We start from the raw sequence: 144,179 nt of genomic DNA on the forward strand, positions 1-144,179 counted from the left end.
TAACTCACTCCCTATGTATAAATCTCTTCTTGTTCTGTCCAGACACATTCAGATTTTCCTCTCAGAGCCTTCTGACCCACTCCAGTCAGGAGGAGCTGATCTCACAGGCTGCTGCAGAGCTGTGAGCTTGGCATTTCTCCTCACCACCTCCCTGGAATTCTTTTTTTTTTTTTTCCCAAGAAAAGAACGTATTTTTATTAAGTAACACTGTTCTATAATAGTTTCTTCCTTTTTCCCCCCCTTCAATTTTTGCTGCTCACTTTGGCCACTTGTGCATATCAAAGTGATTTATAATATGATTTTCTATAGAAAGAGTAAAAAATATTGCCAACTTTCCTTCAGCATGGAGTACAGAAATTTGTTCTTTAGTGATAGCTTCAAAAAAAATTCTCTGTCCCATATCTTTATTTGTAATGCCATGTAAATTTAGGGATTGTCGTCAAATTTTAGAAAGCCTCTATCAAGTTTCTTTCATCTGTGAGCTGTTACATTTCTGGGCATTTCAAGGTTTCCTCATGCAGTAACTGGGAGGGCATTACTTAAACCCAGGAATGTGAATTCATTTGTAGGCTGTCATTTATGGTCTTGAGCCACATAATCCTTAATATGTTTTTAAGATGCACAGCATAATGTGGCTGACATATTTTTGATGCAAAATTAAATTTTTTAAAAAGAAATACAGAAAATTTAGAGTTCTTTCTTTACAGAGGTTATTTCCAAAATGTTGCCTTTGTTGTGTGCCATTGAGCCGATTTCAACACACAACGACCCCACAGGACAGAGCAGAGCTGCCCCACAGAATTTCCCAGGCTGAAGTCTTTATGGGAGCAGGTTGCCAAGTATTTTTTCCCCCGACATAGCAGCTAGTGGGTTCCAACAAATGACACGCCCCCCCCCCCCCTTAGTGCTTAACTGTTGCAGTACCAGGGTCCTTGGAATTCTTGCTTTCTCTCTCAACAAGCCCCTGTTCCTTGGACTCTATGCCTTCTTTCCTGATTTGCTCCCTCATATTGGAAGATTTCATCTTCCAGTACTTTTCTGAGAAAGTTTACAAAGTAATGTTTTTGAATCTTGCATGTCTAAAAATATTCTACTCTCACACTTAATTACCTAAGTATGAAATTTCAAGCAGAAAAGAGCGTCTCCGAGCATTTAGAAGGCATTGCTCCATTTTTTTCCCTGATGTCCATTATTGCTGCTGTGTGACATCTGTTTTCCCCCTCTTTGAAAGTGCTCTTTTCTTTATGACCAGGATTCTGAAAATTCAAAATGATTTGTCAGTAATTTCCTGAATTATGTAATTGATGGTCCCACCCAATACTCTCTCTTTTTAGACTTCTATTGTTTGAATATTGAACTTCTAGGTTGTTGTCTTTTTTCCTATATATTTTCTCTATTTCTGATTTTAGATATCTTTGCTTACTTTTCTATATTTTCTGTCTTTTACTTTTTTTCAGGAAAATTATCCTCCAGCTCTTTTACGAGTGTTTCATTTTTCCAGCATATTATTTCTTTCTAAAAACTGTTTTATTCTCCGAATGTTTAAAAAAAAAAACTTTAAAGCATATATTTCTTCTCTCCTCCATGAGTCTGTCAGTTTGTCGTACTGTGAGGGCTTGCATGTTGCTGTGATGCTAGGAACTAAAAGCCACTGGTATTCGGATACCAAAAGGGTCAACAAGAGATTTCAGCTGAGCTTCCAGACTAAGACAGACTAGGAAGAAGGACCCGACAGTCTACTTCTGAAAAGCACTAGCCAGTGAAAACCTTACGAATAGCAGCGGAACATTATCTGATATAGTGCCAGAAGATGGGCCCCCCAGGTTGGAAGGTACTCAAAAGATGACAGGGGAATTGCTGCCTTCTCAAAGTAGAGTCGACCTTAATGATGCGGATGGAGTTAAGCTTCTGGGACCTGCATTTGTTGATATGGCATGACTCAAAATAAGAAGAAACAGCTACAAACATCCATTAATAATTGGAACGTGGAATGTACAAAGTATGAATCTAGGAAAACTGGAAATTATCAAAAATGAAATGGAATGCATAAACATCGATATCCTCGGCATTAGTGAGCTGAAATGGACTGGTATTGGCCATTTTGAATAGGGCAAGCATATGATCTACTCTGCTGAGAATGACAACTTGAAGAGGAATGGTGTTGCATTCATCGTGAAAAAGAACATTTCAAGATCTATCCTGCAATATCCTGTCAGTGATAGGATAATGCCCATATGCCTACAAGGAAGACCAGTTAATACAACTGTTATCAAACAATATCAATATCACATGCAAGTAAAATTTTATTGAAGATTATTCAAAAGTGGTTGCAGCAGTATATCAACAGGGAACTGCCAGAAGTCCAGGCTGGATTCAGAAGAGGATATGGAACCAGGAATATCATTGCTGATGTCAGACAGACCCTGGCTGAAAGCAGAGAACTCCAGAAGGATGTTTACCTGTATTTTATTGACTATGCAAAGGTATTTGACTGTGAGGATCATAACAAATTATGGACAACATTGCAAAGAATGGGAATTCCAGAACACTTAATTGTGCCCATGAGGAACCTGTACACAGATCAAGAGGCAGTTGTTCAGACAGAACAAGGAGATACTACGCTGTTTAAAGTCAAGAAAGGTATGCATCAGGATTGTATCTTTCACCATACCTATTCCATCTGTATGCTGAGCAAATAATCTGAGAAGCTGGACTATATGAAGAAGAATGGGCATCAGGACTGGAGGAAGACTCATTAATAACCTGCATTATGCAATGACACAACCTTGCTTGCTGAAAGTGAAGAGGACTTGAAGCACTTACTGATGAAAATCAAAGACCACAGCCTTCAGTATGGATTATACCTCAACATAAAGAAGACAAAAATCCTGACAACTGGACCAATAAGCCACATAGTGATAAACGGAGAAAAGATTGAGATTGTCAAGGATTTTATTTTACTTGGATCCACAGTCAACACCCGTGGAAGCAGCAGTCAAGAAATCAAAAGATTCATTGCATTGGGCAAATACGCTGCAAAGGACCTCTTCAAAGTACTGAAAAGCAAAGATGTCACTAAGGTGCACCTGACCCAAGCCATGGTATTTTCAATCACATAATATGCATGCAAAAGCTGGACAATGAATACGGAAGACCGAAGGAGATTTGACGCCTTTGAATTGTGGTCAAGAATATTCAATATACCATGGACTGCCAAAAGAATGAACAAATCTGTCTTGGAAGAAGTCCAACTAGAATGCTCCTTAGAAGCAAGGGTGGTGAGGCTGCATCTTACATACTTTGGATATGTTGTCAGGAGGGATAAGTCCCCGGAGAAGGACATCATGCTTGATAAAGTACAGGGTCAGCATAAAAGAGGGAGACCCTCAATGAGATGGATAAACATGGTGGCTGTGACAAGGGGCTCAAGCATAACAATGATTGTGAGCACGGTGTAGGACTGGGCAGTGTTTAGCTCTGTTGTACATAGAGTTGCTATGAGTTGGAACTGACTCGATGGCACCTAACAACAACAACATTTCTTCTCTGAAGATACCGAAATATTTTTCAAGTTCTCTTCTCTATGTGTAGTGTTTATTCCTTCTAAGCTATTGTTTTCACTTATTAATTTTGTCTTCTGGGCCTTCAGATCAGTGGATTTTCCTCAAATACCTGGCAATCCTGAGTTGCCTATTTATGCTTAAATGTAAGGGTACTAAAATGCTCTTAGGAAGCTATGTGGGCTTCACTCTAAAAGGCTCTGGCTAAGCCATTTTGCTGGCAAATGCCCAACATTAGTATCTTTAGATCTTTTCTCAGGGGATGGTCATTCTTCAGAGAAAGGTTCTCCAATCTCCTTTGTAATGTGTAACCACCCAGCAACCAGAAATCTAGGAGCTAAGTAATGGGAGAAGGTTGAAAGTCTCAATATTCAGTAGCTAAATATTCACTCAGTCCTCCTCTGTTTAGCATGGTTCCCTTGCGGTCTAAAAGAGTCACTCTCTGTTCCTTCAGACTGCATTATTTTTCTTCATAGAGATCATCACTGCATGACCCTTTATATTTTCATTGTTAATTTGTTTATTTTTTGTCTCCTCTAATTAGAATGTCCAAAAAAACCAAACCAAACCTATTGCCATTGCGTCAATTCCAACCCATAGCAACCCTATAGGACAGAGTAGAACTGCCCCACAGGGTTTCTAAGGAGTGGCTGGTGGACTTGAACTGCCAATCTTTTAGTTAACGGCTAATTAGAATGTAAGGTCTATGAAAATAGGCTTCATCTCTTTTTGATCACTGCGTATACCCAATGCCTGACAGCAATGCCTTCACATAGTAGATGCTCAATAAGAATATGTGTAATGAATTAAGTTAAAGCATACAAAATTGCTGCTATTCAAGTGTTTTTGACCTTCAAATCAGCAATTTCACATAATTCAAACAAAATGGAAGAAGATCCAAATGTCTAAGAATTACCACTATTTTCATAGCGATACAGAAATGCAGGTTTATTATAGGAGGTATTGAATGTCTTTTATAGTATATTGTATATATGTAAATATAATAAATGGTAAGTGAAGTAAAAGGGGCCCTGGTGGCACAATGGTTAAGCACTCAGCTGCTGATCGAAAGGTTGTTGGTTCAAACCCACCTACCTACTCTGTGGGAAAAAGATGTGGCAGTCTGTTTCCGTGAAGATTTACAGACTTGGAAACCTGTGGAGCAGTTCCACTCTGTCCTATAGGGTCACTATGAGCCAGAATAGACTCAACGGCAATGGGTTTGCTTTGGTTTTTGGAGGTGAAGAAACGCAAGTCCAGACAAGTTAAACGGTCACAGCATGTTAGGCCGTAGTAAAACTGGAACTAGAATCTTTTATGTACCAGGAACTATACAAGGTTCAGAACGAAACAGTAGCCAAAACAGATATGGTCCCTGCTGGGCATTTCTAGGAGTGCGAAGAACAAAAACCAATCTATCTACCGAACGAAGCAAATAGATATAATAGGGCATTGAATGGAATTATTCTTATTTTCTTGGCATTTCAACTAAGGGCCTCACACTAAGGGCAATAAAAAATATTAACTCTCATACACTTAAAGAGAGCAACCTGGAGCTGCCAAACATTCCTTTAGGGCCTGACTACTCCTTTACCTTTCACCCCTACCACTGCCTCCAGTCTATATAGGCAGACTATTGACATTCTTAGGGAGAAAACCACTACCTCACAGTAAATAATAGACCTAGAAGTCGAGAGTATTGCTGCTTTTACCTCTACCTTCTCCATATTCAGGGTAGAGACATGGTGAAGAGTTTGAATTGTAAGTGCCCAGCCTCAATGCTTCTACTGTATGGTCCAACTGTTACTCCAGAGAGATGTCATGTGCTGGAATTATGAGAGTACATGTAATAACAAATCTGCAAGCAAAACAACAGAAGAAAACACATATCCCTATTTCCCCATGGAAGAGTTATGAGAAAGCTTGAGGTGCTGTCTTGAAGGCTCTGCAGCCCTATAGACCTAGAAGAAGCAAAGATGTTGTCCATGATATGCTCATTCACATTTCCAGTTCCTGGATTCTATCCTCGTATTTAAAGGAAATGAAAGAACATATACTGAGCAGATGGCCGTCTACATAAGTGTCCATGAAACACACCTGTGTCTTGAAGGTCACAGTTACTGTGGAAACAGCTGTTGACCTGGACCAGCATTTGTTAGTTTTCCATTAGCTCACAGTGTTCACCGGGCCATCTGTAGCTCAGGGCTAAGTAAATGGAACCATTTTTCCATGGTTGGCTCATTTCCATAGGTCGTTATGTAGAAAAGCTAACAAAGTAAGATTGTTCCAAAGGGAGAAAAAATTCTCAGAGGTGCTGGCAAAGTTTCCAGGAAGGTCATTATTAACAGCACTATTCAGTAAGCTCCCCACCTCCTGTAGCTACTTTACAAACCCTATGGCAGCACATGGGGGAGGGTAGGTCTACCTGAATTACATCAAAGGTCAAAGAGATATGGGGTATATTCAAATTTTCGTATTTCCTGATAGATACACACTTCCTCCCTGCCTCCCTCTCTTCCTTCCATCTTCCAGAAACATTTATTGCCAGTGACATGGACAGAAAGTATTTCATAAGGTGACTGGACTCTGAAAACACTCTGCTGTCAAAGGTGGCATAGTGGTTAAGTACTACGGCTGCTAACCAAAAGGCCGGCAGTTCAAATCCACCAGGCACTCCTTGGAAACTCTATGGGGCAGTTCTACTCTGTTCTATAGGGTCACTCTGACCTATAGAATCGACTTGACAGCAACAAGTTTGGTTTTTGGTTCAGACACTGAAGGCTCATGAGAAATAGCACTTCCCTTCAGTTACCAGCCATCCTCTGGTAGGAAAGTCTGTGTCTCTTTTACTCGTTGAACTGCAATTACCAGGAAGGAAGGAACCGGTCTGGATATTTGGTTCTCATTGCCCAGCAAAGCATCTAGCACATGGTAGATGTTCGATAAATACATATTGGATGAAAGTATGAGTAAGTGATACACACTGTTATGGATTGAATTGTATCTCCCAAAAATATGTGTATCAGTTTGGCTAGGCCATGAATGTCCACCATTTTGGGAGTTTTCTATGTGTTGTAAATCCTATCTCTATGATGTTAATGAGATGGGATTAGTGGCAGTTATGTTACTGAGGCAAGACTCTATCTACAAGATTAAACTGTGTCTTAAACCAATGTCTTTTGAGGTATAAAAGAGAAAAACAAGCAGAGAGATATGGGGATCTCATAGCACCAAGAAAGCAGCACCAGGGGCAGAGCGAGTCCTTTGGACTCTAGGTTCCTGCACTGAGAAGCTCCTAGATTGGGGGAAGGTTGATGATAAGGACCTTCCTCCAGAGCCAACACAAAGAGAAAGCCTTCCCCTGCAGCTGATGCCCTGAATTTGGACTTCTAATCCTACTAGACTGTGAGAGAATAAACTTCTGTTTATTGAACCCATCCACTTGTGGTATTTCTGTTATAGCAGCACTAGATGACTAAAACACACACCATGGAAAGAAGTTTAGTCATGAGCCTAAATGGCCAGCCTATATTAGTCTTTGAAAAGCATTCCAGAACTATAGGCTGAAGATGGAATTAAAAAACCAAAGACTAGCAGGAAAAAACGGTTAAACACAAGAGGATTTATAATCAATACAGAATTAAAAGGCACTTAATAGTCTAATTTTTTTTTTTTTAAGGCACTATACCTAAGCTGCCTTTGTATTACTGATATAAATTCCTTTACCTTTCTTTCTCCTTTTTCCTTCCAATAAATTGTCCTTGATTAAGTTTCTTTTTAAAAACTAAGAGTTAAGTACCAATATTGTGTTGAGATATTTTGCATTTGCTTTTTCCTATTAATTCTTTGAAGCAAAGGTTAGCCCTATTTTGGAGATGGGGAAAATTGAGGTTCTGAGAATTTAAGTATTATTTTCCCATAGGTAGTAAATAGTGTGGCTAGGATTTGAAGCTGGGTTCATGTGACTGCTGTAACACACTATCTATTAAACATTAAATGATGAACCATTTAATATTTAATAGAGTGTTATATCATTCATATATGATACCTGGATATACCTCATCTTCTTGCATTCCATTTAGTATAGATTTTTCCTGAGAGCTTTGCTCCTCAGTCCTTTACTTTTTTTTTTCTCTTTGCCTGTAAATTTAATGACACAAAAGTTGCACCCACAACCTTCAGAATTTGACCAGACTTTGGTCAGAGTAGGCTCTCCTAGCCAACAAGCACTGTGGAGGCTGTTTTCAAAAGCCATGAGAATCTGCAGGAGGAGGATTTTTGAAGAACAAACCTCTCTGGCCCAAGGAAATTGATGAACACTCCCAGAGAAACTAGAGCCCAGCAGGGAGCGCTGCATTGCCACAGATGTGAATACCACGGGCCTGGTCAGAGGATGAGCAAGTCTGATACCAGGGCATGGGTAGCCAGGACCCGGGCTGCTTCCATATTAAAATGTTGCCTCTGTCTGTAAAAAAGCAATAAGCCCTGGTGGAGCTTCCCTCATTCTCTCCTGCTAGGAGCCTGTCAGATTTGTGCTTTTCTGAGGCTGTACCTTCGGGCCCACTCTCTTATTCACTTAATCTTTCATGACCTTCCTTCCTTGCTTTATGGACTCACTCAGCCTGGGCCCCCGCCACATGGACCTCACAGTGCTCTCTCTTCAAATCTTACCTTCTACATCATCATCCAGAGTATCAGCTCCTGATGTTTCTTTCACCACTTATGCTCAATCCAATAAAGTAGATTTCCCTGCTAATCAGGGTCCCTGCCCAGCTTTTGGGGAGCAAGGGTGATCCACTACTTGATGCCCCCAGTAAGTTCTTGGTTATTTTCAGTTCCTCACTGTCATGGATTGAATTATGTCCCCCCCAAAATCTGTATACCAACTTGGTTAGGCCAAGTGTGGTTGTCCTCCATTCTGTGATTGTAATTTTATGTTAAGAGGATTAGGGTGGGACTGTAACATCACCCTTACATGCATCACCTCCCTGATCCAAGGTAAAGAGAGTTTCTCTAGGGTGTGGCCTATACCACTTTTTATCTCTCAGGAGATAAAAGGAAAGGGAAGCAAGCAGAGAGTTGGGGACCTCATACCACCAAGAAAGCAGCACCAGGAGTAGAGCGCATCCTTTAGACACGGGGTCCCTGAGCCTGAGAAGCTACTCGACCGGGGGAAGAGAGGACAGAAACCTTCCTCCAGAGCCTACAGAAAGAGAAAGCCTTTGCCTGGAGCCAACACCCTGAATTTGGACTTGTAACATACTAGACTGAGAAAATAAATTTCTCTTTTTTAAAGCCATCCACTTGTATTTCTGTTATGGCAGCCCTAGATGACTAAAACACTCACCATCACTGAAACCCCACTTTAAGCCCAAGGCCAAATCCATCTCTGTTCTTCCCAATCAGGTCCCCAAGCTGAACTGCCACAGTTCTTTCCTCATTGGCTTTCGCATTCACGTTAGTTTAACTTATTTCAATGTTCAGGCACATCTAGGAAAGGATTGCCCTTTCTCTTTTGTGCTGGTCCTCCGTTTTCTTTGCTTTCTTTCTCATAAAAGAATCTTTAGCATCTGCTTGAATTCAGGCATGCATATTTTTCTGGGGTAATACTTTCTTTCTATTTGACAGGCAGGATTGTCTTACAAGGAAACTCTGAGCAGTCTGACAGCTGATTACGTTACATGCCTTTTTTATTTTGCTCCTCAAAGAGCACTGGACGACAGTGAGGATGACCTATGAAAAGCAATTAAGGCTTCAGGATCATTCCTACTTGTGAGCTGGAAATGAGATGGCAGAGAGCACCAAGAGACTGTTTATAATGGATAATAGGCTCTTTGTGTAAGGTGCAGGGTAAGATATGAAATATATTAGATTCTGCAGCAATGTGTTATTTCTGTTTGCCAAAATAGGTAGGCAAATGCAATATAACTCTCTACTGCTGGTAGATCAACTTAATCTTCTCTTCTTTTGCCAAAAATATGCCACGGAGGATGTAGCTGTTTGTCTTTTTCAGAAATAAGTTTTCCTCTGTCACTAAGGTGTGGGGCTTTCAGCAAATTGCTTAATATCCCGGATGTATTGTAGCTCTGTGGACATTTCCATAGAGGATAAAAGCAGCCACTCCTTTTGAAGAAAGACTTGTGAATTATGTGACATCTAAGAATGAAATTGTAATGTTTAACAGTGGCACATGAGCAGTTTTATCACCTGTGAGGTTGGTTCTATGGGACATAGAGCGTGAGATTTCATATTGGTAGAATCTGAGTATTTGGAGCAATGGGAAGTGTTGTCTTGCTTTGAATCAGTAAAGGAAAAACATTAAAGATTATTTTCCCAACTAGTTGTGTGTTGGGAAGAAGCCTAAGAAATATCAATCTGCCAGAATTCCAGATATTTTGGCTAGATCCAGTCTCTGGCCTTCCATGCTATCTTCTGGCATTAGTTGTTTTTGTAGAAAAGAGTTGATATTTTGCTTATTCTAAGCGTGGGCAATAGGATTTGCTGTTTCACTCAGCATATGGAGTTGACATAAAACATGTGTAAAAACATTAAGATTGGGTACCTTATGCAAAGAACCCATTTTGCTCGACTCAAAATTGGATAATTATCAGTTATTCAAATATACTTGATGGAAAAAAGATGAGTTTCCATGGCACCAAATCTATGTCTGCCTGAATCATATGTTTTCTAATCTAAATGCAGGTTTTTTGAGTTCACAATGTTCTCCCCTTTTTTTAATTTGATTATTATTGATATAGCAAGTGAAAAAAGCAGGAAATATTTAGGGTCACGCAATTCATAGGCATTTCCAGAAGACGAGTCCTTTAGAAAGGACATCCCAGAAAAAGTTTTCATACACCCATGAATATTTGCTCTATTCTGGAATTTTTGACAGACAAAGAACGTGTAAAGAAAAGCATCCTGAATTGAAATACTTCCTGATTTGCATTCTTCAAGATCAAGGTGAGGGAAAGAAAACACTGTCCAGAACCTTCTTTGTGGCTTACCATACCATTTACTTCAATCTGAATAATCCATGTGTCAATGGGTACAGTTGCCACCTGTGGCTGCCCAACCTCTTTTGAAAACAATCTCTTATGTGTTATTGTTTTTCCCCATTTTGAATCCTGCCTTGTTATGGTATAATGCAAAATACCTGCACTTTCCAGAATCCTTTGCTGCTTAAGGTACAGCACATAACCTAGGATTCTCCATTCAAATGCATTCCTACAAGATTTTTTCAGGAAAAGAGCAGCGTTGGGATGAGGTCACACACTGACAAGTTGGCGGCAGATGGGTTCTGGCTCTTCTGGGTTTGGTGTGGCAGCGTTTCTGGCATCCAGCTGCAGGCACAATCAGAGCCAAGCAATGGAAGATGGCAGCAATGTGTTTTCACCAGAGCATTTCCCCACAGGTGGATGGCATGGCTGCTGAGTGCTTTATTCCTGGTTGCATAGCACTTCAAGCCTAGTTCTCCGTCTGTCCTTGAGATGTCTAACAAAGTTCCTAATGTACTTTAATAAATCCTATTTTGCTTAAATTATCTTAAAACGATCCTGTGATTAGCAACTTGGAGTCCTGATCAGAACAATGAAAATGAAACATGACAACACAGAGGGAGTTTAACCTCAACTACAGTTTTTTTTTTTTTTTTTTTTTTTACAGTAGATAGGATTGATGTTGGAAATGGAGGATTGGAAGTGACCGTAGAATAAAAGAATTGGATAGAATTTTTCAAGAGGTCCTTAAATTTGGAAGCTATTCTTGCTTAGTATAGGATTTTTTTCCCCCCAACTTTCCCTATAGCTGTACAAGGTAAGGCACTAGAGGAATTTGTTTCTTTTTCTTTTTTTTTAGTCTTTTCAAGAGTTTTTAAGATTAAGAAAAACATGAAGAAAACAAATCGTCCCAAATCATCAGCCAGGATAACTCATTTTGATATATTTCTTTTTATTGTTTTTCTGTGCACATGCATTTATCTTAATGAATTTGATTACATAAGTTTATTAAAGAAAATTTAGAAAAGTGAAAAAGCAAAAAGGTAAAGTCTCCTTCATTTTTCCATTAGACCATCACCCTTATATATCACGTATTAATATCATGGCATTTTTTCTCCGTGTAAGTGCATATCCTTATACACTTTTATTTTTAAAATGGGATCATACTATTCACACTATATTTTTGTTTTGTTTTTTACTGTTTTGAAATTATATACATAACAAAATATTCACCAACTCAACATTACACTGTATTTTTATGTACTTTTTTCCCACTCAACACTACCTTGAACAAATTTCCACATTAATAAATATACTCTTAAAAACATTGTTTTTAATGACAGTGTATTATCCCATTTTATTCATACACTTCAACCAAAGCATTATATTGCTGCAGTTTGAATGCTAGATAGCAGAATCCAGTTTTCTTCTATTAAGCCAGATATTAAAGAAATTTACAAAAATGTAAAACCACTCACTCTTTTCCCTATTTGTTTTGCAAATATTTTTCATAAATTACATTATTTTTATTAATATGTAATGCAGTTATTGTAATTTTTGAGAAAATTAATAAATAGGTATTAAATGTTTTCCATTTTAATTTTTAATGCAGAAATAAAATTAAGAGTATAAAAGGGACCTGAGCCCAAAATTTTAAGAACTGATGCCCTAATAAATTATGTTGAAATATTTTGCATGCAAATAACATGAGACCCACCCATTGCCATCGAGTCAATTCCAACTCATAGAGACCATACCAAGCAAAATTATGGATTCATTGATAGATTAGAAAAACCTCTTGATTTCAATGTAAAATTGGATGTAATAACCAATGACATTCCTACAAATAATTAATTAAAGAAGTCACAAAGGAAAAAAGAAAACTTTGAAAAGCCTCTAATACTTTGTTCACGTGTACCTGAGACTGTTGGACTTGGTTGCTGACGTGTGACAGTGAGCATAGCCCTTGGTCTCCTAGAGAAGCTGTTTGCTTTTCCATGTCACACACGCTTTTTTGATCCCAGACACGAGCCTTCTGTCTGACTTCCTCGTGTTTAATACAGCTGACATATGGCTTGTTTCTTTGCCTACCTTTTATTATGTTATTTCATCAGGGTACTTAGAAATCAGTATGAGGAATAATCAGCAGACAACAATTCATTATTAAGACCATTTTCTTATCAAAATACACAGAATCATATGGCATTCGTATGATTCGATGCTTCAGTTGATGGCATATAATGTAGAGTTGAATAAACTATACAGCCTGACATAGTTAAATCTATTATTTTCTGACATAGGACTTAAAAACAAAAGAGGAAAAAGATGAACAAGATCTTCATAGATAACTAAGCAGTAAATGAAAATAGTCAGAGAAAGACAGACATTTTCCTGTTGCTTTCCTTATGTCAATATTTTCCTTTCTGAGCTTTGAATTTCTCTCCTTGTTTCGTCTCTTCCTGGGACTCTGGATTCTCAGCTAGAGTTTGATACAACTCAAGGGTGCTGTCAGTGTAGGGAAGTTATTTGTGCTCAAATGTGTCTTTACCACTTACTATAGACTGAGCTTCTTAAAGAGACTTCAACTGTTTTTGCTGCCATTTCTTCTCTGTAAAATGGGGATAATAAGAAGTAGGCCTACATCATTTAATGAAGATTAAGTGAAACAATCCAAGCCCCACGCTCAACACTCTGTCTTCTATCCAATGAGCACTCCATGTATATCAGCGATTCTTCTTCTTCTTTACTCTATAAAATTGGCCTTTTCATCTAATTTGTGCATTAAGTGGGTGGGAAAAAAGATAACTATATTATTTAATTCAACAAATGCATACTAAACACCTACTACATACCAGACATTGTGCAGGGGCTAGGGATACAAAGATGAATGGATCATGTCCATTATGTACATTACTCTGTTTAGGCCTCTATCAGGGTACCTGAAACATAATAGGTGTGTCTTAGTTATCTACAAAAAACCAAACACCAATGTCTTAGGTATCTAGTGCTGCTATAATAGAAATACCACAAGTGAATGGCTTTAGCAAAGAGAAATTTATTCTCTCACAGTCTAGGAGGCTAGAAGTCCAAATTCAGGGGAAGGCTTTCTCTCTGTGTTGGTTTTGGGGAAAGTCCGTGTCATCAATCTTCCCCTGATCTAGGAGGTTTTCAGCACAGGTCCAAACACGTGCTCTGCTCCCAGCTCTTCTTTCTTGGTGGTAGGAGATCCTTCTCCTCTCTGCTCACTTCTCTCTTTTATATCTCAAAAGAAATCGACTCAAGATACAACCTAATCCCATAGATTGCATCCTGTTCATTAGCATAACTGCCTCTAATTCAGCCTCAATAACATCAAAGAGGTAGGATTTACAACACATAGGAAAATTACATCAGATCACAAAATGGGGGACAACCACACAACACTGGGAATCACGGCCTAGCCAAGTTGACACACATGTTTAGGGGACACAATTCAATCCACCCACACTTTGTCTGCCCTTTCCACCCCCCCCCCCATTCATATCCTTGCCACATGGAAAGCACTTTCACCCCATCATATCATCCCAAAAGTCTTAAATCCACTCCAAGTCCAAATTCCATCCTGGGGCAAAATTTCTCTTCACCTGTGAAACAATGCAAGTTATCTGCTTCTAAAGTACAATAGTGGAACTACACAAGGTAGAAATTTCCATTAGGAATGGGAGAAATTGGAGGAAAAAAAGACTAATGAGCACTAAGCAAGTCAAAAATCTAGCAGAACAATATACACTAACTCTCAAGGCTTGAAACTAATCCTCTATTCTCAGAGACCATCTAAGACAATGGCCCCGCCCTCCAGACTCTGATGATGGCTATGTTCTCTGGACTCTGGGTGGTGGTACCTTGGCTTTGAGCTTCAGCTCTACCTTCCAGGTCCACTGGGACGGCGACTCTGATCCCTCACATTTGGGTGGCACCATTCTCCTAGTTCATCTGAGTATTGACCCTAACCCCTTGGCCCTGGCAGGCCCTGTTCTTCTGTACCCTGGGCATGTCAGCCCCGTCACCTCAGCTTTGAGCAGTGGATCTAGCCCACTCCCCTGGCACTTATGAATAGCAGCCCTATGCTCCAGAATTGAATTGGTGAAAATCTGATCCTTTGAAACTTAGGAGGCTGTGATCCTTAAGGTTGTGTGTCAACTTGGCTGGGCCATGATTCTCAGTTGTTCAGCAGCTATGATGCAGTTTGTCAGTCATATAATGATGTAATCACCTCCATGATGAAATCTGATATAATCATCTCCACGATGGGATCTGTTGTGAGTAGCCAATCAGTTGAAAGGAAGTTTTCTTGGGGGTGTGGCTAGCATCCAATATAGGTGGACTTTCTGGCAAGTCTCGTGGGCTTTTCCTCTCTCTGGATCCTGCAGCTGGCTACTCTTTGACTGACCTCGGGTTCTTGGGACTTGAGCCAGCAGGTTACCTGCCATCTTGCCTTCCAATCTTTGGACTCGTCAGCCTTCGTGACCTAGACCTCCAGTTTTGGGGACTTAAGCTAGTAGCTTGTATACCAATCCTGGGATTCATCAAATTCCTCAGTCTGCACCTTGGGTTCACCAGCCACTATAGCTACATGAGTTGGGAGAAGCCTCTATTCTGACCCAGGGACTTGGGATGGTCTAACCTCTACAATGTGTGTATCTATGCACATATATATACATATGTGCATAGATAGATCCTTCACTGGTTTCTCTTCTCTAGAGAACCCAGTCTAAGACATTTGGTACTGAGAGTGGTTCTAGAGAAGCAAAATTGTAAGGATGAGTTTTCTAAATCAGTTCTGAAGTCTGATAACTCTGCTTCTAGTAGTAAAGAGGGCGCTGCTAATCCATAGAGTGAGGTGGCAATAGAAACATGGAAAACATTATCATCAATAGGTCAGGTATTGGTGACAGGTAAGGTGCTGAGTGATTGTATGTTTGATATCTTTCTACAATTTTATCATAATGAGATGTATAAGTAAGCTGACTTGTTAGTCCTACTTTCACTAGACGAAGTGGTGAAAGAAAGAGATGAGCTCAGGGCTTCAGAGTTATAGGTCGAGCACCACATAAATGACTTAATTAGTTTCCACTTTGGCCACAAAAAAAAAAAAGCCTTATTTCTTGTAGTAACAGAGCTGATATTGCCGAAAACCAAACCAAGAGTCTTATCATAAGAATGACGGAATTACAATGCCCACTGAATTCCCAACCTAGAGTGGGGTCTGAAGTTAAAGTGAGGGCATTGATTGGGAAGAAATGGGATCCTGAAACTTGAGATGGGGACATATGGGTAGATAATCAGGAAGCTGGAGACACCGAGCCCCTAATTTCCATTGAATCACTCTTGCCAACAGAACCAGCCTTCTCACTCACGTCTAAAAAGATTACTCCATCTTTGTCTGCTAAACTACTGTCCTTAGTAAAACCATTAGCCCCTCCACCCCCATCTGATGAGATTAACTCAGTTGTGTCTGAAGAGAATTTGAGTCATAGCCTGAACATCAACTGAGGCAGGTGCCTTACAAGACAATGCTGAATGCTCTTAAGACACATACCCACCCATTTTGGTTTCTAGACCTATAACTAGACTAAGTCTCAGAAAGCTCTAAAAGGTAAAGTACAAAGTGTGACCCAGGAGGAGGGATGCTACACTCCACAAGAACTGCTTGACTTTTCTAATATGTACAAACCAAAACCTAGGGAATATGTATGGGAATGGCTATTAAAGGTATGGGATAATGGTTCAAGGAACATAAAGATGGATCAGTCTGAGTGTATTGATATGAGTCCCTTAAGCACAGGTTCTTCGTCAGTGTTTCAGCTTGAGAGGTTAGGAAAAGATCTAGTAGTTTATTTGGTGGAGTTGCTGAAGCATGGATTATGTGACACACTACACTAAATCAAGTTGAAGTACCAGATCTGCCTTGTTACACTGTAGAAGAAGGTATCAAAAGGCTTAGGGAAATTGGTATGTTAAGGTGGATTTATCAGGTTAGACCCAGAGACCCAAATGTGGAGTGCCCAGAGGACACACCTTTTACCACAACTGTGAGGAACAAATTTGTGAAGGGAGCCCCAGCATCCTTGAAGACTGCTGTGATGGCTATTTTTTTTTCTTTTTTTTTTTAATAACTTTTATTAAGCTTCAAGTGAACGTTTACAAATCCAATCAGTCTGTCACATATAAGTTTACATACATCTCACTCCCTACTCCCACTTGCTCTCCCCCTCTTGAGTCAGCCCTTTCAGTTTCTCCTTTCTTGACAATTTTGCCGGCTTCCCTCTCTCTCTATCCTCCCATCCCCTCTCCAGACAAGAGTTGCCAACACAATCTCAAGTGTCCACCTGATATAATTAGCTCACTCTTCATCAGCGTCACTCTTCCACCCGCTGACCAGTCCCTTTCATGTCTGATGAGTTTCTTCGGGGATGGTTCCTGTCCTGTGCCAAAAGAAGGTCTGGGGAGCATGGCCGCCGGGATTCCTCTAGTCTCAGTCAGACCATTAAGTTTGGTCTTTTTATGAGAATTTGGGGTCTGTATCCCACTGATCTTCTGCTCCCTCAGGGGTCCTCTGCTGTGCTCCCTGTCAGAGCAGTCATCGATTGTGGCCGGGCACCAACTAGTTCTTCTGGTCTCAGGATGATGTAGGTCTCTGGTTCATGTGGCCCTTTCTGTCTCTTGGGCTCTTAGTTGTCGTGTGGCCTTGGTGTTCTTCGTTTTCCTTTGCTCCAGGTGGGTTGAGACTAATTGATGCATCTTAGATGGCCGCTTGTTAGCATTTAAGACCCCAGACGCCACATTTCAAAGTGGGATGCAGAATGATTTCATAATAGAATTATTTTGCCAATTGACTTAGAAGTCCCCTCAAACCATGTTCCCCAGACCCCCGCGCTTGCTCCGCTGACCTTTGAAGCATTCATTTTATCCCGGAAACTTCTTTGCTTTTGGTCCAGTCCAATTGAGCTGACCTTCCATGTATTGAGTGTTGTCTTTCCCTTCACCTAAAGCAGTTCTTATCTACTGATTAATCAATAAAAAAACCCTCTCCCACCCTCCCTCCCTCCCCGCCTCTTAACCACAAAAGTATGTGTTCTTCTCAGGTTTACTATTTCTCAAGATCTTATAATAGTGGTCTTATACAATATTTGTCCTCTTGCCTCTGACTCATTTCGCTCAGCATAATGCCTTCCAGGTTCCTCCATGTTATGAAATGTTTCAGAGATTCATCACTGTTCTTTATCGATGCGTAGTATTCCATTGTGTGAATATACCACAATTTATTTACCCATTCATCCGTTGATGGACACCTTGGTTGCTTCCAACTTTTTGCTATTGTAAACAGAGCTGCAATAAACATGGGTGTGCATATATCTGTTTGTATGAAGGCTCTTGTATCTCTAGGGTATATTCCCAGGAGTGGGATTTCTGGGTTGTATGGTAGTTCTATTTCTAACTGTTTAAGATAACGCCAGATAGATTTCCAAAGTGGTTGTACCATTTTACATTCCCACCAGCAGTGTATGAGAGTTCCAATCTCTCCGCAGCCTCTCCAACATTTATTATTTTGTGTTTTTTGGATTAATGCCAGCCTTGCTGGTGTGAGATGGATTCTCATCGTAGTTTTAATTTGCATTTCTCTAATGGCTAATGATCGAGAGCATTTTCTCATGTATCTGTTGGCTGCCTGAGTATCTTCTTTAGTGAAATGTGTGTTCATATCCTTTGCCCACTTCTTGATTGGGTTGTTTGTCTTTTTGTGGTTGAGTTTTGACAGAATCATGTAGATTTTAGAGATCAGGCGCTGGTCGGAGATGTCATAGCTGAAAATTCTTTCCCAGTCTGTAGGTGGTCTTTTTACTCTTTTGGAGAAGTCTTTAGATGAGCATAGGTGTTTGATTTTTAGGAGCTCCCAGTTATCGGGTTTCTCTTCATCATTTTTGGTAATGTTTTGTATTCTGTTTATACCTTGTATTAGGGCTCCTAGGGTTGTCCCAATTTTTTCTTCCATGATCTTTATCGTTTTAGTCTTTATGTTTAGGTCTTTGATCCACTTGGAGTTAGTTTTTGTGCATGGTGTGAGGTATGGGTCCTGTTTCATTTTTTTGCAAATGGATATCCAGTTATGCCAGCACCATTTGTTAAAAAGGCTATCTTTTCCCCAGTTAATTGACACTGGTCCTTTGTCAAATATCAGCTGCTCATACGTGGATAGATCTATGTCTGGGTTCTCAATTCTGTTCCATTGGTCTATGTGTCTGTTGTTGTACCAATACCAGGCTGTTTTGACTACTGTGGCTGTATAGTAGGTTCTGAAGTCAGGTAGGGTGAGGCCTCCCACTTTCTTCTTCTTTTTCAGTAGTGCTTTTCTTATCCGGGGCTTCTTTGCCTTCCATATGAAATTGGTGATTTGTTTCTCTATCCCCTTAAAATATGACATTGGAATTTGGATCGGAAGTGCGTTAAATGTATAGATGGCTTTTGGTAGAATAGACATTTTTACTATGTTAAGTCTTCCGATCCATGAGCAGGGTATGTTTTTCCACTTAAGTATGTCCTTTTGAATTTCTTGTAGTAGAGCTTTGTAGTTTTCTTTGTATAGGTCTTTTACATCCTTGGTAAGATTTATTCCTAAGTATCTTATCTTCTTGGGGGCTACTGTGAATGGTATTGATTTGGTTATTTCCTCTTCGGTGTTCTTTTTGTTGATGTAGAGGAATCCGAGTGATTTTTGTATGTTTATTTTATAACCTGAGACTCTGCCAAACTCTTCTATTAGTTTCAGTAGTTTTCTGGAGGATTCCTTAGGGTTTTCTGTGTATATAATCATGTCATCTGCAAATAGTGATAACTTTACTTCTTCCTTGCCAATCCGGATACCTTTTATTTCTTTGTCTAGCCTAATTGCCCTGGCTAGGACTTCAAGTACGATGTTGAATAAGAGAGGTGATAAAGGGCATCCTTGTCTGGTTCCCGTTCTCAAGGGAAATGCTTTCAGGTTCTCTCCATTTAGAGTGATATTGGCTGTTGGTTTTGCATAGATGCCCGTTATTATGTTGAGGAATTTTCCTTCAATTCCTATTTTGGTAAGAGTTTTTATCATACATGGGTGTTGGACTTTGTCAAATGCCTTTTCTGCATCAATTGATAAGATCATGTGGTTTTTGTCTTTTGTTTTATTTATGTGATGGATTACATTAATGGTTTTTCTGATATTAAACCAGCCTTGCATACCTGGTAGAAATCCCACTTGATCAGGGTGAATTATTTTTTTTGATGTGTTGTTGGATTCTATTGGCTAGAATTTTGTTGAGGATTTTTGCATCAATGTTCATGCGGGATATAGGTCTATAATTTTCTTTTTTTGTAATGTCTTTACCTGGTTTTGGTATCAGGGAGATGGTGGCTTCATAGAATGAGTTGGGTAGTATTCCGTCATTTTCTATGCTTTGGAATACCTTCAGAAGTAGTGGTGTTAACTCTTCTCTGAAAGTTTGGTAGAACTCTGCAGTGAAGCCGTCCGGGCCAGGGCTTTTTTTTGTTGGGAGTTTTTTGATTACCGTTTCAATCTCTTTTTTTGTTATGGGTCTATTTAGTTGTTCTACTTCTGAATGTGTTAGTTTAGGTAGGTAGTGTTTTTCCAGGAATTCATCCATTTCTTCTAGGTTTTCAAATTTGTTAGAGTACAATTTTTCATAATAATCTGAAATGATTCTTTTAATTTCATTTGGTTCTGTTGTGATGTGGTCCTTCTCATTTCTCATTCGGGTTATTTGTTTCCTTTCCTGTATTTCTTTAGTCAGTCTAGCCAATGGTTTATCAATTTTGTTAATTTTTTCAAAGAACCAGCTTTTGGCTTTGTTAATTCTTTCAATTGTTTTTCTGTTCTCTAATTCATTTAGTTCAGCTCTAATTTTTATTATTTGTTTTCTTCTGGTGCCTGATGGATTCTTTTGTTGCTCACTTTCTATTTGTTCAAGTTGTAGGGACAGTTCTCTGATTTTGGCTCGCTCTTCTTTTTGTATGTGTGCATTTATTGATATAAATTGGCCTCTGAGCACTGCTTTTGCTGTGTCCCAGAGGTTTTGATAGGAAGTATTTTCATTCTCGTTGCTTTCTATGAATTTCCTTATTCCCTCCTTGATGTCTTCTATAACCCAGTCTTTTTTCAGGAGGGTATTGTTCATTTTCCAAGTATTTGATTTCTTTTCCCTAGTTTTTCTGTTATTGATCTCTAGTTTTATCGCCTTGTGGTCTGAGAAGATGCTTTGTAATATTTCGATGTTTTGGACTCTGCAAAGGTTTGTTTTATGACCTAATATGTGGTCTATTCTAGAGAATGTTCCATGTGTGCTAGAAAAAAAAGTATATTTTGCAGCAGTTGGGTGGAGAGTTCTGTATAAGTCAATGAGGTCAAGTTGGTTGATTGTTGTAATTAGATCTTCCGTGTCTCTATTGAGCTTCTTACTGGATGTCCTGTCCTTCTCCGAAAGTGGTGTGTTGAAGTCTCCTACTATAATTGTGGCAGTATCTATCTCACTTTTCAATTCTGTTAAAATTTGATTTATGTATCTTGCAGCCCTGTCATTGGGTGCATAAATATTTAATATGGTTATGTCTTCCTGATCAATTGTCCCTTTTATCATTATATAGTGTCCTTCTTTATCCTTTGTGGTGGATTTAAGTCTAAAGTCTATTTTGTCAGAAATTAATATTGCTACTCCTCTTCTTTTTTGCTTATTGTTTGCTTGATATACTTTTTTCCATCCTTTGAGTTTTAGTTTGTTTGTGTCTCTAAGTCTAAGGTGTGTCTCTTGTAGGCAGCATATAGATGGATCGTGTTTCTTTATCCAGTCTGTGACTCTCTGTCTCTTTATTGGTGCATTTAGTCCATTTACATTCAGGGTAATTATAGATAAATAAGTTTTTAGTGCTGTCATTTTGATGCCTTTTTATGTGTGTTGTTGACAATTTCATTTTTCCACATACTTTTTTGTGCTGAGGCGTTTTTCTTAGTAAATTGTGAGATCCTCATTTTCATAGTGCTTGACTTTATGTTAGTTGAGTCGTTACATTTTTCTTGGCTTTTATCTTGAGTTATAGAGTTGTTATACCTTTTTGTGGTTACCTTATTATTTACCCCTATTTTTCTAAGTAAAAACCTAACTTGTATTGTTCTATATCGCCTTGTATCACTTTCCATATGGCAGTTCAATGCCTCCTGTATTTAGTCCCTCTTTTTGATTATTGTGATCTTTTACCTGTTGACTTCCATGATTCCCTGTTATGTGTATTTTTTTTTTAATTAATCTTAATTTGTTTGTTTTTGTGATTTCCCTATTTGAGTTGATATCAGGACGTTCTGTTTTGTGACCTTGTGTTGTGCTGATATCTGATATTATTGGTTCTCTGACCAAACAATATCCTTTAGTATTTCTTGTAGCTTTGGTTTGGTTTTTGCAAATTCTCTAAACTTGTGTTTGTCTGTAAATATCTTAATTTCGCCTTCATATTTCAGAGAGAGTTTTGCTGGATATATGATCCTTGGCTGGCAGTTTTTCTCCTTCAGTGTTCTGTATATGTCATCCCATTCCCTTCTTGCCTGCATGGTTTCTGCTGAGTAGTCTGAACTTATTGATTCTCCCTTGAAGGAAACCTTTCTTTTCTCCCTGGCTGCTTTTAAAATTTTCTGTTTATCTTTGGTTTTGGTGAGTTTGATGATAATATGTCTTGGTGTTTTTCTTTTTGGATCAATCTTAAATGGGGTTCGATGAGCGTCTTGGATAGATATCCTTTCGTCTTTCATGATGTCAGGCAAGTTTTCTGTCAGGAGTTCTTCAACTATTTTCTCTGTGTTTTCTGTCCTCCCTCCCTGTTCTGGGACTCCAATCACCCGCAGGTTATCCTTCTTGATAGAGTCCCACATAATTCTTAGGGTTTCTTCATTTTTTTTAATTCTTTTATCTGATTTTTTTCAGCTATGTTGGTGTTGATTCCCTGGTCCTCCAGATGTCCCAGTCTGCATTCTAATTGCTCGAGTCTGCTCCTCTGACTTCCTATTGCGTTGTCTAATTCTGTAATTTTATTGTTAACCTTTTGGATTTCTACATGTTGTCTCTCTATGGATTCTTGCAACTTATTAATTTTTCCAGTATGTTCTTGAATAATCTTTTTGAGTTCTTCAACAGTTTTATCGGTGTGTTCCTTGGCTTTTTCTGCAGTTATCCTAATTTCATTTGTGATATCTTTAAGCATTCTGTAAATTAGTTTTTTATATTCTGTATCTGATAATTCCAGGATTGTATCTTCATTTGGGAAAGATTTTGATTCTTTTGTTTGGGGGGGTTGGAGAAGCTGTCATGGTCTGCTTCTTTAAGTGGTTTGAAATGGATTGTTGTCTCCGAGCCATCACTGGGAAACTAGTTTTTCCAGAAAATCCGCTAAAAAAAAAAAAATGCAGTCAGACCCCTATCAGAGTTCTCCCTCTGGCTCAGGCTATTCGGATGTTAATGAAGCCGCCTGGGGAGGGTGGGGGAGGGAATAGAGAGATAGGAGAGTAGCACCTCAGAATATAGCCAGAGTTGCTTGTCTTGCTTGGAATGACTATTACATCTGAGATTCCCGTGGGCGAGTCGCCTATGTGTGCTGGCTGTGAGGAGATTGCCCCCGGGGGGTCTGGCCCGCTGGAGTCACGGTCAGATCCTCCGCTTCCAGCCCCATGCCCAGCGTCAAGGCTCCCCTACTGGGACGGTGCACTCTCGACTCCAAAATCAGTCACTGCCTCCCGGGGACTTCTAGTCCCTCCAGCCGAGTGGCCGTGCCGCCCCCGCATACCAGATGGGCCCCCTCCCGGGGTTAGTTCAGATGGGTAGAGCAGCTCCCCGTGCTTGTGCCGTGACCGAGTGTCTCGGCTGGGACGCTGTTCTCCCCGCTCCAATACCAGTCGCTGCCTCCCGGGGACTTCTCCTACCGGCTGTGTCCCACGCCGCCCGCGCGACCCGGCTGGGCCCCTTACCGGGGTTAGTTCAGGGGGGTGGAGCAGCTCTCCATGTTTATGCCGTACCTGCATCCAGTCCAAATCCCGGCGAGACGGTTCCCCGGCTCGGATGCTGCTCTTTCTGCTCCAAGACCAGTCACTGCCTCCTGGGGACTTCTCCTACCGGCTGCGTCCCACGCCGCCCGTGGAACCGGCTGGTCCCCCTCCCGGGGTTAGTTCAGGGGGATGGAGCAGCTCTCTGTGCTCGTGCTGTACCTGACTGGTACGCTGGCTCCAGGCTCTGGAAACAATCGCTGCTTCCCCGTATTAGTTCGTTCTCCATCTCTAAATCTGTGTTTGTTGTTCAGGGTTCGTAGATTGTTATATATGTGATCAATTCACTTGTTTTTCCGTGTCTTTGTTGTAAGAGGGATCCGAGGTAGTGTCTGCTTAGTCCGCCATCTTGGCTCCACCCTCTGTGATTGCTATTTTATGTAAGTCACATTTGACAGTGGGAACTGCCCTAACTGAATTGAGGCACTTAACTATAACAGGGCTGATTAGACTCCATGGTGATAAGGGCCAAGTAGCAGCACTCAATCAACAAAGACAAGGTAGACAAAGACAAGGTGTCAAAGCAGCAGTCAGAATAGTCTGACTCATATGGATTTATGGCACTGGCTACTTAGTCATGGTATCCATAGGAGTGAAATAGATGGGAAAGCTACTAAATATTTACTTGATCTGTATAAGCAGAATTCTAGGTCAAGTGAAAAGCAGTCTAACTCAAATTGCCAGACGAGAGAGTCACGCCCCTCAATCAGTTCCCAGACTTGAATGAGCTTAAAGTCTCACAACCCCTTGAATGAAAGGGAGGCCGGGTCCCCTTGAGGAAGGATCCCACTACACTGCCAAAAATTTGTACTGTTAGTCTTTCTCCCAGCCTTCCCCCAAGGGACCTAAGGCCTTTTACAAGAGTGACTGTTCACTGGGGAAAAGGAAACAATCAAACTTTTGGATGATTACTGGACACTGCTCTGAGCTGACACTAATTCCAGGACACCAAAAACATCATTGTGCCTCATCAGTCAGGGTAGGGGGATATTATTATGGAGGTCAGGTTACTAATGGAGCCTTAGCTCAGAAAAGATTGAAGTTGTCAAGGACTTCATTTTACTTTGATCCACAATCAACACCCATAGAAGCACCAGTCAAGAAATCAAAAGATGAATTGAATTGGGAAAATCTGCTGCAAAAGACCTCTTTATAGTGTTAAAAAGCAAAGATATCACTTTGAAGACTAAGGTGCACCTGACTCAAGCCATCTGTTTTCAATTGCCTCATAACCATGCAAAAGCTGGGCAATGAATATGGAAGACCACAGAAGAATTGGCACCTTTGAATTATGGTGTTGGTGAAGAATATTGAATATACCATGGGCTGCTAAAAGAAAGAAAAAGTTGTCTTGGAGGAAGTACAACTAGAATGCCTCTTAGAAACAAGGCTGACGAGACTATGTTTCACATACTGTGGACATGTTATCAAGAGGGATAAGTCCCTGAAAAAGGGCATAATGCCTGATAAAGTAGAGGGTCAGTAAAAAAGAGGAAGACCCTCAACAAGATGAATTGACACAGTGGCCACAACAATGGGCTCAAGCATAACAATGATTGTGAGGATGGCACAGGTCTGGGCAGTGTTTCCTTCTGTTGTTCATAGGGTAGCTATGAGTTGGAACCAACTTGATGGCACCTAACAACAACAACAGCTCAGGTCCATCTCACTGTGGGTCCAGTGGGTCCCCGAACTCGTCTCGTAGTGATTTCCCCAGTTCCAGAATGCATAATTGGAATACATATACTCAGCCACTGATAGGACACCCATATTGGATCCCTGACAAGAGAAGTAACGGCTATTATGGTGGAAACCATTAGAACTTCCCCCTACCTAGGAAAATAGTAAACCAAAAGCAATGCCACATTCCTGGAGGGATTGCGGAAATTAGTGTCACCATCAAGGACTTGAAAGATGCAGGAGTGGTGATTCCCACCACATTCCATTCAACTTGCCTATTTGGTCTGTGTAAAAAAAAAAAAAAGATGGGTCTTGGAGAATGACAGTGGATTATTGTAACTTAACCAGTTGGTGACTGCAATTGTAGCTGTAGTTCCAGATGTGTTTTCATTGCTTGAGAAAATTAATACATCTTCTGGTAACTGGTATGCAGTTACTGATCTGCACAATTAATTTTTCTCGATTCTGATTTCAAAGGATCACCAGAAGCAATATGCCTTCAACTGGTAAGGCCAGTAATACACCTTCACTGTCCTTTTTCAGGGGTATAGCAACTCTCTAACACTATGTTATAATTTATTCTGTAGGGACTTTGATCACCTTTCCCTTCCACAAGATGGCACACTGTTTCATTACACTGATGACGTTATGCTGATTGGACCTAGTAAGGAAGAAGTATCAATGACTCTAGACCTTACTGCTAAGACATTTTCAGGTTAAAAAAAAAAAAAAATTGCTGACTCATAGCGACCCTAGGATTTCCAAGGCTGTACATCTTTACTGAAGTAGACTGTCACATCTTTCTACCAAGGAGCAGCTGGTGGGCTTGAACTGCCGACCTTTTAGTTAGCAGCTGAGTGCTTTAACCACTGTGCCACCACGGATCCTCATTTGCATGCTAGCAGATAGGAAATTGATACTACAAAAATTCAATCACCTTCCACCTCCGTGAAATTTCTAGGGGTCCCATACTGTGGGCACATTGAGATATTCCTTCTACAGTGAAGGATAAGTTGTTACTTCTGGCCCCTCCTACAACTAAAAAGGAGGCACAGCTCCTAGCATGCCTCTAGATTTTGGAGGCAACATATCCCTTATCTGGGTGGGCTACTCCATCCTATTTATCAAGTGACTCAAAAAAAGCTGCTAGTTTTGAGTGGGACCCAGACCAAGAGAAGGCTCTGCAATAGGTTCCATCTGCCATGTAAGCCACTCTGCCACTTGGGCCATATGATCTGGCTGATCCAATGGTTGTTGAAGTGTCAGTGGAAGATAGAGATGTTATTTGAAGTCTTTGGCAGTCACCTATCGGTGAATCACAATAGACCGTTAAGATTTTGGAGCAAAGCCCTGCCATCCTTTTAGATAATTACTCTTCTTTTGAGAAACAGCTTTAGGCTTGTTACTGGACCTTAGTAGAGACTGAACACTTAACCATGGGCCACCAAGTCAACATGCAACCTGAGCTGTCCGTCATGAACTGGGTGTTGTCTGACCCACAGAGTCATAAAGTTGGACATGTACAACAGCACTCTATCATTAAATGGAAGTGGAATGTAAGAGATAAGGCTCAAATGGGACCTAAAGGCACAAGTAAGTTACAAGACGAAGTGGCCCAAATGCCCATAGTCCCCACTCCTGTCACATAACCTTCTTTCTCCCAGTCTGCACCGATGGCCTCACGGGGAGTTCCTTATGATCGGTTGACTGAGAAAGAAAAAATTCGTGCCTGATTTACAGATGGTTCTACGTGATATACAGGCACCAACACTGCAGCTCTTTTCTGGGGCCACCCTTAAGGACAGTGGTGAAGGGAAATCCTCCTAGTGGGCAGAACTTCAAGCAGTGCACCTGCTTGTTCAATTTGATTGGAAGGAGAGATGGCCAAATGTGGGATTGTATACTGATTCATGGGCTGTGGCCAGTGGTTTGAGGGATTTGGAAGGAACATGACTGGAAAATTGCTGATGCGGAGGTGTGGGGAAGATGTATGTGGACCCTATGCTCTGTGGGGTCTTAGTTCCAAAGGTAGGGATGCTTCCACCAGGAGACACAACCCTCATTCCATTGAACTGGAAGTTAAAAATGCCACCTGGCCACTTTGGGCTCCTTATGCTTGTGTATCAAGAGGTAAAGAAGGGAGTTACTATATTGGCAGGTGTGACTGATCTTGATTACTATGGGGAGTCAGATTGATATTAGATAATGGAGGCAAAGAAATTATGTCTGGAATAGAGGAAATCCCTTAGGGTGTCATTGGTCCTAACACGCCCTATGATTAAAGTCAATGGAAAATTACAGAAACCCAATTTCAACATAACTACTAATGGCCCAGACCTTTCAGGAATGAAGGTATGGATTACTGCACTAGGCAAAGAAACATGACCAGCTGAGGTGCTTGCTGAGGGCAAAGGGAATATGGAATGGGTGGTGGATGGAAGAAGGTAGTTCTAAATACCAGCTACAACTACATGACCAGTTGCAGAAATGAGGAACGTAATTATATAATTGTTTTTAGTATTTCTTCATTTTTTGTTGTGTGTGTGTGTATATTTAATACATATATATTTATATATAAAGTACCTTTGTGTTCTTCTCTCCCTTATTCCATTACATATGAAATATAAGATGTAAACAGGGCTAGTATGTTTCAGTTGTACCCATGTTGGTTGTATCATGTTAGGCATAGGTATGACTTTATAATTGTCCTTATTTAGAGATTACCTATGATTTAAGGAAATGTGTATAGGTGCCAAGTTGACAAGAGATGGACTTTGATGGATACGGTTGTGTGTCAACTTGGCTAGGCCATGATTCTCAGTGGTTTGGCAGATATTATGTAATATTTGTGATCTGATATGAGCAGCCAATCATTTGAAATGGGAGTTTCTTGGGGGTGTTACCTGCATCCAATATATATGGATGTTCTGGTAAAACTCACTTTCTCTCAATCCTGCATCCATCTCATTATTTTCTGACCTCCAGTTCTTGGAATGTGAGCCAGCAGGCTACCACCTGACCTGCAAAGTTTGGAATCCACCAGCTCCCACAACCTCATGAGTCAGCAGCTTGCCTCTTGATCTACAAATTTTGAGTTCATCAGGCCCTGCAACCACTTGAGTTGGAAGATGCCTCCAAACTAATGCCTGACAGCTTCCACAACTTTGTGAGCCTTTTCCTTGAAATAAATCCCTGGTGATGCAGTGGTTAAGCACCCAGCTGCTAACCCAAAGGTTGTGAGTTCTAACCCACCAACGGCTCTGTGGAGAAAAGACCTTATGATCTGCTCCCATAAAGATTACAGCCTAGGAAACCCTATGGGGCAGTTCTATTCTGTCATATAGGGTCACTATGAGTTTGAATCAACTTGACAGCACACAATGTATATATTTATATATGTGCTTCACTGCTTTGCTCTTCTAGATAACTATCCTAAAATAACACTTTACACATAAGTACCAAAAAAAAAAAAATTCCCTCAAGTTGATTTCAACTCATGGCGACCCCATGTGTTACCGAGTAGAACTGCTTCACGGAGTTTTCTTGGTTGCAATCTTTATGGAAGCAGTTTGCCAGGCCTATCTCCCATGGATCCACTGAGTGTGTTGGAACTGCCTATGTTTAAGTTAGCAGCCGATTGCAAACTCCTCACACCACCAAGGCTTCTTATCCTAAGTAAAATGGGTTTTAAAGAAAACAGAGACATAATAAAATATACAATTTAGAAACATCACAATATGAAAGGATGCCAGGGAGAAATCTTTCGTAATAGCCCTAGTGAAAGAAGATGGCAATGTGGACGAGGACAGTGACATTGAATATGGGGGAAAGTGGGAAAATTTAAAAGATATTTAAAACATAGAGTTCATAGACTTGGTGACTCAGATCTGGGAATTGAGTAGGGAAGATCCAGGTTTTATGGGGCCTGAAGTTTATAGAATTTTGGGATCTCTTTCACAAATGGATTTACTGTACAAAGGAGGGTCCCGGGATGGCTGTTGAAGCCCCAGGCATGCCATACAGACACACAACTTCTGGAAAAAACACGGGAGTTTCTTTCTCCCTGCATCTTTTCTTTCAAGGAGGAATAGCTTCCCCAGAAGGTTCCCCAGCACACTTCTCAAGTATAGGAAATTGGGTAGAAAAATAGACTACCCCTTCAAATTCTAAGACTTTCTGATTATGGTGAGAAATGTATTGTTGTCTGCAAGGCAAGAAGGCAAGCCATATCTGTGTGTTACTAACAGGATGCAATTATTGTCCAACAAGACATTTCTGAAATAACAATAGGCTAGGACAACAGGGATAAACTGAAGCTGTCTTCATCAAATTAGGAAAATGGCCACTCTATTAAGGACATGAGTAAAGGGATGGGTTCTCTCATTCTTGTCCTTCGTCTGAGTTGTCTGTCCTCATGACAATGAGTTCCAGCTCTCCCTTGCTAGTGGGCTCTGACTCATCCTCCTCACTGAGCAGTTAGTACTAACAGTCAGTTAGTACCTCACTGACTGGTGCTGCAGCATTTTGTACTGAGGCAAAGAGAAGGAATGAGCTGTAAGCTCTCAGAAATAATCAGGCATGTGGTAACCTTAAGCCTTACTTCTGATAGAAGCCAAAATCAAGTTGGGAAGTTATTAGCTGGGCATAATTAGTTGGAAAATAATGTCTTCCTAAGAGAGCTGAGAGAATACTGGTCCTGGAAGATGCTTTAGGATAAAAGGGATTCCATCTGGGAAATGCATTTCTACCTTGAAGGGTCACAGTGCACACCAGTAGGTTAAAAGGACCTCTGTGAATTCCTAAATGAAGCAACTCAGGTTTTCATTCACTGTTTCACAAGGGTGTATGCCCAGGGAATCCTTTTTAAACACACACACATACACACAACTGATCAATATGCTGAAACATATACTTTGGGGGAAGGTGGGAAGGGAAGGATACCTTAGTGTTAAGGCATGAAAGTCAAGAACTGGAAAGAAATAAAATTGCCCAATGTAGAATACTCCTAGAATCAATGCCCAGACCTGCGATGTTTTGGCTCTCAATATATTTTGGCAGTAGCCGTGAATCTGGACTACACTTGAACTTGTGTGAGGTTTCTTCTGGATCCAAAGGATGCCTGAATTATTGCGTATGTCTGTCACTCCCCTAAGGGTTTGTGTTCCTTTCAAGATAAGTCAAGGAGTGCTGATTGACAAGACAATCACTTCTCTCAATTTTGAGTTTATTGAAGTTTCCAAAATTTGAAGTAAAGAACTAGTAAAATCTATGTAGGTGTTCCTGGAAGCATCAGATTGCCTATTAATGTGTCAGATTGCAAGATTTGGAAGTAAAGCTAAAAAGTGAAACAGAGTGGCATAGTGAAAAGATGAGGTTAGACAGACCAGGTAACTACTGGATTAACCATATACAAAAGTATACACCTGTCTTGGAAAAAATACAGCCAGAATGCTCCTTAGAAGTAAGGATGGTGAGACTTTGTCTCTCTTACTTTGGACATGTTATGAGGAGGGACCAATCCCTGGAGAAGGGCTTGGTAAAGTAGAGGGTCAGCAAAAAAGAGGAAAACCCCCAACAAGATGGATTGACACAGTGGCTGCAACAATGGGTTCAAGCATAACAACAACTGTGAGGATGGCGCAGGACTGAGCAACATTTCCTTCTGTCATACGTGGGGTAACTATGAGTTGCAACCCACTCAATGGCACCGAACAACTACAATAGACCAGACACTCAGATTATCTTATGTTTATCATTGGGACATGTGGGTGTATTTGCAGCATACACATGGTTAATCCAAATAGTTACCAAATGCATATTCAAAAGGAATCAGAGACATATCTTCAACGCATCCTGGTGGGAAGACTTCAAAGATGGCTGAGCTTGGAGGGCAAAACCCAGTTATTCCTGGAATTCCTGGAAGATTATTCTCGTTTGTCTGAATAATTATGATTTAGGAAAAAGGAATGAAGTCTGGGGAAAAACCAGCCCACATGAGTAGGGAGGTCATGTTCTGAGATGGTGGGTGGAATTTCCAGGGATGGAGCGTTGAAGCAGGAGAGAAAAGTGGGTCTGAAGACAAGAGATTGAACCTGGAAATTGGGGGGGTTCTGACAAGGGGACAATTGGGAAGAATTTAATGCTTAGCTGCTTTACCCTGGCCTATAAACAAAGTCATGTTTAGTGAATGGTTGTAAATCATTTCTCTCACACATACCAAGTCCCTTTATTTCTTTTTTTCCTCAGTTACTGCTCGGTCATACAACACTGTGCATTGTCAGGAAAGTGAAAGTCTGGGCTGTAAAGAAAATTGAAATACACCTACTCAAATAGATTCTTAAACTGCCTCCTACAAGGGCCATTCTTCTAGAAAGGAATTACCTTCTTAATGTAAACCTTCAACTTTTCTTTTTTACAGCCCTTTTGGGAAACACAATAAGTAAGAGGGGGAGATTGTGTTTTTGTTGGAAACATGAGCTTTTTTTCTTTTTGACTTAATGAGAAACCATTTATTCTTCTGATTTATAAGCATATTTTACATACTCTAGTTAATACATCAAGTGTATAATGTGAGATTTCTCGTAAGAATGCTAAGACCGCACAGGTTAAACTCAGCTAACACATTGTATTAGGCTATTAGACAAATGCCACTTTTAATATCAGAACACATACATATTATAATTTTTTCATTGACAGAGGAGCATGCCTTTCAAAAAATATTTTATTGGATGGAACTTTCTTATTCTCAGGAAAACTTTTAGTTCTTTAATATAAGTTATTATGCCTTTTAAAATTCTGTTTGATAAAAGCATTAGTACATTATAAATACTTGTAAAGAAAATATAGTTCAAAATTCTGAAGGAAATATTTTATAAGTTTCCTCTTTTACATTTGACAAAAAAAATTTCACACAGGCACTAAGAAAGACTGACAGTAAAAATATTTTATGTCTGAACAATATACTGCAGTTGAAAACATTCAAACAATGATTTTATTTAAATATTAAAGCTTCTCTAGAGTGAACCTTTGGCTACAACCCAATGAGTTGGTTGGAGATTTAACCAGGAAAAGATACTGTTAGAAAAGGTTAACAAGAAAGCTGTATACATTTAGCACTAGACTAGGAAAGGAGAAAGGAGTTTTAGCCCCAGCTCTTTCATTCGTTACCACTTACTGACCTCTCTGGGTCTGTTTTTTTCACTTGAAAATGAAGACCATAGCTCTCTGGCCCTTTTCAGCTTTCACACCTTTTGATGTGCAGCAATATTCAAAATTCCATTCAACATTTTATATCAAACACCATGTGAAGTGTTCAAGAGCAAAATGATACTGCATTTCTTTTAGAAGCACAGCATCTAAGCATCATGGGTACTGCTCTGAACATGCTTTTGGTCTGCACAAATTCAAATGATAGAGTAGGGGTGAAAGTTTGTTTTACCAACCACACTTTAAGCCAAAGCAAGTGAGACAGACTCTAGTGTGTTCATCCTGGACGAGTTCAATGTCTCCTGTGGCCTTATGAAGTTCAGACTTTGTGGAAGAACAGCCAACAGCAAACTAAATGGGAGAATGCGAGCACTGTAAGTGACTAGAGCCTTTGAGAGCTTATACAGTGGTAGGCTAAGAGGTTGACAATAAATGGATTAGCATAAGCACCCAGGTGGGGTGAGATTAAATTAATTAATACAGCCAGATTTTAGAGCTACTTTCAGGGTTCTAAATTACTTTTTGGGGGGCGGGGGGGTATTGTAAATGCAATATAAATTAACTAGATCATGACATATTCTTATAATTATCGATCATTTCGAAATCTCATTTAGAGTTGAGGGTAGTTTCAGGTTTGTTTGGTTTTTCCCCCTAATACATTTACACTTTGTACCCATTCATTTAGTGCCAGAGTAGGTAAAATCAAATGCCCATAGGATACTAACAAGTAATGACTAAGACAGCCACCATGAGTAGCATGGAACAGAATGCTATGAGGTTCTCAAGTCCAACCAAGCAGGCTACTCAGCTCCAGTCAACCATTGCTATGAGGGAATATGGGCTCAAGAACTAGGTTTTTGTATGAAATCTCATACTTTCAATATTCACTCAAGTTTTGAAAGCATTATGCATGAAAATTTACCTGAGGGACAAACGGGGCCAGTGGGCTGCTAGTTTGTGTTCTCTGATTTGAAATTCAACAGCAATTTGATGAGAATTAGGATACTCGTAGCTTGAAGATTGGAGAATAGACTTTAGGGTCAAGGAATGAACCCTCAGTTTCAAAGGTTAAAAAAAAATCTGCTGTAATGAACACAGTTTAAACAAACAAAACCTCCCATTGGTTCTCATTATGAATAGCTTCCTCTTATCACATTGGTTCTCCTTGTTACAAATTATTTGTTTATTACTGTTTTAAAAAATATGACTAGGAATTTGTCAAGTCCCAAGTGTAAGTTTGTTTGGAGAAAGTGGTATAAATTAGTTCTCTCAATATATTTTGTGGCAGTGAAAGGAGGCCGGTCAGGGAAACCAGAAGAGGGGGAAGGGAAAGACCAGAGCACACAGCAGGAGTCACAGTCACCCTCAGATCCATGAACTGTCTACACTGCACACCCATCAAAAAGGAATATTCTTCAACTGCTCAAACAGATAATGCAAACTTCAAGCTCTGTTTCCTGGTCTAAATAACCCAGCTTTCCCCCCAAATCACCAGATCATCACTCTCTGAATGAGTAGCTTTGGAGAAGGAAGGTCTCGGGTATGGATCTCATTGTGAAATCTTTCATTATAGACGTTTCTAAATGCTTTCTTGGCATCAAAATTTGAAGAACTCTATGACAAGAAGCCCTGGTGGCAGAATGGCTAAGCACTTGTCTGCTAACAGAAAGGTTGGCAGTTCAAACCCACCCTTGGCGCTGCAGGAGAAAGACCTGGCTATTTGCTTCTGTGACGATTACAGCCAAGAAAACACCATAGGACAGTTCTGCTCTGTCACACAGGGTCGATAAGTCGGAATTGACTAGATGGTACACAACAACAACAACGGCAAAGACAGGAGTCCCTGGATGGTACAGACGGTTAACACGCTCAGCTGCTAACTGAAAGGCTGGAGGTTTGAGTAGCCCCAGAGGTGCCTCAGAAGAAAGGCCTGGCAATCTACTTCTGAAAAACCAGCCATTGAAAACCCCATGGGGCACAGTTCTGCTCTGGCACACAGGGGGTCACCATTAGTTGGGATCATCTCAAGGATAGCTAACAACAATAACATGTCAAAGACGAGGAGTAAGCTACTGGAACAATTTTCTTTCTCTCATTCTTTGAACTTTAGTTTTCAAATTAGTCTATTACACAGGTTTTGCTTTCTTTCTTTTTTTTTGAGAAATGAAATGAGAGGGCTCAAGGAGGCATTCTAATGTGGTGTGAGGACGTCCTGTGAACTGTACTCCAGAAAGAGCAAAACACTTTACATGTGCAGGCAGTAAAGATGTATTTGAAAAAGCTATGATCACTTAAGGAAGCTGGATTTCTTACTTGAGCTCATCCCCTTCAAATGTGTCGTTTGGGGAGAAAAAGGAAAATTATCACAAAAGGTATTATAACCATAAGGATAAATGACAAAATGATCACTTCAGACACAGGCAAAATCTAAGGGGAAGAAAGAAGCATGAATAATGAATATTTCCACCTCAGGACCACATCCTCATTTTAATTTTCTTCATTCAGAATGTCCACTAGAGCTTGCAGCAGCCGGTCATCCCTGTGCTTGTAAGGTTTTGTGTTATAGAAAACGTCGACGTAGTCGTTATACACGCTATCCTCAGGGTCTCTAAGCTGGGAAGGTTTGTTCAGCTTTTCCAGGGCTTCGTAGAAATTTTCATAAGGGATGTTGACCTTTGCACTTGGAGACTTCTTTGGTGATTGCTTTGGGGGCAAGTTTTTGCTGAAAGCACTTTGTAGAAGCCGCAGCATGGCCTCGGAAGGGGCTCCCTCCGCCACCTCATCCCTTCTGTTCCCCACACTGCTGCTGCTGGGGCTTTTTGCCACCAGGGGCTTCTCCTTCAGGTTCTCTGGTGTGGGCTGCTCCTACAAGACAGAATGCCACCAACAGAGGGAAAAAGGCTCATTATTTACCGACAGACAAGCCAGCAGCATTCCCAGTGCCTGCCCACTGCCGGCCCCTGAGAGGCCCTGCGGGGAGCATAAAGCGCTAGAAGTTTGCAGTTAACAGCACCCTGGGTTTAAATCCTCGTTCTTCCACTTCCTGCTATACCCTTGGCATCCGTTTTAATCCTTCTGAACTTCACCTGTCAAATGGGAATAAGAATACCTGTATTTTCTAGTAGTTTTGAAGGTTGAGAGATTTAAGTACTGAGTACAAGTTGGCCTTCAGTTGTCAACGCCGCTATGGCGGAATCCTTTTTGTGAAGATGATGTTAAATTAGTAACGACTTGTACAGAAGGCACTGACTGTATGCTACAGTGCCACAGCAGGGTCCTGGAGGTGGGGGGTGGAGTAGAAGGGAACTGGAGGGATCTGAGAAGCATCTCTTTGTACCATTGTGGAAGTATTTCAATACTTTAATAGCTGGGGGCGGGGGGGCCTGGTAGTACCCCTTAAGGACTTTCAAAGGGAGAAACACCTACAAGTTTAACCAGCCTCCAGGACTGTGAAGAAGAGACCCCAGGGGCTGGCATCATGGAAGGAGCCTATCTTGCAGAATGTAAATGGGGCCAGAGTCTGACCTGAGGTCTTCACACAGCTAGTCTGTATGTTTCTTGAGGGTACCCAGCACAGAGAGGGACCCATTCAGGGCTGGCCATTCTGGAAATTCAGAGGATCTACCAACTACATCTGAGGCACTGTGCTAGATGGGGGTGGGGAGTACGGAGAAACAGAAAATAGGGTCTCTGTGTGTCCTTTAATATAGCAGAAGCCAGGAGCCTCAGTAGGCTGAGAAGCAGGAACTTGATTGACTCACTTTTCAGAGAGAAATTATTCCATGGTGTCCCTTGGTGTTGCCAACACAAGTTTTAGTTAAGGAATCAGTAAAGAGAAGCCTGTATGATTTGGCCACCTGAGCAAAATGGACATAGTAACATCTGCCCTTCGCACGTTACAGGGATTATAGTTTAAATGAAACAGTGTGAAAATACTTAAAAACTAAGTACAATGCCAACATTAGGTATATATGATCGTGCATAGACAACTTTCTTTACAATTTGATATATCATAGATGAAGAAAATTCATGTTAGGGAAGCTGATGATTTCGAACTAATTAATCATAGTTTCTAAATTCTGGATAAAAAACAAATGAGAAAAATAATAGAATTTCATCTTATAAGAAATTAACAGTTTACCACCACCACGGTCTCTCCCTGCCCCCCCACCCCCATGTCTGACTGTCTCCTTGCTTCAAAGTTAGGTGCAGCTTCCCTCACTACACTGTCTGCTACGGTTAAGAAGAGAGCATGCCAAGAAGAACAGAGCCTCACAGACCTCCCCCGCATCCACCATCTTCTCCACTCCTCTCCTGTCATTCTGAACAGTGTTGTAGGATGTGTACACGCGAGGCTGTTTCATGTGCTCTGGCTGAGAGGAGGTCCCATGCAAAATCAGCTTCCAGTTCACAATTCTTCCTTCATTCTGTATTCTTCCAGACTAACAAATAAGCACACATATGGCTTAGTGTGTTGTTTTGAATAATATAAAACAAACTCATTCAAAATACCCAGAAAGGATTTCTTAATTAAAATCTAATTTGAAAATTCTGCACATTTCATACATTGAGCTCTATATAGAAAGAGGCTAATTACAGGATTCACTCTTCCTGTGAAAATTGGCAATTTACAGGTTCAAGGGTGTTAAAACTGATTAATTGCTTAGTAATCAAACATTTAATTCAAAAAGCAGAATTCTGTATATGAACCTACTTTTCCATATTGGATGTGTTCTTGAAAAGGTGACTGTACCGTCTATAAATAGAATTATGTTTCCCAACTATCAACTTGTAGAAGCATTTCAATGGGAAAAAGCCAGCCTATAATCAGTCTTCACTATTAATCAGACCTTAAAAATCGTATCTTCATGGCTTAGTAATAATTTTCAGATTCAACAGTCATGTTATAAATAATATGCTGAAATTTAAAATATCTAAAAAAAATCTGAACCTGTAGAATCCGATTTTGCAGACTTGATATAAAAGTCATATCCTAATAATTTTTTTTAATAATTGGATTTTCTTAGTTTCCTGATGGTGAAACTGAATTCAAGAATGAATAGAGGCCAAGGTCAAGAACAGGACCACCTACTAAGAACATGTTCTTTTTCTCCCTATGAGAGCAGGAATTTTTATAACTGCTATTTTTAAATCTCAGCTTTAGCAGTCTTTAGGAGAAAATTATTCACAGGGAATACAAGTATGAGTGACTACGGAATTGATATTTATTTAATTGACATATCTAGAAATTTGGAATCGCCTTTATTTAAAAAGTTATCTAGAAACTGAAATCCAGCGCTACTGATAGTTAAAACTCTTTTTTCTTGGGAGAACTCAGAGTCAAAACGCCATTTATTTTCTCATCTATAAAGAATGCTGGAGGGTAATGCAAAAATAAATAATTCAGCTGCGTTTTAGCTTCTCGCTCAGACACTCTTTGTTCTTTTCATTTTTGTGACTATGTGTTACAATTATAAAAGCATGTGAAAGAGGCTTAGAAAGTAGAAAGACAAGTGAGAAATGCTTTTCAGTTTGATTCATGACTGAAACAACAACAAAAAGTCATATTAAGTAATACTGTTGCCTAACAAATAAAAAAAAAAAAATAGCTACTTCTAAATAGCCAGTAAGGACTAAGGTGCACCTGACCCAAGCCATGGTGTTTTCAATCACCTCATAGGCATGTGAAAGCTGGACAATGAATAAGGAAGACCAAAGAAGAATTGATGCCTTTGAATTATGATGTTGGGGAAGAATATTGAATATACCATGGACTGCCAAAAGAACAAACAAATCTGTCTTGGAAGAAATATGGCACAAATATGCTCATTAGAAGCAAGGATGGCAAGACTTCATCTGACATACTTTGGACATGTTATCGGGAGGGACCAGTCCCTGGAAAAGGACATCATGCTTGGTAAAGTAGAGGGTCAGTGAAAAAGAGAAGAACCTCAACGAGATGGATTGCCACAATGTCTGCAACAGTGGGCTCAAGCACAATAATAATTGTGAAGATGGCGCAGGACTGGGCAGTGTTTCGTTCTGTTTTACACAGGGCCGCTGTGAGTAGGAATTGATTTGATGGTACCTAACAACAACAAAATAGCCATTGGAATGAATAATTAGAAGAACGTCTTCCTGCGATCCCCGCAGAGTGCCAGAGCAAAGCCGGTCTAAGCATTTGACTTATCTATGAATGTGGCTGATCCTGGTGGCTAAATAGATCATGTGCCTGGCTGCATTCAGACATGGGAACAACTGGATTTGTCCCATTATTTGTCACATTATTTGTCAGTATATCTTTTTTTCTTTTTATAATATGGCCATTGCCTAATCTTCTTTTTTGATTATTTTCTGTACAACCAAATGGGCGGTCTTTGACACACTGCATGTTTTCCTTCTACTAAGTAGTGTCAAGTTCCATAGAGCCTTGATTAATGATGACATCAACCTTAAAAGTGTTTAAAAGTGAGCTTGTGTTCTTTTCATGCTCTTGTTTATACGTCTCAGTACCAGTACGAGTTGCCTTTGGAGTCGATTCCCATTCATGTTGACTCCATGTGTGTCAGAGTAGAACTGTGCTCCACAGAAGTTTCAATGGCGAATTTTTTTAATGTAGATTGCCAGGCCTTTCTTCTCAGGTACCTCTGAGTGGACTCAAACCACCAACCTTTTGATTAGCAGCTGAGTGGGCTAACTATTTTTACCATCTAGGGAACATTCATTCTTACCATATCTGTAATTCGCAAAGTCCAGGTGCCTACAGGATTCTCTCCCCATGTGTGAACAGACATGAAGTCCCAATTCTTAAAGCCATTAGGAGATGTATCCCGCTCTCTTTCAGCCAACAGTACAGTGCTGGTTCCTGTTTTCATGCAACAAACACAAGTTAATGAATGACCTGACAGCTCTCATATTAGAACAGACACCAGCATCTGATAACTGAAAATGAAAGCTGGGAGAGATTAGTCCTCCCAATCTTCTCTCTTAGTATAAAACCAGGATAGAGACATTCACAAGGAAAATGGTGTTTTTATCCATGGTACTTAGCACATTGCCTGGCATATAATAAATTCTTGATAAATATGTGGAATAAATAAATAATAAATGAATATGTTGATTAAGGTTTATTTGAATATAGAGAACTGAGAGACCCATATTTACAAACTGGATTAAAGAAGAAATTCAAAGATTTAAAATACATTTTAGTGGAGCTATCATTCTGAAGGTTAGAAGGAAATCTTAAAAATTTAATAGATGCCCTGGAAACCCTTTTAACTCAGTACTTAAGTCACTCCTGAGGTTCACCCTTCAGCCAAAGATTAGATGGGCCCATAGAACAAAACGGGACTAAGTGGGCACACCAGCCCAGGGGCAAGGACAAGAAAGCAGGAGGGGACAGGAAAGCTGGTAATGAGGAAACCGAGGTTGAGAAGGGGAAAGCATTGACATGTTGTGGTGTTGGCAACCAATTTCACAAAACAATATGTGTATTAGTTGTTTAATGAGAAACTAATTTTCTCTGTAAACCTTCATCTGAAGTACAATAAAAAAAATTTAATAGATGCCTAAGCCTATAATCTAGTGTAGACATTAAAAAGGAAAATATATTCATTTAATAATCTCTTGTCATATAAAAACTAGTAGTAGGATTAACTCTGAACTTTCAAGCCTAAGCCCTCTACAAATCAAAAAATAATATTTCCTTTAACGTGACAGGGTCATATTATAGGTCCATCAATGAAAAAACGATTCCACCAATATTTGAGGCCAGTTTTAAGACATCTCAGAAGCATGGCTCCAAAATTAATAGAGTCTATTTCAAATGTTAAGAATCGCTGGGTTGTGCAAAATGGTTAATGTGCTCAGCTGCCAACCAAAGGGTTGGAGGCCCCAGTCCACCACAGATGCCTTGGAAGAAAGGTTTGACAACTTCTGAAAAATCACCCATTGAAAACTCTATGGAGCAGTTCTACTCTGACACATATGGTATCGCCATGAGTTGGAATCAACTCAATGGCAACTAGTTACTTAAAATGTCTAGGAAGTTCATATCCTGGAAGGAGAGATATAGCTAGATCTCTCCCTATATAATCTATAGATCTAGATATAGAAAGAGTACTCGTGTTTACTCATAACTCATCTGTAGAGAATGAATTTAGTCAGTTGAGTCCTAAAACATGAAAGAATATTGTGACAGCTCTTCCTGGTTGAAGTGTGATTTATGGTTCGCAAGCCCTTTCTCATCCATTGTCTCATCTGAATTAATACCCTCTCAGGAAAGGGCAAATCCCATACAGTTGGTTCTTGGCCTTAGTCATATCATTATGGAAAGTTTATTAGTCTACTCAACCCTCTTTCATGGATCAGAATTCCAGTTTTTCAGTTGACTCCTTGGTATATCTGTAAGCTTCATTAAGTATTTTAAGTATCAGAGTACCTTTCCCTAATGTGTTACCTAAGAATAGTGAGTGACGGAGCGATGACTTGGGAAAGACAGCACAGTTTGAAAATGCATCTAACTGACTCCAAAAGTTTATCAACAGGGGTTATTTGGGTAGTCTCATTCTCTGGTTATCTAAGGCCCAGTAGGAACCAGCAGGCCAGAGGGAGATCTGACACCAAGAAAAATGAAAAGTTAAAAAATTATGTATGTATTTTTTAAGACCTGAAAATTTCCATTAGGAAACTTAGTCCTGTGAATGAACAAACACAACCATTAATTCAGAATCATTCCATCAACACTTAAAAATGAAACAAATGGCTTAGAAGAAATTTTTGGAAAGTTTCGTTTTTTACCAGCAGCAGAAGTGAGTGTGACGTGAAGGTCACCTCTTCGAGAATATTCAATTGTTGCTTCAAATTGCACATGCTCCAGGGATTTGATAGCATTTTCTTGTCCTTCACAAGCTCTTGTTGGAATTTCAATGATAACTTCTCCATTAGCTTTCAGGGCTCTAAATATATTAAGGAATCATCATTGAGTGAAGTGTATCTCTTCTTCCTTGCATTCTATACATATGTGTACACATCAGTTTTGACTAGATACTCAGCTAGGCTTGTTGTCTCTTTCTGCTATGAGTAGAGCCCAATTTTGGATTAGCTATAAATAAATTTTGATGGATAATAAAATGGTAAGGAGTACAGTTACTTGAGTACAATGTTATTTGCCATGAAATGGAGTTCAGGCAGGTTTTCCTCAGACCCATCAAAAAATGGCTCATTATTACAATACCAAAAGACCCTCTTAAGAAGGGGTTCCTTCTATAAGGCCTTCCCAATGCATGCCCCTCAAACCTCCTACCCTTGGGTATTTCATGTTAAGTGGTTCTTCGGTATGATCATGGTTGCCTTAATGGAAACAAAACAGTTTTACCAGACTTTGCTCTTATGGTCAGATATGGTGGGAGGATAAACCATGCCTATGTAAAATCAGTATAATAAAGGATCCATCATGGAAGAAAAACCATGAGTCACATAGCATTATGGCATGAAGTGGGGCTCTTTGAGAAGCAGGTTTTGTGTAATACTGGTTGGAAAGTATTGTAATTTATCACTTTTAAGGTGCATTAAAAAATATTTTACCATCTTTGAATTTGGTAAATTAAAATTGATAGTTGGCCATAGTTTAATTGGCAATGTTTTTTTCTCTTAGTGTTAGGTAAGTTATATAAAGCAGTGGTGCACCTTAGACTTAATGCAAATATGCTGGCATGATTTGCAGATCTTTGATCTCTAAATGGCTCCTCATGGAGACCCACAGAGTACACTGGTAAACTGCATCTCACTCTGCTTCAGAAGTGTAGGTGGTAAAACAAATAAGCAGAGTGTCAAACACCATCCTTGAGTCATGGACACAGATTTATTTAAAAGTTCCATACTTACCTGGGCTCAAAGTCATTGTCCTTTACAACACACTCTTTCTTCTCAGACACGCTGCTCCAGGTCCTGGGATCAGCTAAATCTACCAGTGCTTTGGCATTTAGCAATCCAAATCCAAATCGACTATTCACCATCAAGCCTGCACCGTTCTTTTTCCATCCAGGATTATTGGCCAGCGGGTCATACTCAGAGGTCCAGACAACCAAATGCTGCATATCTCTCCAGGTGAGATTTGGGCTGGAAGGGAAATGACCCAAAGTGTCTTTCAGAGACAAAATGAAGTTTCCTTGCAAAAGCAAGTGCTAAACACAAGCATCTCCATTCAGGATTATGAAGTGTCTTTTGCAATTCTGCCGATATAATTCTAATGTGTATTACTATGGATATCTCTTTCATTCAGAATTCAAAATACAGTACTGAAAGTGTCTCCCCCTGCCATATAAGTTAAGCTCCTACTCTGAGTAAAATTCAGTCTTCAACATCGTAGAAGATACAAAGAAATGCAGGAGTTGTTCATGATTTCTAACGACTTAAATTTAACTGGAACAAAAAGTAAATAATGACAACACTTTCTGTGCATTTTCCGGTCTTCTGTAGTCCATTAACAGTATCATGAATACACAGTTGAGGACTTCACTTCTTTCTTAGGAGCAGTCAGATTTTAAAGACACTGGCTCCTTCCTGCTTTTAAACACTTTTTGTCTTTCTCTGTATATCAGAAGTGTTGAGAAACTTAGCTACTTGTGATTGCTCTTGAAAAACTCTGTGCTAAATGCTATGGGGATACCAAGGAGGTGATTCTTGTCTTTACTGAGATTATAATCCAATAAAAGAACAAAGTCTTTTTATAACTGTAATATATCTGTTGAGTGCTGTATTCATGGCATAATATATTGTGGGAGTTTGGAGGAGAAAATTCTTTGGGGTGGAAAAATCAAGGAAGGTTTTGCTGAGAAGAAATCTTTGAGCTGAACTTTGAAGGGTGAGTAAACGTTAAAAGAGGGAGATAGAGAAGAGGGGATGGGCCAACTGGAGTAAAGGCGCAGAGATGGGAAAGAACAGCGTGTGTCGTGATTGTAGTGAATAGTGTAGTTTGCTGGAGCAGGGAAGAGGCAAGGAAGAGTAATGGACCAGGGTGGTGAGGACCTTGAGTGCCAGGATAAGGAGCTTATACTTTATCTGGACAATGGGGAATCATTGAGGATTAACAAGCAAGGAAATGATAAAATCAAAAGCTTTGGCAAGATTAATTTAGCAGCAACATAAAGATAAACAGGAGATAGAAGGGAATGTTGGGTTTATTACAATAAAGATGAAACCTCCCCTAACCACCATATTTAAAATTTCAATTCTCCACGCATGCTTCCAACCCCTCTTATCCTGCTATACTTGTCCTTCTTCCATAGCACTTTTCACTTTCTAATATACTGGGCAAATCTTTTGTGTATTATTAATCATCTGTCTTCTTAAATTTAGCCACCAAAACGTCTGAGATATTTATCTATCTTGTCTCTGATATGTAGCAAGCAGCCAGAACAATGCCAGGCATAAGATATATGCAGAGGAAATATTGGGTGGTTGGTTAACTGATTAAAAAAAAAATGGCTCTGCCTAAATGTTAACAAGCCCTGAATACAATTTTAAGTGTATTCCAATTTCCAATTAGTCAGATTTTTTTCAAGATCTCAAGGTTTTCCTCAGCTTTAAGACCTGCATTATTTCCATTAAGCCAATAAGGCATTATTTAATAAGTAAATGCCCAGGTGTTTACTCCTCAAGGTACCTATCTTATCACTAGGTTGTAGAACAATCATCAGGGGAATCTGGCTCAATTTGCTGTCTTTTCCCCAGAGCCTGTAATGTACTGGTTAAACAGTCCCCTGTTGACAATAAAGAGGCAATGAACATTCCTAAATATACCACTTAACTACAGTGAGTGACAAATGGGGGCCTTAGAAAGGCTCCAGTTCAGTGATTCTCAGCAGATCCCGGACCACTCACATCATAATCACTTGGTACACTTGTCTCATATTCGGCTGGTATCCTTGTATTGTAATCACTTAGTGTACTTATAAGGAGCCCTGGTGGTGCAGTGGTTAAATGCTTGTCTCCTAACAGAAGGGTCGGTGGTTCAAACCCACCAGAGGCTCTGAAGGTGAAAAGACCTAGCAATTTGCTCCTGTAAAGATTAAAGATTGCAGCCTTGGAAACCCTATGGGACAGTTCTGCTTTATCATACAGGGTCACTATGAGTCGGAATCAACTTGATGGTACCCAACAACAACAGTACATATATAAATAATGAAATTCCCGAATCCCACCCTAAACCTATTAAATCAAAGTATCTAAGGGTAGGGCATAATTTTTACTCATGTTAAATTTGAAAAACACTGTCTTGCCTGTTCTTTGTTACAGCTAAAATAATAGGAATTAGTAGAAAAATACAAGTATACAACCAATTAAGACAATTATGTCATTTTAAATCATGGGGTCAGAGTAGGGAGCAATAGAAAGCAAAATAAACTGTATCCCACCTCCAAAGAACTGTGTGACCTTAAGCAAGTCACTTCGTCACCCTATGCCTGAGTCAACTCATCTATAAGATGACAGGGTTAAATAAGGTAATCTCCAGAATTTCTTACTATTCATACCTTCTATATGTCTAATAAGGATCCTTGGTAGTGCAGCAGTTAAGCTCTCAGCTGCTAACCAAAAGGTCAGCAGTGCAAACCCACCGGCCACTCTGCAGAAGAAAGATATGGCAGTCTGCTACCATAAAGATTACAGCCTTGGAAACCCTATGGGACCGTTCTACTCTGTCCTAGAGGGTCGCTATGAGTCAGAATCAACTAGACAGCAATGGGTATATGTATGTATGTGCCTAATAAGGAACACTGGTGGCATAAGGGTTAAGTGCTCAGCTGCTAACAGAAGGGTTGACAGTTTGAAACCACCCAGTGACTCCACAAGAGGAAGAATAAAAATTACAGCCTAGAAACCCCTATGGGGCAACTCTACTTTGTCACATGGGGTTACTATGAGTAAAAATCAACTCAACAGCATCTAACAACAACAACAACAATGGGCCTGATGCTATAAATAACTCTTTGTAAGATATTGTTTCCATGCTGCCCATCCCATATTCAGGGAAGAATTAACTACGGAGCAAAAATGGCTGTTTTCTTAATTTAGGAACTAATTCTGTCCTATAAAGCATTATATTGAAATGTCTGCTTTCCAGTTTTCTTTTAAAAGGAGTTTTAGGTAAAAAGCCTCTTATCAAGGTTGTCAGTGGAGAACATACCAGGCTATCATTGGGATCATCAGTGTGAGCAGGCATGGAAGGCAGCACAATATAGATGTGTACTGAGGCTGCATTAAGTAGGCTTCTGATAGTCATGGTGGTCACATACACAGCATAGGTGTTCTGTTTCTACAGCAGAGCAGTTATTTTCTATTGAGTTGCAGATTTCTTTGTTTTTTTATTTTATTTTATCTATTCTTTGCAAAATATTCAAGGGAGCTTTATTGTCATGTAATTAAGAAAACTAAGCCTGTTTTCCTAACAGATTTATTCTTCATTTGTGTGACTGCGTTTAATAAATAAAAAGGAGCTGCTAACAATAGAACATCTCATTCTTGACAGCCTTCTTCTGTTAATTAGTGCTCGCCAGCATCCACAATAATTAAATTAAAAAAACAAAACAGTATTGGGTTGCTAATCAAAGTTATGTTTATAGAAATACGGGCTATGGAATTAAACACTGAAATTAAACATTGCTTCTAATTAGAAGAGGTATACGGAAAGCAATCTGGAGACAAAATTTTAGAGTGAAAAAGTCTCAGGGGCCACCTGGTTCACCCTTTCATCACACCTAGGTGAGCCCAGATGTGGAAACCCTGGTGGCACAGTGGTTAAGAGTCACAGCTGCTAACTAAAAGGTTGGTAGTTCGAATCCACCAGGTGCTCCTTGGAAACCCTATGGGGCAGTTCTGCTCTGTCCTTTAGGGTCTCTATGAGTTGGAATTGACTTGATGGCAACTGTTTTTTTTTTTTTAGCCCAGATGTTGGAGAAATTCTAACTTGGAAACCTTTCCCAACATTTCACAGCCCACTGAGTCAAGGATTTCTTTGATATGATTTACCCAAAGGTTTTATGCTGCATTGAAAGTCCATTTCCCTTACTCCAGGTTTAACACAAACAGAAGATTGGTTCAACTGTTTAATATCTTCAGTTGTATGAAGAGATTTAATGGTCCACATGAGAATTTTTCTTCCATATGAAAAATTATTGTGATTCTTTGCTGTCTTCTCAGAAGACCAAAGCTATTGCCTACCATCTTTCTTAGATATAAAAACCAAAACCAAACCCATTGCCATCAAGTCGATTCCAATTCACAGCAACCCTATAGGACAGAGTAAAGCTGCCCGATAGGGTTTCTAAGGCTGTAATCTTTACAGAAGCAGACTGCTACATCTTTCTCCCTTCTTAAATATACTCACTACATAATAATAATAGTGCCCTAGGTATTTATCCAAAGAATTCCTGGCTGTCCATATATTTATCTCCAGGATATGCCTTAATGAGCATCGTTGCAGTCACAACTGGAGGAGGCTCTAGGAGAATACAGTTGTAAAAGTAACTATTCACAGAAATAAATTATTTCTCACAGTTTGGTTAATGTACTACCAGCATGAAAACTGCCTGGGATGTTTGTTAAAAATGGGGATTCCTATGCTGCGCTCTGCTTGGTAAAGTAGAGGGTCAGTGAAAAAGACCTTCAACAAGATGGATTGACACAGTGGCTGCAACAATGAGCTCAAACATAGCAACTATTGAGAGGGTGGTGCAGGACCAGGCAGTGTTTCATTCTGTTGTACATAGGGTTGCTATGGTGGGGACCAGCACCTACAACAACATAACAGGTTGCACTCCAGAACTTCTGAATCTGAGTTCCTGATAATAGGTATGTTGGGAATCTGCATATTAGATAAACTCCCCAGGTGAGTCATATGTAAGCTGATGGTTGAGAAACACTGTTCTAGGGAAGGAAAGTATTCCTTTGGACATATGTTACCCAGAGACCATTCTTTTTCCTTCCCTCTCCTCTTCCCATTCCCCGACCCGCCCCCTACATCACATCTATGCAGTATAGTAAGTAGTCTACTTGAACAGAAATCTTTTATGAGGGACTTATTAAAACATAAGAGAGGTATGATGCTCCTTTATCATCCTCAACCTTCTTAACCTCCTTTCCTTTGAGGGGATGATCACCTGCCTTTCAACATCTCCTCTTCCTCAAAGGGCTACAGGAGGCAGCATAATGGAGTTGCTGTTAGCACAAACTTTGGGGTCAAACAGAACTCATTTTGAATCTTTCGTGGGATTTTGGTTACATTTCTCAACTTTCTAAGCCTCATTTTCTTCATATACATAAAATAAATAATAATTTCTGTTTCATTAGGATGGTATAAGGATTAGGGTTAGAACTGTATGTACAGAGGTTAACATCGTGTCTGGTCCATGATAAGAACTTGGTAAATACTGGGTGCCATTACTCTTGATGGAGCCCTTGGTGGTACAGTGGTTAAGAGCTTGGCTGCAAACCAAAAGATCAGCAGTTTGAATCCACCAGCTGCTCCCTGGAAACCCTATGGGGATGGGGCAGTTCTACTCTGTCCTACGGGGTCACTATGAGTCGCAATCGACTCTATGGTACCAGGTTTTTGTTCTTTTTATTTATTTATTTATTACTCTTGATAAGTTTAGCCAAGAGTTCTTCTTCAATCTCCATAGCTGTTCCTTGAGGTATAGCACATGGATAAATGATTCTCCCAATCCGGCTAGTCTAGAGATAAAGTTTTGGTCACATTTCTAGCAATTCTGGCATTCAGATTTCCTGAAATAATCATCTTGGTATAGACAATTGGAATGGAGTTCAGAAAACTGTCCTGTTTCAACAGATATCTCAGTAAATTCTATGTACTTTGGCAGGAAGGATATAAATATTAAGGCATATCAAGTTCAGCTTACTGATTTGTTAGATCAAAATTAGAAAAAAAATTCTTATAGTATATACCAGGTAGATCACAGACTGTTAATGTCTCTCAAATCATGGACACTGTGAGGATCTGATGGAGCCGAAAGACCATTCCCCAGAAAAATGCTATGCACCTAGCATCTGGTTGCAGGGAAGTTCGTGGGCCTCTCAGAACCCATTCATGTGCTCCATAGCAATCCATAGATCCCCTGCTTCAGAAATACTCCTTCAGAGATTAACTGAGATTAACGAGGTTAGATCATTCTTAGATCTTTTCCTCCTTGTCCAGAAAAAGGTTTGAACCTTTAGAAATTAGGGGTTACGTTTCTTAAACTTCAGTTCTTATGTAAGATTAGCATTGTATTTGTTCAACTCAATGGGCATTTCTACTACACTGGTCACTAGAAAAGGATGGTGGATTCAAACCACCCATCTTTCAGTTAGCAGCTTTTAGGCCTGGCTGTTATTGTTGCCATTAGGTGCCATTGAGTCAGTCAGTTCCAACTCACATCAACCCTATGTACAACAGAATGAAACACTTCCTGATCCTGCACCATCCTCAAAACTGTTGCTGTGTTTGAGCCCATTGTTGCTGTGTTTGAGCCCATTGTTGCAGCCACTTTGTTAATCCTTCTTATTGAAGGTCTTTCTGTTTTTCACTGATCCTCTACTTTACCAAGCATCATGTCCTTCTCCGGGGACTGGTCCCTCCTGATAACATGTCCAAAATACGTAAGACAAAGTCTCACCAGCCTTGCTTCTGGCTGTACTTCTTACCAGACAGATTTGTTTGTTCTTTTGGCAGCCTATGGTATATTCAGTATTCTTTGCTAACACCGCAATTCAAAGACATCAATTCTTCTTCCGTCTTCCTTATTCATTGTCCAGCTTTAGCATGCATATGAGGCAATTGAAAACACCATGGCTTGAGTCAGGCTCACCTTAGTCCTCAAGGTGACACCTTTGCTTTTGAACTCTTTAAAGAGGTCTTTTGCAATCTATTTGTCCAACGCAATGCATCTTTTGATTTCTTGACTGCTGCTGCCATGGGTGTTGATTGTGGATCCAAGTAAAATGAAATCCTTGACAACCTCAATCTTTTGTCCACTTATCATGATGTTGCGTATTGATCCAGTTGTGAGGATTTTTCTTTTCTTTATGTTGAGGTGTAATCCATACTGAAGGCTGTGGTCTTTGATCTTCATCAGTAAGTGCTTCAAGTCCTCTTCACTTTCAGCAAGATTGTGTCATCTGCATATTGCCTCTTCACTTTCAGCAAGACTGTGTCATCTGCATATTGCAGGTTGTTGATGAATCTTCCTCCAATCCTGATGCCACGTTCTTCTTCACATAGTCCAACTTCTTGGATTGTTTGCTCAGTCTACAGATTGAATAGGTATGGTGAAAGGATACAACGCTAAGGCACATCTTTCCTGACTTTAAACCACACAGTATCCCCTTGTTCTCTTCGAACAACTGCATTTGATCCATGTACAGATTCCTTATGAGCACAATTAAGTGTTCCAGAATTCCTGTTCCTCTCAACGTTATCTATAATTTGTTATGACCCACATAATCAAATGCCTTAGCATAGTCAATAAAATGCAGGTAAACGTCTTTCTGGTATTCTTTGCTTTCAACCAAGATCCATCCGACATCAGCAATGATATCCCTAGTTCTACGTCCTCTTCTGAATTCTTCTTGAATTTCTGGCAGTTCCCTGTTGATATACTGCTGCAGCCCCTTTTGAACAATCTTCAGCAAAATTTTGCTTGCGTGTGATATTAATGATATTGTTTGATAATTTCCACATTTGGTTGGATCACCATTCCTGAGAATAGGCATAAATATGGATCTCTTCCAGTCGGTTGGCCAGGTAGCTATCTTCCAAATTTCTTGGCATAGACAAGTAAGCACTTCCAGCGCTGCATCCATTTGTTGAAACATCTCAATTGGTACCCTATCAATTCCCAGGAACTTGTTTTTCACCAATGCCTTCAGTGCAGCTTGGACTTCTTTCTTCAGTACCATCGGCTCCTGATCATAGGCTACCTCCTGAAATCCTTGAATGTTGACCAATTATTTTTGGTATAGTGACTCTGTGTATTCCTTCTATCTTCTTTTGATGATTACTGCGTTATTTATCCCATAAAATCCCTCAGTATTGCAACTGGAGGCTTGAATTTTTTCTTGAGTTTTTTCAGCTTGAGAAATGCTGAGCATGTTCTTCTCTTTTGGTTTTCTATCTCCAGGTCTGTGCATATGTCATCGTAATACTTTACTTTGTCTTCTCAAGCCACCCTTTGAAATCTTCTGTTCAACTCTTTTACTTCATCATTTACTCCTTTTGCTTTAGCTACTCTACATTCAAGAACAAGTTTCAGAGTCTCTTCTGACATCCACTTAGGTCTTTTCTTTCTCTTCTGTCTTTTTAATGACCTCTTGCTTTCTTCATGGATGGTGTCCTTGATGTTATTTCACAACTCATCTGGTCTTCAGTCATTAGTGTTCAATGTGTCAAATCTATTCTAGGGATGGTCTCTAAATTCAGGTCAGATATACTCAAGGTCGTACTTTGACTCTAGCCTACTTGTTCTAATTTTCTTCAGTTTCAGCATGAACTTGCATATGAGTAATTCATGGTCTGATTCACAGTCAGCCTCTGGCCTTATTCTGACTGATGATACTGAGCTTTTCTATCGTCTCTTTCCACAGATGTCATCAATTTGATTCCTGTGTATTCCATCTAGTGAGGTCCATGTGTATAGTTGCCATTTATGTTGGTGAAAAAAGATATTTGCAATGAAAAGTTGTTGGTCTTGCAAAATTAAGTCATGCAATCTCCAGCATCATTTCTATCACCAAGGCCATATTTTCCAACTACCAATCCTTCTTCTTTGTTTCCAATTTTCACATTCCAGTCACCAGTAATTATCAGTGCATCCTGATTGTGTGTTCTATCAATTTCAGACTGCAGAAGTTGGTAAAAATTTTCAGTTTCTTTTTTTTATTTTCATATTTGACCTTTGTGGTTGGTGCGTAAATTTGAATAATAGTCATATTAACGGGTGTTCCTTGTAGGCATATGGATATTTTCCTATTACTGACGGTGTCATACTTCAGGATAGATCTTGAAATGTTCTTTCTGATGATGAATGCAATGCCGTTTATCTTCAAGCTATCATTCCCAGCATAGTAGACCATACGATTGTCTGATTAAAAATGACCAATACCAGTCTATTTCAGCTCACTAATGCATAGGATATTGATCTTTATGCTTTCTATTTCATTTTTGATGATTTCCAACTTTTCTAGATTCATACTTCATACACTCTGGTTTCCAATTATTAACGGATGTTTGCAACTGTTTCTTCTCATTTTGAGTTATGCCACATCAGCAAATGAAAGTCCCAAAAGCTTGACTCCATCCACGTCACTAAGGTCAACCCTACTTTGAGGGGGCAGCTCTTCCCTAGTCATATTTTCAGTGCCTTCCAACCCTAGGGGCTCATCTTCTGGTACTATATCAGACAATGTTCCACTGCTATTCATAAGGTTTTCACCGGCTAATTCTTTTCAGAAGTAGACTGCCAGGTCCTTCTTCCTAGTCTCTCTTAGTCTGGAAGCTCAGCTGAAACCTGTCCGCCATGGGTGACCCTTCTGGTATTTGAATATCAGTGGCATAGCTTCCAGCATCAGAGCAACACTCAAGCCCCCACAACGACAAACTGACAGATGCGTGGGGCAGGGGGAAGGCCTGGCTAGACACATTAAATACATCTGATAGATGTTGGGTAGAGAAGAAAGATAAATCTAAAGATAAAGCCTAAAGTCTTACATTTTTAAGGATAGTTTTCTTTTAACGGCTCCCTGGGGCTAATAGCCTGTATCCTGAAATCATAAATTTTATAAGTCTGTTTCACCACCTGGAGGCAACTGCTTTCCTCCATAGCACCCTGTTTTCTTCCACTCCACACTCCTCATTACCAACCCCAACAATTCAAGTAGGATGATCTGTGTATGCTGACATCTTCAATTTCATATCTGAGGATCTCATAAAAGTAAGAGGTTTAAAAAAAAAGCCTGGCCTGGCACATTTATCTAATAGATTGTAAAATTGATTTTCCAATTGCGAATTAACTTATCAAAGGTCACACAGCTACTAGCAGAGCTAGAACTGGAAGCCAGATGTTCCCTGAACTGTTTTTCCTCAGTTAGTTTGGATATGCTGATGCCAATCTTAGCCTGTGTTCATAGCTTTTGCCCTCTATCTACCGCCTTCCTATTACATGTGAACTCAGATTCTGAACATAGATTTTCTGTTGGGCTCGAGAGCTTCATGCTTCCCTCTGCTTCTGATAAAGCACCTAGATTTGATTCTTCCCTTGCCAGACATCTTGCCAGCCCCTCCAAGTAGGTAGCTTCTTGGTAAAAGCCCTGTTAGATCTGTCTTGCTTAGCCATTGTGGCCGTCTCAGAGCTGAGATGTCCTGAGATACCTGCGGGACTCCATAAGAAGTCCCAGGACTCCTGGAGCTAAGCTGGACTCTTCTGGAGAAAGGCTTGACAACTTGAGGGCTTTTCCAGTTGTGGCACAGGTCAAGATGCTCTACTCTTCTGTTTCTATGAACTTAGTCTATTGGACGTGACCCAGAGGACTGCTTTGTCCTCTCTCTAGAGAGTATCCACATTCTCTAACATGTCAGATAACTTCCATATTAGGAAAGATAATAATAATTTACAAGTTTAACCCCTTCTTCTAACATGAACCATAGCACCTGTCTTGACATTTAAAGATTTGCTGTTACCACACAACATTGGAAAGCAGAAGGGGGACAAATAAGCCCAAGCTGTGGGTACGGAGTGGAGAATTTTTTCAGCTGTACTAAATATTACAGTATTGGATAATCTCTTGGGGAAAAATTGTTAAATTCCTTTTTAACATCATATTCTAAAATAAATTCCAAGGGGATTTAGAATTTAAATATGGTAATGGAACCAGTTTTTTAAAAAAGACAGATAAACAAGTGTCTTATTTTGGCTTATGAAAGGCTTTTTTGAGCATAAAATCAAAGGAAGAGGCTAAAAGAAACAGATTGGGAAATATAACTACATACTGTTAACTTCATTACATTAAAAATTACATACAAGCAGTAAGTAGTGTCTGGGGTATTAAAAACCTGTGAGCAGCCATCTAAGATACTCCACTGGTCTCACCTCTGGGCAAGGAAGAATGAAGAAAACTAAAGACACAAGGGAAAGATTAGTCCAAAGGCTAATGGACCACAACTACCACCGCCTTCACCAAACTGAGTCCAGCGCAACTAGATGGTGCCCAGCTACCACCACTGACTGCTCTGATGTGGATCACAGAGCTGGAGAAAAATGTAGAACAAAATCCTAACTCACAAAAAAGACCTGACTTACTGGCCTGACAAAGACTGCAGAAACCCCAAGAGTATGGCCCCTGGACACCCCTTAACTCAGTAATGAAGTCACTCCTAAGGTTCACCCTTCAGCCAAAGATTAGACAGGCCCATAAAACAAATTGAGACTAAAGGGGCACAACAGCCCAGGGGCAAGGGCTAGAAGGCAGGAGGGAACAGGCAAGCTGGTAATAGGGAACCCAAGATTGAGAAAGGGAGAGTGTTGACATGTGGGGTTGTTACCCAATGTCATAAAACAATATGTGTACTGTTTAATAAGAAACTAGTTTGTTCTGTAAACCTTCGTCTAAAGTACAATTTTTTAAAAAAGGAAAAAAATGACGTACAAGCAAAATTAAAAGGTAAATGTCAAACAGACAAAGCAGACAAAGCATTAATAGCTTTTCTAAGTCAAGGCTATAAAGCAAAATCAAGGCCATAAACAATCAATCGCAGAAGATAAATGGCCAAGATTATAAAACATTCAGCTTCATTACCAGTGAAATAAAAGCGTATTAAAATGTGATATCATTCTCACCTATCAAAATTGCAAACATTTTAAGACAAAAGCAGCTGTGGCAAGGGTTTAGGAAACTGTCACTTTCACACATATACTGCTGGTGGGAATAGAAAATGGTCTTTCTAGCCAGCAACTTGTCAATATGTATCAGAATCATTAAAGCATGCCTACCATTTGACCTAGAAATTCCAATTCTGAGTGTTTATCCTGAGGAAAGTATCAGAGATGACAACCGGTATTTATGAATGAAGGTGCATATCTAAGCAGGAATAGATGATTCTAATACAATTTGCATTTACACAATGGAATACTGTAAAAAGATAAAAATTCTGTTTTTAATTCTCATGTCCCCTGGCATAGGTATATCAGCTCCAGGATGGGGCTTATATAATCTGTAAAATGATGTTTTTTTATACTTGTTGTTCCAAATGCTACCAACAGGAAATGATATTGGACAGAATCTCCTTGCCTGATGGGAATAAATAAGCTTGAGAAGGGCTTGCAGTGGGGTAAGGGAGCATGCTTTTTTAAAGGTCAAGGAACATTGATTTAGTCATGAGAAAATTCTCTTAATATACTACTGTGTAGATTTTTCACACAGGTAACACAATGGTTAATTGCTGGGCTGCTAATCAAAAGGTTAGCAATTCAAATCCACCCAACAGCTCCTTGGGAGAAAGACCTGGTGATCTGCTTTCACTAAGATTACTGCCAACTCAGACTTACTGGTCTGACAGAGACTGGAGAAACCCTGAGAGTATGGCTCCCCAGAGACCCTTTTAGTAATGAAGTCACTCCTGAGGTTCACTCTTCAGCCAAAGATTAGGCCCATAAAACAAAACGAGACTAAAGGGGCACACCAGCCCAAGGGCAAGGACTAGAAGGCAGGAGAGAACAGGAAACCTGGTAAAAGGAAACCTAAGGTTGAGAAGGTAGAGTGTTGACATGTCGTGGGGTTGTTAACCAATGTCATAAAAAATATGTGTATTAACTGCTTAATGAGAAACTAGTTTGTTCTGTAAACCTTCATCTAATGTACAACAAAAAATGAAATAATAAGATAAAATATATATATACGGATTCTTGGAAAAAAGTTGTACAATTATTCTATGGAATGGCTTTAAAATGCATACAATTATTTTATTTATTTAACTAGTGTTCATGGTGTGCAGAGAATCCTGATTTCTAATATGAAAGGCACAATAAATATATACAGGATAAAAAAAAAAAGATTATAGCCAAGAAAACTCTATGCGCAGCTCCACCGTCACATGGGGTTACTATCAGTCCAAGTTGACTCCACGGCAACTAATAACGACAACAGCTTAAAAATATATATATATATATAAAGTATATATTATGATCCAAATTTTGCAAGATACATGTGTGTATTAAATCTACACTGAGATGTTAACAATGGTTATCTCAAAGTGGCAGGAAGAGAGTTTATTCTTATTCTTTTTTTGTATTTTTCTACACTGTCCAAATTTTGTACAGAACACAATGCATGTTTATTAAAAAGATAGGAAGGAGAAGTGGCCTTGGTAAAGGTGATTAGAAGCTTTCTGGGTCTTACTTTGCTTCCAGGGCCAGAGCGAAGATGCCAGCAGCCAGGGGTGCGGAGGCCGAGGTGCCTGTGTGGGTCTCTGTGCAGTCATTGTGCAGGTCGGCGCTGGTCTGAGCAGCACCAGAGAGGAGAGAAAGGCAGGGAGAACATGTGAGGAGTGAGATCTTGTCCCTAGGGGTTAACCATACCCAGCATTGCATCTGCTACAGTCAGGAAACTCAGCTGATTCGATTCCCTACTTCCTCCTCTAAACCACCAGGCGGATGTTTGCCATCTGCTGATATTTTAGTTCACTCTCCTCTATATGCAACTTGTCTATAATTCTGGCATCAAGATGCCTTTTCTGGGGATGAAGCACTCCCACTATGAATATTTTCTCTTCCGAGTTTCCCAGACGAAATGCTGTCTATAAAAAACGGGACTGTTTGAAAATCACTGTGAATTATGCTGGCCCATTAATCATCAGGTCCATTGTGTTTGGTCTGGAGTATTTAGAAATTCTGCCTCATGCAAAATTCCCTTTTGCCTTCAAACTGACATTTGGCTGCCTCTTCAGCCAAAGGACATGAAGCCGCCCTGATCTCAGCCATTCTAACCACTTGCAGAAAAATTGCTTTGTCTGCAGGTTGCACTCACTCTTGATTTGATGCTATTGTTAATGCTCATATCTGGAAATCCTGGTGGCGCAGTGGTTACGTGTGGCTGCTAACCAAAAAGGTTGGCAGTTCAAATCCACCAGGCACTCCTTGGAAACCCTCTGGGGCAGTTCTACTCTGGCCTATAGGGTCTCTATGAGTCGGAATCGACTCAGCAGCAATGGGTTTGCTTATGGTTTTTGCGCTTCAATGAGAACAGTGGGGTTCTCAAATGGAAATTGTACTGGACTAAGATCTGGGTTCAAATTCTAGGACTGCTTCTTGTTAGATGAGTACCACGGGCCAATCAGTTGGCTTCCCCATCTGTGAAATGAGGTTGACATTTCCTGACTTGTATTCTCAGAATTAAATTAGATCATGTTTGTGAAAGCGTTTTTACACATTATTGAATGTGAGAAATTACGCGGGCTAACTTTTTATTTATTTATTTATTTTGTAACTTTAGGGCAATGAAGAGGTGAAGGGAGAAAACAAAAAAATAATTTTCCAGTCAGTCTGCTTTTAAGAACCACAGCACTGCTTGTTTAACGAGTAGTTGGGCCAAAGGATTACTAACAAGACACCCACCCAGGCCCCAGCACTATGGTTTTTAGCTACAGATTTCCGTGTGTGGGAGGTAGGTGTAAAAAAATAATTGTTCTATTATCACCTCCACTGGCTTCCCACTTGGAGTCACTGAATTTCTCGAGTTATGGTTGCTGTGCTCTGAGGAGGGCTGCGGAAGCAAGGTCACCCTTTTTACCTGTTGACGCAAGTAAGCCCCCAGAGATGACTGTGCTGAGAAAGAAGTTTGCGTAAGAAAAAAAAAAAAAAAAAAAGGCTGTGTTATTCCAACTGCCTCAGACAGAATTCACCAGCTGTCTCTCCCATGGCTGGTAAAGGGGTGAGCTTTACAAAGACTGAAACTCCTCCTCCTGCTTCAGTTCAGGGCAGCTCCAATGAGGAACAGTCTATGACATGGTGACTCTGAAATGCCTAACTAGCCATTTTCTGAAAGGCATCCCTGGACACCCACAGGGACAATGACCAGCTGGGGGCTCAGAACACAAGTGCGGACGATGTCTGATAGGCCCTGTTCAAAGGTCACACAAAATATGCCTTCCATAAAGAACCCTTGAGCAGAATGACACTATTATTTAAGTAACTGAAGATATGCGCCTGAGAGGGGGGCCAGTACTTATAAGTTGAGACCACGGTTTTCCTGCCTAAAGTAGTGGACATTGCAGAAACAGGCAGAGGTCCAGAATAGTAATCCTGTATGAAGAAGATAGTAGTGCCGATGATTTCGTCGAGATGCCATTAATAGGAATTTTACGCACATTCCAAGGTCTAATTATTATGGGATTCCCCCACAATCTAATTGGATTAGGCTCTGCATACTTTAGCCTTTTGGTTCTTTCTGCATCAGGAGTTAAACGGGGGGCTTTACATTTTTTAATGAAAAGTGCCTGTCTTTGTTCTCAAAACCTCGGAATGGCCCTTCATCACTGTGCCCTTGAAGGGAAATCCGATAATTGCCCTTGGCAGTCTGACTCACGGAAGCACAGGCACAGCCAAGCGTGGGCTGGAGGAGCGCTCTGAGCATGTAACCTCCCTGAGCTGCTTATCCGGATGCTGAGTTCACCTCAGGGGAAATTTAGACTGTTATTTTCATGCAGGCCATCCATTCTTAGGAGGCAGAACTTGTGTATGCTCTGTATTTTTATCATCTGCTAAAGGGCAAGTCAGACTACATCCCTGCTATTAGAGGATCAATACGTACAAGTGCGATAAAGCCCCTACAGCCCTGAAATCTCCTTTATGGCCGTTTTCACGGAGACCTCAGACAAGCAGAAGGGACATGTGGTGTCTCCACAGTATGTAATGACAGGTTTGGTGACTTCTCGGGGCTGAGTTTAAAAATGTCAGAGAGGCAAGATCATCTTGGCAGAAGTGTCATTATCCCTGAGAGAGAAAATTTCCCAATATATGCCAGCCTTTTAAGTGAGTAAGCGGTAAGTTTCCCCAACTGAGACATCAAGCTTAAGCAAATCAATTTTACCAAAGGTCAGTTAGGAGGATCATTCTGAATGCAAGCCATGCTCTCCTACCTAAGCAGAGAGAGGTAGACAAAAACCACATACAATTCGCTGGTCCGTGTAATCCCCACTGCTGTAAGAGGTAGCCAGCGTCGAGGAGCACTTCTCTGCATACCAGGGCGAGAGGCCTTGCTGGGAGGCACTGCTGATGGAGATGGTGTAGATGCTGTCCGTGTACCCATCACAATCACAGTTGTCTCCCTGACGCCCCCCGTTCCCCGAAGCCCAGACGAAGATGGAGCCCTTGCCTTGTCTCCCCTAAAGGAAAAGCCATAATATATACCATGTTTGTGATCAGCTACTAACCTAAAGGTTGGCAGTTTGAAACCACCCACAGGAGAAAGACCTGGTAATCTGCTTCCATAAAGATTACAGCCAAGAAAACCCCATGGAGCACTCTACTCTGTAACACACGGGGTCACCATGAGTTGGAACTGACTCGATGGCAACGGGTTTGGTTTTCTAAAAAAAAAAAAATTATTTTCATCTATGGAATCCCTGGGTGGCACATAGTTAACATGCTCAGCTGCTAACTGAAGTTGGAGGTTCAAGTCTACCCAGAGGCACCTCGAAAGAGGCCTGATAATCTACTTTCAAAAAACCAGCCATTGAAAACCCTATAGAAGACAGTTCTACTCTGACACACATTGGGTTATCATGAGTCGGAATTGGCTGTATGACAACTTTTTTTCTTTTAACCATCTATTGGCGTTGCTGTCATGTCCCAATAAAATCCCCAGCAAACAAATACATGGACAAAGTTCTCAGAGAGAATTATTTGGCATCTATTTTCACTCTACATGTTATCAGGAGGATCAGTCCCTAGAGAAGGACATCATGCTTGGTAAAGTAGAGGATCATGAAAACAGAAGGAAGACCCTCAATGAGTCGGATGGACACAGTGGCTGCAACAATGCACTCAAGCATAACAATGATTGTGAGGATGGTGCAGGACAGGGCAGTGTTTCATTCTGTTGTACATAGGGTCGCTATGAGTCAGAACTGACTCAACAGCACCTAACAACAACAACAACAAAATATTCACTCTAGGTTCTCCAACGTCAATGTTGAAAATTTTACAGGATTACAAAAGTCATCAGGCTTTCAGTCCTACCAGTCCTCCTTCATCTGGGCCCTCTGTGGGATGAGCAACACTTTTCTTCCTTCCTTTTCCTTATTGTTGTTGTTGCCGTGTGCCATCGAGTCGATTCCGACTCATAGCGACCCTGTAGGACAGAGTAGAACTGCCCTGTAGGGTTTCCAAGGAGTGGCTGATGGATTTGAACTGCTGCCTTTTGGTTAGCAGCCTGAGCTCTTAACCACTTTATTATGAGGATACATAATCTAGCCTTTAGCATTTGCTTGGAGTCTCTGGGTGGTGCAAATGGTAAAGTGCCAGACTACTAACTGAAAGGCCGGCAGTTTGAACCCGCCTCGGAAGACAGACCTGGCTATTTGCTTCCAAAGGGTCCAAAAAACCAAACGCACTGCAGTGGAGTTGTTCTGACTCGTATCGACCCTATAGGACAAAGTAGAACTGCCCCATAGGATATCCAAGGCTGTAAATATTTACAGAAGCAGACTGTTACATCTTTCTTCCATAGACAACCAGGGGGTTCGAACCGCCGACCTTTTGGTTAGCAGCTGAGCACTTTTAACCATTGTGCCACCACAGTTCTTCCAAAAGGTCTCAGCCTTGAAAACTATGAATCAGTTCTACTCTGCACACATGGGGCTGTATGAGTCGGAATCAACTTGACAGCAACTAACAATAACAACAACAGCACTTGCTCATATTTTTCCATTCTTCTCTAGGCTATGTCACTGTGTTTGAATCTTTGAACTTCCTCTCTTTCTTTCTGCTTGAACCTTCTGGCTGACTGATAGAATGACACAATCAGACATTATTTAGATCTGCTTGCAGCTGCATTAAAAGGAACTGTCAATTGAATGGAATTCATCAAGGCCACCCTTCTGTGAGTTTCCAATTTGTGCTCACCAAAGTTTCTACATTTGTTCTATCCCATGAAATAAAAGACCTCAGAATCTGTGCAAGAATGCAGTAAACCCAAGTGAATACAATGACATCACCAAGGCACAAGCGTTCAAAGAGAACTTGCCAAGCGGAAGGTAGCATGTTGCTATCTTTAAGAATTCATTTTCAGAGCATCCTAAAGAAGTCTGGGTAATAGTGCATCTGGTATAAAACCAAAAAACAACAAGAAAGTGAAAAAAGAAATGTCCAGAAGCATGATTTTTTTTTTAGGTGAATATCCTAAAAGTAATGAATCTCTGTTCGATGTCAGACCCAAGCAGGGCAAATTCTCTTAACCCTTCACGTCCATCCCTCTGAAGAATGATTTGGGTCTCTAAATGCATTTGAAATTGTAAAGTATTTTGACGAGGAATTCACAATAACCCCCCCCTCCAAATATAACCAAAATGTTCTTCCCTTCCCCTCATGTCCAAACGGTCAGGTCCCATCTCAGGTGGATCTGTGTTAAGTATCTCACCTGTTTGACACCATATTCAAAAGCCTTCTGGGCTAGTCTGCCAGGCCCCTCCACAGTTTTGCCATCATCATTTGGGCCCCAGCTTGCACTGTAAATATCCACATGTCCGGGGTTGAATCCTATTGAACTGGCCTCAATAGCGTCGGTCACAATGCCATCTAGCATTCTTATGCCTGAGCAGTAAAAAAACACATATGTTGACATCAGTGTGTACATGTGTGTCAAAAGGCACAGTGCTCTCAGTATTCATATTTTGAATGGACTCTCAAAAGAACCACAAACAGGGTAACCACTGGGTGTCCCAAATGCCTGTGACCCAGCTGCTGGGTACAGAAGGAAGGTGCAAGTCACTCCCTCCATAAGCTTTCTTCTCTGCCTGTTAGAGAGAGCTGGAAGCACTATGCAGACAGTCATGATTATTTGTCACACTTAAGGCTCTGTTCCCAATAATACCCCTGAGGTTGACCGAACCTGGCATTGTTGGATGAGAAGAAGCGGCCGTGGGTGTTGCTGATTATAAAATGTCTTAGGTTTTCCCTTCTTCCACCACCCCACAACATGATACCTTTCACAAAGATTCATAAGAGCACCCTCTTTCATGACAACACCATTAATGGCTGTGCCCAGCCTGTGCCATACAAAGGACGCTGTACAGAAACCTTGAAGCTTGAAAAGATCTACACACAATAGGAAACTAACAAATAGGGAAAGATCTCTTGTTTTTAAGCAGTGATTAAAAATAACCTGGAGGTCATTCTTTAATGTGTTTCCTAAGAAACATTTTCAAGGAACAAGCTCCCTTTTCTTCTAAATAACCTCAAGGATGAAATCATTGCCATGGATGTTACTCCTGAGGGGGGATCATTTTTCATCGGGAGAAGGCAGATGCATAGCTCTTGGTGCTTTTCAGCAGGCTGTCACCCATCGTCAGAGTCATGAATTTAAGAGCCAGGAAGGCAAACACAATTTAGACAGACACAGGCAGTTACCTGTTTATTCCTGACTTCAGGGTAATAATGCAATGAAGCACACAGCCTTATATTTTCACACTATTATTTACTGTGCAGCAAATGTTGGGGGAAAAAAATGTGATTGACACCATAAGTTATAGTCACATTTGTAAAAAATTGTTTAAAAATTCATTTGGGGCTACAGCAGTGAAGTAATGAAAAAAAAATCGCTGGGCTTGGAATCAGAAGTCTTGTTTTTCCGTTCTACACAGCCACAAACTATCTTTTGTTACCTTGAGAATCTGGCTTCTGACTTCTTTTCTATAAAATGAGTGAATCAGATGATTCTCTCACAACCTGTAGATACCTAGTTCATTGTGCCTTAAAAAGTGAATTCATGTTGTAGGTGAGTCCCTAATTTGTGTTTCTGCTTTCATTTTCTATAATTTAACACAGCAATTTGAAGATGTTAGTATCAAAGGGTCAGGAATGACACTTAACCTAAAAGTGTGCTGTATAGTGAGGGATGCATTATATATGCCAAGATGTATATTTATGTGGTTTCTCAAAAGGAATACATAACAAACTTAAGGTATATTCATGTATAATTTAATGGGGTTTTACTGTAATTGACATGTTCTACATTTGACATTTTTTGTTGTTACAGTTTTTGAAAACTAAGCTAAAAGTCTACAGCATAACTGTGAAGTCCTGAGGTAGGGACAGTGTAAAAAGGAGAGACAAGTATTATTCTCTCTGTTAGGCCCTGCAGATCCACTCTCCACCCATCTCCACTGGAACACATAGTACATCAATGGGCTCCTGTGACCTCCACCTTCCCGTTGAGTCAAACCAACTGAATTCACCTGCAGGAAGCTGGGAAGTGAGAGGAGAGGGAAGGATCCCTCCTTGCCTAAAAGTAGCTCCCTGTTGTACTCAAGGCCATGGCCCCTGCCCAGTAGCTCTCTCCTATGACCTCATTGCTCTCTCCAGGTTCCATTGACCTCTCCTTCCCTACATTCCTCTAGACCTAAGGAGGATCACATCTGCCTACATCTGCAGGCCGCTTGTCAGTTTCCTTTAACCCTTGTGAACAGTTCCTTTATTAAATTGTCGTCGGTACCTTGATGGAGCTTACCATATGTTTCCTGTAAGGACTCTGAAACAACTACAGATTCAAAACTCTTACTATCAGAAATAACCTTTGACTTCTTAATATAACAGGTATGTATTCTTTTTTATTTTCTTAACTTTTTTTTTGCTATGAAGGAAAGAGCTACAGAATTGAGAGGCAGGGAAAGTTTTGCCTAAATTTACCTCCTCCTTCTGTTCTTCCCTTAACAGGCACTCAAAAACCATCTAAATTAGAACATATAGAAAATTAGATTTCGTTCAAAAGCTATCCAGCATTTCCATTTTTTTCCCAGAAAGATGATTCGATTTGGTTCAAAAACTATCCAAAATTTCCATTTTTTTCCACAAAGAAGTATGGGCTATATTCAGCGATCCATGTTCTAGAAGTACAGATCCATTGACTTGCTTGCAAATCACCCTCTGAAGTCCCACGCAAATTTTGCATGGAATTTATTTCTTCCCAGTTGTTGAAAAGAAAAGCCCCATCCTATTTACACCGGATGATGCAAGTCTGGAGTTAATGCACCAGACAACAGAAACAACCCTCTGTTTTACCTCCAACTTTGGAATTGTATGCAACTCCGACCCCACACTTGTTATTATTTGCTTGCATGGCAATTTCTCCTGCACATCTGGTCCCGTGTCTGAAGATTAAAAAATAAGAATTATAAAACATAAATAAGGACCAAATATTTATTTTGCACATGAATCCATGTTACATGGATATATTAGCTTCATGTCAGTCTTGTTGCTGGTTTTCTTCACATTGGTATTAGATGAAGTGTATGTTCAGATTAAGGGTACAGGTACTGGAGCCAGGCTATGTGAATTTAAATCCTGACTTCTGCCACAACTAGGGGTATGATCTTGGGTAAGTTACTTAACCTCAAAGACTTGCTCTGAAGAACACCTGATATTGCACGCAGGGTAAAACAGTGGCTGGTATATAGTAACAACTCAGGAAGTGTTACTATTAATACTATAATGCACAGCTCTGGGTGTTTCTGAAAGCATTTCAAAGAAATTCTTTCACTTCACACTTTTTGTTAGTGAAGTGGCTCCTCACTTGGCTCCCTAGTGGCTGCGTTGGACTGGATTATCCCTGACCAGTCCTAGTAGGATACCCACCCTAGGATAAAGTTCCCACTCAGGTCCTCCTCCCCTTGGTTATTCCATCCTCTAACCACACATCAGACTAAAACATTTGAGGATTTCCTGGTGACAAGAGAAGCCTGAGGGTCTACCAAGGCATTGTAAGCTAACTGGGAGACCAGGGTGTTTTTATAACTCTGACTATGCCCGGGAGCCTGAACAAGACTAATTTTGCAATCAAAGAGAATAATTTATAATTTAAGGATATTTGGGGGGAAATTTCACCATAAAACACAGCTTCCACCATTAAAGCATCAATTCTGAACTTCTGAGAATAATAATTGCCTTTTCCCATCACTACCCTGATCCAAGGGGCTAATAAGTCAAGAGCACATTATTTTTTTTGTTTCATGGTTTTTTCCATTGTGGAAGCATCTGGGCACAGTGTGAGGGCTGTTGGCGGCTTGGAGGAGCCATTGACCATATATGCTGACATAGAGGAAAAGAGAAGACGGGTCAGCTCTGAGAAATTTTGTTGTCCATCTACTGTTAGACACTACTACACTGGCCATCTATTAATTTAGGCTTGCATGAAATATAAAAATTCTAAAATGACTGAGCCATTCAAAATAATTCTGTTTCACTTTTCTTTTTTCCTGAAGTACGAAAAATGATTTCCTGGTCTCCTTCCAGTAAATGACATTCCTGCTCCTTCATGTTAATACCGAATAGGAATCCTAAGTCAGATCGATGTAAGTGTCCTTAATTCAAGGTCTTTCCCCATATAGCAGATATCTGCTTCTCTTTTGTCTGCTTGAATGTTTGCCTTTTGGGAAGTGGCCCTCCTTCACTCCTTGTGATTCTCTCAGTTATGGGGCTTCTCCTCCCACAGTGCTTTCAAGGGTTGATGCAGATTCTGGGGAAGAGAATTAAACTCTTTCTTAGGAATCTTGAGCTTTAAGTACCATGTGATCCATGTGAATCTTGCTGCTAGACAAGATTCTATTTGAGAATGAAACTAAGTGGAGGGGAGCCACACTAGAAGGTGGAGAGAGAATGGTTGATATCTTGACGGCATATTATTTGAGTTCCTGGATCTTGAGATGCCTGAAGCCAGAGCATTTCTTGGACAAATTAATATATAAAAAAAATTAATATACATATACATAAAATCTTCATCTTCCTTCAGCTTTAAGTCAGGATTCTATCACTTGCAAATGAAAATTTTCTGATCAATACACCCATTCTCTAGAAAGGCACTCACATCTTATACCTCCTTGATGGATTTGGCCTCTTTGCCTTTGTAGAAGGAGAAATTCAATTGTCATCTGTCTTAGTCACCTAGTGCTGCCTTAACAGAAATACCACAAGTGGATGCCTTTAACAAAGAGAAATTTATTTCCTTACAGTAAAGTAGGCTAAAAGTCCAAATACAGGGCGTCAGCTCCAGGGGAAGGCTTTCTCTACCGGCCTTCTCATCAATCTTCCCTTGGACTAGGAGGTTCTCCACACAGGGACCCCAGGTCTAAAGGATGCGCTCTGCTCCTGGCACTGCTTTCTTGATGGTATGAGGTCCCCCATCTCTCTACTTGCTTCTCTCCTTTCTATCTCAAGAGATTGCCTCAAAACACAATCCAATCTTGTAGACTGAGTCCTGCCTCACTAACACAACTGCTGCCCATCCTCCCTTATTAACATCATAGAGTCAGGACGTACAACATGGAGGAAAATCACACAATACTGGGAATCATGGCCCAGCCAAATTGATAGACACATTTTTGGGGGAACATAATTCAATTCATGACATCATCCTCTGGGAACTGTGTCCTAGAAGTCATCACTGCCTATATTTCCATTTACACACGATGGGAGACAAGGCCCAGGTGAGCCAAAAAATTCAGTGCCACCTCCAGCCTGAGCCAAGAGAACCAACCTGTTAGCAGACATCCTCAGTATTGTGCCTTTATCCAAAGAATGATTTAGTGTGACACCACCTATTATTTATCTCTCTTAGCATAACTGAGGGCTATTTCCTAATGAACACTGTGGTAGTATCATGGTACAAATATGTGTGGATAATTTTTCCTCCTTATACCCTCACTTCCCATCTCTACACCTTGAGGAAAAAGGGAGACTCTATCAAAGTGGTTCTATGTCATTCTTTATAGACCTGAAGCTCTTTTTCTTTTCCTTAAGTCAAGCACTGAGATAAAAGAACCCTCTATTATTTTAGAACAATGGTAGTAACTGGCATTTAAACAAATTGAATTTTTTTAAACTGTCCCACAAGATAGTTTAAAGACTGCTATTATTATGTTTAAAATATCCTTGTCACACATGTTATTTAGCTAGAAAAATCATCCATAATTGGTGTTGAAATACTGAATACAGATTCATGCCAGCTTAATAGTAAGAGCTTTTAAGGTTTCACTATTCAGTGAGTCCTCTTTTGATTTGCAGAGGAGCATTCAAATGCTGCTCTCTTTAATCTCATTTACATACTAATAAGGAACAGCAGCAACACAGATAGCTTGGAGAGATAATGCCCTTGGAATTGGGGGATAATAGGTCTCCAGTTGCTATAGAAAGTCCAGGATAACATGAAGTCATTCATTTTCCAGGCGTAAGGGATTTATTTCTGACAACATACTAGCAGGGTAACTTTCCTTTTTATTATATCTTCTGATAAATCATAGGGATGCTGCCTTTTTGGTTGATAGCCAAGAGGACTCTGAGCGATAGCTGCTTATTGTGTCATTTTCAAATAGCAGATTTTGAATTGGCTCAGAGAATTTTCTGGGCTTCTGTTCCCATCAAACGATATTATTCTCATCATGCAGATTTCTCACTGAAAGAAGGGTCTACCTCAGTTGCTAAATAAGAAGCCTTGATCATTGTCATCATCTTTGTTCTTGTCATCCTCATCCTCACTATCGTAGGAAACACTTATTTAACTTTTTCTATGTATCAGGCACTGTCCAAGTCATTTACATATATAAACTCATTTAATCCCTCAACAAGATGGATTGACACAGTGGATGCAACAATGGGCTCAAACATAGCAACGATGGTGAGGATGGTGCAGGACTGGGTTTGTTCTGCTGTACACAGGGCCACTCATCGGAACCTAACAACAACAAAAGTCCTCATAATCACCCAATGAAGCGGATACTATTACCACCCCTTTTTAATAGATGATAAAACCAAGGCACAAGAAAGTTAAGTAACTTGTTCAAGGTCATTCAACTACTAAGTGGTAGATCTGAGGTTTGCCCTAACTCTGGCTCCACAGTCTGTGCTCTTAACTGTGTGGCTGTATCACACTAACCGTATGTTATATGGTATTTCCATGGCAGGCTATACTTTGAAGCTCAGTGTTTTCAAGATCAAAATAAATTTCATAATATAGGAGTGTTGGAGCTTCCTGAGTTGGGGGAAATGTGGCTACTATAAATGCTGTGAGATTCCCCCTTTTTTGAGAGAGAAGTTGGAGGTCTGAGGCCTCCATTCGCCCCAACACTTACAAGTAGAGAAACTCTACAGAGTATCATTTCACCAGATATAAACCTGTCATGCAGCCACCACACAAGTTATCACCCGGGGCAACGCTGCTCTGGGAAGAGGTTGACATCTCCAGCTAATGTTTTCCTCAGCTGCTCCCACGTGGCTGACGGCAAATTTTCTTCTCAGCCTTGACCAAGGGGATGGAATGACAGTGGTAGTTTTTTCTCCATTCTAGGAAGAGTGGAAGAGTCTTTTTTTCTACACTTTTCACTTATTTCCTCAGGAAGTTCCCTTCATAAAAATAGGGAGCAGGTATCTTGTCACCCATTTTAAGGGGAGAGGAATACAAGGAGAGAGAGGTAAGTGATTTTCCCATGGCCACCCTTTCTCCTGATATTTGGCAGAGCCATGACTACAGCCAGGCTAAAATTACAAAACCTGTGTTCCAAAAAAGCAGATGTTCCTGCTGGCTGTACACTGCCCTGGCTCAGAAATATGTCTGGGGCCCTGACATAAGCTCCCAAGACCCTCCTACTTTCTTCCAAGGGTGCCTAGTCCAGTGTTTCCTGTTGTATTGTTACTGGAATGTTCCAATCTCAAGGAGGTGCTTAAGGCCAAATTCTTACTCCAACCCTTGAAGAAATAAATGATACTGAAAGGAACAGTATCTTTGAACCCTCCACAAACCTCCCTCTTCCCTCCAAGGAAAAATCATACACCCAGAAGTTGAGGACAGTCAATGTACCCCAGCCTCCCTTCCTGCCTAACCTTCTGGAAGGGGTATCATCCAATGAAAGAAACAAATTTAAGCCAATACTGTGCCAGCCACATGGAAGCTCTGAGAGAAAGAGAGAAAGAACTAGGTTGACCCAAGTTGGTAGGTTGGTTAACAGTCTGAGAGAGAGCCATTCACAGAGGAAAGGAAAGCACTTTATGTGACATTCCTGAAGAGCTTTCAGTTGCTTTGCTCTTTTCATCCCCATTCCTAAACACCAAGCCCTAATTTTGACCTTATTTTTTTAATCTATTTTGGTGCAAGTCTCTTCTGGGTGGAGCAAATGAGATGGAAAATTTAAATGTCTCCTTGAAGTCTCTGAGGAATTTCACTGTGAAAAAAGGTGAATTCTCACATGGGCTTAGATGCTTTGAGGCCACGGGATTGGAGGCTTAAAGTTTCTTTGGGGCTGGCAAAGAGTGTTAAAAACAGTTTCTTGCCTCTGAGTCTTTCTTTGACCTCTGAGACCTTCTTTGAGTTTGGAAAGTCTGGTTCTTGGTTTCCCTCATCACTCTGTGGCTGCTACAGAGAAACAGCTAACTAAGAAGTCAGATGCTGTCCCTTTACTCTTCACTTTTGCTTTGTAATGCCCAGCAGGAACTCTGGAGCAGACTGCTAGCCAGTCCAATGCCCTGGAGACTGTCTTTTTGAGGCCGGACCTCAGGGTGTGTTTTTCTTGTCTGGTGGCTGCATGTTCTCCTGGGGAAACTGGTGAGGGTGGCTGTGGCCACCACATGAAGCTGTGGCAGATTTGTTATTTTGGTCATCTATATTTCTCTTCATGACTAACACTAAGCATATTGTTAGTGGTGAAAATTTCATAGAAGAATTGGTCTATATGGGAGAGGAGTGGCTCAAGGTTTTTATTTTTATGTCCCGAATATTCTTTCTAATGTTACAACTATTTCAGTAACACTTGACAGGGAGAATTTCATAACCTAAGAAGAAAGTTTAATTGAAATATGGCTCTATAACAAAAGGAGTATAAAAATAGAAGCTCTTGTTTTACAAACAAGAAAATATTGTGATAGGGATGATGTGCGTGAGCATTTTATGAAAGCTGAGTGTGCATCACATTTATAGTCTAATTTTCTCAAATAAGAGAACAGCATTTTAAAGCACTTCATTTCCAAAAACACACATTTACTCACTTGTTCTCATTTGTGGGATCATATCGGGGAAATGGATCATGGTCATTATCATTAAAATCATAGCTAGCCTCTGGATCCTAAGGAGACAACAGAAATAACACTGTAGCATCATCATAAAAGCAGCACTTCCCAAACTCTCTATCCCTACTCTGTCTCCATTCTGGACAACAGCTCAAAAGCCTGAAGTTTAAGGTGTCTGGCCCAGTTGTGGATCATTTATTACGTTCATAAACCAGGCAGAGCTGGCGGACACAGCAAAGTGATCCCTCATCCAATTCTCAGTGAAGGTTACTAAACCTGTAGCTGATGGAGGCGCATAGGATATTAGAGCTAGAAGGAATCAGAGCTGACTTAGTTCAACCACTTCATTTTTAAGGTGAGAAAAATTTAGGCCTAGAGTAGTTAAAAGACTTAACTAAGGCCATAGATTTAGTTAGTGATGCTTTGACACTCATTATCTTATTAATACCAAAACAACCGAAACCCATTGCCATCAAGTTGATTTGGACTCATAGCGACCCTATAGGACAGAGTAGAACTGCCCCATTGAGTTTCCAAGGAGTGCCTGGTGGATTTGAACAGCCAACCTTTTGGTTGGCAGCCATAGCGCTTAACCACTACAACACCAGGGTTTCCATCTTATTAACGTTAGAGCAAAAATGTGGTTGGGGATGGGCTCAGGCTTACCTTGATCTACTTCAGCCCCTCCCAAACCAAAACCAAAATCCATTGCTGTCAAGTCGATTCTGACTCATAGCAACCCTATAGGACAGAGTAGAACTGCCCCATAGAGTTTCCAAGGAGCACCTGGTGGTTTCGAACTGTTAACCTTCTGGTTAGCAACAGTAGCACTTGACCACTACGCCACCAGGGTTTCCCAGGTACCCTAAATACACATGTAAATTAAGTAATTAGTGTATCTGAAATTCAAGACAGGCTTCCAGGTCCGCCCACTTTTCCAACCGGGTTGCTACACTTACACATCTCTCACATAGGAATTCTACCACCACTGCTGCTATTTCTCAGCATTTCCCTTATCTTTCATTAATTACTACTTTCTACTCTGCGCTAATCTTTTTTCATTCCTTTTCCTCCTTCCCTTTTCCTTTGCACCTTAGTTTTGTACCATGGCTGGTGCATGTTGGATGGGTTGAAAGCATAAGAGAGATAAAAGACAATCTTAGAGAAGGAACATTCACCTCCCTGATCTAAAGAGCTAAGATATATTATAGGGAACTTTGTAAATAATTACACAAATAGTTTTCATTTATTTATTCTCCCATTTCTAGTAAACTTTTCCTTTCTCAGCTTGGCATTTTTGCACTGGGTGGTGTACACTTCGAGGTTGCTTGGAGAAGATCACATTTATACACCTTCACAATGTCAGAGATACAGACTCATAAGGCATGTGAGACACAAGCCTGTAAAAATGGTCTCAGGCATTGGGCTTGATTTGATTGCCTTAATGCCCCCAAAGACTGAGTGGCTCAGGACCTGAATGGCTCCAGTAATTTAGAGGGTTTTCGTGTCCCCCTCCCCCCCACCCCCCAAAAAAACATGCATTTGTGCAATCCCTGGTTCCAATGAATTCTTTCAATGCCTGCTGGGACAAAACAAAGTTCATATGAGCTGGCAGAAGGGTAAGGGAAGGGATGAAACCTTGGCTTTTCACCACAGAGGCCAAGGTCAGAGCAGCCTCCTGTTTGAAGGGAGGGACATCCCTAATTCCGTGTCTGTATAGAGAGCTCCCTATAGAGAGCTCCCTAAGTGGCAGTCATGGGAAGATGCAGACTCACATAATTGGCATAGATGTCCGTGTGATTCCACTCCAAGCCATCATCCAGTACAGTGATAACAACTCCTTTGCCCGTGATACCTTTTTGCCACACAGGTATCACATGGAGGTCCAGCTTGGGCAGAGCTGCTGTCATCCTAGTATCTTGCTGGGAAAGAAAAGTAAGGAGACATTGGTGAAGTCACAATATGCTTGCTGCAAAATGAGAACTTTAGCTGTAACCTGGAGACCCATGTTGCCTTTTCCTGGGTTTACTCTACTCTTTAGAAGAAGGCAATTAGGTGAAATTAAAAAAACAAAAATGAAGTTGAGTATAGGGGCAAGTGAATCATCACTGCTCTTTTCCCAACTGTTCCAATGGAAAATCACTTGAAAAGATGAATTACCCTGTGCCCCTTCTGTTGAAACTGTGCAGCTTCAAAGAAGTTTGTCCCTAATTTTCCTTCATTTATAATGACATGCTTCAGCTTTCATCTGCGGAAGCTGTATTTGATGTCCTCTGTTTCTGTCTCCCCTGAAATCCTGAGCCTCCATTGCCACACTGAGCTCACTTTATATTGTCTTGTGCACAGTCATTCCCAGAGGTTTTTTTTTTTTTTTTTAACTTTAAAAAATAAAAGAAAACAGAACCTGGAATATCCAAGAGATTGTGATCTCACCAGGACTTGCCATGTAATTGCCTATTTCCAATTATGAGGGAGTAAGAGCCTATCAGAAGAGATTGGGGTTTTTTTCTCAGATTTTTTTTTTTTTTTTTTTTACAGTGGGTAGGACTATAGGAAAGCAGAGCTGTGCAAGGCAACACAGATAAAAGAATATCGCCAAGTGTGTGAAACACAAAAGAAGAGTGCCAGGGACTTGGTGAAGGAGTTAGTAATCAGTTTACACATAACAGTAATCAAAAGTGGCTAAAGATCTGTGGTTCAGACACCCTGTATCAGAAAAACAGACAATTTAGATCATGGAAGGTTCCACCAGCCCTAATCTCCAGGTAACATAGCCCCCGGCTAAATTTTCATTGAAAAAATCCATTGTGCAGTTGTAAAAATATAAAGGACCTAAGTTCTGTAGGTACTTACCAGGTACCACTGCTGGTTCCACATCGGATCATTGAAGAGATTTAATGCTGAATCTTTTAGAGCTGTACGTTTACTTCTCTCTTTTTCATACTGTTGCTCAGCCCATATCACCTACAAGGATTTTTACAGCAAGAAAACCAACAGTCAAATAGCCACCTCTATGTAATCACTCTTAATTATCTCAGGTACCCTCCCTATCAGAGTTCAGGCAGCTCCACAGTGTTTTTGTTTGACTGCAGATCAAACTGGAAGCTTAGTGAGAAAAAGGGATTGCCCACTGGGGAGATGAATATTTCCTCTATTACAGTAAAGTGTACCTTTAAGGGGAGGAGAAGCAATCAGCGAGCTGATGCTTCCCTCACATTATTTACACTGTGGTTAAAGTGGAAGTAAAAGTTCAGCCTGCTTTCAACAGCAAATGGATCATGTTGTATTGTTGTTGTTAGGTGCCTTTGAGCAGGTTCCAACTCATAGCAACTCTACGTACAACAGAACAAAATACTGCCTAGTCCTGCTCCATCTTCACAGTCTTTGCTGTGATTGAGCCCGTTGTTGCAGCCACTGTGCCAGTGCACCTCATTGAGGGTCTTCCTCTTTTTCCTGACCCTCTACTTTACCAAGCATGATTTCCTTCTCCAGGGACTAACACATCCAAAGTATGTGAGTCTTGCCACCTTCGCATCTAAGAAAGCTGTATTTCTTTCAAGACAGATGTGTTTCTTCTTCTGGCAGTCCATGGTGTATATTCAATATTCCTCACCAACACCATGATTCCAAGGCATCAATTCTTCTTAGGATTTCCTTATTGATTGTTTAGCTTTTGCATGCATATGACGTGATTGAAAATATCAAGGCCTGGGTCAGGCACACCTTAGCCCTCAAAGTGACATCTTTGCTTTTTAACACCTTAAGGAGGTCTTTTGCAGCAGATTTGCCCAATGCAATACATTGTTTGGTTTCTTGACTGCTGCTTCCACGGGTGTAGATTGTGGATCCAAGTAAAACGAAATCCCCGACAACTTCAAACTTTTCTCCATTTATCATGATATTGCTCATTGGTCCAGTTGTGAGAGTTTTTGTTTTCTTTATGTTGAGGTGTAATCCATACTGAAGGCTGTAGTCTTTGATCTTCATCAGTAAGTGCTTCAAATTCTCTGCACTTGCAGCAAGCAAGGTTGTGTCATCTGCACGCTGCATATTGTTAATCAGTCTTCCTCCAGTCCTGGTGCTGAGTTCTTATTCATATAGTCCAGGTTCTCAGGTTATTTGCTCAGCATACAGATTGAATAAGTGTGGTAAAAGGATACAACCCTGACACACACCTTTCCTGATTTTGAACCATGCAGTATCTCCTTGTTCTGTTCAAATGACTGCCTCTTAGTCTGTGTACAGTTTCTGCATGAGCACAAATAAGCATCCTGGGATTCCCATTCTTCACAATATTACCCATAACTTGTTATGATCCACGCTGTTGAATGCCTTTGCATAGTCAATAAAACACAGGTAAACATCTTTCTGGTATTCTCTGCTTTCAGCCAAGATTCATCTGAGATCAGTAATGATATCCCTTGTTCCACATCCTCTTCTGAATCCAGCTTGAATTTCTGGCAGCTCCCTGTTGATGTACTGCTCCAACAGTTTTTGAGTTACCTTCAGCAAAATTTTACTTGTGTGTGATATTAATGATATTGTTCAATAACTTCCACATTCTGTTTGATCACCTTTCTTTGAAATGAGCACAAATATGAATCTCTTCCACTTGGTGGGCTAGGTACTGTCTTCCAAATTTGTTGGCACAGAAGGATGAGCACTTCCAGAGCTGCATCTGTTTGTTGAAACATCTCAGTTTGTATTCCATCAATTCCTGGAGCCTTGTTTTTCACCAATGCCCATATAATACCCATTTCCACATTGAAGTTCCAGGACTTGATAGCTGAAAATTTATCCATTTTCATTGAATGAGTCAATATCTGAGGGATCTTAGACACTGCTGTTATGGTACTCTTACAGCTTAATTTCTCTTTCTTTACACAGAAATAGTAGAAATTGCAAATGTTACACAAGCTGAGAAAGGTTCTCTGTCTTTGCAGATTCAAAACTCTGGTTCCTCTGTGCACCACAGCCTCCTGCTTGAGAGTATTTAATATGTGAAACAGATCCAGGGTGATGAATGAGCGTTACTGACCATGCACACTTACCATTAATTCAGCCTTATGTATTATGTAAAGAAATCTGACAATGTGAATATTACTGGCCCCACATTTATGCATAATCCTATTATACTAGAGTCCCTGAGAGAGTGAAGGGCTGCCTTGTGGTTATAACCTCAATGACGTAATGCCATACTCTTATTTTGCTGTGTGACATGACAATTACCTACCCAAAACACATCCTCTCTGTTGTATACATGATGACAGTCCAGTGTGTAGTGGGATATTGCTAATGTGAGAGTACTTGTGAATCAGGTCCAAAAATAAAAACTGAAAATTAATTTGCAACCAAAGAATAAAACCATCTACAAAGACTCCTGAATTTTCAATTAGAAAACGTACTGCAAACCTATTATAAACATTAGGAGGGACTTAGGCGCTAGAAATTAGTCACTATAATTTATTTTTAAAGTGCCTGTATTTTCAAGCTTAATTGTTTTGGCTTAGAATACTCCAGTGCTTGGAATTCACTGACTGTCATCTGAGTTGACCTTGTGGAAGCTAGCTGCTAAGGGACAAGTACTAATCTTGGGGGGAGAGGGTCACTTAGATTTGGAGACTTCATTAATAGATTTGTAAAGATAGCTTTTCAGTGCATTTCAGAGCACTAATTTAAAAGAATATTATGCCTCACCAAAAAAACAGCCATAAAATTAAAATTAAGGGTAATTTTTTTAAACAGAATATTAGAAGAGGCATTCTGCCATCTGATCAGGTAAACAACCAATTGTAGGAAACAGTGTTATGATTAATGTCATTAACTCAGAAGCCCATATTAATCTCTAGAAGAGCAGACCAAATAGAATGGAGAAAATTGGTGATGTCTCTCTAGTATGCATATAATAGGTATTATGCACTTAATCATAAATAATCTTTTTGATTTGGAAAGAGCATTAAAGATCATCTAGTGCAGCCTTCCACTGCAAGCTTCTATGGGTTCCAGGATTTTTTCCTAAAATAAAATTGTTCTGGGGCTAATTTCTCTTATGATTATATAGACTTCTTTGGTAGGAGGTTATGTTAGAGAGTAAATTCTTAGCTCTTGTTCATTATGTCTTGTGATCCCCCCTAAAATCAACTATCAAGAAGACATATAAAGAAAGAATTGGGACATCAGTTAATTCGTGAGCTATTTTGAATAAGAACAACAGGTATGCTCCACTCTGTCCGATTTTTTCTTACAGAGATGAGAAGGGAGCTCAGTCTGATTTCCTTGTGCATTAATGCCTGGCATGCACTGAGACAGAGAAGAAAATCTCACTCCTGCTTTGTCCAAGGACTAAGCCTAGTCACAATGCTAGAAGTTGTCCTACTTTTAGAGCCCACATACAATAAGCCATCTGCTTGAGGTGGGGTGGGGAAGACCTCACTGGACAAGAAATGTGTAATATAAGTTTCAGGGCCTCTGATTTGCTCTCCCACATCTAGCCACAATTTGACTAACACCTAGCATTGAGAGTATAATAGCTGCATGTCCCTGTCCATGGTTCTGAGAGAGCATTCTTTGTCTAAATGTGGTTGTTTTCTTTATTTCTGGACACTGGCGACCCAGAACCAATCTTTCCTTGTAATTTGCCTTCTTGTTTATAAAATTTTCTATCAGTTGTGAACAACAACAGCAACAAAACCCAGAGTATTATTTCGCAGGCCTCATGAATTTCATATACTGCCATAGTTCCACCACCTTTCTGTCACACTTTTTATCCCCTCCTGGGAAATTGAGAGGATGTATTCTCCCTCCCACGAAGCTTCCAGGATTCCCTAGTGTGTTCTCAGCAACAGAATTCATATATACAGATGCAGGCCAGGCAAGAAAATTTCCACGAATATGGGATCTGCCACATTCTCGAGAAAAGGCAACATTGCATATGCAAATAGTAATTTTCCCAACATAATTAACATTTTCTATTGATAGTTAAACTGGTTTGAAAATAGATCTCAAAAATCAATAAGCACATTAAATATGTATTCAAGTGGCCCCCATCCTACTTATCTATATTCATTTCAGGCATTTTCTGCTTTTGCCTAATCATTGATTCTGTACACAACCCAGGATGAAAAAGAATCAGATATTTTGGGTCAAATAAATTCTATAATTATGGAAACATTTACTTCATGTAGACATAGATTTAGAACTTTAGCATAAACACTAGTTCCCTCTATAACCAAACCAAATAGAAATAGCAGAACATTTTTTCAGTTCCTCTGAAATGTTATTGAAAGCAAGGTTCATATATTTCTATGGCATCCCCGCATTGGCTATTAAAGTGTTTGGTACATAATAGGTACATAATAAAAGGCTGTTGATTGATTGTATTGTCAACATTTTCATTAGTGCTGCCACCTGGTTTTCAGTATTCATTTTCATGCTCTTACACTGGATTTGTGAGCCTGTATATATACATACACACACTACTAACCAGTGTGTGTGTGTGTGTGTGTGTGTGTGTGTACACATATACATATAGATATATACATATATATGTATACAGGTAGTTCCGACCTACAATGGGGTTCTGTTCCAATGACTCCATCGTAAGTCACTTCTGACCTAAGTTGAATACCTCTTTTTTTTTTTTTTTTTTTTTAGTTTTCACTATTATTGTCTTTTATTGTTTGTATCTTTATAAATCCAATCTTTATTTGCTTTAGGGGTTGGAAACATTACATATAAACACCTGCCAGTGAACATCTGAGAATGATAACATCAGCAAATTACATACCGCAACATTGTGTGTAGTACATATTACTAATGATAAACAAACCAAAACCACACCCATTGCCATCAAGTCAATTCCAACTCATAGCAACCCTATAGGACAGAATAGAATTGCCCCATTGTGTTTCTAAGGAGCACCTGGTGGATTTGAACTACTGAACTTGGGGTTAGCAGCTGAATTCTTAACCACTACACCACCAGGGTTTCCTTATTAATGATAAGATGTGCAAAAAGAAAAAGACAGTTGTAAGCGTGGTTCGTCATAACTCGAATATGTTGTAAATTGGGACTACCTGTACACGTATATATTTCAGTTTAGTTAGCTCAACCAATGTAGTCCAATCTTGTTATGTGCAGTTATGATCCTATGGAAAGGAACACTATGGATAAATAGTTATCACAATAAAGGAATCATGTTTACAGAGTGCTTTTGCACGTGTTGGAAATCATAAAGAAAGCAGATAAGTCAGGGTACTAGATCAAAGACAAACGCACAGCACTTACTCTCTCATCATCAGATAATCTCTTAGTGATGTGAAAGGCACTCCTTCGAGACCTTCGAGGGTGGTTTTTATGTTTAAATAAGTAGTGATTTTCAAGAGATCCAATCTGTAAAAGAAAATAATAAAATAAAAAATTCACTTTCCAAAAGAAGTGTGCATGGGCTAGTTTGAAATGCAGCTAGGGACAGGTGCACTTTTATTAAACCCATTCCTGAACCTGAAGTTACCTTTTTTTCTTCATGGGAAAGACAGTGATAGATGCCTTCCCTATTTTGTCAGTGTTGAATGAAATGACTTGGATATTATCACTTGGGCTCACAGTATATTTGAGAAGCTGCTGGTTCTTCTGCTTCATACCTTTCAGAGGAACTACATTTGATTTTTTTATGTAACAATGTTGTGTATGTAGGCGTGTCTCAAAAAATACCAATTTAATAGAATTTATCCTGTCAAAGATAGGAAAGCAACCAAACTCCTTAAGTACTGTATATGATCAGTGCCACATTCAGCTAAAGGAATCCATTGTTGTTATAAAATAGGTTTTTGAATCCATGGTGATAACTATTATCAGCTACTAGTAGTGACCATTTGATTTTCCTCTAGTTCAAGGCTTTTGGGAAACAGCATGCCACATTTAGGACAGGTGTTTCACCCTAAGGTGTGCATATATCTCTGGTGATTATCAATACCTTTGGCCCATTTAGAATCATTTTCATTACTATTTTAAGCCAGTGTCCCTTTATTCAAAATAGTACTTAACTCAAATCTACCACGTCTTCTAAATGCCCTGTGTTTCCTTAATAAAGACACAAACAATTGACAATCGGCTATTTAAAAAGAAGCATGTTTTTTAAATTGGTGATTCTTATCATCTAGAGAAATTTTTAATACAGATGGCTGGAACCTGCCCCAAGTCTACTGAATCTTAGGGTGTGAATCTGCTATAAGCCCTAGATGACATTGGTGAGAGGGGTCAATAGCCATAGGAAAAGATCACCAATGTTTAGCTCTGTCTCTGCTCTCAACTGGTTTTGTTTTTGGTCATTTCATTAATCCGAGCTCTGTTCTTAGGCCATAAGAGATTCTGGGATAATGATGCTAGGTTAGCATAAACAAGGTAGGAAATAAGCAAAACGAGGAAAGCATTAATAGTCTTTAAGGAAAAAAATGTTTTTAAAATTTTTATTACTATACCATTTTAACTAGAATCGGCTGGAGAAAATATAGCATATGCAAATAATATGCAAATATAAATGGTTTTTTTCTCACTTTTTTTTTAAAGCTTCTTGTGGCTATGCCATCATTTCTCTGAAGATCCTAGCATGAATATTGATTCACTGTTTTTTAGTTTAAGGATTTATGTTTGTTTATTTTGAAAAGCAATCCCCACATTGAGTGGTCCAACATTGGGTGTATGTCTGAGGCTAATAGGTGAGAAAAGAAAGAAGGATTTATTTCTTGCTTTCTCCCCCAATCCTCTTCCACATAGTTACCAGTGATACTTAGTCTTTCAGTAGCTGCCCAAAGGATGAAGGATTAAATTCCTGTTTTTTTTCATAGGATACACAAAGTTTCCATGACGCCCACCACACCCACCAGTATGGCTCCATCTGCTACTCCCTCTCTCCCTCTCTCTCTTTAGGTACCAACAATTACTTGCAGTTACCAGGCATACTATTAAACTCCATTATGTCTCCTTGTCTTTCCCACAAGCTGTTCCCTATGCCCGCAATACCTTTTCCAATCTCAATATGTCCTTCTGGCAAACTTTGACTTGTTTCCTAAACCCTGTGCAAACGTTTCCTCCTTGGCAGTCTTGTTTTTACCTCTCCCCAATCCCCTTCCATCTTCATTTCTTCAGTCATCAAATACTGAGAAGCTAGGCACAACTTCTATCACTACACAAATTACATCATTCGCGTCTAAGCCAGTCCCGTCTAGAGACTTGACTCCTTTTCCTTCCCCTGTTCCTCAGCCCCTAACATAGAGCCTAGCACGGATCAAGGGCTGGGCAAAAGCAAAATGCCAGGTCTGCTCCTGGGACACTGGGAAGTCAATTTGTGTACTGCCTTTCCTGCTGGGCATTTCAAAGACAGCTTAGCTCATAAAGTTGGAGAATGAAGCCTCTGGAAAAGGAAGGCGTATTCCCCGGTGGATTCGATCTCTGGAATCGCCAACGCCCACACGGATTACTCATCCGTGACTTTAGCGGCGTCTTTACCAACACCTCCAGAAAAAGAAAAAAAAAAAACGCGCCGAAATGTTTTACAACTCTCCACCCCACCCCCCCCACCCCCCCGCTTCGATGCACAACTTCCAGCGCAAAGGAGGGGGGGGTTGGTTCTAAGCCAAGGAAAAGAAAAGCTCTATCTTAGCTCTCACGCCACTTGGGATCCTCTTGGTGTCGCCCAGCCAACCACCCCCCTCTACTGCCTTCACCATATCCAACGCAAAAGCTATTTATTGGCCCATCCCCCGCTTGGACAGATAACAGTTTACAGCACAAGCTGAAAACCCTGGCGGAAGCGATTACGCACTTGATTGAGAAACAAGAAATAGATCCTTTCCCCACAGTCAGTTCGGGCGCTAGAACCTGCAGGTGGACTGGTCCAGCAAAGTTGTGAAGCTCGGACTTCGACTTTTCAAGTTCCCTGTGAAATCCCAGGGCTCCACGGAAAGGTGTGGAGAGTTGATCCCCGTGTTTCACCCACCTCTTCTCCTGCCGGCTCTCTAGGCTATCCGCTGGCCCCCAGTCTCCTAGCAGCGAGTCTCTGCGCTAGAGCTCTCCGAATGCCCTGGGCGTGCCACCAAAAGCTGCCCACGGACGTCCCCAAGGCTGCCTGGTCCCTTGCATCAGGACTTGGATCTGATGCTGCCATATTGAAAAGAAGGAAACAGCCGGCTCCTGACGCAGACCGAATGAGTCTTGGGGGACAGAGCGCACCTTCTCTCCGGGGGGTGGGGGGAGGCATTTGGGTGGCGAGAGCCTGCGTGCACCTCGAGTTCCCGGAACAAGCATGGAGGGATCTTTCTTCCAAACCGCGCGGGAACAGATTGCAATTCTAAAACGGACAAGGGTAAGAATAAACTCTATCCAGCTGGAGAGGTTTTCTTCTGCCTGGCTGCTCCCAGCCCAAACAGTAAATAATGCAAGCTCTCTCTCTCTCTAAGCGCGCCTGGAGTGAGAGCTGGAGAAGCTCCTTGCTCTTTGTCACACTGGGCACAGGGAAGTGCAACCTGGAGCTCCCACCTGGGAGACCGTGATCCAGTCCCGCCAGTCCCCTCGGGGCCCCGGAAAGTTTCTTGAAAGTGCAAACTCTTACCTGACCCAAAAGGTCATAGCCCAGCTCCTCAGCGATGGCAGAGGCTGCCTCCGGTCCCCCGGAGATTTCCGCCGCCCATTCATTGACAAACTGCCGCTTCGCTTCCACGCTGTTCAGTGCACACCAAGCGCAAAAGAGGGCTAAAGCAGTACCCTGCAGAGTCCAGGGTCTCAGCTCCATGGCTCACGTACTGGTTCGCACACAAGTGGGAAGGAGAGATAGAAGAGAGCCAAGATAGGAGAAAAGCCAGGGAGACTCGCCCTTCCCACCCTTGGGCTCTGGACCACTTCTTGCTGCCGGTTGCTCTAAGGGGAGATAGGAGGCGCGCTGGGAGAGGCTGGGCGGCGGCGAGCGCTTAGTGCAGCGCTTCGGTCTCCTGGCTGAGTGGAGCCCCAGCCCTTGCGAGCCGGAATGGAAATGAGTGTTTACACGTCAAATCGACGAAAGCCATCTCTTGACGTCAGATCTACCTGGACTAAGATCTGGATGGTATTCCCGGCGGGGTGGAGAAGTGGCTAAAATAAGCAGCTAGGGATTAAGAAAAGGAAGGAATCGTTTTCTGGGATCAGTTAAGTCGGCTCCCTGCCTGCCCTTAAATCCTGCAGCTGTAAGAAACATCACTTCTCAAAGAGAAGTGCCCCACTTGAGTATAACTACTAAGAACCAAAGGCTAAGAGTGCAACACACTTTCCCTCCCTTTTATCCGTTTTCTTTATATTTATTTGATTCTCTCTCTCCTCTGTATGTGTATGTATGCGTGGTGGGGTGAGATCTTTATAATGGCCCTCTGGGTAGCAGCATCTGCTATGAAGAGAAGGGCTCTTAGGTCTCCCAATCGGACCCAGGCTGGGAGGGCACAGAGAAGGAACAGAGCTACTACTACCCAGGCCCTGCTGTGAATCGCCCAAGAAAATGAGCACATCTCCAAGACAATGTTAAAGCAATACCTTTTTAAAAGTTATTTTTTTAAGCATTCAAACAACTTCAGTTTACAATTTTACTTCCTTTTCTCCTCTATTTGCCACCCTTGGTAAAACAATATTTGAAATTCAATTCCAGATACTGAAGAACCTAGTACCATAGTACCACCACCATGTTTACAGTGCTTATCTGAAAAATGATTCACTCATATTTTTTAGCAGAAAATTATTCCCTTTATTAATCAAGAGTGTCTAAGGCTCCAAACGGTGCTGTGTTGACTCAGGGTTGGGGGGAGGGGAAGTTTCATTAACTCTGAACTTTCCATTTTTCCTTCAGTGAGACTCTTTTATGTGTTGAACTGAAGCTGTGCCATTATTTTCCCATGAGATGCACGGTGTCTCTTTAAGGAAGAATCTTATCCCACGGAAAGAGCATAAGCAAACCTGTAAATGAGACACCCAGAGAAAAATTAATTCGCGGTCTAGAATTCAGCACCGAGGATTGGACAGCGATACACGCGCGGCCACTTCCAAATCCCTCCTTCCTTCTGAGCACCAAGTACCGCTGCCCTTCTGCACCTGACCAGAACTACACTGTTTCACTTTTGATATGTGCATTTTTCCTCTTTTGAACAGCAAAATATGACATTGACAGTAGGGGCGGAGCGTGATCAGGCTCATGATCGTGACTGCTTGCGTCGAGCTCGCGGGAACGCGTTGAACTCAGCCCAGAAGTAAAATTGCAGTGAGGTGAAAGGGAGAGAATGCGTAGGAAGGTTTGTGGGGTTTTGTTGTTGTTGTTTTCAAGCTCCCATCCTCTGGAGGGCGCAGTCCATTCTAGAAAGAGAGAGAGCGAGCAGAAACGGGATATTGGGAAAAAATCGTAGGATAATGTGGAGAAAGGAACCATGACATGATCCAGGAAGCAAATGACACAGGACTTTGGGAAGGATGGGACGATGGGACTCAGCAATAATAATTCTTCATTTGCCTCATGTTTGGGAAAATATGGGCTAGACAGATAATTTCTTTAAACATAAGGCTTCTTAACAAAAACAAGTGCCATAGTTAATAAGACACATTAACAATGACACTTGTTAAGTGTTTTTACAATAATGTGAGTAAATCTCACATGGCATGTTGTGGAATGGGCTCAGATTGATTGCTCCTCTGTCCTCTCTGTAAATCCACATGTGCGAGTGTTGGTGCTTCCTGAGCTGTCTTCTTATGCCTTTATGCCTCAGCCTGAGTTGTGGCCTCAAGCTCTCCGGGCTGTTTCATTCTCTCAGCAGACAGATGCTAACTATGTGGTAGTTAGGCAAGGGGAACCATAGCAAATGTTTAATAATGATAGGTATCATTAGAGCAAGAGCCTGTTTGCCTTTTTCTTCTTATCATTCTGGAGAATCGGTTTGGCAAATTGTTGGCAATAAGGCCAGTGTCTCATTAATGAGGCATTTCTCTTAAATGGAACACTATCCATGCCTGGAATAAACATTTGGTTGATATACTTAGTAGGGAAAGCTACATTATCACTAAGAAGACAATAGCCCCCAACCCCCCCCCACACACATACAGTATATGTCAGTTATTCTGAAATTGTCTGATTTTTATCCTATGGACCTTATCTGTCACAACTTCTGGGATGCACAAGAAATCAATATTTGCCATGGATGGGGTGAAAATGGATTTAGAATCATCTTAATTTTTTCATATCAAGAGATAGTCCCATCCTGTTATGTGGATCATAGTAATAACCACCATGCTCATCAGAGTCATATTTTATACCATGAATTGGAAGAGCCAATTATCACTCTTAAGTTGGTTTTAATAGTGTCTGATTTTGTTAATAGTATCTGATTTTATACAAAAAACAGGACAACTCAGAAACCAAAGAGGACTGTGTTTCTATTATGGATGATCAAGTGAGTTCATGCCTTCCAAAACGGCTCCCAGCTGCACAGTGACAGTTAATTATTTATTAGGTTTTCTTGGAAAGTAGTAAGACCAAGTATAAGCAAGAAGTAAGAATATGTTTAGAGGAGATCTGTATAGACCATCATATCTCTTAGTCTTAGAAAACCAGTTTTTTAGACCTTTTGTTACCATGAAATAAAACACATGTACTCTCAAGTGCACAAAACAGTGTGCTTGATGATTTATCACAAAGTGAACAGTGTTACTACTCAGGTCAAGGGGAAGAACATTGCTAGCCTTCCAGAATAATATTCCAAGGTTTTCAAGAAGCTCAAAAGAAGGAGTAAGGAAATAACTTAAGTTGAACATTTTTCACGTTGCCTTATACCTTTCCTGTGGGAACAGAACTAAAAGCTGTATATTAAGTCAAATAATTAAACTGTAATTGAACTGAAGAAGAAACTGTAATTGAGCTGAAGAAATTAGGTAGCAGAAAATATTATGGAGACAAGCCTACCTATAGCAATGTTTCCCAACATAGAAAAATGTTCTTATGGCACACTGGGGTAAACCGGGGCGGGGGCGTTGGGGGGAGTCTGTGGGAGGGATTGACACAGTGGCTGCAACAATGGGCTCAAGCATAACAATAATTGTGAGCATAGAGCAGGACTGCACAGTGTTTTGTTCTCTTCTACATGGGGTCACTATGGGTAGGAGCTGACTCAACATGACCTAACAACAATGTATGGGATAAGGTGAAGAAATTCATTACATTTTCTTTATATGATATAATTCTAAGAAAAATAAAATACATTTGGGGCAATATATTAAAATAGAATCTAAACAATTTTACATTGAGAAATGTGAACATGCTCCCATCAACATAAATTCTTATCTCAGGTTGTATGCTTGGAAGGCTACATTCTATTTCTAATCAAGACATTTAAATGATAATCCCTTCAGAGCCTTGATAGTTACTATCAACGAGAAATTTTGTTTGCACATATAGGGAATAAAAATTTTTAAAATACTTTCATAAAAAAAAAAGCCATTCAAAAATTTGCAGCATTTGATTTTAAATGATTTAACAGTTCTTTTTATTTCCTTGACAAATTTACCAGTGGAATTTCATATGATGATGCAAATAGATTTAAAATTCACCTAAATTTTATATGTCAAATATCCCAAAATCATATTGAAATTCTAAATTAGAGAATGTACATGCCTTTTAAAAAAAGTCGTTATGTACCTACTCTGCCACAAATGGATAGAAGTGTCTAATATAGAGAAAGGTTGATACCTGGACCACCACCTAAAGATACACCTGCCAGGAGCTTTTGACTGACTTTCTCATTATCGTTCCTTCCATGGTGAAATTTCGATGGACTTGCTATGTTACTTAAGCACCTAGAATATGAACTCTTCAAGCAAATCCATTATGGAAAGGGAAATTCTAGCAACAGGTTGCTGACGTAGTTATCTAGGTGATAGAGACACTGCTTGGTTGAGCTCACTTCCTTGAGGCCAGAACAATGAATGCAAAGTGACGCTTATCATGGCTGGCTAATCGCCAACTTGGTTGGTTCTTCTTCCAACCAGGGCATAAAAGAATAACTAAGCAAAGATTGTACACTGAAAGGTTGTGAAGGTGATAACAATTATGAGGAACTTTTGTTGAATGGACTAGAGAAGCACTTAAAATCTTGAATGTAACATAGATGTAAATCAAATTATTAAAATTGAAACAATGAGTGCTAGTTAGTTTCAATTACTGAAAATGATTGGTCATTACTAATTACAATGAATAATTAAATACAGTTATATACAAATATTTATTTAAAATTTTTCTTTCTTTAGAACAGGTTATTTTAAAATATACATTTACCAAGTAAGTTTTAGAGTATCCCTACTTCTGCTTCCACTCGATGTTCCTGCTTACTCTTTACTCTCAAACACTGCCATTTTCGTATGGGAAATCCATTATATAATTGCTTTCTCTGCAACTTGAAGTGTATTTTTGTATGAGAATTGTAGACTCTCAGTATTGAAAAGAAACCTTAAAATTCATATAGTTCCTTATTTCTCAGAGCAATCCACACACCAGCATTACAGGTATCACTTGGGGACTTGTTAGAAATTTAAACTCGGCCACTACACCAGACCCATTGAATTGGAATCTGCATTTTTAATACAATTTCCTAGTGATTCATATGCAATTGAAGTTGGTGATGCACCCCTTTATACACACAGCACTCCTGAATAATATTCTTGTCAAGTAGTTGGGTAATTCAGCCCATTGGGTAAGCAGTCCATTTTTTTGTTTGGATTGACTCAGATTACAGCTTCTTTCCTAATAATGACATAAATCTTTCCTTATTACCTACTTCTAGTCAAGCATGTTAGTTTTTATCCTATGGCACCACACTGACAAGTCTCAATCCCCTTTCTACATGACAGCTCTTCAGACTTTGAAGACAGATTACTATTTCTTACTTTTTCTACTCCAGGCTCAAAAGCCCCATTCTCTCCCCCTCCCCCACCCTGCATTTCACAGCTTCTGTACATTTGTAGTTCTTAGGCTCTTCCACAGGGTAAAGTACCCGACTATTGGCACTTCTGGAATCACAGCTTTACAGTTCATGATGCCGTTGTTGTTGTTAGCCGTCATCAAGTAGGCCCCCAACTAATGGCAACCTCATGCCTGCCTGATCCTGCACCATCCCTATGCCCAGTTGCAGATCGGACTGTTGTGATCTATAGGGTTTATATTGATTGAGTTTTGGAAATGGTTTGCTGTCATTCTTTCTAGTCCATCTTAGCGCTGGTGAAACCTGCTCAGCATCATAGCAATACTCAAGCCTCCAATGACAGAGGGGTGGTGGCTACACATGAGATGCAGTGGCTGGGAATGAATGGAACCCAGATCTCCTGCGTGGAAAGTGAGCATTCTACTATTGAATCACCAATGCTCCCTACACGTAATGACTTAAGGAGAAAAAGAGGTCATCCTTTCCATGCTCAGTATAAAGAGTCCCAGAGAACTCCAAGTGTCAGGCTTGGGCCATATGTTCACCCTAGATGAATCATAGTAGCCAGGAAGTTTAGTATTGTGATCTGCCAAACTTAGGTCAGTGACCAAACTTGTGTTTGAAAGTCAGTGGAGGGCATAGCTTTACTGTGACTTGCAACCACATCATTATTTCAGTAAGGAAAAAGCAATTCCCCAAAGGAAATGTGGGGTGAATGTTTAGTATGATAAGAAGCGGAAAAAAGGTGTTGACAAACAAACAATAATCACCATGACTATCACCAGGTAGAAAGCAAGCAAAGGGTAGGCATCACATTTCATATTATCCCATTCTGAACATTATTTCTCCTGAAGCTCATACATGTAAGCATCATTCAGCATTCAAAATAAAGCTATGTTATATTAGTTAACTTAGACAAAAATAAAATATAACATGCCATAGATTTAAATCCTTTAAATTTTTTCCAAATAGATTTTGGTGTAGGATTATTAAAAATCATAGTAGTTTCTTTTTCTAATTTTTACATTGAAATTATTTTAGATTTACAAAAAAATACAGTACACAGAGCTCTTGTACACCCTTTGCTCAGCTTCCTGAAAGTTAATATTTTATGTAACTATAGTGCAATTATTGAAGCCAGGAAATTAATGCTGATACAGTACTATTAACTAACCTACAGGCCTTTAAGGTCTTCCACCTACCCTCCTAGTAATATTCTTCTAATGGTCAAGAATTCAACCGAGGCTCCACATTGAGTTTCGTTATGTCTGCTTAGTCTCCTTCAGTCTGGGAGATTTCCTCAGTCTTTTTTTCTCCTTCACAACATGGATGCTTTTGAAGATTCCTGGCCAGTTATTTTGCGGAATGTCCGTTAATTTTGTTTTTTCTGATGTTTTCTCATGGTCAGTTTGGAGTTACACATTTTTGGCAAGTATGATATTACCCCGTTTTCAGTGTATTTTGTCAAGATGTACAATATGCCAATATGTCTAAGTATTGGTGAGGTTATCTTTAATCATTTGATTAAGGTGGTATCTGCCAGGTCTCTCATTATAAAGTTACCATTTAAAAAAGATAATTCAAGGCAAAAATAGTTGAAATCATAGTAAGAACCATAATATGCTAATATTTTCCAAATGTATATTTTTGGGGAGAAAATAAGGTCAACTGCACGGACATTTGTATTTGTGATCCTCACTGCTTATTATTCCACATGTCAGGGTATTGCATTTTAGTCTTATTGACTGTATTCCTTGCTTGTCATGTCTGGGATACAAGTTTGGCCCACTTGTTTAACCACAAATAGAGATAATTGAAGAAAGCCTCATTTTCCCTATTTACAGCAACTTCAATACAATCCTTCAAGGATTACATTTATTTAAACAATAAGCATATTAATTCCAGCATTCACTGGAGATAGGTAAGAAGTAAAGTTGAAGTTAGGTTTATCCAGCACTGTTCATCCCTCGGTGTCACCTTCTAGAAAAAAGTCTCAAGGCGACTGATCCTACAGTTGATCCTGAGGCAACAATTTAAACTGCTTCACATCTCAGCAGAGACAACTCGGTTCTCAGGTGCTTCTCTCTGCTCTACCCTCCCGGGCCCCTTTGACCACCACCACCAAGTGGAGAGAGAAAACGAAGCTTCTAAAGCAGAATCTGGTCCACAGCACGGTACTTCAAAAATCAAAATTACTTTTTGATACTTAAACTCAGGAGATGTTTCATAAAATCTTGTTTTCTAGATTTTCTTGAAAAACTGGAAAATGTGGCTCTGAATTCCCTTACAGCAACAGTCAGCCCCACCCCTCCCAGACACTGAAATAAAGTGAGTTTCTTTAATCACGTATACCCCGTTGCCTTTTCCTTTTAGAGTTAAGTTCAGGAATACCTATTTGTATCAAAAATTGGAAAACAAAACATAGCAGATCAAGTGTTTCAAGAAAATTTTCTCCTGTGCCTGACTTGCTCGATTCAGTTATGGCATCTACGTCTCTCCTCTGATCATTTGTGTCTTCAGTCCCTTCCCTAGAGCCTTCTGCAGACTTTTTATTATACTCTTCAGACTTGGCTTCACAGCAGCCATAGCTATTTCTCCCAGCAAGAAAGAGAGGCAAAGACCATCAGGTCCCTTATCTTGGGACTGGGTGGTTATATAGCAGGAGGAGACTAACAGGAGGCAAGAGTTCATTCTAAGCCCGTGAAATTGGAGAAGACTTGGACTGTGGGTGTTGGAATGCGGAGGATGGCAGCAGGGCCAGGGGGGCAATTTAAAGGTACTTAAGTTCTTCTGACATTCCAGTCTGAATGAATCAGGAACCTAGGGTGGGGACAAACCTACAAATGATAAATGAGGGAGTTTGGCCCTGAGACAGCTGGGAGAAAATGGGTGTGTGAAAGTGTTTCAAGGGCTCAGTGGCTGCCAGTCCAAGTCCTTCTTACCTAGCGCTTCTGTGGCTGGAAAAAAGCAGAGGCAATGGCTTTATTTTTATTTGCAAGATTAATTGAGAGTTGACCAAAAGAATGACACCATTCAACAAACTGAGTCCAAACTCTAGATGGACGCTATTTCAGAAAGCAGTAAGCATAGAGACAAGAGCAGGCTGGAGCCAGACTGCCTGGGTTTGAATCCTAGCTGTGTCACTTAGTAGCTGGGGACTTGTGACCACATTTTTGATACTTCTTTGCTTTAGTTTCCTCATCTATAAAATGGGGATACAATAGCGACTTACGTCATAGAGTTAATACATGTAATATACTTACGACATTGTCCAGTGCATGTAAATGATATTTTTATTGAGAGACTAGCACCCTAGTTACATCACAGTGTGTTATAAAGATGTGTTTCACATCTTGGAATGAGGGAAGGTTGTGCGGTTGTCTGTGCAGTTGGTGGGGGAGATGGTTTCAGAGCCTACAGCTGGCTAGGTCAGACACTCAGTCACACACTTGTCTCTCCACTTTCCTACTCACTAGTTCCCATTGCCCTTCCCATCTCATTTTCTTTTTTTCTATCATAGCTGTATACATTCTTAACTGATTTTTCCTATAAGTCTGTTGAAAGAGGTAGGATATATTTTATTATCTCCAGTTCACTGAAATGCAGAAAGAAGAAGCCCATGGCTCACACAGCTAATTTCAAGCACCTGGCTTGTGTACCAGAGAGTTCCTCTTCTCAAGACTTTACATTCGATTTCATAATGGGGGATAAGCAGGGACTAGGCTGAGGGAAGCAGGGAGAGCTAGAGGACTGCTCCCTCCAAACACATTCTCTAAAGGTAGGCACCTTAAAAAAGTAAGGAGCTGTGTTGACTTGATATTGTTAAGTCCGCTGAAAATATGTTAAGTGTGAAAGTAGGACTCAGTGTGATCACTATTCAGCCTCAGGAGTGGTCAGATCAGGAGACACACAAAGGGCGGCATCTTTGTATGTTTACCACCTTGCTGTCCTGATATTAGAACCAGACTGTGATTCTGTCTCTGTGTGATTGAAAAGTAATGCAGTTACTTCACTTCCACGTGGGATGATTGAATCCAACCCACGTGAGCCATGATTGTAGCAATGTAATGATAACTGACATTTATATACTACTTTATATTTTTCACAAGGGTTCTACATCTACTGGCATACAAGCATCTTACTGCATCATTACCATTCCCATTTCACAGACGAATAAACTAAGTCACAAGCAGGTTAGGCCACTAGAGTTCACATAATTAACCTGACAGAGCTAAAACTAGAACTTCAGTCTGCAATGCTTCTACCGTCCATTTATGCGGAATAACTTGATGTTTAATAGTTTGAACATTTGAGAGTTTAAATCCTCTTTGCCCTTTGCTAGCATTGTGACCTAGGACAAGTTACTTAACCTCCTAAAGCTTCAACTTCCTCATCTGTGAAATGCGGGAAATAATACTGCATATAATGTATAATGTATGAGGATTGAATGTGACTAAATCTTCTCAACTGCTTAGAAGAGGGCTTGACATATGGCAAGTGCTCAGTAATGGTTAGCTCTCATGATTATTGATCTGTCTTCTCTTGTCACCTTCTTGGCTTTGCATCAAACAGAACTTTCTCTTGTTGGAGAATAACTCCAGAAACACTATATCCTTGGCTTTAAATGTCTTAAAATATTATTACTCTTCCTTGCTTTGGTAAGACTGGAAGTTTGAAAAATAAATGAGTTGGAATGGACAGCATCCCCGGCATTAGTGCCCAGCATATTGTAGATCAATAATTTTCAAACTCTTCATTGTGCATAACACTCACCTGGGGTGCTTGTTTAAAATGTAGATTCCTGGGCACCACCACTACAATGCTGGCTCCCTCCTCCTGGCTGCTGCTTCTTTCTCTTCCTCTTCCTCTTTTCCTTCTGCTCCTTCTCCTCTCTTTTCTTTCTTTTTATTTTTTTAGCACCTCAAATAGATTGCCTGAGGTTATTTTCCACGATTAGGCTGGCTCTATTTTTATCTCTTTAGAGAAAATGCCACTGAACCTGGGGAAAAAAACAGAGTAATTACTCAAAGAAAAAAAAAAATATATATATATATATATATATATATAAACTTTCCTGGAGCCAATTAGGAAGATAATCATTAGGTTGCAGAGATCATTTGCTCATGCATCGCTGTAGGGCTGTGGCCCTCTCACAAAGAGTAAAACAGTCCGTGCTTGTTTCCAGAGCTTATTAGTGCTAGACTCAAATTTAATGTCTGACTTTAAAGTTTTAAAGTCTTTCCTATGAAGATGCAGAACTAGATAAAGTATTATTATCCTTACTACCCAATAGAAAGCTTACTTATGCTGATCTTTTGCTTGAAGCCAGTCAAGTACTCCAAGAAAGACGTTATCAGTCCCCACTTCCTGCTCCAACCCCCGAATTGTTTCAGGTAAGTGTTGCAAAACTACACAAGAAAGCTAAGTGCAAAATACGAAACCACTTAAACTAACCAAGTGTGGTTGCTTATCTTGACACTGTATCTATTTAGCTTAGAAGAAAGTAGATATTTTGCAATTACCAGCTTTTAAAGAATGTAAACAATCCAAAGGACAGGCTTCAAGTTATTTTTTAACCTGAGTTATGTATCTGGCCATCTTTGTCAGTGGTTGTCGATTCTTGCTGCATATAGGAATAATCTGAGTATCTTTTAAACAATACTTATGGTTGGCCCACACTAGAGATTGTGATTGAATTGAGGGGAGCGTGAAGCTGCAGCATGAACGTATTCTGAAAGTCTGCCATGCGATTCTGTTGGGCATCAAGGAGTAATTGTGGCCATACAGTGCATTGTATGCTTATAATGCAGCGATCCCAAACCACATTATGTGTGAAACGTGTAATTGCAACTTGAGCATTTAAACTAAGTTGTAAACAATCTAAACTGACAAATAACTTCTCTGGCATAAAAACAAAAACTTTTCATCTTACCAGGCACTACTTTGTAGAGAGCTTTTTGTTGTGACACCCCAATGTGCATTCCTCATTATGATGTGAGTTACCCTGGTGCAACGGCAAATGGACACCCCCAATAGACCCTTATTGTGAAAGACCTTATGGTAAATCCCCCCAGCATTTGCTCTTCCCACAAGAGGTAAGTAGAGGCAGAACGACTCTCTGTCAGTTGAGCGTCTGACCCTGTCGGTACACTGAGATAGCTGGGGTCTCTGTTGCAGATCCTGCCTACCATCACTGACCTCCGACCCCAGCTATGAAAGGTCTCCTCTGAGGATGAACAGCTGGTCAAGGCTTCCTTCCAACACCACTTATTAAAGGCTGAAAATTTGGACTTTCATTGTACTAACTTTACCCTACCCCGATTCTCCAGGTCTAAATGAATGCCTTGGGGTCTTACCTGGGTGCTGTTCCATGACTACTTTGCAATAAACTAAATGAGTTTATGCATGATAAACCTGAGCATTTCTCTACTCATTTTAAAATAAAATCCCACAAGGCATACATAAATCGAACTTACTTAAAAATTGCCTGCTCTGCATCCCTTGCAAGGCATGTTGTTGTTGTTAGCTGCTGTCCAGTCAGCCGGCAACTCCATGCACAATGAAATGAAACACCCTCCATTGCTGGGCCATTCCCATGATTGGTGACAGATCGGATCATTGTGATCCATAGGGTTTCACTGGCTGCAAGGTGTAGATATAGTTTAAGACTAGAAGTAAAGCAAAGTAGATAATTTTAAGAACATTTTAGTCTCAATTACCTACATATTTAGGGGAAGTGAAATATTGCCCTTGGATTTCTTCTGAATTATCTCAGTTCTCCATTTCATTTTGCTAGAGTGTACTCGATCATGTCGAAATACTGTCATCACCAGATAATACGTAGAACCTCCAGGATATTCCAAATGAATCTTACAAATACAAGACTGAAAGGTAACAGAAAGTTAAGTCTGCTGATCACCAATTTCTCTTGGCTAAATCAAAGAAGTCATAGAGGCATCCACAGGGCTGGAGCCCTTACCCCTCCTCACCCTCTCTTGGAAAGGCTTACATAAAGAGGACTTTCTTTGCACTTGACTGCATTTCTGGCTTATGCTGCTTCAGTTCTCATCAAAATAGGTACATTGAGATCATGATTTTCCAATAAGCCTCATGTAACAGACTTTCCACTTCGTCGGCACTGAGCATAAAACCAGTTTAATTTAGGAGGATCACTAATAACGTTCTAGTACTTGCTGCCTGTGCCTTGGTGTTCTGACACTTGGGAATAGGCTTTTACTGTGTTCCATGCTTTAACATTTAAAGTCCTTTTAGAAATTGGACTCCTCTCTGACTTTATCTCATGCTACAAAATCTGCTGGTTTATATAATTTAAAATATCCCCTTTCCTTCAAAGACTTCCATCAAATCATTGTCTACAATAGCTAAAAATGATTTTTTCTCTCTCTTCTACATCTCTTTTTCTTTTTTGCTATAATTTCTGAGAAATTTTTGTCAGTTATATTTTCTATGTCAATAACTATCCGTCAGCATAACCTCTAACGGTTGCATCGTTATCCACTGTATTGGTGTCCTATGGTTTATTTCACTAATCAAATATGCTCATTTATACTCCAGCCCCCACAGTGAGTTTTTATTTTGCCAGCATATTGTTAATTTCCAAGAAATCTTTTTTGTTTTATGAGTGTTCCTTTTTTATAGCACTCTGTTCTTCTCTCATGGTTTCAATATCTTTGAGAATATTGATGCCAGTTTTTTGCTTTTTTGATGTTTTCATCCATTTGTATAGGCCACCAAGTTCTTTTTTCCTGCTTGGTTTCAGATTTCTCTCTGTAATGGTAAAGGCATTCCTCAGATCTCAGGTGATTTTAGGTTGCTGAATCACATTTAAGCATAAGATAATAAAAGACTGATTGGAAACTCTTATCCTGTAATTGGGGACTGATAATTGTGAGCTTTGCTGCAAGATGGTTTGTCTGGGTAGTTGAGAAAACTCTGATGTCAGAGTGTTTAAGTCTTTTCCTCTTGGGTTGGTGAGACTCCACCGGGAAGGCTTTCCAACCTTCCACCTGGAGGGAGAGGGACTGGCTTCCCAAGGGGAAAGAACTCAGCATCCATTATGCCTACATTCACTTAGTACCACGTTTCAGTATGAAATCCCCATCTTTAACTGTTCCTGGTATCCCCAGTGAATCTCTGTTTTACTGTCTCCAGGGAGGGAGCCTTCAGTCTCTTGCTAGGGTAGAAAAGGGATGGCTTCCAGGGAGCACAGAGTGATGGGGGGACCTGGGGTTGTGACTGCTTTTCTGAAACAGAGTTTCAAGTCATCTTTTTTGTTTTAGTGTATTTTTCAGTCCAACTTCCAGAGGTATTTGGTGTTGCCAAACCCCAAGCTTTTGAGGGCATTATGAGGTATAGAAATTTAGTTTTTGGTTTTCCTTTCTGCTGGGTTAAGATTCCATTTTTTTAGGTTTGCTAAATTATTTACTTTTCTTCTGTACTTTTGTTGCTATTGCCATCTCTCCTGTTCTCCCCATTCTATGAGTTTATGCCTTTAAAAAATCTCTTCACTTTAGCTTTTGAAAGGTTTGGGGAGGGAGCAAAAGTAGACACATATATTTAATCATCTAACTTTACCTGGAAGCATAACAGCCAAAAAACAGACATAATCTAAATGAGTTCCAGCATTTGATTAAATAAACTATCAAGCACCCATACGATGGAAAACTATGCAATCATTGAAAATTATTTTGATGAATAGTTATTGACATGGAAATATATGGATATATTAAGTGGACAATGATAGGTTAGTAACATTAATAAGAGTAGCTGAGCACTTCCTCTGTCATCTTCTACTAAGCATCTTAAATGGATTATTTCACTTATTGCTCACAAGAAATTCTATAAGGAAATTACTATTATAATGCATTTTATAAATGAAGAAACTGAGGCTTAGAGAGATTAAGCAATTTGCTCAAGATCATAGTGACTTTGGTCCAGATTTGAGAAGACTATAACTAGGTTCAAAAATGACAGAAATAGAAGTCACAGACACCAATAAGCTCTATTACAATTTGTATCAAGCATCAAAAGAATATGAGATTCAACTAAACAAGAATAAAATGTTCAAAAACAATATGAGAACTATATCAATGAGGACACACCTGACCAAGCATGGCCTCTGCTATTTCTCTTCTTTCCACAGGGGCATTCCCAGGGAGGAGATGATGGTTATCAGGTTGAGCAGGTAAGAAATCCAATAAGTCTAAGAAGTCCAAGGCAAAGAGTGGTTGGGTTCATTTTCTTTCCTGCTTTCCAGGCTGCCTCACTGCCAAGAAACAATTTATCTTATCATAAAAATTAATAATTCTCCAACTCAGCAATTCTGATATCTGGGCATATTGTCCAGATCTGGGTCCAGAGATTCTTACTGTGACACACTTACATGATTTACTTTATTCTGCACCTAAAGGGTGGGAATTTTCCATTTATGTGCACTTGGTGGCTGTCCATGGGCCGGCCTGGCCAAGGCTTTGTTTATGCAATTTATAAGCAAAGTTCATAGAATGTGATTTGGTTTCTATAAAATAAAAAGAAAATGCATTCATACCCCATAGGAAAGTCTCTTTTTTGAATCCTAGGGATTGTGTCTTCAGCTCTCCTTGGGGTGGGGTGGGGGAGGTGGTCTATTGGGATATCGGAGATTGTATTACCAGTTTTGTCATTCCTGTTTGCTATCTTCTATAGTCCTGTGGTGCACAGTGAAGACATTTACCAATACCCACAGAGGAGGAAAACTTTTTCCTGCCTTTTTAAAGAACCACCTTAGCCGCTGGTCCCTAGACTGAGCGTATATACAGATTCTGGTGGTAAATCCAAACATGCAGTGTGAGGCTGGTGGAAGATTGAAGATAAGGCTTTGTGTAGTTTATTTGCTTGCCCCAGAGAAGAACATTGACCTCATTGCCCTAATACTGATGGGTCTCTTTGAAATCTTTGGAATGCTTTCTATGACTTCAGGGGCTGTCACTTTGAATAGTTTCTGCTTTTCTAAGCTTACCTCTTCTTTCTTCTTACAGTTCATCTCTTTTTTAACCTCCATCTCCTCACCCAGAGTTCCATTCTTCTCTCAATTTTTGGGAATAATAAAGTCCCCAGTCCCATTTTGATTGTAAATTTCCTCAGCCTTGTGCAGTTCCACAAGTTCCAAGGCATTCTGTGTTCTGCCTTTCCTGATTCTAGGTCCTGAGAAGCATGAGCTCCAGGTACCATTGGTGTATGTGTAGGGGTGGGTGGCTGGGGGAAATCTACTTGGAATTGTACAGTTAATTTTATGTTAATCTCCAAGAGATCATCATATCCATTGCTCACTTCAAGAATTACTTTTTTGCCAAAACCCCTCATTGAGCCTACATAATGAACTCATATTCCTATTGCTTATATAACTCGACTTCATTATGCTAAAAGAATCATTTGCTGGTAACGCAGGTTTCTATTACAAACCACTCTTACATTAACTTTGAGAGATACCATGGCAATTGCTTCTCTCTAATTTCTGGGCTTTCTTCTGTATTTGCAGAAGGGAGACAATATAGAGGCCCACCGCTCCTATGTGAGTGGCAAAATGGCATTTTGAGATATTAACCAGGATTTCCCAACCTCCTGTCTTACTCAGTCAGTAACACATATTGCTCCTGGGAGTATGCAGGTTTTTATACCAGGAACACAAAAAGAAAATAAGCAGTCACTGCTCAGCTTTTGAATCACAAAAAATAAAATTTAAACCAGTATTACAGCAGAGACCGTAATCTATAAAGCTGGGAATATTGATATTCAAGATCCTGGTTTTTTGTTGTTTTTTCTTTTTTTAACTGTAACAGGCCAAGGCATATAGTGTGTGACATAAACAATAGAATGGAAAGAGAATAGATTAAGAGTCAGACAGCAGTATGATGAAGACTAGATTAAATCCTCTCTAGGCTCGGGGAACCACTACTCATCTCTCAGTTTGTTCTACTGTGGTGGCTTGAGGGTGTGGTCTGCGTCAAATGTATATGAATGGTGAAATGATGAAATAAAAGAGTTGAATAGAAAATTTCAAAGGGCAGCTAGAAAAAACAAAGTAAAATATTATAATGGAATGTGCAAAGACTTGAAAGGAGAAAATCAAAAAGGAAAAACACGCTCATAATTTCTCAAGCTGAAAGAACTGAAGAAAAAAACTCAAGCCTCAATTTGCAGTATTGAAGGCTTCTTTGGACAAAATACTGAAAGATGCAGGAACCATCAAAAGAAGATGGAAGGAATACACAGAGTCACTGTACCAAAAGGAAATGGTTAACATCCAACCATTTCAGGAAGTAGCATATGATCAAGAACCAATGGTACTGAAGGAAGAAGTCCAAGCTACACTGAAGCCATTGGTAAAAAACAACACTCCAGGAATTGATGAAATACCAGCTGAGATGTTTCAACAAACAGATGCAATGCTGGAAGTACACATTTGTCTATGCCAAGAAATTTGGAAGACAGCTACCTGCCAACTGACTGGAAGAGATCCCTATTTGTGCCTACTCCAAAGAAAGGTGATACAATAGAATGCGGAAATTATTGGACAATATCACTAATACCACATGCAAGTAAAATTTTGCTGAAGATCATTCAAAAGCAGTTGCAGCAATACATGGACAGGGAACTGCCAAAAATTCAAGCCAGATTCACAAGAGGACATGGAAAGAGGGAAATCATTGTTGATGTCAGATGGATCTTGGCTGAAAACAGAGAATCCCAGAAAGGTGTTTACCTGTAATTTGTTGATTATGCAAAGAATTTCAAAATTCCCATTCTTAATTGTCCTCATGAGGAAACTGTACCTAGACCAAGAGGGAGTCATTAGAACAAAACAAGGGGATACCACGTGGTTCAAAATCAGGAAAGCTGTGCTTCAGGTTTATACCTTTTCCCCATACTTACTGAATCTGTGTGCTGAGCAAATAATCGGAGAAGTTGGGCTATAGGAAGAAGAAGGTGGCATTAAGATTGGAGGAAGGCTCAACAACAACCTGCAATATACAGATGATAATCTTCCTTGCTGAAAGTGAAGAGAACTTGAAGCACTTACTGATGAAGATCAAAGACTACAACCTTCAGAATTACACCTCAACATAAAGAAAATACAAATCTCATGACCAGACCAATAAGCAACATCATGATAAAGGGAGTAAGATTGAAGTTGTCAAGCATTTCATTTTGCTTGGGTCCCCAATCTACACCCATGGAAGCAATAGTCAAGAAATCAAATGACATATTGCATTGGGCAAATCTGCTGCAAAGACTTCATTAAAGCATTGAAAAGCAAAGATGTCATTTTGAGGACTAAGGTGCACCTGACCCAGGCTGTGATATTTTTGATTGCCTCATATGCATGCAAAGCTGGACAATGAATAAGGAAGACTGAAGAAGAATTGATGCCTTTGAATTATGGTTTTGGCAAAGAATATTGAATATAATATGGGCTGCCCAGTAAACGAACAAATCTGAATGCTCCTTAAAAGTGAGGGTTGTGAGACTTTGTCTCATTTCCTTTGAATATGTTGTCAGGAGGGGCCAGGCCTGAGAGAAGGACATCATATCTGGTAAAGTAGAGGCTCAGCAAAAAAGAGGAAAATCCTCAATGAGTTGGGTTGACACAGTGGCAACAACAATGAGCTCAAATACAGCAATAATTCTGAGGATGGCCCAGGACCAGGAAGTTTCATTCTGTTGTGCATAGGGTCACTATGAGTTGTGATCAATTGTATGGCACCTAACAACAACAACAGGTTAGGGGAAAAAAGAGTTACTTTGAAGAAAAAGCAATCATTGAATATAGATGTGGAACTTCAGGCTCTGTCCCCATCAGACCAGTGTCCGGGGGAAAGAAGGGATGACTGAGCTTTCTGTAATTTGGAGGATTTGAGAGTAGAGGCAGGATTCTAAGTATTTAACAGCCAGAATAGCACAGGCGTTGGCCAATTAGAAGAGATGCCTGGTCAATCCAAATGATCATTCGGGTGTATGTTGGCTAAATAACAGAACTGGAGAAAGAGGATTTGTGCTCGATTCCCATTTGAACATTCATGGTGGCAGCAGCCTAGCCCATGTGCTTCACAACAGAGTAGCAAGGGAGCAATAAATAAAATGAACCAAGACATGAAACAGCTTGAGATACCTCTTTGTTTCCGTTAGTCTTCCAAGTAGTATGGGCACATCTGAAAGTGTGCAGCCTCAAGGATGCCGGGACGTGGTTGAGAGAGCACCAGTGGACTCAGAAAACCTTGAACCTATATTAAGACCCCAAGCAGTAGCAACGAAGTAGTAAATATAGGACCCACATCCAAAGGGTAGGCAAGACTATCTAAATAGCAACTGATGCCAGCAGAGGAAAAAGAATGCCTACTGACCATACACACCAAAAACACATACACCACACACCCCTGGTCAAGCCCTCTTTGGAATTTAAGTATCATTCAGCATAGAAGATAGGAAAGGACAGACACTTGAAATTGCCTGAGCTTAAAACTAAAATAACTGATGAACAATCTGACTGAGTTTACTTGGGAACATTTAAACAAGATTTCTGCTCTTAGGAGGAAATGTGTATTTATAATAGAAATTACATTTATTTATAGAAAAATAAAGATACATTTTACTTGTTAGGTACCTTCTCAAGGGTGTGTGTGTGTGTATGCACACATGTATATAAAATCCTGATGTCAGGTGAGGTGCCCTGTCCTTGGAGAGTCAAATTAAATTGGCTCAACTACTGTCTAGAGTGCGGTGAGACACTATATCCCTTCAATCTCTCTGGATATTTATTATGCAATAAGAAATAGAACCCTTTTCTGCCGAAACAGCACTTTCCTACATTGGTGGTTTTCAAACATTTTAAGCGGTAGAGATGTCATTTTGGATGTAACTCTCATATGTAAAAAAAGATAAAACTGGGCCGTTCTGACAGAGCAGAGATGAGGGACCGGGAACCAGCCCAGGGCATCTGTCTGGAGTATTTTTATGGAACTGAAGTGCCCTCACAAAGCCATTTTGAAAGCTATTGCCCTACTCATTGCCACACTTGGTGTGCTACAGAAAATATATTAAGGGATATGTGGGCTATAAATCTTAAAGTCCTACATTCAGCTCCCAATTGAAGAGAAAATTTGTCCATAAAATGTTTCTAATTATGCCCCTTGGGGTTTTCTTTATCTAAGTCTTTGTCATGCTGGACTTAAAGGAGAAGAAAAAGCAAGTGACCAAATGTTTTACTCTGCCATTTAGAGACCATCCTTGTCAGTAATCCAAAAAGCAACTTTCTATGTTTCATTCATCCAGTCATCAAATATTTATTATGCTTTTGCAAGTGTCAGGCACTGTGCTGGTTGCTATGGAAACGATTTGCCTGCCCTCAGAAACCTTATAGTCTATTGACTGCAATGTTTTTACATTTATCCTCTGTGCTATAGATGCTTTGCTGCTTGCTGCCTTTTCAGGTCAAATCAAGCTGTGAATGCTTGGAGGTGCTTCTCTCAGTCCTTGAACTCTCTCAAAGCTCTTTTCCTTTTCAGGGGAATCAACCCCAAAATTCTAACTACCTAGAGGTTTCCCAAGTTGCACATGTTCACATGAGGGAGGATTCTGGTCTTAAACACTGAGCCACAGAGGTCATCTCATTGATCAAAAAATGTAGTTAAGCAGAGACCTTCAAAGGCACTTCTGTTTGCTCCTTAACTAGATAATATACCATTAATAAATGCAACCATTCCCTAGACTTAGATTCCCTGGATAAATTGCAAGTAAAAAAATGGTATATTTAAGAATTTTTGGTGTTTTATTTGTACCAAGTTATACACATAGCTATATCAATTACTTCTGCTAGGTTTATTATAAAGAGCCCTGGCAGTGCAATGGTTAACTTCTTGGCTGCTAACTGAAAGGTCGGTGGTTTGAACTTGTGGCTCTGCAGGAGAAAAGACATGGCAATCTGCTCCTGTAAAGATTTACAGTCTGGGAATCCCTATGGGGCAGTTCTACTCTGTCCTGTAGGGTCTTTATGAGTTGGAATTGACTTGATGACACACAACAACAAGCTTATTTAAAATACAATAGTCCTCGTCCCTCCAGCGTGCACCCCCTTTTCAGTTCCTCCAAGACAACTCTTTCCACTTTCTTAGCTTTCAGAATTTACCTTAATTTCGCCTCTATATTTCTAAATAACTTTTTTCTTAATGTTTTTTAATTTTTGATAATTCAATGGCATTATCTAACCATTGCACCCCAGCACACAAATTATTTCTGTTCCCATCATACAGTTATATCATAATTCCATTCAGATACGTGTCCTGTGTTTGCAAGATGAGAACTTGCAAAGTCTATTCACCACCATGGGGCAGTCCTACTCTGGCCCATAGGGTTGCTATGAGTCGGAATCCACCTGATGGCAATGGGCTTTTTTTTTTTCTTTTAATTCACCACTGAGGCATACTGTCTACTATGACTCCTTTTTCTATCTTACACATTTTTTGTTTTCCTGGGACTTAATAATTCCTATGTGTGTCCTTTGCTTAGTTTTCTATACATGTATTACCAATTCATCTCTAAATTCTCACCCATTTGTTCAAATCTCTTCTTACTATGTTCAAATGCCATCAGGTAATCCATCAATGTCATCTTCCTGGGGACATCTTTCCTAGAGCCTTCTGGCCTGTTTATAAAGAATTCTCTTTATGCCTGGTGCACTACTGTGGGAGATCCCTTCGTCATCATCGGGGATTCTTTTCACTGTTCTCTTGAGTTATAGCCTATTTTCTGAAACCCATGTCTACCTCCCTCTCAGCATTTTCTCTTGTTTTTGTGGAGCAATTCTTTCAGTAGATTCCTGAGAAAGGGTGCATGTCTGAAAACATCTTTAATCTACCCCCTTAGTTAACTAAGAGTTTAGCTGGATGTATAATTCCATGTTGGAAATATAATTTTCCCTGAAATACTAGTAACATTGTTCCAATGTCTTATTGCTGCCAGAATTTATGTGTGTATGTGTTTTAAGTGAAACTTTACAGAGCAAATTAGTTCCTCATTCAACAATTTATACACAAATTGTTTTGTGACATTGGTTGCAGTCCCTGAGGTGTGCCAACACTCTCCTGTTCTACATCCCAATTCCCCTTTTCCATCAGCCTGTTATTCCTGTCCCTTTGTTACCGCAATTTTGCGAGTTAGAGCCGCCTGCCGCAAATAACCAATTCTTGAGACGGGGTGAGGTGGGTAGCAAGAGCTTTATTAGATATACCGGTGTATGGAGACAGAAGGGAATGATCTCCTCCTAAAGTTGTCTGTCTCCCCAGACTACCGATGGGTTCTGGTTTTTAAGGGAAAAGGTGCCGTAAGTTTTAGGGACTTGTGGAATGTGCTCTCTCTTCTGTTTGGTTTTGGTGGTCGTATCTCAAACATGTTGATCTTTCCCTGCCATTATCCTATCAGCTCAGGAGGTAGTTGGCGCCATCCTTCGTCTTATTGAACAGGCTTAGATCAATATCACTTGTTTTCCATAGTCTTAGAGGAAACATTGGTTAACACTTAACCATTTGGGGAGCTAACATCAGGATCTTACTTGGAGGCAGGGATGGGCTAGGGGAGGGAAAGGAGAGAAAGAAGAAAGAAGGAAAAAAAATTGGCTCAGGTACTGAGCAGCCTATTTCACCTTCTTGCCTTCTTGTCATTGCTTTTGGGCAGGTGTTGCCCTTTTAGTCTCATACAGGATTGAACTAAGAAGCAGATTCCTCACATGTGTTATTGCTTGTTTTATACTCCTGTCTAACCTTTGTCTGAAGGATTAATTTAGGGAGTAGCTTCAGTTCTGAGTTAAAAGGGTGTCCAGGGGCCATAGCCTCAGGGGTTCCTCCAGTTTCTGTCAAACCAGTAAATCTGGTCTTTTTGTGTGTGTGAATTTGAATTATGTTCTACATTTTTCTCCCTCTCTGTCCAGGACCCTCTTTTGGGATCCCTGTCAGAGCAGTTGGTGGTGGTAGGCAGGTACCATCTAGTTCTTCTGAGCTCAAGTTGGTAGAGGCTGTGGCATTTTTGGTCCACTAGTCCTTTGGGAGACTGAAGAACAGTTGACCCCTTTGAGTTGTGGTGTTGGCGAAGAATATTGAATATACCTTGGACTGCCAAAAGAACGAACAAATCTCTCTTGGAAGAAATGCGACCAGAATGCTCCTTAGAGGCAAGGATGGCGAGACTGCGTCTTACATACTTTGGACATGTTGTCAGGAGGGATCAGTCCCTGGAGAAGGACATCATGCTTGGCAAAGTACAGGGTCAGCAGAAAAGAGGAAGACCCTCAACGAGGTGGATTGACACAGTGGCTGCAACAATGAGCTCAAGCATAACAACGATTGTAAGGATGGCGCAGGACCGGGCAGTGTTTCGTTCTGTTGTGCATAGGGTTGCTGTGAGTCAGAACTGACTAGACGGCACCTAACAACAACAACAGTCCTTTGGGCTAATTTTTCCCTTGTGTGTTTGGTTTTCTTCATATTCCTTTGCTCCAGATGGGATGGGACCAGTAGATGTATCTTAGATGGCCACCACTCACAAGCTTTTAAGACCCTAAACACTACTCATCAAAGTAGAATGTTGAACATTTTCTTTATGAACTTTGTTATGCCAACGGACATAGACGACCCCTGCAACCAAGCTCCCTAGCCCTTAGCCCCAGTAACTCAGTGCCTCAGAGTGTTTGGATATATCTGTGAAGCTTCTATGACTTTGCCTTAGTCAAGTTGTTCTGGTTTCCCCTGTGTTGTGCACTGTGTTTCCCTTCACCAAAGTTAACACTTATCTACCACCTAGTTAATGATTTTCCCTCCCCAAACCTCCCCTCCCTCATAAACATCAAAGATTATTTCTTTCTGCACATAAACCCTTCCTTGAGGTTTTATAATAGTGGTCTCATACAGTATTTGCCCTGTCGTGAGCGACTTATTTCTCTCAGCATAATGTCCTCCAGATTCATCCATGTTGTGAGATATTTCGAGGATTCATCATTGTTCTTTATTGTCGGGTAGTATTCTACTGTGTGTATGTATTATAATTTATTTATCCATTCATCTGTTGATAGGCACTTAGATTGTTTCCATCTTTTTGCTATTGTGAATAATGCTGCAATGAACATGGGTATCCATATGTGTATTCGTGTGATGACTCTTATTTCTCTAGTATATATTCCTAGAAGCAGAATTGCTAGATCGCATGGTATTTCTATTTCTAGCTTTTTTAGATTGCCACCAGCAGTGCATAAGAGTTACAATCTCTCGGCAGCCTCACCAACACTTTCTATTTTCTCTTTTTTTTGATGAGTGCCAGTAATGTCAGGGTGAGATGGTATCTCAATGTAGTTTCAAATTTGCATTTCTCTAATGGCTAATGATTGTGAGCATTTCCTCATATGTTTGTTAGCCACCCGAATGCCTTCTTTGGTGAAGTGTTTGTTCATATCTTTGCCCATTTTTCAATTAGATTATTTGTCTTTTTGTTGTTGAGGTGTTGTGGTATCTTGTAGATTTTGGAGATCAGACCCTTGTCAGATATGTTCTAGCCCCCAAAAAATTTTCCAGTCTGTAGGTTCTCTTCTTATTCTTTTGGTGAAGTCTTTTGATGAGCATAAGCATTTAACTTTTAGGAGCTTCCAGTTACATAATTTATCTTCCGGTGTTTGTGCATTGTTAGTTATGATTCATACCCTATTTATGCCTTGAATTAGTGCCCCAGCACTGGCCCTATTTTTTTCTTCCATGAAATTTATGGAAATAAATATTTATGGAAATAAATACTAATAAATACTAATACTAAAACCTAAATTACTTTTAGGTTTTATATTTAGGTGCAGGGCTGGGCAGTGTTTCGTTCTGTTGCACATAGCGTCACTGTGAGTTGGAACTGCCTCAAGGGTACCTAACAACATTTAGGTCTTTGATCCATTCTGAGTTAGTTTTTGTGTGTGGTGTGAGGTATGGGTCCTGTTTCATTTTTTTAAAGATAGACATTGAGTTTTGCCAGCACTTTTTATTAAAGAGACTGTCTTTTCTCCATTTAATGGACTTTGGGCCTTTGTCAAAGATCAACTGACCATAGGTGGATGAATTAACACCTGGGTTCTCAATTCTGTTCCATTTGTGTCTTGGTCGTCCAGTGCTGCTATAACAGAAATACCACAAGTGGTTGGCTTCAACAAAGAGAAGTTTATCCTCTTATAGTTCAGTAGGCTAGAAGTCTGAATGCAGGGTGCAGGCTCCAGGGTAAGTCTTTCTCTCTCTGTTGGGTCTGGTGGAAGGTCCTTGTGACGTATCCGTCTTCCCTTGGTCTGAGAGCATCTCAGTGCAGGAAACTCAGGTTCAAAGGACACACTCTGTTCCTGGTAGTGCTTTCTTGGTAGTATGAGAGCCCCCCCCCCGCCCCGCTTGCTTCCCTTTCCTTTTATCTCTTGTAAGATAAAAAGTGGTGCAGGCCATATCCCAAGAAAACTCCCTTTACACTGCATCAGGAATGTGACCTGAATAAGGGTGTTACAATCTCACCCTAATCCTCTTTAACATAAAATTACAATCAGAAAATGGAGGGCAACCACATAATACTGGGAATCATGGCCTAACCAAGTTGACACATATTTTGGGGGAACACAATTCAATTCATGACAATTGGTCTATGTGTCTGTCATTGTACCAGTACCAGGTTGTTTTGACTAAAGGAGCTGCCAGGATTTTTGTTGAGAACTTCAAAGCTATTATAATTCTTGATCCTTTTGTATGTCTCCTTTATTTCTGGAGTTTTTTTGTTTCGTTTTGGTCATGTTTTTGAGTCTCAAAACACAAGAGAAACAGCTGTTCAAAAATGTAAGTTGAATACTTGTTTTTTCTGCTAATTTTCACCACTATGTATATACATAAAACCAATTTTGAATTCTACGAACATTGACTTACGCAGAGCTATTAATTGTATTTAAGGAAATTATATAAGCAATAAGATTTACAATTGCTTACTAATTTATAAAAGGAGACCTAGTGGCACAACTGTGAAGTGTCCAAATGCTAACAAAAATGTTGGTGGTTTGAACCCACACAGCAGATCCCAGAGAGAAAGACCTGTTTTTCTGCTCCCATAGAGATTAAAGCCTAAAAAACCCTATGGAACAGTTCTGGTCTTTCACATGGGGTCGCTTATGAGTTAAAATCGACTTGACGGCACCTAACAACAAAAATGGGAACACTGGTGGCGTAGTGGTTATGTGCTATGGCTGCTAACCAAAACGTTGGCACTTCAAATCCACCAGGCGCTCCTTGAAAACTCTATGGGGCAGTTCTACTCTGTCCTATAGGGTTGCTATGAGTCAGAATAGACTCGACGGCAATGGGTTCTTTTTCTGTTTTGTTTTAACACCAAAAATATGTGGTGATTCTTAATATAGTGCTACTAAAGAGGACTTATATTTTCAGGGAATAAAATTTCTTTATGAAATCAAGACTGGAACAATGTACAAAGGAAAATGGTAACTCTGGGTATATTATAATACCGTACCAATGTAGCTACAGGAGGTATATTGGGTATAAAGTGCTGCTGGAGGAGACCTGAGTGTAGTTTTTCCTATTGACCATGACAATCTGAGCTGCTCTCAGTGGGCAATGGTTAGCTGAGTCTGCACGTGGTAATTGTCTCTAAAGCATACATAGAATATAATTTATTGACTTCTCAAGAAATCAGACTCAATCAAGAATGTCAGTATATTGATCTAACCAGAAGACCTGCTTTGACATCAAGTAAGAACCTTAGATCTAAAAGTAATCCTTTAGCATGCAGAAACAACACCTTTCAAACAAAGATGGGCAAAGTGGTAGTTATGTTCTGTCATGCTGTTTATGTATGCACATTGCAAAAGAAGAGTTTAGGAAATCATCCAGAAGAATCAAAACAAAAACAAATCAATTCAAATGGCCTTGGTTAGTCGTAATGAAAAGAGTTTTTTATCTGGAATGCCCATATAATTTCCTCGAGATTTCTCTCTAACTTACATCTGTAGAAGTGTTGTTTTCTTTCTTTTTTTTTACTTCGTCTAATTCTACAAATATTATTTCTTTTCTTTCTCAACTGCAATATAAGACATGACCTTAGACCTACAGTAGCCCATCATGTGTTGTCCTCACAAATTGTTCCAATTTACTGAGATCCTATTATGTGACGGTCATATTATATATGTTATCTCATTAATCCCAATAACATCCCTATGAGAAAGGTACTGTCAGACCCATATTACAGGCATGCGAACCAAAGCCAGAGAGATGAAATAACCTGTCCATTGTCTGAAACTAGTGAGTTCTTAAGCTTAGATTTGAACCCAAGTCCAAAATCAATTCCCCTTTAAAAATGCCTCACTGTTACTTTTACGTCATAATACAAAAGAAGTATTGATAATTCACTATCAATAGTCCCAGCACTATGATTTTATTTTCCAGTTCAGCCATCTCACCCTGCGCCATTCTTTGTGACCAAAAGAAGCAGTTTTCGGATGTCTGGCGGAGGCCGATGTGCAATCACAGCTGTAGAACTCAAGCGGGCAATTACTATCTATCTTGCACCCAAAGAGCCCTGGTGCTGTGGGGGTTAAGCATTCAGCTGGTACCAAAAGGTTGGCAGTTCAAACCCACTAGCCACTCCTCAGGAGAAAAATGTGGCAATCTGCTTTCATAAAGATTACAGTTTTGAAAATCCTATAGGGTAGTTCTACTCTGTCCAATATAGGGTCACTTATGAGTCAGAACGGATTCGAGAGCAATGGGTTTTTGGCCTACCCTGCACCCAGCTCTAAGCTGAGCCTAATGGGTGGCTCAACACAATGGGACATACAGTCCCCTTCCTTGATAGATTAGAGATTGTTGTTGTTTTAAAAAGTGTGTCTTGATATTTCCCAAACATACCACCAGGAGCAACTGAAATGATTTTAGGTGACTCACTGACGCCTGCATTAAGTAATACTGAATCTCGAAGACAGATGTATTCCCTTCTCTAGCCTTTTGATAACCATCAAGGAGGATAGCTCAGTTTGATGCTAGGATGCTTTAAAACTCCTGCGAATGTCTTTTGCCAACAAAGCGAAAGAAAACATTTGGCTCAGAGCCTTTGGCAAGCAACAGAGCATTTATCTCATGGGCATCTTCTGTTTATGACAATTGACACTAATTTACCATTTATGATAGTGACATGAAGTTTCCTTTTTAAATGAATTTAAGTTAAAAAGTAAGTCAGTTGAAATAAAGTGTTTTAAAAGTAATAGTATAGAGGATACAAGTATATGACAAAAAAAGCCAGCCCTGGGACCTGAATGCTGAAATGCTGCCAAAAGGGAAGAGGTGGGGTCTTAGGCAGCCTGTTCTGGACTCTGCTCCACCCCAGCTCATTTGCAGGGAAAAGCTGTCCCCAACTTCTGTGAAGAATGAACAGAGGTGGAAAACTGTTTTTTATAGAAGATAAATTGTGCATTAAAAATTTACTCATGTAAGCCTCGTTCCCAGTAATTAGATGTTATCATAAATATATATGACCAATAAGTGATTTTCATCCCAGGCAGACTATAAATAACTTCTGCAAATAAGACTGCATTGTTTATAAAAAAGTACATATATAAACTTTGACATTCTGGTTCTAGTAATTAAAGAGGTTTCATCTGAGAAGATAAAACCAGAATAAGCAAAAGATATGTTTACTTCTTAGTTACAACAACTGAGAAGGATCTTGCCTCTTGGACTTCCTTTCTCCTTATGATGGAAATGCAGGTGGCGACTTGAAGATGATGATGGAAAAACACTGATCCTCCTGACCCAGGGACTGAGAATGTGCATTCCACATAAAGTGAACGTCCCACATATGACTCTTGGTGATCTCATCCCATCATGAGGCTTTAAACACCTTCTACATGACGACACTCCCATATAAGCTTCATGGGTAGGGGATTGTTTGTTTGTTGGTAACTGGAACATGTAGCAAGTTGTTGTTGTTGCTGTTGGGCGCCCTCGAGTCAATTTCGACTCTTTGCGGCCCTACGGGACAGAGTAGAACTACACCATAGGGTTTCTAAGGCTGTAATTTTTACGGAGGCAGATCACTGGGTCTTTCTCCCAAGGAGGAGCTGGTGGGTTCGAACCACTGACCTTTCAGTTAGCAGCCAAGTGCTTAACCACTGCGCCACCAGAGCTCCTTCTCCCTTTGTAAGTGCATCAAAAATGCCAAGCTCCTACCCACCTCAGGGTTTCTGGTCATGATCAACCTGGAATGCTCCGTTTCCAGTTTTTTACATAGTTCAGCTGTCAGTTCCTCAGAGAGGCCTCCTTCGAACAATTTATTTAAATTATGCCCCACCTCCATATTATTCTCTCTTGTGGCCTCTTTTTTTCTATAGCTTTTACCATAACTTGTATTTATTTATTTGTTGATTGGTTTGATTGTTTGGTCTCTCCCTCTGTGCTCTAAGCTCTCTGATGGCAAACCGTGTGTCTGCGTCATTTCTCCAGCATCTGGCACAGTAGGCTTTAAACAAAAGAGGATGAAAGGAAAGAAGGATGAAGTCATTGGACTCCTGAAGACTGAAGAAACGGAGGTCATGCCGAGAGGAAAATGACATAAGATACAGGGAAAGAGCTCACTCTGGAGATATAGTTGCAAACAAAAAATTCCTACAGGGCCAGACGGAGAACAAATGAGAGAACAGGGCTAAGTGTAAGGTGACAGAAGGGAGCCTTCCTTCATTGTCAGTGTCTGGAGGACAATAGGGAGTGGTGGGGAATCTGATGACCTGGAGAAAAGATGACCCTGTCCCACTTAGGACAATGGGTAGCACTCACCTCCATCCACTATTTGTTATGAGGGAACAAGAGATCAATACAGTCAAACCTTGAATTTTTCAAGAGAATCTAGAAATCTGAATTTGTATATGAAGTCTACTGATTTTTAATGTTGGCAACTAGATCAAAAATTTTAAAACTTTGTGGGAGTCAGTATTTAGTGAGCCAAATATCACTATCTAGGCTGCCATTTTGTAATCTGTACTCTTGTGAAAATCTTTATTCTTCTTACAAATTTTCTATTGTTGTGGCTATCGTGCCAATCCATCTCACTGAGAGCCTTCCACTCCATCACTGGCCCTCTGTTTCACCAAACATGATGTCCTCCTCTGGCAACTGAACCCTCCTAATGACACGTCCAAATAAGTCAGACATTGTTCTCTTGCGATTTATAAGGTTTCTATTGGCTAATTTTCCAAAGTAGATAACCGGGCCTTTCTTCCTAGTCTGTCTTAATGTGCAATCTCTGCTGAAACCTATTCACTATGGGTGACCTTGCTGTATTTGAAATATTGGTGAAATAGCTTCCAGCATCACAGCAGCACGAAAGCCATCGCAGTAAGACAAACTAAGGGACAAGTAGTGGTGCAAATTGCTAACCCTCTTTAAAATAAACTCAAACTATGTTGCAACATTATCTTTAGTTATTCCCATACCTAAATCTGGTACTTTAACTAATGCATTGCCTTTTGAACTCAGCAAAACTTTGTACAAATAGATCCTTTGGAGTTCCCCCATTTTCTTTTCTCTTTGTATCTGAGTCATGGGGTTTTTTGTTTGTTTGTTTGTTAGTTTCAGAGACTAGATGGTACCTTATCTCCCTGAACTCAGTATGGATCAGTTACTGTCCTCCACTTGGAAGCTACCCCTTCTAGCAAAGAGATTGTGTTGGAGTGCCCACTTGGCGAGGGCCATGTAGACAGGCAGCCGCAATTTTTCTGTTAGGTTTATAACTCATTTGTGCAACTGGTAGCTGAATGTTAAAACTGAAACATGTCATCCTTTTTGTGTTCCTGATTTTGCTTTGGAAAATTGACTAAAGATGATGTATATCTACATGAGAAGAAATTGACGGTATTAGTCTTGTTGTTCCTTGTGTTGACGGATTGCTGGCTTGCTTATCTGTTGTTGTCTAGAACAGGGATCAGAAAACCATGACCCAGGTGACAAATCTGTCCAGTCCCCTGTTTTTATATAACATGAGAACTAAGAATGATTATTATATATTCAAATGGTTTCAAACAATGACAAAAGAACAATAATATTTTATGACACACGAAAATTTTATGAAATTCAAGTTTCAGTGTCCTTTAAATAAAAATATGTTGGAAAGCAGCCATACTCATTTGTTCAAGTGTTAATCGTGGCTGCTTTAGTGTTACAAATAGCAGAGTTGAATAGCTGTGACAGATACTGAATGGCCCACAAAGTCCAAAATATTTACTATCTGGCCCTTTACAAGGAGCCCTGGTGCACAGTGATTAAGTGCTTGGCTGCTAACCAAAAGCACAGTTGGAACCCACCAGCCGTTTTGCAGGAGAAAGATGCTGCAGTCTGCGTCCCTAAAGATTTACAGACTTGGAAACCCTATGTGGCAGTTCTACTCTGTTCTATAAGGTTGCAGTGAGTCGGAATCAACTCTACAGCAATAGGTTTGGTTTTGGTTGGCCTTTTACAGAAAGTTTGCTGACACTTGATCTGGAGAAGTAGTTACTAGACTTTGGGATTTTATGAATTAGGAAAATTAAAGGGGTGGGGGAGGAGGTTAAGCAAATACAGAGTTGCCACCTTTTAGTTTTTTGCCAAGTAAAGACACTCAAACAAATCTTGCTATCATCTTCAGAGGTCCAAGCCACAACAGATGGTGTGGATGGTGCAGAACCGTGCAACATTTCGTTCTGCTATTGGTGATGTCACCATGAGTAGGGGTCGACATGATGGCAGCTATCAATAACAATCATTATAAGAATTTAATAAAAAGAAAGTACATTTATTGCCAAACAAGGAAGTAATAATGGATATAGTCTCAGAATATTGTACAGTTAAGAGTGTGAGCTTTAGAGTTAAATGAACCCCGAAATGGTTAGGCTCACGACTATTAACTGGAAGGCTGGCAGTTTGAACCCACTCAGAGGTGCCTTAGAAGACAGGTTTGGCAATCTACTCCCAAAAGGTCACAGTCTTGAAAACCCTGTGGAGCTGTTCTACTGTGCACACATGAGGTCGCCCTGAGTTGGAAATGGCTCATTGGCAACTAACAATAAGTTTGCCTCCAGTCTTCTCTATCAGTGGGAATTTGGCCACATTGCTTAACCCTTTCAATCTTTAATTGTCTCAATTTAAACTCTTTATAGATGTCATGAGAATTTTCAGAATTAATTCTTTTATAGTATTATTTCAATAAATTAACAAGTTTCTAGGTTACCGCATTTTCCCACGTCATCTATTATCCAGCTCACAACCCCAGATCCCAGGGACCTCACCCAACTAAGAATGTCTGTAGTACCGAGGTGTATATTTTTTGGCATTCAGAATTTATTACTTTACTTTATTAATCACCTCTATTTTTGCACCCCGTCTTACCAAATTAGTTTATCTATCCTTGGAGATATAGGCTAAAATTTGTAATTTTTTTCACCTTTTTAGCACCCAATGTGATGCCAAGAATATAGTTAGTTCTCCTATAACTATAGTTTCCCTTCATTGAGCACCACCCTTGCTCTCCACACTGCCCCTTCTGCTCTTTCCATGCTAAATACTGAGATTCAGAAATAAAATCATCAATCTTTTCTACTTACTAAAAATAAATGATTGCCTTCCAGGGCTGGTTATGTTGGTATAGTCTTCATAATACAAACATGGCAGAATGCCTGCTTATGTTGAGGAAATTACATCTCTTTTTATGTAATTAATTTCTCTTATGACGATGTAGTGTAATATAGATTACAAATTCAGGAGCATTTTGCTACCAACCATGTGGTACAAAGTCAAGTAAGGTCCCTATCAAAATGGAGAATTGGGATAATAAAGGCTGTGATCCTCCAGAGATGATGCCAAGAGAGGGAAATTAATATAGTAGTTGAAATAATATATAAATTGTTGGCTTAGGAAGAATGGGCCATGATGGCTCTTTAAAAAAAATAAAAATAAAAATAAGTAATTGCAGGATTCATTTGCTTAAGCTTTAATTCAGCACAGGACCAAAGAGCACTTAGAACTCCCGTGGTGTTTTCTCTCTCCCTCTCTGCTGGAGCTAACCCCTCAGAGTAATTAAGAAATAATTTTAGAGTAGCCACACATGTAGGCAATCAGACCCAATATAGGAAACACCTGCTTTTACTTCAATTCTGGCCTGCTTACTAATAAGGCATATTTGTCTTGGGACATTGTGTTTGCTTGTGTAATTGTGCATAGCACATTTTCAGATTTTACCACAGATGGATCCGGAAAGCAGCTCTGAGTGTGTCTGGGTAAGCAAGACATAAAAGCCTTCCTCATTTGCTGAACAAACAGACGTAAGCAGAATGAGGCCTGGCCGTACCCTCTACCCACACCATAAAGTGCAAACAGGAAGCAGTCAGTGAACAGCTTTGGTCTTTCCAGGCTTAGCAACCAGGTTTCTTTTAGTTCGTTAACAATTCCAGACCCAAAAAGGGTAGAAAATGCACAGGTCAACAGGTAGACGACAAAATCACTGAAAAGTAGCCCTGATGTCACAGAACTAGAAGGGTCTGCTCTGAACGGGAGGATACGCTTCAAGTGGCAGAAGATTCAGTATTGTGCATGCCAGCTGCACTTTGACAAGTGTTTTCATTACCTAGCCCAGAAGAAGTATATTATGGATGTCACAAAAGAATGAGAAGTGTTGTTCGAGAACATGGAGAACATAGAGACAGAGAGAATTGCAAGGAGAACAAAATTAGAGGAGAAATCAAACTCAAGTCCAAAGAGCCAGGTTAGCGATAAAAGTGGCATACACTAACTCTGTTTACACATGTAAATTGAAATCAAGTGGAAAACAGGTGATGGACTAAAAAAATCATGCTGAATAAAGCTACCTGCATATTTACAGTAAAAATATTTTTAAGCTTGATTTATCTCACATTTCCCTCAATTTTCTACTTTTTTGGGGGGGGACAGGAATATATGAAAATATTAATTATATTCATGATTTCTGCATAAGCTGAATATCCCTAGACAGAATTTTTTATAATAGTTTTGTCAAGGTATAATTTATATAGTATAAAATTGTACCCTTTTAAAATTTACGATTTGACGGTTTTTAGTAAATCCAGAATTGTACAACCATTACCACTATCTAATTTTAGAATATTTCATCACCCCAAAAAGAAACCCCATACCCATTAGCAGTTACTTCCCATTCCCCCCTTTCCCTAATATACTGTCTTTACGGATTTGCCTATTTGGATATTTCTTGTAAACAAGGGTAAATTACCCAATAAGCAAGGTAAACACAGGTTTATTTGTGCTTACTTACTAATCCATAGTAAACAATTTCACATGGGTTTCACCAAATTGTTAACTACAAATTAGTAAGTAAACACAAGCAAGCCTGTACTTACCTTGCTTACTGGGTAATCTGTCCCTATTAGGGATTGTAAATTTGAAAAAAGGCTTCAATTCTGTAGGAAGGTGCTTTGGTTTGGAGAGAGACAGATGCCAACAATACCTAGAAGCAGAATCTTTGACGTGGCGAAAAAAATGTGAAATTGTTCACTACAGTTGATCTGGTAAGCAAGGTAAGCACCGTGCTTACCTTGCCTATTGGATAATCCACCTCTACATGTAAGTGGAATTATACAATATGTGACCTTTTGTGTCTGGCTTCTTTCACTTAGCAAATGTTTTCAAATTTTCTCCATATTTCAGCATATATCATCATTTAATTTCTCCTTACGGCTGAATAATATTCTACTGTATGGGTAGCCCACATTGTATTTATCCATTCATCAGTTGATGAACATTTGGGTTGTTTCCATCTTTTGGATATTGTGAATAAAGCTGCTATGAACATTAGAGACAAGTTTTTCTGTGAACATGTGTTTTGTATAGAATGATTTTGAGTGGCCCCTCCAGAGTGGCCTAGCACAGGTCACTCGGGTCTTTCGTCTAGTTTTACCGTTGGATGATCCTCTCATCCACATTATTTTTGTGTTGCAGATTAAACCAATTAAATCAAGAATATACATTTTATCTTAATATTTTCTGAACAAGATCAGGTGGTTTTACCCCCTCAACCATCAGTAAATATTTAACATGGGGTCATGTTTTAATACTCATCATGGGCACGATACATGTATGTTTTTATTTGCAAAGTCAAGTTTTGTGTTAAGTGGGGATATACACCAAGTGATTAAATCCCAGCTTGAAATAGATAAGCACTCCATTTGCTGAACAACGCTGACTGTAACTGCTTACTAACCAAACAGTGCAGCCCAGGTTGGCAGCCATAATGATGGCTGATTAGGCTGTTTCCTAATGGAAGTACAATGAAGCTGTACACTGTGAGGTATTGACAAGAGTCCTGGTCTGGGAATCGAAGTATCTGAGTTCCAGTTCTATAAATGAACTGTGCCCAGCACTTTGTACAACCAGGTTAGATATGCCTGCTATTTGTTTACTCTAGTCTTCCTGAACTTACCCAAACAGTACACTTAAAATGTTTTATATTATTGCCTGTTTAATTGACTGATTTCTGCCCTAGGTTGTAAGCTTCATGATGTCAGGGAATCCTGTCTGTTTTGCCTTCTATCCATTTTTGGCACTTTAGCCTAGTACCTGACATAAAACTAAAGTAGCTGGTTATTAACATTGTGGAGACCTTGTACAAGTCACTCAATTACAACTACATCTTACATTAGTATGGAGTGTTATCATTTACTGGAATAGTACCTCCCTCTACAGGTAAGTTTTCTCACCTGTAAAAAGTAAAATGGGGACATTTATAGGGCATTCCTCATAGTGTTATTTCAAGAACTAAATTAGATATCAGTTAAAACATTTAAATTGGTGCCCATAGTAAACAATCAACTATTCATCGTTGTTATTTTGGTTCTCACTCCCAAATATTAGTTTCTCAAAAAAATGAAAAAGTTTAAATGAGATTCTCCCTAACATATGTCCCAGCCTCAATATGTTTATAATACATTCATGTATGGGATAACTCATGTCCATGGTGTTTATACATGTTCCATTTCTGAGGCAGGTGGTATGATATCCCAGGTGGATGTATGTATAGGAACTGGATAGCAATACCTAGTACCTGGTACTGGAAGCATCCAATTTCATTCATGGAGACAAAGTTACATTTGATAATTGCTATTTTTTAATGGGTCGTCTGTGACTTGAAACTCAGCTTTATTTTTTTCTTCTACATTGATGATGTGCAGTGAAATATTAGTGTGCCTTTACAAAAGTTTCAGAAAATGTCAAGTGTCCTTTTCAGTGAAACCAAATGCCATGCATTGGTTGCTTTTTGATTTAGAAAAGGTCACATTCAGAGCACATTGCTTCTTGGAGGAATCACAACACAGAAGAAACACACTTTCTTTCTAGTTTTCTAACTGCACTCCGAATCTACAAACTTGATTACCTCATTTCATCCAGGAAGAAAACGCAGCCCTAATTCCTACCTTTCTGAAACTATATTCTTGAAAATAATAAACCTCCTGTTATGGATTGAATTGTGTCTCCCAAAAATGTCTGCTATAAATCCTAACCTCTATGCCTGTGGTTATAATCCCATTTGGGAGTGGGTTGTCTTTGTTATGTTAATGAAGCAGGGTTAGCGTAGGATATATCTTGAATCAATCTCTTTTCAGATATAAAAGAGCTTAATGTAAGCTAGTGAGCAGATATGGGGGAAGAGAGATGCCAAGTCACATGAAGATTGCCCAGGAGCAGAAGCTAAGAAGGGACAAGGACATTCCTCCAGTGCCGACAAAGACTTCTTCTAGAGCCAGCACTCTGATTTTGTACTTCTAGCCTCTTAAACCGTGAGAAAACAAATTTCTGTTCGTTAAAGCCATGCGCATGTGGTATTTCTGTTACAGCAACACTAAATAAATAAGATAGAATTTGGTATCAGGAAGTGGGGGTGCTGCTCTAACAAATACCCACAATGTGGAAGTAGTTTTGGAACTGGGTAATGGGTGGAAGCTGGAAGAGTTTTAAGGTACTTAATAGTAAAAGCCTAGATTTCCTTGAAGAGACTGTTGGTAGAATTACAGACATCAAAGGCAATTCTTGTGAGGGCTCAGAAGAGAGTAAGGAGAGCTAAAGAGAAAGTCTCTATCTTTTAGAGAATACTTATGGTGCCAGCAACAGAATGTTGCTAGAACTGTGGGCGTTATATGTGATTCTGGTGAGGCTTTAAAAGAAAATTGTGAACACGTGATTAGACAGTGGAAGAAGTGTGATTTTTTATGCAGCAGCAAAGAGCTTGTCTAAATTACATTCAAATGTTTGGTGGAAGGTAGAACTTGTAAGTGATGAACCTGGATGTCTGGCCGAGGAGATTTCTAAGCAAGACCTTAAAGAAGCTGTGTGGTTTATCCTTGCTGCAGACAGTAAAATGCAAGAGAAAAGAGATAGATTTAAAAATGATCTATGCAAAATCAAAACAAAACTTAAAGATCTGGAAAATTCTGCTGTACAAACTAAGATCACATGTCCTAGAATTTTCACTAAGGATGTGGCTATACCCTCATTTGTTAAAGAAATTAAGCCCGTGACTAACAGATCTAACCAACTATCACACCAGAAAACCCATCAGCTTACACTGAAGGGGACAGAGAAAGAATGAAAGGAAAGAACGCTGTCTGCCTCTTGGAATTCTACAGGCAGGAAACGGGCCAAAGTAGGTACATCTGTTGCCTCCAAGAAAAGAAAAGGACTATTCCTGGAGTAGCTCAGAGATCAACAGAACTGTTGAATGGAGCACAGGAAACAGTGTCTCATCAGTTTCAAAGCGTGGGGCCATGGTCTCCTATACCCAAAGAGTGGGGCCACAGCTTCCTAGGTTTCAAAGAGTTGGATCTTCACCAACTTGGTTGAGAGTATATGCCTTGAGGATGGGGCCGCAGGGGAAGAGCGGGTGGGGTAGACATTCAGATGGACTAGGAGAATGGGGCCACACAAAGCTGAGGGAGCAGAGTTGCCATCCCAATGGGTCTGAAAGGTGGAGCTTAAGCCCAGGGCCAAAAGGCCTGCACCTAGAGTCCAGAGGGTATGTCCAACACCAGAGTCTGGACAGGACTATAGCCCAGATAGTCTCAGATAACAGTGGAATATGTTCAAGCTTTGCAAGCTAATGTAAATTGTTCTGCTGGGACTAATCTGGTGCTCATTATCCCTCTTTTCCTCCAATTTCTCCCATTTGTAATGAAAATATCTACCTTGCGCCTGTTCCACCATTGTACTTTGGAAACAGGTAACTAAGAGACTTTCATTTAGAGAATATTACTATTACTCGGATTCAGTCAATTCTGACAGATACTAATTTGTGTTTAAAGGCTTTCTAAATGGATTTTCCTGTCATATTTGGATTAATGGGTCATAAATGATACCACCACCACTCTTCTGTCAGTTTGTGGTACTGTGGTGGCTTGCATGTTATGATGCTGGAAACTATGCCACTGGTATTTCAAATACCAGTAGGGTTACCCATGGTGAACAGGTTTCACTGTAGCCACCAGACTAAGATAGACAAGAAAGAAGGAGTTGGCGATCTGCTTCTAAAAAAAATGGTCAGCAAAAAACTTATGGTAGAGGCAGAACATTGTCAGATGTATTGCCAGAAGACGAGCCCCTTAGGTTGGAAGGCACTCAACACCCGAGAGGGAAAGAGTTGCCTCCTTGAAGTAGAGTCTACCTTAATGATGTGGATAGCTTAAAGCTTTCAGGACCTTCATTTGCTGATGTGGCACGACACAAAATGAGAAGAAACAGCTGCAAATGTCCATTAATAATCAAAACCTGGAATGTACAAAGTATGAATCTAGGAAAATGGGAAGTTGTCAAAAATGAACGAGAACACAAAAAGATCTATATCCTAGGCATTAGTGAGCTGAAATGGACTAGCATTGACCACTTTGAATCAGACAATCATGTGGTGCACTATGCTGGGAATGATAAAATGAAGAGGAATGGCGTTGCATTCATCGTCAAAAAGAACATTTCAAGACCTGCCCTGAAGTACAAAGCTGTCGGTGATAGCATAATATCCATATGCCTACAAGGAAGATCAGTTAATACAAATATTATTCAAATTTATGCACCAATGACTAATGCCAAAGATGATGAAATTGAAGATTTTTTACCAAATACTGCAGTCTAAAATTGATCAAACATACAATCAGGATGTATTGATAATTACTGGTGATTGGAATGTGATAGCTGGAAACAAAGAAGAAGGACAAGTAGTTGAAAAACACAGCCTTGGTGACAGAAATGACTGTGGAGTTTGCATGATAGAATTTTGCAAGACCAACAACTTACTCATAGCAAATACCTTTTTTTTTTAACAACTTAAATGGCAACTATACACATGGACCTCACCAATGGAATACACAGAATCAAATCGATTGCATCTGTGGAGGAGAGGATGGACAAGCTCAATATCTTCAGTCAGAACAAGGCCAGGGGCAGACCATGGAACAGACCATCAGTTGCTCATATGCAATTGAAGCTGAAGAAAATTAAAGCAAGTCCGCAAGAACCAAAGTACTACCTTGAGCATGTTCTGCCTGAAAGTAGAGACCATCTCAAGAAGAGATTTGACATGTTGAACACTAATGACCAAATATTAGATGAATTGTGGAATGACATTCAAGGGCATCAGATGTGAAGAAAACAAAAGGTCGTTAAAAAAAATAGGAAAGAAAGAAAAGACCAAAATGGATGTCAGAAAAGACTCTGAAACTTTTTCTTGAATGCTAAAGCAAATGGAAGAAATGATCAAGTAAAAGAGCTGAACAGATTTCAAAGGGCAGCTGGAGAAGACAACGTGAAGTATTATAATGAAATGTGCAAAGACCCGGAGTTAGAAAATCAAAAGGGAAAAACACGCTTGGCATTACTCAAGCTGAAAGAACTGAAGAAAAAATTCAAGCCTCGAGTTGCAATATTGAAGGATTCTATGGACAAAATATTGAATGCTGCAGGAAGCATCAAAGGAAGATGGAAGGAATACATAGAGTCACTAAATCAAAAAGATTTGATCAACGTTCAACCATTTCAGGACATAGCATACAATCAAGAACTGATGATATTGAAGGAAGAAGTTGAAGCTGAATTGAAGTCACTGGTGAAAAACAAGGTTCCAGGAGTTGACAGAATAGCAATAGAGATGTTTCAACAAACCAATGCAACGCTGAAAAGGCACACTCATCTATGCCAAGAAATTTGGAAGATAGCTGCCTTGCCAACAAACTGGAAGAAATCCATATTTGTGACCATTCCAAAGAAAGGTGATCCAACAGAATGCAGAAATGATCGAACATTATCATTTATCGACTAGACAAATGCAATTGGCTTTGTGGATAATCACAAATTATGGGTAAAATTGCAAAGAATGGGAATTTCAGAGCACTTAATTGTCCTCATGAGGAACCCGTGCATAGAACAAGAGGCAGTCATTTGAACAGAACGGTGGGATACCGCGTGGTTTCAGTTTAGGAAAAGTGTGCTTCAGAGTTGTATCCTTTCCCCATACTTATTCAATATGTATGCTGAGCAAATAATTGGAGAAGCTGGACTATATGAAGAAGAACACAGTATCAGGATTGGAGGAAGATTCATTAACAACAGCCTGAGATATGCAAATGACAAAACCTTGCTTACTGAAAGTGAAAAGGACTTGAAGCATTTTTGATGAAGATCAAAGACTACAGGCTTCAGTATGGATTACACCTCAACACACACCAAAAAAAACAACCAATTGCCATCAAGTCAATTTCAACTCATAGCAACCCTATAGAATAGAGTACAACTGTCTCCTGGGGTTTCCAAGAAGTGGCTGGTAGATTTGACCTGCCAACCTTTTGATTAGCAGCGGAACTCTTAACCACTGTGCCACCAGGGCTCCACACTGCAATGTAAAGAAAACAAAAATCCTCAAAACATCATGATAAATGAAGAAAATATCGAAATTGTCAAAGATTTCATCTTACTTGGTTCCACAATCAACATCCATGGAATCAGCAGTCAGGAAATTAAAGGACATACTGCAACGAGCAAATCTCCTGCAAAAGGCCTCTTTAAAGTGTTAAAAAGCAAAGATGTCAGTTTGAGGACTAAAGTGTGCCTGACTCAAGCTATGGTATTTTCAATTGCCTCATATGCGTATGAAAGCTGGACAATGAATAAGGAAGATCAAAGAAGAATCAATGCATTTGAACTATGGTGTTGGTGAAGATTATTGAATACACCATAGACTGCTAGAAGAATGAACAAATCTGTCTTAGAAGTACAGCCAGAATGCTCCTGAGAAGCGAGGATGGTGAGACTTCATCTCACGTACCTTGGACATGCTATCATGAAGGACCAGTCCCTGGAGAACCACATCATGCTTGGTAAAGTAGAGGGTCAAAGAAAAAGAGAAAGACCCTCAGCAAAATGGATTTGCACAGTGGCTGCAACAATGTGCTCAAGTATAACTATGATTGTGAGGATTGTGCAGGACTGGGCAGTGTTCTGTTGTACATAGGGTTGCTATGAGTTGGAACCAACTTGATAGCACCTAACAGCAGCAAGATGATACCAAAAGTAGCCCTGATAGCTCAGCAGTTAAGCACTAGGCTGCTAACTGAAAGGTTTGTGGTTTGAACCCACCTAGTAGCTCCATGGGCAAAAGACCAATTGTAGTGCCTTGGATGGCCATTGGCAAGCTTTTAAGACCCCAGGCACTACGTAACAAACTAGGAGGTAGAACAGAAGCACTAGACACATTATTAAGTCAATTAACTGGGGTGTCCCATGAAACCACGACCCCAAACCAAGGAGTCGAATCCCATGAGGTTTTGGTTTGTACATAAGCAGCCTCAGTAGCTATGCTTTTGTTGTTGTTGTTGCAAATACATCTATCACACAACTTTGGCCAGTTCAGCTTTTTACAGGTGTACAACTTATTGAAACTAATTTCAATAATTGGCTATGCAACACTACCCTTAATCAATGCAATATTAACCCTCTCTTTCCCCCTCCCTCCTGCCCCTGGTAACCACTAATAAACTTTGGCCTCTACTCATTTGCCTTTTCTTGTCTTTTTATATAAGTGAGACCACACAATACTCGTCCTTTTGTGACTGACTCATTTCACTCAGCATAATGTCTTCAAGGTCCTTCCATATTGTAGCATGTATCAAGACTTAATTTCTTCTACCAGCTGAGTATTATTCCATCATATGTATGTACCACATTTAGTTTATCCATTAATCTATTGACTGGCATTTAGGTTGTTTCCACCTTTTAGCAATTGTGGATAGTGCTGCAGTGAACATTGATGTACAAGTCTCTGTTTGAGTCTCTGCTTTCAACTCTTTTGGGTATATACCTAGGAGTGGAATTGCTGAGTCATATGGTAGTTAAATTTTTAGTCTTGGCTGTAATCTTTATGGAAGCAGATTGCTAGGCTTTTCTTCCACAGTGCCACTGGGTGGGTTCAAATTGCCAACCTTTAGATTCGTAGTCTAGTGCAACCAATTTACGCCCTTTTAGGGACCATCATAGATGATTTAAAAAAAAAAAAAAAACCCTGGTGCCATCAAGTAGATTCCAACTCGTAGCAGCCCCATAGGACAGAGTAGAACTACCCCATTATGCTTCCAAGGCTGCAATCTTTACAGAAGCAGCCTGCTATATCTTTCTCCCACGGAGCGACTGGTAGGCTTGAACTGCCGACCTTTCAGTTAGCAGCCCAGCGCTTAACCACCGTGCCAGTTAAACCCTACTGGTAGATTTCACTATCCTCAATCGGCCTTTGTGTTTCTCCTTCCTCCTCTACCGTTCCTACCCAGTACTAAACTCTCTATGCCCCTTGTCCTTTATCTTTTTTTTCCTTTTACCTTCTATGATCCCTTGACTTTTGTTTTACCTCAATCACTTGTTCCTTTTCTGAATCTCTTGCCTCCTCTCTTTATTTTGACCTGAAGACACAAAAAAATGATAGAGAGAACAAGGAGGACAAAGTAGAAGATGAGGGGAAAAAAAATCAGAGAAGCGGGAGCAAGAAGATAGTTGTGATTGAGAAGGATAAAATGAAAGAGAAACTAGGCTACCAAAATACTCTGAGGAACATGTACGACACATTTTCTGGGAAGACTAGGTCCAAAGAATCTAAGGAAAAAGGTATCCAGGTTAGGCATGAACATACTTTTACTGATATCTAAAAAGAACTACAGAATATATTTTGATAAAAGAAACATGCTACCTGGCTTTTTAATGTTACCTCCTTTTTTGAAAGAGACAATGGTAGACAAAATATTTTTCTAGGCTATTTATCTCCCACTATTTTTTGTTCAACCAAAAATAGCAGTATTTATTGTCTTTGACATGTTTTAATAGAGCTTCATATAAAGAGTATTTAATTGAATTCAAGCCCCAGGCCTAATACTCATATAAAAAATTATTTTAGAAAAAATCCTAAAAAATGCTAGGTTTTACATAGTATGTTCTTACATAATAATTTCAATACATCTGAGAGTTTCTCAGCCAATTCCACTCAGGTCAAGGAGCATTTAACCAAAATACCACTCAGCGAATCAAATATTACATTGCTTTGAATCATCTTCAGCTCTCTTAATGCCTACAAATGGATTTTGGTTGGAATAACAGAAAGACGGAATTTTTTTAAATTTCTTTTTTCAAAACATGCTTTTTATTGTGAAACATAACACAATAAAAATTACCTGTTTACACATATATATGCACACCCATGTTTATTGCAGCTCTGTTTACAATAGCAAAAAGCTGGAAGCAACCAAGGTGTCCATCAACGGATGAATGGTTAAATAAATTGTGGTATATTCACACAATGGAATACTACACATCGATAAAGAACAGTGATGAATCTGTGAAGCATTTCATAACATGGAGGAACCTGGAAGGCATTATGCTGAGCAAAATCAGTCAGAGGCAAAAGGACAAATATTGTATAAGACCACTATTATAAGATTTTGAGAAATAGTATAAACTGAGAAGAACACATACTTTTGTGGTTATGGGGGGGGAGAGGGGGAGGGAGGGAGAGGGTTTTTACTGATTAATCAGTAGATAAGAACTGCTTTAGGTGAAGGGAAGGACAAAACTCAATACACGGAAGGTCAGCTCAACTGGACTAGACTGGATCAAAAGCAAAGAAGTTTCCGGGATAAACTGAATACTTCAAAGGTCAGCGGAGCAAGGGCAGGGGTTTGGGAACCATGGTTTAAGGGGACTTCTAAGTCAATTGGCAAAATAATTCTATTATGAAAACATTCTGCATCCCACTTTGAAATGTGGCGTCTGGGGTCTTAAATGCTAACAAGCGGCCATCTAAGATGCATCAATTGGTCTCAACCCACCTGGAGCAAAGGAGAATGAAGAACACCAAGGTCACACGACAACTAAGAGCCCAAGAGACAGCAAGGGCCACAAGAACCAGAGACCTACATTATCCTGAGACCAGAAGAACTAGTTGGTGCCCGGCCACAATCGATGACTGCCCTGACAGGGAGCACAATAGAGAACCCCTGAGGGAGCAGGAGATCAGTGGGATGCAGACCCCAAATTCTCATAAAAACACCATACTTAATGGTCTTACTGTGACTAGAGGAATCCCGGCGGTCATGGTCCCCAAACCTTCTGTTGGCCCAGGACAGGAACCATCCCCAAAGATAATTCATCAGACATGAAAGGGACTGGACAGTGGGTAGGAGAGAGATGCTGATGAAGAATGAGCTAATGATATCAGGTGGACACTTGAGACTGTGTTGGCATCTCCTGTCTGGAGGGGGGATGGGAGGATAGAGAGAGTTGGAAGCTGGCAAAATTGTCACGAAAGGAGAGACTGGAAGGGCTGACTCATTAGGGGGAGAGCAAGTAGGAGTAAGGAATAAGATGTATATTAACTTATATGTGACAGACTGACTTGATTTGTAAACGTTCACTTGAAGCTCAATAAAAGTTAATAATAAAAAAAAAATTATCTGTTTACACATACACAAAAAGAGGGACACTGTTGGTTCACTGGTAGAATTACCACCTTCCATGCAGGAGACCCAGGTTTGATTCCTGGCCAATATACCTCAGGATCTGTCACCGCTCATCTGTCAGTAGAAGCTTGTTTGTTGTTGTGATGTTGTACAAGTTCCAGTAGAGCTTTCAGACTGACAGACAGACTAGGAAGAAAGGCCTGGCAGTCAACTGCTGAAAATCAGCCAATGCAAGCCCTATGGATCACAATGGTTGCATTGTGCATAGGGTTACCATGAGTTGGGGGCCGACTTGATGCCAACTAACAACAATAATAACAACATTTGCCAAAAAAGTGAATAAACATATTGCTTAACATATAAACACCTATTGCAACATGCCATATTCACAAGTTCTTAGTGAAGGCCGTTTTGGAACAGAGCACAGACCAGACACTGTTCTAATGGTGTGGCCAACTGGCATTTTTTTATCCACAGAATAAACAGGATAGGGATGAGTAGTACATCAAACACCCTCGTCAGCCGAGGTTCCCCGAGATTAGGCTCCCCTCCCAGTGTGTAAAAGGATACCGCAGTCTCACAAGCCCTGCTTTGTGCCGTGAAAGAACAATGCAGGAGCCCCACTCTCCTGAGGTACATAAACTTAACAAGATGGCCACATATACATGCCAAACAGCATGTGCAGAGAGCAAGCGGAGGAAAAGGACGGTAGAAGGGGTAGGAAAAGGTAGGAAAAAGAAAAGAAAAGAGAAAGCCATTGCCGTAGTCGATTCTGACTCATAGCGACCCTATAGGACTGAGTAGAACTGCCCCCATAGGATTTCCAAGGGACATCTGGTGGATTTGAACTGTTGACTTTTTGGTTAGCAGCTGACCTCTTAACCACTGCGCCACAGGGTTCCAATAAAAGGTAAAGAGGGATAGTAAAAGTAGAGGGCCACCTGCCGGCAGAGGACATTATTCATTGCCCCTGTTTATTGAAGGATATCTTGTTCCCAGTTTTTGGCTATTATACATAAAGCTGTTACGAACAAAAACAAAAAAGGTAGGTCATGTATAGCTTTGTTAGAAATTGCTAAATTGTTCTAGAATGCGGTTTGCACTTTCATGAGCAACGTATGAGAGTGTTGTCCCATAGCCTGGCCAAGAGAACGTGTTGTCATACATTTTTATAGTTGCTGATCTGGTAGATGAGAAATGTGATCTCAGTGTTGTTTTAATTTTTATTGATCGAATTATAATTGATTTTGAACATCCTTTCATATGTTTAAGGACTCTTTTAGTATCATTTTTTGCAAACTGTTCATGTCTTTTGCCTATTTTCCTGTTGGCTTTTGGCTCTTTACCCTTCAAATTTTAAGAGTTTGCTGTGTATTAGAGATATTAGTCCTTTTTTTCTGATACGTGTCACAAATATTTTCTCTCAGTGTATTAGTTGTCTCTTGACTTGCATTATGGAGGGCCTTTGTTTGCTTGCCATACGCAAGTGCTTTATTTTTTGTAATTAGATTTATCATTTCTTTTATTGCCTCTGGATTTTGAGACAGTCATAAAAACTTTTCCTATATTGAAATTGAAAAGGGATTCACCAGTATTTTTAGTTTAGTATTTGTATGATTTTATCTTTTACGTTTCTATCTCAAATCCATTTGAAATTCATTCTTGTGTATGGATCTAATTTCGTATTTTTTCCAAATGACTACCTAGTTTCCTCAGCACTATTTATTAACACGTCTATCTTTCTAAATGCAGCGTGGTGCCCTGAATTAGATCCTAGACCAGAAAAGGGTATTAGTGTCCGAGGCTCAATGTCATCTTTAATAAAATGTGGAAAATATTATCTTTTTCAAAATAATTGTGTCCAATTTAAATGATACAACCTAAACATTATGGTAGGCACTTAACAAATGCTAATTTCCTCTCTATTAAGGAAATTTTTATTAAGCAAATACTATCTGCTGGCTCATCGTATCTAGGTGAAGCAGACATCTGTCTAGAATAGTAGTCTCAAACAGTAATGGTCATAAAAATCACCTGGGATACTAGTTAAAATGTAGATTACTTGACCCTATTCGAGGGCACTGGTTTTTTTTTTTTTTATTCTTTAGATATTCTGAGTGAGTGGGGCTGGTGAGGCTCAGGAATCTGCATTATAAACAGACCCCTGTATGATTTAGGGCCACACCCTGAGACAAGCTAGCCTAAGGGGTGTGCCTATCTCATCCAACCCTGCTGTAATGACTACAAATATAAAATGATTGTAATCTAGGTAAGGTCATAAATCACCATATTCACAAAGTTATTTTACATCAGTCCCAGAGCAATGTGTCTGTGATAAAAATGCTGAAGATTTCAAAAGAAAGAGTATGATTAGAGTTGATTTTAGTTAATTTGAGTAGGGAATTTTTAAGAGATCAGGAAGAAAATGAGGAATGGGATGAAAAGGGAGCAGTTGTGTTTGTGTGTTCATGGCTCTGGGTATGTCAGTATGCTGCCTACATTAAAACCTCTTCCCCTAGAATCTGACAATATGGAGAAGAAAGACAGAAAGATGGATCTTTTTTTCCCCCTCATTGGCATTCTAAGGCTAACTGGAGAAAATATAAGATAAGGGAGATCTATTTTAGAATAAGCATCTTTTCGAGTTCTAGCTAAGCTAAAGATAATATGTGCCTGACTTACACATGAACTTAAATTTTATGCCAGCAAATCTCTTCCCAGTTACTGCCTTCAGTAAATAGATTGAAAACGCATTTACTGTTTAGAACCCCTTTCAGAAGAATGCTGTCTCTGTGTCTCTTTCTCCGATGCTGAAATAGGCATCAGGTAACAGGGAGACCACAGCTATGACTCATTCATGAGTATTGTGTCTAAAAGTAATTTTTGTGGCAGCTCATCCACTGAGTGATTTCAAATTTTTAAATAGGCGGTAAAGTACATCAGCGTGATTGAGTGCACTCCCACAAGAACAAGTGTTTGTTCTCAGTATCATCATGTAACCCGTACAACTCTAATTTGAGAGTCTAGATTTTCAAAAACACCTGTCACAATACATTGAGCATGATTATGTTTTGTGTGGTGGGATGGTGTCTGACAGGCTCACGTTCTTGACTGAAAGGTAAAATAGGAGGCAGCCTCATTCCACCAATATGGATTCAACTGCCAAGGTTTTGTTTTGTTTTGTTTTGTTTTTTGCCTAGGAATTTTTAAAGATTACAGAACAATGCTAATTTAGAAAACTTGGTCATTTTACTCCAGCTGGATCATTTCTCAGACAGGTGAATTTGAAAAATCAATTACAAATTGAGATGAAAACTTGCTTTGTCTTGTTCTAATGGGACAATAGAATACGTTGAAAAGCAATAGCAAGATTCTGTACAAATCACACACACACGCACACACTCACACACATATATGACATATCAGATACTGTTTTCTAGTTTGAGGATGACAAAAATGTGGTCTTTTGAAAATATCTGTGTAAAGAGGCACACAATGCATAATAGAAGGGGGGAAGAGGACAAATAGATATATTATTATATGTAACTATACAATATTGTATTATATAACACAGATATTATATGTTTACAGAAAATTTCAAAAGAAAAAACATGCTTAAATGACTGAGATTATAAAGGTGGTATGAATTAAAAAGTAAAACACAAATATCAACTTTTAACAAATTAATATTTTATCTAATTTATTTTCTTCCTTGTAGCTAGTCTATTTCATTATTTTTCATACTTCTTCAGTGTGGCCCTCTTTGGCAGGACTTAAGACCACATACCCATCTACCCTACCTGTTTCCCACCTCCCCTACCTGTCTCCCACCTCCCAGAACTAAATGAAGACAGGAATTATCACTATATAAACAAAAGCAAATATATGTACATATGCGTAGATATCTATGTGTGTGTGTGTAGAATGAGAGAGAGAGAACGAAGACTGTGTTTGTAGAAATGGTGAAATGGATGATTCACACTGGCCACAGAATGTAGACACGTAAAGCCTAGCCATTAGAGAAAATATGGGCCAAAAATATTGTTCGTGCAAATATGCATCACTATGCATTTTTTTTTTTTATGCATTAGCCAAACTACCATAATAAATAAACAGAGAATGATGTGGCTAAAATAATAAAAAATTAGAATGGAAAGGCAAGAAGAACAATATCTGAAAATCACGTCTAATTTAAGACAACACCAGTGCTGTGTCAATACCAGATTTCTGGCCTTTAAATTACGCATACGAAATATTTGAATTCTACCACAGTGCATACCTTTGTGTATCAGCTAGTCTTCACAGTAGAATATGGAATTAGAATGCTCAGTATGCTCTAATAATATGCTAATTTATTTTATGAATACCAAATTTGAGTAACTCTTAATGATTCATCCATTAATTTAATTGTAAATAGCCTTAGGTCCTATGTAAAAGAAAAAAGTCTGTAGATTTGCATATCACTTACATGTGAGAACTGAGAAATGACTTGCATTTTGAGAGAATTAGAAGGTATTGTAATGCACTTGTGACCTTGGAGCTTAATTTACAAGTCTTTGCTTAAACAGCACTTAACCATTTGCACCACCCAGGGACTCCCAAATATGTGGCCAAAGGAAAAGTGTAGCTTTAAAAACAAACAAACAAAAAAAGCAGTCAAAAATCTCTAGAAGAGCCCTGGTGGTCATGGACATTCCCAAAGCCAACTCTTCAGACAGGGATTGGACTGGACAATGGGATAGAAAAATATGCTGGTGAAGAAGGAGCTTCTTGGATCAAGTAGACACTTGAGACTATGTTGGCATCTCTTAACTGGAGAGGAGAAGAGGAGATGAGAGGGCAGAGGGGTTTAGAAGCTGGCGGAACGGACACGAAAAGAGAGAGTGGAGGGAAGGAGCAGGCTGTTTCATTAGGGGAAGAGCAATTAGGAGTTTTTTGAGCAAGGTGTATATAAATTTTTGTATGAGAGACTGACTTGATTTGTAAACTTTCACTTAAAGCACAATAAAAAAAATTTTTTTTAAGTCATAAATCTAATGTATGCAGATGTTGAAAACTGTGTGAGCAAAGAATTTCACACTGTCAGGAGTTTTAACAAGATCCAGTGCTTGGTTAGGCTGACCTCAGGATAAAAAAAAAAAATTTTTTTTTTTTTTATACCTTCTAACAAAAACACAGTATAGAGTTGAGAAAGCTTTTGCGGTCATAATGAAAGGACATTCCTTACAATAACCAGGCAGTTGGATTAGACAAACTTGGAAATCTTTATAACGGTGTCAGGACCCGAGATTCGCAGAGCTCTAAGTTACTCCACTGTTGTCACAAACCAGTTTAAAGACAGGTCAAATTTTCACGGTTCTGTAATTTCCAAACATTGTATTAATAACACCCCAGTCATATCCTTCAGATATCAGCTGACAAAAAATAGAATATTTACCAGCTAATTCATGCTGCAGCCATATCTCACTTTGAACCTACAAGTTTGTTTGTTTTTTTAATTCATGCTGCAGCCATATCTCACTTTGAACCTACAAGTTCTCCTAAGACTGCCGTAATATCTTTGGATTTCCTCGGTCTCCGGACAAAATTACGTTCCATTTCATTTTCACCATCCAAGTAGAGTGAAGAAGCGATTTTGATTGAAAAATTACCTCAGGTATCCGGCATGGTCAGAGGTAGGTGGTATAAGTTAAATTGAAATGTCTGGTGTTTGATATAAAAATGCCTTCACAGGCTGGAAAGTTGAGGAATGTCACAGACACTGAAAACTTCATTACTCTGGAAAACTGATTTGCAGCACAATATTTGTTTTCAGAGCATCCTGACTCACCAAATTTTACAGCTGGTTTGATTGAGGTCAAGGTAACACCTTAAGTGACACACATAAATTTGCTCAAGCTATTGGTCTTATTCCAAATAAAAACTAAGTTCTCAATTCCCCTATCTTCAGCCTCTTATTGCAATGAACAGAAAGTTATCCTTTCAAATTCAATATATGTGTGTGAAGATAGATACATAATTTACAAAATTTGCATTTTTCCACTATTCCACAGAAGCACGATTAAAGACATTCAGTCCAATACCAGTTTTATTTTGGACAGCCATCCACAGCTATTATTTTCAAGCTGTCTACAACAACTTCCAATCCCTAGGTTTGACTCTTTGATGGAAAATGAAATTCTTTGCTTCATTGATAGACTCTCTGACGGTCTTAAGATTCTGACTCAGGCAAGACGATGTCCTTAACAATGCACTTAACCAAACCCAAAACACCAAACCCACTGCCGTTGAGTTGATTCCTACTCATAGTGACAATATCGGACAGAGTAGAACTGCTGCATAGAGTTTCCAAGGAGTGCCTGGTGGATATGAACTGCTGACCTCTTGGTTAGCAGCCATAGCACTTAACCACTACACCACCTGGGTTTCCAACAATGCGCTTGGGCTTTAGTAATTTGTTTTGTATAGCAGCAAAACATTCTTCCCCTCAAACTGGGATATGCCACTCCCATGCGCTTTTTTTTTTTTTTATGGGGGTGCATACTACGAACAAATTGGTTTTTATTCAGTATTCAGGATTCAAAACAGTTACGTCTGATTGTGGGAAGTGCTATGAATAGATTGATTTTTAATCAGTGTGGAATATTTGGTTTATATTTTGGAATGGATTGATCTTGCATCAGAGTAAGGCATTAAAGTATTTGCAATTTCATTTTACAAGAGTTGCTTATACAACTTGCAAAACTGGTCGTATGTTGATTTCTTTGGTTGATATGTGGAAATGCTTTTTGGTGTTCTTCATTCTGTGTTGTTTTCTTTCTTTCTTTTTTTTTTTATTCTAGTGGCCAAATTTTTAACCTGTTCCCTTTTCTTTATTCATGTCACTATTGTTGTTTTGTGCAGTCGAGTGGAAGCCGATCCACAGTGACTCCATATGATAGAGCAGAACTGCCCTACAGTGCCCCCCAGGGTGCAATCTTCACAGATGAGGAGCCCTGGTGACCCAGTGGCCAAGTGCTCAGCTGCCAATTGAAAGATCAGTAGCTGGAACCCAGCAGCCACTCTGCAGGAGAAAGATGCAGCAGTCTGCCTCTGCAAAGATGACAGCTCTGGATACCCCACAGGGCAGCCCTACTTCTCACATAGGGTTTCCATGAGTCGGAATCGACTGGATGGCAAAGGGTTGTTTTGTTTTGTTGTTGTTGTTGTAAATATATCTATCACACAACTTTTGCCAATGCTACTTTTTACAACTTATTGACATCAATTAAAAAAAAAAAAATTACCATACTGTAATTGGCTACGCAACCCTACCCTTAATCCATGTTGATTTTCCATCACCATTAACCCTCTTTTTCCCCCTCCCTTCTGCCCCTGGTAACCATTAATAAATTTTGGTCTCTATACCTTTGCCTTTTCTTATATTTTTCTATAAGTGAGGTCATACAATATTTTGTCCTTTTGTGATTGGCTTATTTCACTCAGCATGTCTTCAGGCTCCATACATATTGTAGCATGTATCCAGACTTCATTTCTTCTACCGGCTGAGTAGTATTCCATTGTATGTATGTAGTACATTTTGTTTATCCATTCATTTGTTGATAGACATTTAGGTTGTTTCCACTTTTTCACTATTGTGAATAGGGCTACAATGAATACTGGCGTACAAGTCTCTGTTTGAGTCTCTGCTTTCAAGTCTTTTGGCTATATACTTAGGAGTAGAATTGCTGGGTCGTACAGTAGTTCTGTTATTAGTTTTTTTAGGAATCACCACACTGCTTCCCCAATGGCTATATCATTTGGTCTTTCCACCAGCAATGGAAAAGAGTTCCGATTCCCACACATTCTCTCCAACATTTGTTATTTTCTGGGTTTTTTTTTGTTTGTTTTAATCTTAGTTATCCGTGTGGGAGTGGAAAAGTGTCTTATTGTGGTTTTGATTTGCGTCTCTCTGATGGCTAATGATATTGAGCATCTTTTCATGTGTTTGGCCGTATGAAAGTCCTCATATCTATTCATGTCCATTTTATGATTGGGTTATTTGTCTTTTTGTTGTTAAATCATATATTTCAGTTACTAAATTCTTATCAGATATATGGTTTCCAAAGATAGTCTCACAGTCAGTAGCTTGTTTTTTCACTTTTTTGGTAAAGCCCTTTGATGAACAAAAGTTCTAATTTTTAAGAGGTTCCATTTATCTATTTTGCCTTTGCTGTTTGTTCTTTTGTTATTATAGTAGATAATCCATTGTTAAAATTTACATCGGACAGTTTTGGTCCTGCATTTTCTTCTAAGAATTTTGAGGTTTTAGTTTTCACATTTAATCTTTAATCCATTTTGAATTTGTTTTTATGTATGATGTGAGGCATGAATCCTGTTTTATTTTTCTGCATGTGGAAATACAGTTTTCCCAATGCCATCAATTGAAGAGACTCTTCTATTCCCATCGAATAGACTTAGCACCCTTGTCAAAAACCAGTTGACCATAGAGGTGTGGGTTTATTTCTGAACTTTCAATTCTATTCCATTGGCCTATATGTCTTTTGTACCAGTACCAGGCTGTTTTGATTACTGTAGCTGTATAATATGTTTTAAAATCAGGAAGTGTGAGTCCTCCTACTTTGTTGTTCTGTTTCAACTTTGCTTTAGCTACTTGGGGCCTCTTGCCATTCCACATAAAGTTGAGAAATGTTTTTCCATTTCTGTAAAGAAAGCTGTTGAAATTTTGATTGAGATTGCATCAAATCTATAGATTGCCTTGGGTAGTATTAAGTCTTCCAACTCAAGAAAACAGAACGTCTTTCCATTTATTTAAGTCTTTTTAAATCTCTTTCAGCAGTGTTTTAAAATTTTTATTGTGTAAGTCTTTCACATTGTTGGTTGGATTTATTCCTAGCTGTTTTAGTCTCCTTGATGCTATTATAAATGGAATTGTTTCCCTAATTTCCATTTCAGATTTCTCATTGCTGGTGTATAAAAACCCAACTGATTTTTGTTTGTTGACCTTGTCCCCTGCAACTTTGCTAAATTCCCCTATTAGCTCTAAAAGTTTTCTTGCAGACTCTGGCATTTTCTATATATACAGGATCATATCATCTGTGACTGGTATTGGCCATTTTGAATCAGACAATCATATAGTCTACTATGCTGGGAATGACAACTTGAAGAGGAATGGTGTTGCTTTCATTGTCAAAAAGAACATTTCAAGGTCTATCCTGAAGCACAACGCTGTCAGCGATAGGATAACATCCATACGCCTAAAAAGAAGACCAGTTAATACGACTATTATTCAAATTTACGCACCAACCGCTAGGGCCAAAGATGAAGAAATAGAAGATTTTTATCAGCTGCTACAGTCTGAAATTGATCGAACATGCAATCAAGATGCATGGATAGTTACTGGTGATTGGAATGTGAAAGTTGGAAACAAAGAAGGATCAGTAGTTGGAAAATATGGCTTTGGTGATAGAAACAATGCCGGAGATCGAATGATAGAATTTTGCAAGACCAATGACTTCTTCATTGCAAATACCTTCTTTCACCAACATAAACGGCAGATATACACATGGACCTCACCAGATGGAACACACAGAAATCAAATTGACTACGTCTGTGGAAAGAGACAATGGAAAATCTCAATATCATCAGTCAGAACAAGGTTGGGGCCAACTGTGGAACAGACCATCAATTGCTCATATGCATGTTCAAGCTGAAACTGAAGAAAATCAGAGCAAGTCCACGAGAGCCAAAATATGACCTTGAGTATATTCCACCTGAATTTAGAGACCATCTAAAGAATAGATTTGAGGCATTGAACACTGGTGACCAAAGACCGGACGGGTTGTGGAATGACATCAAGGACATCACACATGAAGAAAGCAAGAGGTCACTGGAAAGACAGGAAAGAAAGAAAAGACCAAGGTGGATGCCGGAGGAGACTCTGAAACTTGCTTTCAAACATCAAGCAGCTAAAGCAAAAGGAAGAATTGATGAAGTAAAAGAACTGAACAGAAGATTTCAAAGGACAGCTCGAGAAGACAAAGTAAAGTATTATAATGACATGTGCAAAGAGCTGGAGATGGGAAACCAAAAGGGAAGAATACACTCGGCATTTCTCAAGCTGAAAGAACTGAAGAAAAAATTCAAGCCTCGAGTTGTAATAGTGAAGGATTCTATGGGGAAAATATTTAAAAATGCAGGAAGCATCAAAAGAAGATGGAAGGAATACATAGAGTCATTATACCAAAAAGAATCAGTCGATGTTCAACCGTTTCAAGAGGTGGCAGATGATCAGGAACCGGTGGTACTGAAGGAAGAAGTCCAAGCTGCTCAGAAGGCATTGACAAAAAACAACTCTCCAGGAACTGATGGAATATCAACTGGGATGTTTCAACAAACAGATGCAGCACTGGAGGTGCTCACTCATCTGTGCCAAGAAATACGGAAGACAGCTTCCTGGCCAACTGACTGGAAGGTGATCCAACCGAACGTGGAAATTATAGAACAATATCATTAATACCACAGGCAAGCAAAATTTTGCTGAAGATCATTCAAAAACTGCTGCAGCAGTATATCAACAGGGAACTGCCAGAAATTCAGGCTGGTTTCAGAAGAGGGTGTGGAACCAGAGTTATCATTGCTGATGTCAGACAGATCCTGGCTGAAAGCAGAGAATACCAGAAGGATGTTTGCCTGTGTTTTCATGACTATGCAAAGGCATTTGACTGTGTGGATCATAACAAACTATGGATAACATTGTGAAGAAGGGTATTCCAGAACACTTTAATTGTGCTCATGAGGAACCTGTACATAGGCCAAGAGGCAGTTGTTCGGACAGAAGAAGGGGATACTGACTGGCTTAAAGTCAGGAAAGGCGTGCGTCAGGGTTGTATTCTTTCACCATACCTATTCAATCTGTATGCTGAGCAAATAATAGGAGAAGCTAGACTATATGAAGAAGAATGGGTCAGCAGGATTGGAGGAAGACTCATTAACAACCTGTGTTATGCAGATGACACAACCTTGCTCGCTGAAAGTGAGAAGGACTTGAAGCACTTACTAATGAAGATCAAAGACCACAGCCTTCAGTATGGATTGCACCTCAACATAAAGAAAACAAAAATCCTCACAACTGGACCAATGAGCAACATCATGATAAATGGAGAAAAGATTGAAGTTGTCAAGGATTTCATTTTACTTGGATCCACAATCAACAGCCATGGAAGCAGCAGTGAAGAAATCAAAAGATACATTGCATTGGGTAAATCTGCTGCAAAGGACCTCTTTAAAGTGTTGAAGAGCAAGGATGTTGCCTCGAAGACTAAGGTGCGCCTGACCCAAGCCATGATATTTTCAAATTGCATCATATGTATGTGAAAGCTGAACAATGCATAAGGAAGACCGAAGAAGAATTAACACCTTTGAATTGTGGTGTTGGCAAGGAATATTGACTATACCATGAACTGCCAAAAGAACAAACAAGTCTGTCTTAGAAGAAGTACAACCAGAATGCTCCTTAGAAGCAACGATGACAGGACTGCATCTTACCTACTTTGGACATGTTGTCAGAAAGGATAAGTCCCTGGAGAAGGACATCATGCTTGGCAAAGTACAGGGTCAGCAGAAAAGAGGAAGACCCTCAACGAGGGGGATTGACACAACGGCTGCAACAATGAGCTCAAGCATAATGATTGTAGGAATGGCACAGGACTGGACAGTGTTTCATTCTGTTGTGCATAGGGTTGCTATGAGTTGGAACCGACTCAATGGCACAACAACAACAACAACATCATCTGTGAGTAGAGATAATTTTACTTCTTCTTTTGCAATCTGGGTACTTTTATTTCTTTTTCTGTCTGATTGCACTGGCTAGGACTTCTAATATAATACTGAATAGAAGTGGTGAGAGCAGGCACACTTGTCTTGTTCTCGATTTCAAGGGGAAAGCTCTCAGTATCTCTCCATTAAGTATAATGTTGGCTGTTGGCTTTTCATACATATTCTGAATCATAATGAGTAATTTCCCTTCTATCCCAATCCTCTTTAGAATTTTCATTAAGAAAAGGTGCTGGATTTTATCAAATTCTTTTTCTGCGTCCATAGAGATTATCATGTGGTTCTTTTACTTTGTTCTATAGATGTGGTGTGTTGCATTGATTGATTTTCTAATGTTGAATCATCCCTGCGTTCCTAGAATAAATACCACTTGGCCATGGTGTATGACTGTTTTAACCTGCTGTTGGATTATGTTGGTTAGTCTTAAGGATTTTTTGCATTTATATTCATAAGAGATATTAGCCTGTAGTTTTCTTTTCTTGTGGTGTCTTTGTCTGGTTTTGTTGTCAGGTTTATGTTTGTTTCATAGAATGAATTAGGGAGTAGTTCTTCCTTCTCTATCTTTTGGAAGAGTTTAAATAGTATTGGTGTCAATCCTTCTCTAAATGTTTAGTAGAATTGCCCAGTGAAGCCATCTGGTCCAGGACTTTGTTGTTTTTGTTCAGAGATTTTTGATCACTGATTCAATCAATCTCTTTACTTGTTATGGGTCTGTTGAGACTTTCTGTTTCCTCATGAGTCAGTTTTGGTAGGTTGTGTGATTCTAAAGATTTGTCCATTTCATATAAGCTATCCAGTTTTTGCAGTACAGTTGTTCAGAATATCCTGTTATAATTCTCTTTATTTCTATTGAGTCAGTTGTAATATTCCCTCTTTCATTTTTTATTTTGTTATTTGCATCTTTTAGTCCCATGCTCCTTTAACATTAAAATAAGACATAGCTGCCAGCACACGTGAGTGGAGCCAGTTGTTTATATGATCTCCAAAGAAGAGGTATACACAATTGCGGAACTGCCTAAAAATCAACACTATGACCAGATTTAATCTGGAAAGATATTAAATATATGACTGTTGTTGGTTGCCATGGAGTTGATTCCAACTTATGACGACCCCGTGTGTGCAGAGTAGAACTGCTCCATAGGATTTTCAAGACTGTGACCTTTCAAAAACATATGGCCAAGGCACTTTTGGGTGGTTTTCAACTGCCAACCTTTTGGTTAGTAGTACAGTACTTAACGATTTGCACTACCCAGGAACTCCCAAATATATGGTAAAAAACCCAAAAACCCATTGCTGTAGAGCCGATTTTGACTCGTAGTGACCCTATACGACAGAAAAAAACTGTCCCGTACGGTTTCCACAGAGCACCTGGTGAGTTTGAACTGCCTACCTCTAGGTTAGCAGCCATAGCTCTTAACCACTATACCACCAGGGTTCCCAAATATATGGTAAGCTGTCTCAATTCCTCCCTACCATGTTTATGGAAGACAAACTTAATCTATCACAGAATTCTTTATAATGTTAGCTCCATGGGGGCAGGGACTTTTTGATTCATTCATTCATTTACTCATTTTGCTCTTTCATATGTTACTGTTTCGCCAAGACCCAGAATAGTATCTGGCATATCATATAGTAGGTATTCAATAAATAGTTGCTGAATAAATAACTTAAATGTACCCTTCAGAATCTTTTGCAATACAACACTCTAGGCAAGCAAGATGAAATGTGTTTGCCATCTTTGGATTCTAGATTCACTGAGAGAATACTGGTACACAGAATACAGAGGCAGCCAATTGTTAGCTCACAGAGTAAGTCCAGTATCTCTTCTAACTTTGATCTATCTTCCCTGTGTAGCTCTAGGGATGATCAGCTCTGAGGTTGATAACTGTAATATAGGAAGGCATTGTACAAATCTGAATATGCATGGTCACTGACCTTATTGAGCTTACAGTTGAGAGTGAAGACATGGACAAATGAACAGGAGATTACAAGTAGGTGATATGTGTTTCATAGGAGAAGTAAACAATGCTGTGAGAACAACTAAGAGGAGACCCTAAAAAATTGACTAAAGGGCTCAGGATTACACTTGATGTCAGATGGTAGAAATTTGTCAAGAGTACCCTAGCTAAAAGGATGCTCCAACTACAAACATCAGGTCTGCATTACAGGTAAGAAGAGGGGAGGAAGAAGGAAAAAAGGGACATGTGAACTGAGTCTGACACTACATTGGGAAACCACTAGCTGTCCTGGAGGCTCCATGTGGTAGTTAATTTTATGTGTCAACTTGGCTAGGCTATGATTCGCAGTGTTTGGCCAGATACTGGACTGGTGGCTGTTCCATAGTGTAATGTAATGCAACATAATTACCTTCCATGGTGTGATCTAATGTGATCAACTAACCAGTTGAAAGGGGAGTTTCTTTGGGAGTGTGGTCTACCTCCAGAATATAAATGGATATTCTGGCAAAATTTGCTCTCTCTTTTTTGACCCTGCATTCTTCTCATCACCTTGCCTACAGATCTTGGGATGAAAGCCTGAAGAAGTCTCTGGCCTGCCACCTGACCTACAAATTTTTTGACCTGTCAGCCCTACAATTTTGTAAGTCAATCCCCTGAAGTAAATCTCTCTCTCTCTCTCTCTCTATATATATGTATGTATATATACACACACATACACTATATATATATATCACTGGTATATATATATATATCTCACTGTCCTATAGGGTCACTATGCGTCAGAATCGACTCTATGGCATTAGTTTTTTTTTGTTTTTTTGTCACTGGTTTTGCTCATCTAGAGAACCCAAACTAAGACACCTCACCTAGTAGACTTGTACTTACAGCCCATTGCCCAGGACCAAGACACATGGCCATTCATAGTTCTGAGAGACTAATGAGGCAAGTGGAGTCCCTAGCGATGCAAAGGTTAATGTGCTCAGCTGCTAACCTAAAAATTGGAGGTTCTAATACTCAGAGGTGACTTAGAAGAAAGGCTTGTTGATCCACTTCTTAAAAAATTGGCCATTGAACACCCTATGGAGCACATTTCTACTGTAACACACTTGTGGTTGTTATGAGTCAGAATCAACTCGACAGTAATTCATGGTGGTGGTGGTGCTGGTGGAAAGAGCTATTCCTAACTTGGAACATGACTGGTCTGCAAAGGTTGGAGCTCTGTTAGTGAAGCAGGAGGGGAGAGCGCATAAGTGGGCCACTACCAGATTCTGCCACAAAAAACTATCCCAATGACAGCGATGTCAAAACTGAGACTCAAAGAGTGAGTAGGAGTCAGCCTGGTAGGAGCGGAGAGCTGAGAAGGGTTTTCCAGACAGAGATCAGAGTATTTAGAAAGATCCAGAGATTTGAAAGAGCCATGTAAGAAAAGATGAAAGACTTTAAATATGGCTGAATTGCAGTGTATGAGGTAGGAAGGAAGTCACACTAAGAGATAAAACTGGGGAGAAAACTAGGGGCCAGATTATAAAAAGCCCGAGGCATCATACATATCAGTTAGGGTTTTTAGATGCAATTAGAAGCCAGGTTTGTTTTAAGAAGAATATTAATGTATTAAAATAGTCTTGGGTAGCTCACAGAATTTCCTAAGGCTAAAGAACCAGATAGGGCCTCACTGTCAGGAACAAGGTCCATAGCTATGATGCAGAACCGACACTGTGAGGGCATCACAGCCACCACAGCTAGCACTGACCTTATTTGCGCCATCTCCTGGACACTGGATACTGCCACTAAAACCCTTGCCCACGAGGGCTGAGGAACTCAATCATACTGAGTGTCCCTACTGTTCACAACTCATTAAGTCAGCTTCCAATTCAAAGTCTGTGCAACAGCACCTGATTGGTGGGGCCCTGGTGATGTGCCTAAATTCTAACTGCAAGAAAATCTGAAAATTGGGCATTTTTTACTTTTGACATGAAAAATGGCTCTTCTTTTCACCAAGAAACTTCTCCAAATATAGAAAGAGGTTTCATATGCTGGGCATCTGTAGATAATGACAAGGGTCTTCTTCATTTTGAGAGGCATGGGGAGCCTAGGAAAGATATTAAGTATAGGAGTAACAAGAAAAGACAGAATTTTAGGAAGATCCTTTTGGCTACAAGGTGGAAAATGGGTACATAGGAGGAAAGAGGAGCATCTAGAGGACCCTAGGAGATAACAGAAAGTAAAGAAAGGTAACTGAAAGAAAGAGAAGAAGACTGTGGTCAGGAAGTGGGATGTTTTGAATTTAAGAGGAGAAACTGTCCTGGAGAGAGGAACGGCCATGGTCTTGTTTCGCAGGGAATAAGGGGGTAGCATCAACGTTGAGACAAAAAAAGAAAAACATATCTTCTGGGTTGTTCCAGGTTGTCTTGTAGAATAAGACAAAAATCTATGATAACCTGTGCTATCACAGAAAACCTTTGTGTTGTCATGTCAGAAGAAACGAGGAGGGAGGGTTTCACCTGTTCTCTTTCCCTTTGGCTGGGGCTACTGGGCTCAAAACTCTAGGCATGGTAGAGCAGCTGGTCAGTACCCACCTCCTCTCACGGCCTCCAGAGTAAGCCATGAATGTGCCTGGCCAGTGAAGCTTCTGTCATTGTGGACCCTCATCCCAGCCTGGGCAGAAACGAAGCATCAGGACTGAGGGAGTAGCTGGGACATAACCTCAGATCACACCTCCCTGGATTTCTTCCTGTGGTAGCATCTTCATCTAAAATGAATTAGTAAGGATTTGTTACCATGGTACTTTCCTCCCTCTGCACCTGAGAAACCAAAGTCTTTAAATCCCGTAAGATTAAACCCTCAGCTCTAGTTTCAGGAAGACATCAATAACGAAAATCCCTGGATATTCCTCTTTCCTTCTTGTACCAAATCATGAGAAAGCAAATTGAGTGGTGACTTTTTAGCACCTTTCCAGCCCAGCAGCTTTTCCTAACTTTCATAATAATAGAATGATGTAAAGCAAGTAAAATGGGACTAGCGACCTCAGATTGCTGAGTGAAGGAGGATCTGTGTTAAGGTTTGTGGTAGTGTCAGAGGGTTGCCCTATTGGCCACACAGAGTACTTTGGTGAATTCACTTGGCCCATATGGGACAAGTAGAGAGCCTGGAGTTTCCTACATTCTCCAGTGAGGCAATATAGACTGACAAATGCGGGTGGGATAAGAAGATGCTTCAAGCAGAGGCTTCAAAACAGGGAGCACATGGCTGGACCACAGACTTCAGGAGTAGGTGGCAGCTCGCTTTCTCAAATGGCCAGACTGAACCAATTGACACTCAAGGGTCACCAGCGCAAGGAGAGAGGAGAACATCCAGACTACAACAGAGGGAAGTAAGGAGATGGCGTGTAGTCTGGATCCTAAGACTCCAGCTGACCCTGCTGTAGGGACACAATAGATGCCCCCTTCTTATACCAAGAATCCATTGCCCTATCTTGGGCAGAAAAAGGGTCATGCAAAATAAACCCACTTAAATCCTTCTTTATTATATATTGAACATTAAGAAAAAAAGATTAGTTAAACCAAAAGACACTGAAGTATTCTTGATTAGTAAGTTGTTTCCCTGCTGGTGGGGATGCCATAAGAAAAAGCAGTTCAGCCGTAAAAGATAAAGAAGCTCCTTTCTGTCTGTCTTCCTTCCTTCTTTCTTTCTTTTCTTCTTTACTCATTCATTTAGGTGCACACAAGGTTAGAGTGAGTAAACTTAAGAAACAACTACATTTTGCATTAGCATTCACTTTTATTGATTTTTTTTCATATCTAGTGCCTTTAGTTTGCTTATTTTTAGATGATGCCAAATTTATTTTTTGCCTCATGTTTATGCTTGTTTGCATGATTTTGGTTTTTCTTGGCAACCTTAACTTGAAAAAGTGTCCTGGTTATATGATGCCAAGTAGACTATTATCATCACTCCCAGCAACACTTCTAAAGTGATACCAGGAATTGTCCAGGAAAATACTTTATCCAGGGCCATAGCCGGAATTCCTGAGGTCAGGTCAAAACAGGATCACTTTTTGCTTCCCCATCTTGTATCCTTTTCTTTTGCACCCAAACGCTTCAAACATTTTTAAATGTAAACTTCAAGGAAAGTCATACACACATTTCAAAAACAGCCAGTTCCTTGGATAGCCACTTCTCTACATGAAGTGAGAGTAGTCATGTAAGTACGCTTGGAGACAGTCCTCATACTCGTGGCAAAGTAATCCAACTGGAATAGATAAGAAGACAACTAAGTAATGTGAGACCTTGGGTAAGAAGTTTTAAAACAAAGCACTAATGAGCCTGAAATTCGTATTCTCAATAGTTTCATCCATCATGAAGAAAACTTCATTTTCTTCTCTCTCTCTCATTCTCTCTCACACACACGCACACGCGCGCACACACACACACACTACTATCATGTGCTCTTGCATATAT

The 144,179-nt window shown here is 39.9% G+C and overlaps 1 protein-coding gene across 1 annotated transcript; it reads right to left on the reverse strand.

Annotated features, from left to right (window-relative positions):
• Positions 1-34,980: 34,980 nt before the first annotated feature.
• Positions 34,981-81,653, reverse strand: PCSK1 (proprotein convertase subtilisin/kexin type 1). The gene is made up of 14 exons (XM_049868816.1): positions 81,474-81,653; positions 78,152-78,256; positions 72,719-72,829; positions 71,641-71,787; positions 69,845-69,921; positions 63,878-63,966; positions 61,239-61,411; positions 58,771-58,983; positions 56,001-56,101; positions 42,441-42,674; positions 41,355-41,512; positions 39,287-39,420; positions 36,836-36,997; positions 34,981-35,420 (listed from the first exon to the last, which is right to left on the reverse strand). Exons 1-14 carry the CDS (start codon positions 81,651-81,653, stop codon positions 35,043-35,045), a joined length of 2,262 nt encoding a protein of 753 aa, XP_049724773.1. The 3' UTR covers positions 34,981-35,042.
• Positions 81,654-144,179: the final 62,526 nt, after the last annotated feature.

This window comes from Elephas maximus, chromosome 2 (assembly GCF_024166365.1).
Source record: "Elephas maximus indicus isolate mEleMax1 chromosome 2, mEleMax1 primary haplotype, whole genome shotgun sequence".
Classification (NCBI taxonomy): Eukaryota; Metazoa; Chordata; class Mammalia; order Proboscidea; family Elephantidae; genus Elephas; species Elephas maximus.

Bases quoted from the DNA above. Each gene is read 5' to 3' on its own strand.
- PCSK1 (XM_049868816.1), bottom strand. From the start codon at position 81,653: ATGGAGCTGAGACCCTGGACTCTGCAGGGTACTGCTTTAGCCCTCTTT. The intron at 72,830-78,151 runs GTAAGTGCTGTG...AAATCCTTGTAG, and splicing joins GATTATCTGATGATGAGAGA to GTGATATGGGCTGAGCAACA. The intron at 39,421-41,354 runs GTAAAAAACGAA...GCATGAAAACAG, and splicing joins CACACTCACTTCTGCTGCTG to GAACCAGCACTGTACTGTTG.